Source organism: Symsagittifera roscoffensis, chromosome 8 (genome assembly GCF_963678635.1).
Source record: "Symsagittifera roscoffensis chromosome 8, txSymRosc1.1, whole genome shotgun sequence".
Classification (NCBI taxonomy): domain Eukaryota; kingdom Metazoa; phylum Xenacoelomorpha; order Acoela; family Convolutidae; genus Symsagittifera; species Symsagittifera roscoffensis.
Genome location: NC_087069.1, coordinates 34,861,210 through 35,005,388, shown reverse-complemented (window position 1 = coordinate 35,005,388; position 144,179 = coordinate 34,861,210). Strand labels below are relative to the sequence as shown.

General features: G+C 38.0%; 1 protein-coding gene across 1 annotated transcript; it reads left to right on the top strand.

Annotated features, from left to right (window-relative positions):
- Positions 1-31,267: 31,267 nt before the first annotated feature.
- Positions 31,268-108,111, top strand: LOC134853635 (phospholipid-transporting ATPase ABCA1-like). The gene is made up of 10 exons (XM_063869638.1): positions 31,268-31,430; positions 31,548-31,727; positions 33,414-33,679; positions 34,047-34,152; positions 34,270-34,488; positions 35,597-35,794; positions 36,339-36,548; positions 74,997-78,123; positions 103,981-105,040; positions 107,555-108,111. Exons 1-10 carry the CDS (start codon positions 31,268-31,270, stop codon positions 107,672-107,674), a joined length of 5,649 nt encoding a protein of 1,882 aa, XP_063725708.1. The 3' UTR covers positions 107,675-108,111.
- Positions 108,112-144,179: the final 36,068 nt, after the last annotated feature.

The following is a 144,179-nucleotide window of genomic DNA, read 5'->3' as shown; positions in this document are numbered from 1 at the left end:
ATTCTCGGGTCATCTCTTGTTAGAGGCAGTCTGGATATCTGCGGACCTTCCACACCACCCCGTATTCCAAACTACATCAAATTGCCAGATAATAGTACACGTGACCAGGTAAGTGAAACATTCAAAATGTCCAGTAATTTTTTCTATAATGGCTCATTCACAAATTAACAAATATTCATCTGTTTTAATCTGTGGAAACTTGTTGTTACAGTTGCATCAAAGAACCCCAAAATACACTTTTTAATCACTATGTAAGATGTAAGAAAAATTAACAAGTTAAACTAAAACCGGGTCGACCAAAAGTTGGTACATTAGAACTTTTCTTGCAAGAAGCTTTCACTTTTCTATAAAATTTGGCACCAATATTGTTACAAGATACGCTTTTTTGTAAGAACAAATTTTATTAGAAACATTTTTTATAATAATCAGGTATAATTATAATAGATAATAATCAGGCTCGAAATTTCCTCAGCAAATTTCATTAAAAGTTAGTCACATCCCGAACCAGAGTTTTTCGAAGCCGCAGAGTAAAATCCATGACATTATTGATTAAATTTCTTTTTTAACTATCCAATAAACGTTCAAAGGATAAATTTGTATAACTAAGAGATTCTTTGATTTTTATTTGAAAGGCAAATTATATTTAGCTACAATCTGAAAATTATCACGTAAGTAAACTTGAAACGTTTTTAGAGAATTTCTCCATCTAATTGATTTTGATCACATTCAAAAATTTTCTGGCAATTATTCGAATTTTTGCTTCGACCACTGAAATCGGGAAGAACTTTGTCCTCGGGTGATTTTTTTCTAACTTTTTCAAAATAGATTTGCTGTTTAGACTAGTTTCGAACGAACATGGCAAGCGAGCACTGTCATAATATGCGAGCAGGCTAGCGAGCAGGCAATTTAGGGCCTTCTTGGGAGTTATAAAATTCAAATTTAGAGCTTTTTATAAGTAGACTCTCTATAAAAGTTTGTGAAGCTTTTGGAACCTGATCTAAACTACATTTTATGATTGGATAAATTAGATATTTTACCAATGTAAAGTATTTAATATTAACCAATCATGACCCATCTAACTAACAACCCACTTATTTGTAAGTGCTGAAGTTACTTGTAATTTCAGCACCAGAGAGATTTGAATTTAACTTAGAAATTAGTTGGACTCTCCCGAGCACTTCAGCAGCCGCAATAAACCAGTATACCCTAGATCTATTGAGCCTAGCAGAGACTAGTTAAACAACCTGAGACTAGATAGTATAAGAGTAAGATTAGGATCGGTATTAGACTAAGAAGTTGCACGAATCTATCCGGCCGAAAATAAGATAGCGTGACGAGCAGACGGTGTACCCTATCCGAAATTACTCTATGAGTTATATAAAACATACATAACTCATCTGGTGCGACCATAAGTCTCGAACAAGACCTTAATAGCTTAGAATTAACCAAAATAGATTAGAAATTAGACAAAAACATTTACAAAATGTTATACGACAATAATTTAATTGAAATGTCTCTACGACTCAATAGATCAGAGCCAATATTCCGAACCATAACAGAACTATCCGGAATTGGAAGAAGACCTCGAACCAGAGACGACATACGACAAAGTAGAAACTTACCATATAGCTATATGATAGTTAGGCAAAAACCAGAACAAACTTTTATATTTAGAATACTACTGGCAATGAATTTAGATTTTCATTTGCAAACATAAAACCTTGAAGTTAATCTTCAAAATCATTTCAGGCGCTAAACAAAATTATTAATATACAATAACGATTGATAAAAAGATCTCAGATCGTTTTCTTAATTTCTGCAGTATTATATAAAATATATTTGAAAAAATGATTTATTTAAAATAAAAATAAAAATTAGTAGCATGACAATAAATGGTTAGTAATCATAAATCATCCTGTTGTTCCAGCTCCATCACCTAAAACATAACAGCAATCATAAACCCACTAATATCATCAAAACACTAAATCTTTCCTTTACACACATTTAAAATTTTATTAAAACTTAAATTCACTTAATTTTAAAACCAGATCATCAAGGCTTATCCTTGGATCTTAAATCATTTTCTACTTAATTAAATTTCAAATTTGATCATCAAGGCTTATCCTTGGATCAAACAGAACAACTTTGTTCTCCCCCACCCACTTAATTAGTGTCTAACGACCTCAAACGTCGATTCACTACCCAACCCTTTCTAAAGACCTAAGACTAATAGAAATTTTTAAACAAAACTAATCATTCAAATTAGGATAAACAGTGAAGAACTTCGGTTATTCATCCTTCACTTGACCCCCCCTCTTACCAGACCCAGGATAAATCTTAGACTTAGTAAGTTTAAAATAGTATCTAACGAACTACTCGCGTTCTAATTATACCTGAACCCTGTGGATCGATTTACTATTCTCCAACCCTTGAACACAATCACTACCCCTAATTAAGATTAAGTAAGTTAACACCTTAACTTATACTAGCCACGAGAAAGTAAAAAATCATTCTACGGAATCGATATACTTTTCTCTCCAACCCTGAACAAATAGACCCAGGTTAAGCTAACCAAAAAATCGTAAGAACTAACAGTTTAGGAAAATAGAAACCATTTAACAACCTTTTGCATCCGTCATCCTAAACCTTATGTCATTTAAAAACCTAGGAAATAAACAAACAATCGTTTTACACAATTGTGAAATAGATAACAAAAAATACGACCTTGTAATCACACCTCATACACAAACAGTTGGATACATTCGAACAAAACGACAAACACTAAAAAGAAAAATAATAACGAAACAAAGACAAATAACACGAAAAAGATTTTCAAAAAATCGAAACGCATTTTCAGAATCAGAAACCAACAGTTTAAACGAACTTTACAAACTAAAAGAATCAATAGATAAAAATTGCCCACTTCACGATCAATTATATTTTTCTGACTCAGAAACAACTTCAAATTCATCAAAAAGAGGAAAAAGAAGAATAAAAAAGCAGTATAAACACAAACCAGTACATTTATACAATTGGAATCAACCAATTCGACACATTAATAATTACATATTAACAGTCATCGAACGAAAAAATGAGCTCAACGCACACCCCAGGTGACGAAACCCCAGATGATGATGAAATCTTTCCTTTTATAGTAGATGCAACCACTGATAGAGGACAGCATATATTTTGCAAAAATTTACTATTAAATTTATTTGAACCCGGAATCAGTCCATGTAAAACAGAGTTCCCAGATGTAAAAATCAAAAGACAAATCATAGACCACTACTTAAAAGATATATGCAACATAACACAACAGTATGGAATCTACTCCATAGAATTCACCTCACCAAACCATAATCATAGAAAATATACAATCCAAACAGACGATCTTGATTTAGAATTTTCAAAAGTTTTTTCAGAATATATAAAAAGCATCCAATATCATAACTCACAAAGAGCAAACTCCATATTCACCAATGAAGTTTTCGCAATAATATATAGTTATATTTCGATATTCGAAAATGAAATCCCAATAACAAATGTCTCACCGACAGAAACAACTAAACATTTAAGAGTACGACATGAAATCACACTACTCTCTAGTTATTTAAACATCATTAAAGAAAATTTCACGAAAGACGACGTTTCACAACATACAAAACACGATCTACAAAAAATTTTGGCATGGTTCATAATAGATTATTTCACACACAATATTGATTTAATTGCACAAGCAAGAAAAAATTTTAGACCCCAAAACTCGAACGATGATACCGCTATCACAGAACAATCAGATTATGTTTGGGACCCCGAATGGTCTCATCCCGCATTTATAAGCTTCCCACAATCAATCTCAAGTCAAGCAATAAGTACGATATCTTACATAAGAGATTATGTAAGAGTAATACCATTCACCATTGATGCAACACCATTAAACTATAATACATTTTTGCCCGATACACAAAATAATAGTTTAAACTCTACAGTCATACACAATGAAAACCTCAATGGAACTAGGAATCTTACTCAACAAGATATCCAGACACCATCACACTTCATAAATGAAGAAATTGTACACACAACAACTACACAACAAAGTATTTCACCAATACGCCCAATACGCACAACACCAAGAAATACAAATCCTTCACAAACACAGGTAACCTTACAATCAACCGTTAAACCTTCGGTTGCCCCTAAATATTCACATATGGATTACCAAACATACAGACCCATGACAATACCATCAAAAACACGCAAAACATTCACTAGAAACAACTTTACAGACCATAATTATAATTATACACATCCATCAAAAACATATAATCAACCACAAAGAAATTTTAACCAATATACAAGATCTCGAAATTGGGATAACCCAATGACCCAACCTAATTCAATAAATTTCCAAACAAATCCTCCACAGGATCACAGTGAAAATTACCCATTTTTTCAACAAAATAAAAATAAAAAACAGACATCTTATCAAATGGATTATTTATCCTCAGATGATGATTTCTTACAACCAGATATATTTGCACCAAATACTCAAGAATATCGTAGACAAGGAATACAGAAAACACGTACAAATCATAGAAATTTTTCTCCACAACCAATAGATGCACAACATCAACAACCAATTCAACAACAAAATCTAATTAATACGCAATCTTTTCAACCAATTCAACAACAAAATCCAATGACTGCACACTCGTATCAACCATCACAAATGCAAAATGAAATACCACTCCCATATTATCTCCAACAACATGAAATAACAAGAAACCAACTTTCAAATTTTTCTCAAATGCCAAATGCAGCAGAATCATTACAAATGACAATGAATCCATACCTTATGGGTGGATCATCAATAACATCAAACAAACCTTTAATGGTTTTCACAGGAACAGACCCTGAATACTCTGTAGAAGATTATTTAAATGCAGTAACAGCAAACCTGATTTTAAATATTGGACCTGAACCAATTAATACGCCACTACATCAAAACTGGATACATCGACGCACAGCGTTAATACAAACAACCTTAGATGGCGCAGCCCAAAAATGGTTTTCAGTACTACCTCTAGAAATAAAATCAAACTGGAAAAGGTTTACACAGGAATTTTCAAAAATGTTTGACTCCGAAAGAAACAAACAACAACAAAGAGTTTTATGTAATGAAATTCGCAGATTACCAAACGAAACCATCAAGCAAATAGCAGTACGAATCGAAACACTAGTTCGAAAAGCATATTCATTAAATACACATGACTATAAAAACACAAAGATGACAGAAATCTTAATGATGACCTTAACACCACAATTAAGGAAAATAGCAATAAAAAAGAGAGCATCCCATCCTTCTTCAATTCGAGAACCCGATTTAGATTTTCGAAAACTAGTAGACAAATTAGAACAAGCAGAAATCACGATGAAACTAGAAGAAACGGAAAATCTGAAATTACAATACGTTAACAGAATTGAAACGACTCCCACTAATATTAATAATATACAGGAATCAGAGACAGACCTCGTTGAAAAAATCACTGAAATACTCAATATTTACGAAAAGAACCCAAACTTTAAAGGCAAACCATCTTTCAAAAAATGGTGTAATTATTGCCGACGATACGGACATAGTATTTCCGAATGTAGACAAAAACAGCAAGACAATCAAAATAAACCTCAAAAATATAAAGAACCAAATAAATCATTCTATCAATACATGAAAAAAGATCAAAATCTACCGAACAAAACAGTCTACAGCAACAACAGTTCAGGAAAACCACTCCCGAACAATACAAATTATACAAGAAATCAATCACCATATAACTCAAGTTATAGAGGAAGATCACCAGAACGAAGAAACACGCATAATTCATCACAAAATCACTACAATAGACCAAATAGTCGAAATAACTACTCCAGATCACATTCAAATACACAACGATTTGTTTCTAGATCTAATTCCCAATCAAGAAATAACTACTATCCAAGCAACCAATCACGAAATTCATCATACAATAGGAATAGAAACTACTCCTATAATCGAAATAGAAGTTATTCAAACAACCGAAACCAGAATTACCCGAACAATCAATCAAGGAATAACTCATATAATAGATCGAACTATAACAGACCAAACAATAATTACCAAAACAGATCGCGAAATAATTCACAAAATCGACACTCAAGTTATAATAATCGTTATAGAAATTATTCCCAATCACCACACCGGAATAATAATAACTATAATAATTCTAATAATCGCCACAGAAGTAGTACACCTAAACATCAAATACATATTAATCAAGTACAATCTAATCCAGAAACAACATCAGACCCTCCAGGTATTGATGACACAGTAACTGATACGTTACAACTCAATCAAATAAACTGTACATCATCAGATTCAGAAAGTGATACAGAAAACACTCTTTCTATCAATATGATAAAAGTCGAAAATGACTATGAATCTGTCATATATGAACAACCTTTTTCATCACACATATATGAAAATCAATCAGAATTTCTTCAAAATTATTACACTACACCCATAAATTCCACACCAACGACGCAAGAAACAAATGAGATTAACACTACAAATCAAACCAATAAAAATATCAAAACAAAATGCTTTAATACAAACCACATTTATCAAAATATACAAAAAGAACAACCCAAAGAAAAAATTTGGACAATACCATTTCTCTTAGAAAGCCCAAGAAATAAAAAATTTCAACCACCAGACCTTGAAATAGATTTTTTAATTGATTCAGGAGCAGAATCAAACATAATAAACATCCCCACATGGAATGAAATAAAAACTTTACACCCAAAGCTAACACCTCTTGAAACCTCCAGTAAGTTAGCAACAGCACAAGGATCAACATTGATAAACTACGGAAAAATCCAATTATTTCTCCTCCCCACCAGAACAATGGAGCAAAGCAAAATTTTAAATAAGCCATTTAAACAAATATTCCATATCACTGATATTAAATATAATATCATTGGAATACCATTTATTTCGAAGTATATACCAACAATTAACATACTAAATAGTAAAATATTAATCAAAGATAAATATACAAAAACAAAAGAGACATCCTTAACATTTTTTCAAAGATTAAATAAACAACAACCATTCTTTTCAAAATTCTACCCGATATTTAACCAACAAAGAAAACACTTGAAACCACTATCAGGAAACATCTATAATTTTTCAATCAAACAAGTTCACCAATATGATAAAGAACAAAACAAACAAAAATTTTATATGTCAGATTTTGAATTCAAACCTATTCACAAATTTTTCAAAATCACAATCTCATCCATAAAATATTTGAAAAATTCGAATTCAGATATCATTTCCTTACATGTCTATAACAACACACCTTACCAAGTAACATTACCTTTAGGACTTTTAGGATATTGTGAAACCAACGCTACAATATCACCAATACACGAAAAAGCCTATCGCGTAAATAATATACTCCAATTACTAGATATTTGCCAATCTACAATTCTTAATGAAGAATTATCTATAAATAATATAATAAGTAACGAAAACAGAAATACGGATTATTTCACAAAAACTCCATATTTCAAACCTACATTCAACATAAGTAACTACACAGAGGACCAACAAAAATTTTTAACAATGTTTAATTTCCAACATTCACAAATAACACAAGACGAATTCGAAAAGTTAGCCAAACAGCTAATTAAATATTCATCAGTCTATGCAACATCAAAATTCGATGTTGGAAAAATCAGTTCATCACTACATCTCCCGTTAAAACCAGACGCAGTTTTCAAAAAACAGAGAGCAAGTAAAGTACCAATTCACTTACATGATAAAGTGAACAGATTACTCGATATTTTAGAACAATACAACATTATATCACCAGTTAATAAAGAAGAACAACCAAAAGGGAACACATTCATCAACCCCGTTATCATTCTAGCTAAAGGAGAATCATTAAAAATCGTTCTCGATGCTAGATACCTCAATTCACTTATAGATGAATCAAAATGTAATTGGCCCATTGAACCAATACAAGTTATTTTAACAAAAATAAACGGCAAATACTTTACAACCGCCGATATGAATAGTGCATACAATCAAATGCCACTAGATGAACAATCACGACGTTTAACACAATTTGTTATCGGAAACCAACAATATGAATTCAACCGCTTATTCTATGGAATATCCATAGGACCAGCAGCATTTTCAGCTTTTATGAGCAAAATTTTTAGACCACTAATACTCAAGAAAAACGCAATCACCTATTTAGACGATGTTTTAATGCAATCACAAACAAAAGACGAGATTTTCAATGTTTTAGAAAAATATCACCAAATACTTCAGAACGAAAATCTGAAGGCCGCCCCCGATAAATCACACTTCTTTTTGACAAGAGTTAAATTCTTAGGACATAATATAGAAAGAAAAACAATCACTCCATTGAAATCACGCATTGACGCTATTCAAAAACTTCAACCACCAACAAATAAAAAGAAAATCCAAGAATTTCTTGGAATGTTAAACTTTTTAAGTAAATATGTTTATAAAATGCAATTATATCTACGACCATTTTATAACATCCTTAGACAACAAAATAATTTTGAATGGAACACAGAACATCAAACACGATTTGAAGAAATAAAGAAACTTTTAACTGAACAAATTTCAAACACAATTCCAGATTCAAATCAACCATTTTATGCAATGTGCGATGCTTCGAACTTTGGCATCGGTGCAGCACTATTACAATCACATAATGGTACAAATAAAATGAACCTCATATCAGCAAATTCTCGATTATTCACTCAAGCAGAGCTACGACTCTCAACTCTAATGAGAGAATGTACAGCCATAATATATACACTGACAGAATATGAATTTCTGATACTTGGATCAAAACATCCAACAGTTCTATTCACAGACCATAAACCAATCATTTTTCTCTTTACACAAAAATCTAACCCAAACCACCGAGTTTACAGATTTCAACTAATTCTAATGAAATTTCCAAACTTACATATAGTTTGGACTGCAGGAAAAAATCTTGCATTACCAGACACCTTAAGTCGAAATACACCACCTGAATTACTTACACAAAAAACAACAGTTGAAATACCCAAAAACATAAAATTCTACCTTGCAGAAAACGAAACATCACCCCGATTGAAATGCAAATAAAACTGATATTGAACAATCACAAATAAATAGTTTACAACATTTCCCACTTTATTTAGATTGTCAAAATAATCATTATGAAGTTGATTTACTTGGAACATCAACTTTCAAACCAATCCCATATTCTCAATGGATAAAAAATAACACCCAACAAAAACGAACAAAACAACACCCACCTAAGAAAGACCATTTTCCACTAATTGAAAAAGAAAATTTAACTGATAAAATAAATTTATCAGGACCACAAACAAATGATTCAAAATACACAATAAATCAAGTTTTTGACCTCCACGACCCACTTGATACAATACCCTTATCTAAATTCGAAATTGAAAACATTTTTCTCCCTCCAACAGAAACGATTACAATTTCAACACTGAAACAGTATCAAAATCTTGACCCGATAATTAGACAACTAAAATCATGGCACAAATATAAAACTAAACCTGTCAAGGCAGATTCAACCATTCTAGGAAACAAAACACTCCTCCGATACTTTCGTAAATTTAACAACACAACAATTAACGAAAATACAGACCTTTTAGAGTATAACCTGAATGAATCTACAGTTCCCTGTCTCCCTTTAAGTATGATTCTTATAGCTTTTAATATTTCACATACACAAAATATTAAAGGACACTCTGGATCAGAAAAAACATATTCAAATTTTATACAAAATTTTTACTTCCCAAATGCACCAATTTGGATAAAAGTACTATGCAATGATTGTATAGTATGTCAACTAAATAAACCTTACCCAAATCAAAAACAAATAGCACAAAAACAAGATTTTAAAGGACAAAGCTTGTACTTTAACCATCGTATCTCATTTGATACTAAAGGACCAATTTCACCCTCATCCGAAGGAAACTCCTACATTATGGTAATTGTTGACGCATTTACACATTATGTAGCACTTAACCCAGTACCACATTGTAACGCTTATTACGCTTACACAACACTCTATGAACACTGGATAGCAAAATTCGGACTACCAGAAATTTTAGTTACAGACAACGGTACAGAATTCATAAATAATGAAATCATCACACTATGTCATTTATATAACATTAAACACAAACCACGTACATCTCATGCACCTTGGACAAACGGCTTAGTCGAAGGTATGAACCGTTCATTACAAGAATATCTTAGATGTATCATCAACGGAAATGATACAAAATATACCGAATGGTCAGCAGATGTAAAATTATTTCCCTTAGCATATAATTCACAAATTACGACAACTTTAGGAATGTCACCATACGAAATGGTTTTTAACCAAAAGCCACGCAAACCAATAATGTTTACAGCAAATTCTCATAAAAACGCACAAGGTTATTGTCAACCATATAAAGATTCAATTTGTTATAACCTACCTTTACATACACACGATGAAGATCATTTTCATCACCCACAAATTCTTAAACTAGCCTCCGGTACACACACCGAATGGATTCCAAATAGAGATAAAAAACACAATGAAATTTATCAAAAAATAACAAAAAAGTTATTACAAAGACAAAACATTAATGAACAAATCAATTCACGTTTTACACCAGCCTCCGAATTAAAAATTGGAACATTTGTTTTAATACCTAATTTTAATACTCAAAAAGGAATTTCTAAAAAATTACAACCCCTTCGAAAAGGACCATACCAAATAATTGCAAAACCCACTGATTTCACATATAAAATTACCGACTCAAACAAAAAAGAAATCGTTCAACATCGAAACAACCTATTACCTTATTACCCAAAAGAATACGCACTCCGCGAATTAACTCAATTATATTCTTTCACAGGATTAAAAATCATTCAAAATGAACCACATCTGAAAAACACAGAACAAAAAGATAACCCCACCGAAAATCAAAACACAAAACCAACCGCCACCAAAAACAATACACAAAACCATAAAGAATCCCCAAAACAAAGAAAAAATAGAAAAATGACCGAACAAATAATACCCCAAGAACAAATCGACAAATCAGAAAATAGAAAAACAACAAGACTCCGAAATCAACCACGTAAAAACTATAAAATATTCATCCCCCAATCTAAAATTTTAAAGAAAGTGGAATTTCAAAAGTAATTTTAACATTATACTTCACAATCTTGAAACCTCCGAAACATTTTTCATTTACATTTTTCAAAATAACATGCTGACAAGTACGCAATAATTCTAGTTCAAAATAGACCAATAGGATTCATCCAATCCGTCACTTTCTCTAACTCAAACTAAGACCAATTAGACGAATCATATAGAACTCCAGGCACATCTATAACTATAACTTTACGACCTCCAGGTCAAAAATAAGCAAACCACTCCAACTTGACAACTAAAATAAATATCACCATAATACCGTACCCCTCCCTTATCTAATAACCCAAAGATCAACAATATTTCCCCAACTCAGACCACGAATACCCCCAAAACAAATTTGTTAACTTAGCCTAAAGTAACAAAATGAACATTTCAATTAGCCTAAAGCATAAAAATCTCACCATACCCCGGATCATTTGACAAACAAAAATAAAGAAAAAGACGACCTCCCGATCACCATGAAAATTGCCCCCAACAATTTTTTACAAAACTCAACCCACTTGTCAAAAAACTAATAAATAATCCGACCACACTAGAAAATCGCCTCAAACAGCAAAAAATATTCGACCAAGAGATCATTTCTTAAATGCTCTTCTCTCAATCAGTTACTCAAATACTCATAAATCTTAAACATTTTTTTACAATACTTGAAACCTTTATAATATTTCTTTTTGATATACTTGAATCTTTTCTAATAATCCTAATCATTTTTTGTAACATTTTTTTAATTTTCTACACTATTCTCGAACTATTCCTCCAACTTTCCAAAACCCTTGATTATATCCACAGGTACGATTTATACAACTTGTCTAAATGATACGAACAATTTTCAGTAGAACTGATATTTTTTTATTGTTTGTAATTTTCATAGCATTCTTATCATCCCTCATTTTGACCATATGTAAATGTATAAAGAAAGCAATCTTCACATTTGCCCTAGCAACAATCCTTCTAATTCTTTTTTTGGAAGAATATTATAATAAACACAAATTTTCTCACTAAAGTAATAATTCAAAACTCTATCAAAAATTGCTACCCAACAGTCACAAAGTCAGTCTTCACCGACATCATCCCAAGATAACCCAACACCACCTTCAATTACTCAAAATTCTCAAACATCTACACGAATTTCTTTTCAAGACAATCCATACACTTTTGAAGAACGACATGCTCGTTTATCAGAACCACTAGAACCAGTTCAACGACAAGCACCTCTAAGCGAACCAACATACAACCTATACCCAACACTACCACAAGAACTAAGTAGAATAAGAAATCCTAGTCAAAACCAAAATACAGTCGAAATAAATAGACAAATTATACATCCTCGACGAAACAGAAATTTTCAAACTCCCCGAGTTCATTTTGATATACCTCAATCCCCATCACAAAACACTCCAGAAAACCCCATTGGTATATTACCTGAAACCCCTACGCTTCTTTCACAACGTAGCACCTCAAGCCTACCATCAGATTACTTAGGTTCAACACCAACATCTGAACAAATACGTGAAAATCCTTTTAACCCCCCAAACCAGGCATCACGACTACCATATTGGACAACACATTCATTTACACAAGGTGAATTAAATTTAGTCAATAATCCAATAGATATTTCTACGGATACAACAACATCCTCATCACTACCAGAAACATTATCACTACCATCAACACCATCAATAAGCCAGATTTCACCACCACCTTTTAACTTAAATTTTCCAAATAATCTCGACGCCAGATATCGAGAACAATCATCAATAAATATTCCTTTAAGATTAGATTGGAATACATTTACAGCACCTCCACCATTATTTGGACAACATCAAGAAAGTAACCGCCTTCATAACTGGGCACTTAATAGATTACAATATCGCCAAGATATTCACAACGATATCCGTGATCACAATATTCAAATACTCCAACAAAACAGTTTACAATTAAAGTTTGAAATCACAGTTAAGTTAAACAATATTACCCAACATCCCTACCCATTAAACCCACCTAACATAACAGCTCAATCACTACCACCACCGTTTATAACTACTGAAGTAATATACAAATACGACAGATATACCAAAAACACAATTGGCTACATTACATTTTATAATCCATACTCAGGATTATCATACACATGTATATTCTAAAATTATTAATTTTTCTCCAACTCCTTTTCTAGTAATCTCAAATCAAAACATAAACCCTTCCCCTCGTACAGGACCACAAGATTTATTAGTAACACATTACGATTGTGAAGAAAATGAACAAAAAACACTACATAAATATGCAATAAATCAAGTATCACAATGTGAAACAGAACCACAAGCTATAGAAACCACAAATGTAATAGCAACACTCTATTCAAAAGCCCGAGCAACAACAGTTACAGGTTATAAATTCACAGCAACATTTTCCGAAAAGAAAGTACATTGTTCACAAGTCTCGAACGGAAACAAAAACCGACTTGACCATGAATCATTCTATCAGAGTAATATAGAACGTCTTTTACATCTCAATCCCGACGATTGTAAAAATGAGTTACTTAGACTAAACATCACACAAAATAAAAACTCCGAAAGAAAGTTAGTTAACTTTCAAGTTTTTTCAGACTCTGTACATCAATCACAACTTGAAAGACACCAAGGACATATAAAACTAGACGAAAAATACCCATATAACGGCGCACACGGACGATTAACCTATGACCTACACGATAAACATTGGATACCACACATTGGTATAAATAACCCATCAAACTGCAAAGCAGACACAAAAAATAAAGGATACCAAGAAATAATGTTTTTCGATTGGAAAATACAACTCGAAAAAATACAACTAACACGAGATTTATCAGATAATACAATGATCTATCAAGGAATACGATTACCTTGTAAAAATGATCAAGGTTATTGCGACCCTACAACGCGAACACAAGCAACAATTGTTTGGTTCCCCGAAGATACATGTACAACATTTCAAGTAGCAAGAATACACGCTCGTATGATAAAATTTCACGAAAAATACTTTATACAATCAGTTCCATATGAACAAGTACATCCATCACGAAAACAAAGTACTAATTTTAGAAACATACACAATATAGAAAATAAATTGACACGTTTTCAAATATATCAAGAAACAGAACTTGCATGTAAATATAGAAATCCACTCCATAAAACACAATACTCTGAAATATTAGTTGAATACGAAAAAGGATTCGACATGACCACTGGAAAAATAAAAATTGACCCATATGCCACAGGTCATCCTCCAAACGAAGGAACATCCTATATACCAGTTAATTTTGAAAAAAGCAACGGACAACCTGGTGGACATCTAAAACCCCATGACACCAGAAGCACACGCTTACAAGAATTATCACTAATGAATACTACATATTTCGGTAATATCCACTATGATATACATTTAGATATGAAACTAGATTATACAATTAGCCGAATTTTTCAAGAAATGTCACTCTCCGAATTAGAAACACTACACCAACTATGCGAATTAGAACGAACACAAATATTACAATCACTTGCACTAGCAGTATTAAAAATACCCTATGCAGGATACTTATTATCTGGAAATAGATCAAATTTTTTAGACTATGAAGGAAACATCTTATGGTTTTATACTTGTACTAAAAAAGTATCACCACTATACGTTTTTGAAGATAAACGATGTTATAAAAGAATCCCTATCTTTTATAAGAATAAAGTACATTTCGTGGATACACTTTCACGAAGAACCTATTTCTGGGATACCGCAGTCCCATGTGGATCAGAAAACAGCCACAATGTAGTACAACTGAACCCTGATGAAAATAAATATTATCTTCTCACTCCATATCCCACATTAATGCAATCACTCAAAAAATTTTCACCAGAAAGCATTCGCGCTATTGCTCGAAACCCAAATATAGACTTACAATCAATAGGAATCTATTCAAAATCAGATATTCAACATCACATTAGAACACAACAATTCCAAGAATTATTAACACAAATGGACACTATACAAAGACAATCAATAGACCAAAATTTACGCAAACTTGCAGAAACCGCAGGATTTGCCGATATCTACACGCAAGACTATAGCGGATATTTTAAAGACATTAAAGATTATATATATCTAAACGGTGAAAAATACCGTCCCCAAGATATATCACCAATTAACATTTTTAGCTTTGTTACACTCAAAAATGAGATCCTCGATTTTCTAGGATGGCCCTACTACATCTTAGAAAAATTGACTATTTTATACGCAATGTTTAACTTTATTGGATTTCTTTTCTCACTTTTAAAAGGAATCTACAACACATGTGCTATACACACACAAGTAAACAGACAAGCAAGCGTAGCACGCATACTCTTTGCAGGATTTTTTGGAATCTTTTCTACATCTATAAACAAAATTCTTTTAGACGCACAAATAAAAGAATACAACACAAAAATAGCAACACGACAAAATACATACGACGAAGAACATAACAATGTAGACATAACGCCAACGGCACCACAATTACCACCCCTACCAAATAACCATCCACTATCCCTAGTCCCACGAAATTTTCGAAATTTAGCCATCACACATAATCCAAATTTTCGACTCACCACATCACAAAGTCCCATCCAACATATAATGACACACCAGTCACAAGATGATAATACTTATGAACAAATTATTGAACAACCCCATACCACCGCTTTTCAGTCTCAAAATAATCATTTTTTTAGCCCACGATGAGCCGCCAACTTGGATCACTACACCGATCAAATTCCCACCCAACCAATCTTACCTCTCCAATCCCAATAATACCACTTTTTGCTTTTCCGCCACCCGATTTTCCATCTAGTAATGTAACATCAGGCATGAATTCCGACACTAATTCACACATTTCAGTTTTATATTCCATCTCACAACTCAATAACCCGAATATTGAAACCCCCGATGAATTTGCCGACTCAGAACCATCCCCATCCAATAATTTTCATAATTCTTCTAATTTTTCTCAACCCCCTTTTCAACCCATATTATCCAATAACCCTGACCCAATCACTTCCACACCCTCTTATGCTTCCCAAGTTACCCCAACCTACTCCTCACTTCATTCTGACCAATCATCTCATTCTCCAGACACCCCCCGAATCTCCCCAGAGCTAGATAATTTTATTACCCTTCAACAACAACCCTACCACCTCCATACCCCAACAATAAACCAAATCTCCTCCACAATAAATTCATCCAACCCCCCTACCCCTACACCCTCTTCAAATTATACTGAATCATTAGCACCATCATCCACATCAACTGAATCTTCACTCAACACTAATAGAGCTTACCGCACTTTTAAAAGAAAGTTCCCCAACCATCCTTTCCCAGCAAAACCAGGAACAGCCCGTGAATACATCAACCACCCCAAGCATACTAACACAAAAGAATTTTTAGCCATCACCTTACCCTCATTCCCACAATACACCTTAAACACCCCCCACGACACTAACGAAACACGCAACTTTGTAGATGAATACGTTTTAATGCCCACTCTCTCTTGGACCTCATATTATCATTTTACTAACCCTCTTTGCTTACCTTTATCTAACACTCACATCGATATAGAGCGAAATACGGACATGCTATATCGACTCACTACACCACTAACCGCTAGACAATTTACTTACGTTGGATATAAAAAATCACTAAAAACACACACTGCACCTAGAGCTAACGAATATACACTCGAATACTATGATCACAACATCATCAGAGCTAACCAAGATCAATTCTTAGACGACGATCGCTTCGCTAATCCACAAATTACTGAGAAATTTTTCATCAAGACACCATATATATTTACACTAAACATCTTCGACCGAAAGTTTGATCACATTATTTCAGAAGCACTAACAGACACACAAGCATACGAAAGTTTTAAAGAACGCTTCCAAATATTTTCACTAACCTTTCATTTCCTTGCACCACACGAAAGAGATTTACACTGCTCACACGATATTATGTTGCGCACTAAACAAACCCACACATATAGTTATTATCGCTTCATCCAAAATCACTTTGACCTACACACACCCTCTAGACAACCACACCATCGTTTTCAATTCATTAATTCTAAATACACTTCACCATTTTTCCTAAATTTCACATATTGCATTAAAGATACTAACCTTCATGGTATTCTTCGCAATTATGATCCCATAACCCAAATGTACATCTTCTGTCCCATCACCAAGACCTTCAACGCCAAAGAATCCCGACCCTTCCTTATCCCGCACGAGTTTGTACAACCTATAGAAATCCCAATTTTAGAATTCATCCACAACACTAAATTCAATCACAAATTATATAATCTAATCCAAAACACACCTTATGAGTTTGCAGTTGGCACTGAAGAAATAACCACTATCAAGGCACTTCAATTGCTTTGGCCACTGCTTCAGACTAAAAATATCATCCGCATCTTAGCTAAACTACTAACAACTTCCGATCTCATCCACGACATCTTCCCCCACGGTTTTTTCCCCGACGACTAACAGGTAAGTATGAATTAAATGAATATTACTAACTAATTAAAATATTAAAAAACTCACCATACTTTATCCATGTTTTCTTTAGATTTTTAGCCTTCATCCGACAATCACCTACAAAAACCACAAAAGACAAATAAAAATCGCAAATTTCATCAAACAGATTTCAAAAATTCTATTAATCTCTTACACTTATAAATTTATAAATTTAATACCAATGCAGTAAATTCATTTCTAAAATTTTCCCCACAAGCAGTAAATCTAATTATGATGAAAATTTGTAACTTAAAATTCCCCCATAACTAGCAGTAAATTTCCAAATTCTATGCAGTAAATTAATAAAATGCAAATGCAGTACTAACCTTTTGATATTTTCATTCATTCGCACAGAAATTCTATCCACACTCGCACAGCTCGCCCACGAAGAATTGTTTAAAATAATGAATTTCAGTTTCAAGTTTTCACACTCAACAACTCTAACATATAATAACATGTTTCAAACTTTCCTTTAACCCGGTTGGAAAGGAATCATATACTAAACAAAACTAACCAACGCAGCTTACTAAATACCACAAATCATAGAATAACAGCATGACTAAGAAAAGGAAACCAACGGTACCCAAACCGGATTAACCCAGTTTAAAACTGGATAATTTATTCTTTTGAAGACTATTATAAAGTCTAAGAAAGAAATAATAAAACACAAAAAAGTCGAAAGACAAACCCATACCACGAACAATTTGCTTTTTGGAAAAAGGACATAACCAACAAGACATAAGAAAAACCACAACAAACCCAACATAAAACGTTGTCACATAACAGGACCCCTCACAAAAACCGCATGAAATCATACTCCCACTCCTGGCCTAACCCACCAGGAAGGACGTCCTGAGCATGCTCTATAGCCGGCCTAACCCACCGCGCTACATCCACGCTTTGTGACCACACCTCTATTTTTAATAAGAGCTACTCAAGGGTGAGTAACTCTTCAAAATAACCGAACTAAAACAAAAAGCTTTTGTGAAAACAACTAACTAAAATCATAATTAAAAAATATTAAACTAATAAATGTTTTATAAAATGTAAATTACATTATGCAATACATAGATCAGAATACAACACCAAGGACGAACATCTAAAGACAAAACAACCCCACTACACTCGAGAGAGAATGGCCAACCACAATCGATATGCCACTCACAATCACAACTCAAAGGATTTAGAGTACGACTTGACTTCGCAGAAAAGGACTTCATTGAACTAGACCAATGACCACCTCGATGTTCAAGTATACGTACAGATCCGAGTAACCAGGCATCCCCTCCACGCACAATCTCCACGCCATTCCCAAACTAGATCAGACACAAAAGAAGTTCTCCACGCAGAACAGAAAAACCTGACATAGCCAACCATTCTGAAATCAGATTTGAGTTTGTTGCGAAGACTTAGTCGTTGTCACTAGAAGACACAACGTCTTATAACTCCAGCTTCCTGGAACTTCTTTAACAAAGAAGAAACGGAAGAAAATTATGATGTTCGCCAAAAACCAACGTCCATCATCCATCCTTCGAATTGCAGAAGAACTATTCTAAAAAACTCTGTAAAACCCGGATGGGTGGAACCTGATCTAAACTACATTTTATGATTGGATAAATTAGATATTTTACCAATGTAAAGTATTTAATATTAACCAATCATGACCCATCTAACTAACAACCCACTTATTTGTAAGTGCTGAAGTTACTTGTAATTTCAGCACCAGAGAGATTTGAATTTAACTTAGAAATTAGTTGGACTCTCCCGAGCACTTCAGCAGCCGCAATAAACCAGTATACCCTAGATCTATTGAGCCTAGCAGAGACTAGTTAAACAACCTGAGACTAGATAGTATAAGAGTAAGATTAGGATCGGTATTAGACTAAGAAGTTGCACGAATCTATCCGGCCGAAAATAAGATAGCGTGACGAGCAGACGGTGTACCCTATCCGAAATTACTCTATGAGTTATAGACAACATACATAACTCACTTTTTTGAGTAATTCATAATTTTTTTAAAAAATCGCTTATTTCATTCAATAGTTATAAGGAGTTGTTTGATAGCATGAATGAATTTCAACCTGTTTTCAACGCGAAAATCTGTTTTCCAGGTGTCTAAAGATTTTTGTGCCCTCTCCGACGATGAGCAGAAAAAACTGCTCTCACCGGCCAATCAAGTGCTGGACAACCTCCGAGCGGATCCAGACTTCGTGAACCAATTAGTCCAGTTCTACATAGTCAGCTCCAAACCAGGTGATGTATACAATATATGCAAGAAAACATGTAAAACACGGTAAAAACCTTTTCTAGATCATTATTTATCAAAATTTGTTTATACAATTTAAAATTGGTGCTGACTTACTCAGCTTTCTGTAGGTTTTGATAATTTTTTAACAACAGCCAGCTCTCTTTTTCTGTGAAATGTGCAGTTTTTTTGGTATACATCTCTGCCTTAATTCCTTAGTTTTGAAGTGCTTCTCATTCTAGGAGCCGAAACAGCAGTAAGCAACACGAACAAGAGAGTCAACAACCTCTGGTCGCTTCTTGGGGACATCAACCTGAATGCGGGGGGATATGTTAACAACCCACTCTACTCTATCAGGCTATACGGTCAGTGTTGCCTGTACTTTCACTTTTTAATAACACAACTTATCCCCACTCCCTACAATTTCCACATACAACAAAATCGCCTGCTTCCTAGCCGTAATCTGGCTATATTTTTAGTGACAAAACAACTTCAATGAACGAAGTTTTGACAAACGGATGATATGTCACTAAGAGTTGACAATTCATAACAAGTTTGCTAAAAACGTTGGTCAACTTTTGACTCGGAAAACAAAAACTGGGAAAAAATAATTAAAAAAACTACAAAAAATAAATGACTGAAAATGAGGTTAATTTTGTAGCCCAGTTCTTATGTGGCAAACAGGCGCTCGAGGTCGTGGGTGGCAAAGCTCCACCGAAAGACATTGTTCCAGAGGATCAACAGGATTCATCTTCGAAAAACTTACAACAAGAAGTACTGGACAGACTGAATGGAAAAGAATACATTTACGACGATGATATCAGCCCGCATTGTAACGAGCTCTTCAAAAAAACAGAAAACGGTATCGAATTATCAACTGTGTTTAAAAAGGTCAAACCGTTTTTGGTTGGAAAAATATTTTACACGCCTGTGAATACAGTTACTGAACAACTTATAAAAGAGGCGAACAAAACATTTGATCACGTCGGAATGATACTTCGAGTGATTTCACAATTAAACGCTTCACGTGATCAAATTTTCCAAAACCTTTCGGACTTTTTCGAGGATCCGAATAACTCGAACAACACGAAGACGAAACTGATAATGGATGTCATTTCTCAGAGCTCAGGAAACGGAACGCTCAATTTTGCGAACGACCCTTTTTACTCCAATAATCCAAAACCGGGAGAAGATAATTGGCAACAATTATTCAATTCGACTTTTGACTTTATCGAACAAATAAACAACTATACGCAGTGTTACATGGTCGACAAGTTCCAAGGGATTGAATCGGAAAGTAGAATGGAAGCAAAGGCGGAAGACTTGATTTACGCGGATAAAATCTGGGCAGGATTCGTTTTTGAAGGCATCGAGGACAAGGCAAAAACGGTAGATAAATCTATGAAATCAATTTAAAGTAAAAGAGTGGTTTTGAATGGCCTAACTAAACTTGGCATAGTACCAAGCAGTAGTGTGTCGAGGGGGGTGGAAAACCCTTCTTTCTTAATTCTGGCTGCCAAACTTTTCCAAGGGTTCGCCCCTTTGTTATAAACTACCAGATCCATTTTTGGCGGTACAACATCAAACATTTCTACATGTGCCTTCTTTTGGTCAAGTATAATGATCTCAAAACGTGACTTTTCGCCTGTTTTTTTTAAAGCTGCCTGCGGCGCAGAAATTTTTCTGGTTCGTAAAGCATTTGCGGAGAGCTCGGAAAATCAATCTGTTCGACCAAAAAAATTGACAAATATTTCTGCGCACGTCACTGGTACCAAATTAGCCTAATGAACAAAATCAAACTAAGGTTTTTACTAGTCAACAAACTGACTATCAATAATAACAGATGTATTCATTTACAATTTGAACAAGGTTGCTTACATTAAGCAAACCTTGAAAGTGTTGACTGCCCTTAACGTCTAAGAAACAGAATTTCGTTTAAAGAAATTGGGTAAACTTTATCTACTGTCGCCTGTATAATTGATAGTGAAATACTTTACCTGTACAAATAGTGAAATACTTTACAGCCTACTTTTTGTTCGAGCGGATAAATTTCATGAACTTTTTCATATAACTTTTCTAATATCTCTTACTTTTTAGGGCAAAAAATACCTTAATGAGATTATTTCCAAGAGTGTGAAAACATTATCCAAAGAGCAAAAAACCACTGAATTTTTCTGAGTTTTTTTCGCAAAACTATCTTGTTAAAATTTTACTACAAGTGCAAAAAACTGCGATTTCGGTCCAAGAACTACCCATTCAAAAATGCTCTTATTAGACAAATTTTTGAAAATGCCGATGTCATTGCTACCCGCAGTGACACAAATGGATAAAAAGCGATTATCTACACAAAAATGTTCAGATTTCAGAACAATTGTAACTTTATACAGTAAGCCTTTGATCAGTTTTTTGAATAATCGATTATAATGCTTTTGCAAATATTTTATACTGTATGTTTTCATTGTATAATCATTAGCAAAAAAAAACCCGAAAACTGTTTTTTGGCTCTTTTTCGGCACATTTTTGATTTGATTTTCTCAGTTGACTTACGCGTTATTAAGACAGATTGTATGATGTTTATCAGATGTAAAGTATACATCCTTTACCATGCAAAACTTCATTACAATATGGCCACATAACTTAGTTTTCCAAAAAAAAATCAAATAAAGAAGAAAAGTGGGAAAGAGCCTGTTTTTCTGTATCATTTTTCATGCATACTTAAAACGGATCGCAAAGATTATTTACATTTATTGTACAAATTATCTACTAATTATATACTTTGCTCATTATATACAGATTAAATACAGATTATACACACTTTTTTTATAAATCTTCTCTCATTTCACAAATACTCGGGTTACTGAACTAATTTTTTTTTGCAGTAGGCAGCAAAATGCCGCCAAACTTAGATGATATAGTATAATTCATTAAATTGGTTTGTTTTTTTCCAAGCATGTTTTCGCGATTACATGAATTTTTCTCTGCATTTTATGGTGAACAAGCTACTATAATGTTGATTGCAAATAACCGGATAAAGTTAACTGAAACTGAATTTTGAGACTCGTTCTTCTCAGTTTCAGTTATTGGCCAAAAACTGATGAGGACAAAATTGCTTGGAATTTCATAAATTTTTTTGGTGGTGTACTTTTTACTGCAAAGCTTTGAATCAAAATTACACCATTAGACGGTTTAATTCATTTTGTTCAAAAATAAGGAGGTAAATAGGGTCAATTGATGCAAGAATGAATAAAAATGCGCTGGATTACATTCTTAATTTTGAACCACATGAATTTACCTATCCAAATGGTGTAATTTTAGTTCTCAGTTTTGCAATAAAACTTATAACCTAAAAACGCTGGTAAAAATCCAAGCATTTTTTGACCTCTTCGTTTTTAGCCAAATATAACCAAAATTGAGGAAAACGATTTTAAAAAACAGTTTCAGTTCGTTTCAATTGGTTGTTTGCAACCAATGCTATAGTAGCTTGTTCAGCAATCACAAAAACATTGTTAAAAAAAACAGCTCGATGATTTATATCACCAGAATCCATCCTCAAAAAGTCAGTTTATTAACAAGAGTATTTTAAAAATGCGATAGAAAATTTTTTTAAATTTTGAAAACGCCCTGTATACTCATTTTTTCAATTTACTTGCACGTCAGATGATATGATTACATTTTGAGAAAAATTTAAATTTTGTTCTGATGTTTGATCAGAAAAAAAATTTGAAATCAGTTTTTGGAAGTATCTTGCAGCAACAATTAATTGTTCTATCTTAATGTTTCTAATTTTTTGATGTTGTGTTTACAAAAGTGCTCTGAAAAAATCGATCTTATAAATGACATTTGAAGAAGTTTTGCAGGAAAATTCTTTGTACCGCGGAAACTCCCAGATTGCAAAATTTTTGAGGGATCTCTCAAAACTTGTAACTTGCGGTAAACAATTCTACTCAAGTGAATTCGCTCACTTTAATATTTAAGAAATTTCATCATCAATACAATTTTTTGTCAAATTTTGTGAAGAAAAAACCATTGTTAGTTTACTTTTTGGATAGTCATAGTTTAAATTGTTACAAAACCTATAATTTTTAGACAAAATAATCAAATTTATACGGATCTTATGAAAATTTAATACTAATTATCTACAGATTGTAAAAAATTTTTTTTGTTCAGAGATTTTATACTGACTATATACAGATTATCCAACTGTTTACAAATTTGCTAGAACAAAAAACTTGATTCTTATCTTACATATAATAATCGTTTTTTTTTGCTGGAAAAAAATGATTCTATCGTTAGACAAATAATCATTGATAACAAAATGGTTATCGATAAATTGGTTCTATAAATACGTTAACCTGTAGTTTTTTCCCGCAAGATAATCAATTTTTATCCATTCATGGCACTGCGGGTATGTTTGTTTCTTTTCTTCAAAACAACTGTACAACAAGTGTAAAAGGCGATAGTGTATCTACCCGCAGTAACAAAAATGGTAAAAAATTGGTTCCCTGCATTACAACATACATATTTCAGATCTATGTTAATTTATTGATATTTTTTTGTTAATGACTATTCAATAATCCATTAAAATATGTTTTGTTTAGCAAAAGTATCAAAATGTAAATTTTTTTATATTGCTTTTAAGACTCTAAAACTCTTTTTTTTTCATCCTGTAGCAAACTTCCTTCAGAATACTTATTGATAGAATAACAAATATACAAAAGATTATCTACACTTTTTATATCCAGAATCTCTATACCTTTTCTGCTTATTTCATACAAATAATATGCAAACTATGCACAAACACATACAGAATGTATATAGCTTTAATCAGAGTTCAACCCGATTTCCTCAACCTACTCGTTCATTAAATTATATGGGAACATTTGTTTTTTTTTTTACAAAATTGTGCTGAAAAATCTAATTTTTGTAAATGGCATTCTAAGAAATTTTGCACAAAAATGTTTTTCTTACCGCGAGAACCCCTTAGTTGCGATATCTAAGTGACAAATGTTGCAGTTTGTTGTTTTGCGGTAAATACGTCTCCACTAGTGAGTTCAGCTCACTATAGTGCTGAGGAAAATTTTTCCTGACTATATTTATTGATAAAACTTGTAACAAAAACAGGATTTATTTTAAATCTTCTATTTTCAAAACGAATTAAGAATTGCTCAAATCGCTCATATCTTGAATAGTAGATATGAAATGTGGTTAGGAATATTTTCTTCCGATGCATTCGTTGCAGGGCACACACCATCAACGCTTTAAAAGACTGAATTTCTAACCTTCCGTTAATGCAAAACATGAGCCAAAAGCCAACCTAGATTGTTTGAGGGTCCAAAAAACAGTCATCAAGTCGTCAAAAACTTTGCGTCTCGTAGAAAAATCGAATAGAAACTTCACAAATACCGCTAAAAAATTATCAGACTGCTCATTCTAAATTAAAATTTGAGCGCAATTGTCCAAACAACACTCAAACGGCTCAAATCATGCTTAAAGTTTTGCCCTCGCCCTTTACATGTAGCTAGTCTTTGTTGATATTTATGCTCATGGTGGTGTAGCTATATCATCGCTTCGCATAATTTTGAAGCAGTTTTTGTGACGTGTTGTGGCTGTTAAGTTCTTCATGCAATTACAGTTTGAAACGATAATTACATGTAACATTTTATATGCCAAGCCTGATCAAGAGTTTTCTCCTCTAAGAGACTGATCACAATTCACAGTTGCCTCACATATGCTGGGAATATAGTTGATCAATTAGATATTCCGCCAAGTAAATATTCCGCCGGTTCAAACTATTTGGGAATACTAATTACCATGCCGCACTCACATTATTGCCAGTTTCCTCTCGGACTACTTCGCCTGGTTTAGTTGGGCTACCATCAATAGCGTAACCATCATACAAAAGTTCAAATCACGTTTCCTTAATTTCAAGCTTAATCAACCTACCACTGAACACTTGCGACTGGAAAGCTAATTCTTTTCACAATCTGATACCTTTCTTAATAGCTACGTTTCTTCCCAATTAATGAAAGGTGGTCGACTCCCATTTTTGAGGGTATTGGCAGGTTTAATTCTGGTGTTTTCTAAGCAATCTTGGGTTTGAAGGCTGAAGAGTCATTATGAGGTCACCACCGGATTAACTTTAGGTCAATCATGCAAGTTTGGGGCACAGGTCCCACGGAGGTCCTATCTATCAAGTTTCAAAGATACCCAATTAGTTTTCCCAAGTTATCATATTTTCAAGGTCCAGGGTCCCTTTTCCCGGTAAAGCGCCTTTTTTCACGGTAAACACCGCAGAGAGTCGCGGGAGGGATTTCATTCATGAGGGGGTCTTTTTTTCAGGTTGGTTTTTAACGCCCTTTGCCAATACAAATTTAATCTGCTTTTGCTCTCTTATGCCTTAATTGTTTGTTTTTGTAGTAAAAAGAGTGGTTTTCTCAAGTGCTAAAAAATAAGCTTCATTCAACCAGGTCTGTGTTATACTAAACTTTGGTTCCATTCCAACCTCTTGTTTCTAAGCTCTAATTGAATGATTTGTTTTTCCGGGAACCGTTATTATTTGTGCCAGAAGCATCCGAAGGGTCTGCGTTTAATTCTAAAATCCAGCTTCATTTAACTAGGTCTGTCGCATACTAAATTATATATTTGTAAATCCAGGTACCGTTATTAATTTGGGCCAGATGGATCCGAAGGCTCTGCGTTTAGGCTTTAAAGACTCGAGCCAGTTGTTATACTTTTCTAATTATTGTATCGATTAGTCAATACCAAGCTACGTACTACCCGGGTTGACCAAAATTTCTTATCATACAATTTTCATATATGAGAAACTTCTTGTCATACAATTTCATACAACTCCATACGTACAGAAAATTGTATGAAAACTCTATGATAAGCATTTTTCCATATATGAAAATTGTATGATAGGTGTTTTCCCATAAACCAAAAATTTTGATTTTTTCTTTCTGAAACAAGTTTCTGAAAATTTTTCGGTTGTGTTTCCAACCGAACATAAGTGACAAAGACCTTGGTTACTCAAAACGCCAAAGGTTGGACGGTCTTGCATTTAAAAGACATCCCAAACGACCTGAATTTGACTGTCTTTCACAATTCATATAACAAAAGTAACAAACTTTTGTTTTTTGGCAAAATTTTTTAATGATGATTATTTTAAATTTTTGAATTTTCAAGTTATCAGACATTGATCAAGGCATACATCAGCACCCCATACAAAAAAATAGGAATTTCCAGCGTTTTTGAAAAAAAAATGAAAGTGAAAAGAAAATAAAAGCCAATTTTATCGTATCCAGGACTACGTTATGCACACAAAATATTAAATTTTGCATGCAAAAAAAAATTTCCGAAAAGTGTTCGTTTGCCTACGAAATTCGATTTGCGGTTGAAAAAAAATTTTTTTGGGCCAAATTTTCAAAATTTTTTTGTGTCGCCATCAAAAAATGCCAGTCATACAGTTTCCATATATGGGAATTGTATGATAAGCATTTTTTTCAAAAAACGGAAACCTCAGTTTTTTATCACCAGACTGTTTTTAGTAGAATCAAACAGCCACAGAAATAAGTTTTCAACCATTTTTAGAAATTGTATGAAAATTGTAGGACAAGCATTTTTCCACACGCTTGATGTATGGAATTGTATGATAAGCATTTTCGGTGTATGGAGGTCAACCCGGGTACTTATCAAACAACACGTCTTATTTCAGTTGTTTTACAACTCAGTTGTTGAATCTTACAGCAAATTGTTATGCTTTCACAGGCCTCGTCTGAAGGCTAGGGAGTTTTCCACTCCTAACTCAAGTAGGATCAAAGAACAACAATCCGCCGTAAGATTTCAGTCTATATTTAGCATTTCTAGGCATCCTACCAATAACTGGGAAATCACTTGAATACTTTTTTATTGCGTTTTTAAATGTTCCATTAGGAAATTTGAAAATCTAACCCTGGATACATGCTTGAGCACTAAGGCAAACATAGCACGGCAAGCAATCCTTTAGATGATATGAAAAACGGGCGGGTATAAGGGGTAGGGTGTAAGAGTATTAGGCATTTTTCTAAAAATGCCTAAAACTCTTTTTTGGCATGTTTGTATTCGGCGCAGAAAATTTTGTCAAAATAGGGTTTTTATACTGGTTTGGGAGAACTCAGAAAATCAACTTGGACTTCCTAACAAAAATGCAAAGCCGAGAGAAATATTTGAGTTTTTTTTTTTAAATATGTACCTTCGGAAAAATTCTATATTCGTCCCTGACACGAACGCAAAAAAAACTAGTCGTTAAATATATTGAACTCAATTTGAACCAATTTTTTGTTGGGAAAACTTGTCATGTAAGTCAATTGAAGAATTGGCATTGAAACAAAACTTACGCAGCTGTAACGAAGTCAAAGTTTTTTTAGAGCTGACACCAAGTGGCCTGAAAAAGTGTTGTCATAAACGAACTTAAAAAAGTCAAAGTTGCCCAAAATTTTGTCATTACAAAAAGTAGTTGCCAATTTTATTTGCAAATTTAGACCAAAAAATTGAGTAGATTTTCATTGAAGTAGATTCCTTCGTAAATTAACCCAATTAAATCCATTTTGATATGTTATAATCCATTTAAAATTCACTGTACTATATTAGAATTTTTTTGCAAGATTTTTTGAAAACGTTCAATACTTTCTGATGTACTCGCGGGCTACTCAAAGTCTAGATCTATTCAATAAAGGGAACGGGGTGGTGGGGGTGGTGGTAAACGTAGGGGGCTTTGAGCAATTGGAGGGTTGGGAGTTTTAAGCAGATCAGAAAACCTTTGGATGTACTTGTTTCAAGTAGGATTTTTTAATTCAAACAATTAAAGCCAAACAATCAAAGCTCTGAATGTGGTGATAAATTTGGTTGAAAGAAGAATTCCCCGTTTTTTTCCGTTTATCTGAGTTCATTAGCATTTTTGAACTCTCTGCTGGCTTTGCCGGCTTTGCCGCATTTTTGAACTCTCTCTGGTTTTGGTTTTGCCGAGTTAAATAGCATCTCTACTTTTTGTTTTTGTTTATTATAAAAAATTACAAAATGTTATTTTTTGTTTATTATAAATGTCGAATTTTGTTGTATTCGGCGTAGTTTTTCAGTGTTTTTTTTCGGTGTTTTTTTTTTCAATTTTTTGTTTTCCACTCGAAATAAGGTTATATCAGTAAAGATTGGACTGGATTGACTGTCATATCATTATAAAGCCCTTTCAGTGGTGATTCAATCAATTTTTTGTAATTTCCAAAAGAACTTCTCCAGGGTCAAAAAAACCGAAAATTTTGGATTTTTTGTCTAATTTCGAGCGATTGAGCAGACTTACTTTATTTTTATCTTTAATTTAAGCCTTGAAAACCTAGTTTTTGTCACGTTAAGTTAGTATTTGGAGTTTTCAACGCCATTTTTAGGAAAAAACCTCAAATTTTAGAAAACTTCAGAAAAAAAATGATTTTTTTTTTCACACATTTTAAATGGGTTTTTGTTTTTCTAAAACATTTTCAACAAAAACTGTTTTTCAGTTTGCCTGTTCTACTATGACTACTATGACTGTAGAATATGCCTAAGTTCAATTTTTTCAATTAGATTCTTTTTATCACATCCCGCAGAAAAAAAACGACACTAATTTGAAAAAACTTTTTTTTATTTCAACAACTATGGTGTGGACCTTCTGTGCTACTTGCACAAGGACCGGTTGTCCTTGTTTTTCCAATTGTGGAATCTTCATCTATGAAAGGCTGTTCAGCTTGTCCAAGCATTGTCCGTTTCTATTTTTTGTATTGGCAGTTGCCGCCACTGGTGAAGTACACGATCAGAATGACCAGTGGAATAGTAGATGACACTGCCTTCATCGCGCCCGCCTCCTGGAGTCCCCAACCTCGCAATTCCATACTAAAAGATATAAAGCCATACTTGTCAGGACAGCTGTTCCTCATGGACATAATGGAACAAGTCAAATGACCATACATGGCATACCGGTTTTTACAATCTTTTTAAGACCAACCCGGTATTTTATCGCACATCAAACTTTCTTTCAAATTGCATCAAAAAAAGATATCAAACTTGAATTTTGACTATAATAAAAAAAATTTTAATCTAGATTGAATGTTCCGATTGATTTTGAAGCAAGCTATATGCAAGAAATAAAAGCTAATAAAAATATAATTAGAAATCTCTTACAAAATATAAAAAGTAATGGAAAACTAGACACATCTGACTCATTTTGAACAAGGTTGAGTATCGTTATGCAAAATAAAATCACTGATGATTGCATATGGCAATTTGGCATGGACGTTGATTGGGGCAAAATGAGTCAGAAAGTATTGAATGATTTTCGCAATGAGATATAGAGGGTTTTTATTTACTGGAGGTTAGTTGTTTTGCGCTGCCAATTGGTCATAGTTTTTGAAACACCCGGGTTGCTTTTGGGACTCGAACTGACACAATCGTTGTCATTGTTAATAGAAACACTGCCAGTTTGATTCAGATTTTTTAAAAGATTCATATTAAATCGGATTCACGAAAAATTACAGAAAAGCCTGAAAACAGTTTTAAAAATATTATTACTTTGAGCCATATATGGACGATTAATCTATTAAAGGCCATAATCTACATACACAAACAAGACAATAACAACAAAACAACAAGAGTGAAGCGAAATAGCCTTGACCCTTCAAAAGACCCGTTCTTCTGGGACAAAATAGGAGTGTGGATCAAACAGTTTCCCTACGCGTGCTGGACTTTTGATGATTTTGTCAAGAACCTGAGCCAGTTGCTTCCTTTCATGTTTACACTGGCTTGGGTTGCTAGTGTTGCAATTGTGGTAAAAGGTTCGCCAAGTTTGTTAGTCAGTTCCATTTGCTATCAATAAGACAACATTTTTGTCTTGAAGTTTGGTGTGCTGAAGTTTAAGCAACTTTCAAATATATCGAAAGAACCAAAAAAACTGCAGAAATTGGCTTAGTTTTGAGTTTTTATGTCCTAATAGAGAAGCCTCCAAAAAACACGTTTTTAAAAATTATAATTGTCGTGTATATAATCTTCGATGTACCTGTTATCTTAATACTTCTTTGTTGTTTTTTTGCTTAAGAAATTCTAACTCAGCCAAGAAATCAAAGATGTTTATAATTACAGGAGTTGTGTACGAAAAAGAAACGAGGCTGAAAGAAATCATGAGAATAATGGGCTTGAAAAACTCAGTCCACTGGATTGCCACCTTCATCACATCTTTCACCATATTCTTCGCTTCATCTCTCATGCTCGCGATTATTTTAAAGTTCGGCAACATTTTCAAATATGCCGACTTCTTTCTTATACTCTTCTGTTGTTTTTCATTTATATTTCCGACGATCTGTTTCTGTTTTTTAATGTCAACTTTCTTTAGTAATGCTAATTTAGCTGCGGCTGTGGCGGCTATTGTGTTTTTTGTTACTTATTTACCATTTGTGACTTACCAGGCATTTGCGGCTTCTTTGACCAGTTTAGCTGCCAAACTATTGATGAGCTTACTGTCTAATGTCTGTTTTGGGTTTATATGTATGTATATTTTGGGTTACGAGTTGCAAGGTATCGGTGCAAGTTGGTCGACAGTGGGTAGGGAAATTACAGAAAAAGTGAAGTAAAGAAAGAAACATTCACGGATTTGAAAAATCATGAGCAATAGCACAGAATTTACGGATAGCAATTGTCTTTGCAAAGCGAAACCAAACAAAGTTAATCGTATCAAGGCGAAACCTTGAGTAGTTTGGCATCCCTTTAACGTCTTTGGAAACTCTTTTTATTTTTTAACAATTGGCTAAATTTCAAACAATGCAATTTTTTTCAGCGTTTTTTTTTAAATTTATTTTTATTTCTTAAACGCTATTTAAAGTTTTTAAAAAAATTGGGTTGACGTGATAAAAAAACGTGACAGGATCAAAAATTGCTCAAAAATTCACCAAAATTTTTATGGTGATATTTATTTTAGAAATTTGGGACTCAAAAGCTTAGGGTTAATTTTGGCTCCGGTTGCTCAGTCAAAAGTTGTGCTAAAATTACCGGGTCAGTTGCTAAGCAAATTATAACAGTGGGAGCCTCTTACCTATCCAACAAACTTTGCACGGGTTTATTGGATACAAATGAGGCTCCCTTTGATTTAATTTGTTCAACAATTGGCCTGCTAGTTTTTTTTGTAATTTTAAAGCCCGTTTTTGAGATACGATTCTGAATACAAATATTGCAAGTTATAGCGCATATATAGTTTCTGGTAATATTGGAAGCAATTTTTATTCTATTCTTTCATTACGAGGCCAAACTGTGCATTTTGTGAATTGCAAGCGGATTCCGCGACAAGGACGCACCCTGTGTTCTTCTTTTGTTCTTTCATTTTCTTTGATCGTCCGATATTTATTTAACATGCTTAAATACTTGTCTCTGGATCATACAGACACAAAAATTTGGGCCTATCTAGTGCACAATTTGGCCTGTTAATCTTTTGTTGATAATGTCAACACGAGCTAAAAAAAATTGTTTTAAATTTCGAATTTTGTTCATTTTATCCGGCTAAAAAAAATCAGCGTTATAAATAGCCCATGTTCATTTTGGATCATTTTTTAAGCGGCAAAGCATGTTTGTAACACTTGACTTTGCGTGAGCAAAAAGTAAAAAAAATCAGTAAAAAAAAGTGTAGCAGAAGACACAATTCCTCCAAACTTTAAGGGGTCGGAAAAAAACCACAAACTCAGCTAAAACCTAGAGCTAGAACCTAGAGGTTTAAACTGTCAATTAAAGTCTATGGAGTAGCGTGAGCTTTAAAGAAAAATGATAAAATTTTCAACAAATTTTTAAACTTTTTTAAACGGCTTTTCTGTAATTTTTTTAAAATTAAACCCTCGTAAATATATAAATTTTAAAGCAATTTGTTTTTCACATGGCTAAACATTAAAAAGCTTCATAAGCATGCCACTGTTAAATTTGGAACAATTTTTGTTGACATACCAAATCTCTAACGCCTTTATAGAGTCCTGGGAGCGCTCGGAAAAACAATTCCGTTAAATTTTAAAAAGTTCGACAAAAAGCCTCCTCGAGAAAATCCTAGATCCGCGCCTGTTTTGCGTTGTCTTTTTGAGATTTTGAGAGAAAATTTTTTTGGAAATATCGGTATTCTGACATATCCTAAGATTCACATGCAAAAATCATTACACGGAAGACTCAAAGTTAGCTCAAAGTTTTTTCAATAAATTTTGTCTGCAAGTCTGATTTCTGTACTTCCCTTCTTAAAATCAGGACTTAGCCCGTTTATGAACGACTCTGCCAACTTGGGCTATTTTGTTATGATGTTATACGTCGATGCGTTTCTTTACCTCGTACTCGCTTTGTACATTGAACAAGTATGTCCTGGTCGTTATGGCATCCCAAAAAAGTGTTGTTTTATCTGTATGAAGTCGACTTACAAAAAAGGATCATTCGATGAGCATGATTCGGAGTTTGACCCCAAGTTCAAAATTGAGGGAGAGAATTTTGAAACGGAGCCAGATGATCTGCCGATTGGAGTTCAGATCAAAGGGATCAAATTAATTTTATGGTCTTTGATTAAATAATCTAATTAAAAATTACTGTAAGGTTATCGGAGTGCGCTCTGTATTTAGACAACCGCGTATTCATACTCGTCAGTAAGCAGAAAAATACCATATTAACCAATCAGAATCGAGATTAGAAAGCAAATTTACAAAATAAATAATTATTAATAATTCATTTCTTCCTTGTCTCGATTCTGATTGGTTAATACTGTATTTGTCTGCTTACTGACTAGTCTGAATACACGCGGTTGTCTAAATACTGCTACGAAAACCAAGCTTATCCGCCTAAGAAAGTGAATCAATCTTACAAATGAAAAACTGCAGCAAGTTTTTGCTACAGGATAATCAAGAAATGTCAATCATTGTTAAATTTGGATCTAGAATTTTAATCGACATTTTTATGTTCAGAATGAACAAACTTCAGCAGTTTACGTGCATTTTAGCCCGTTATCGACAATGAATTGTTTTTACCAGTTTGTCAAAATCACCAAAATATGCTTTTACAACCAAAAGTTGCTTCCAAAACTTTTTGAGAGACCTAGCTTGATTTGATCTCATTAAAGAACTGTGGAAAACTTACGGAACTGGGAAGAAAGTAGCCGTAAAAGGACTGAGTTTGAACTTCTACGAGAACCAGATCACCTCATTTCTGGGTCACAACGGAGCAGGAAAGACGACAACAATGTCAATCATCACTGGGCTCTTTCCTCCGTCTAGAGGCACTGTGTATATCAATGGGATGGACGTGAGAAAGGCTCAGAAACAGATCAGAAGAAGCATAGGCAAGCAATGAGTTTTTGGTGGTAGGTCAGTAAATCGAAGTATCAGTGAACCGAAAATTCATGATTCAATTACGGAATCACATCAGCTAAAAACTGAGATTTTTACAATATGACAAGTTTGTTCATCAAAGTTTAAATTGAATTAAAAAATTAAATGAAGTAACTCTTCCCATGAGCCCCGTACTTTTGAAATTTTTGTTTTTGCTCAGGGTTAATTTATTCTATAAATCTTTATTTCCGCATTTGTTGTAAATACTATGTAATTCGGTTTACTGATCTGGTAGTTTGCTGACACATCGGCTTACTGCATGCACCCAAAAAAAATATTACTCAGAATTTTAAAAAAAAAGTTGGAAAACTACTCGATTTTCAAAAATAATTCAAGGATTGAAAATTTTTTAACTTTGCATTTATATTGTTATATTTCAGGGGCGGATTTAGGGGGGGGGGCGGGGGGCGGACGCCCCCTTCCTCAGGGATTCGACCCCCTGCCGACCCAAAGGGTCCCCCCTTTGATACTTTTTCAGAAATCCGTTTTTGGCCGACCGACCCTAAAATTTTTCTAAAGGCGCCTTCGGCGCCAATATATACTAACTTTGAGGGGGAGCGCGCGCTAAAAAAAAACGCGAAAAAAACGCGAAATTTTTCAAAAAGTGCCCAAAAACGGCTTTTTTGACTGTTTTTTAAAAAATTTGGCTGCGGCGCAGAAAATTTTGCCAAAATAGGGGCAAAACAGTGCTTTGGGAGAGCTCGAAAAATCAATTTGGTCAACCTAAAAAAAAAAAGGTCGTCAAAAATTTTTGAAAATCCGCCCCCCCTCGAGAAAATCCTAGATCCGCCCCTGTTATATTTTCTCAATTTTGATCAAGTTTGTTGAAGGATGACTTATGTCGAAAGGATCAAAACAATAACGCGACACTTTTTCTCAGTGGTTGTCGAAAAAAAAAGAGAAATGGCAAATATGCGGAGAAAATGATAAGAGAAAGTAGAAACAATATTTTTTACAATTCTATTTCGAATGCATCCTCGAATCAGTTTCCCCCAATAGTCAAATTCGTCAGTAAAAATATTGGTTCACAGTTTTTCGGCAAATTTCTCGTACTTACAGGAATGTGTCCTCAATACAATGTGCTGTTCGACAAACTGACAGTGCTGGAACACATGCAGTTCTACGGCAAGCTAAGGGGGAAGTCGCCTGAAGACATAGAGCGCATGGCCATAGCACTCCTGTTCGACCTCAGTCTGACTCATAAGGCCAGCGACTACAGCAAGAACTTGTCCGGAGGCATGAAACGAAAGTTGTCAGGTGAAAAAAAAATGTTTCCCTTCATTCCTTACAGGGTATAGAATATTGGGTTCGGACTTCAGTTTATCATCACCGGTCATTGATCATTCTAGCATGAGAACGGCATACCTATAAAAATTTAGGGGATCTCTTCAACTGTTTACCCCTTTGTGCAAAAGTCGAGAGATTCATTACTAGGTATAAAACTTACATGTGCTCAGGGGCGAATTTAGTGGGGAGGGGGGGGGGGGTTGAACGTCTTTTCCTTTCAGGGATTCGAACCCTTGCCGACCTTAAGGATGACCTCTTTGTAATTTTTCGAGATATCCATTTTTGGCTACAAAATTAAATAAATTGAGGTGAAGTGCGCGCCAAAAAACATGATTGTATGTTCAAAGTTTTCCAAAAATGCCTGAAAATGTCTTTTTTGGTCTGTTTTTTTTTAATTATGCCCGCCGAGAAAGTTTTATCCTGGTTTACCTAACATGGTGTTGAAGCAACTCTCAAAAGGTTTTATTTGGCTGGCTCTACAAAATTAACGAATGTAGTTTTTTTTCCATTTTAGTTGCCATTTCGTTCATCGGAGACAACAAAACAGTCATCTTAGACGAACCAACAGCAGGCGTGGATCCACATAGCAGAAGGGGCATCTGGGAACTACTCACAAAGTACAAAGAGGGAAGAACTATTATTCTCAGCACTCATTTCATGGACGAGGCTGATGTGTTGGGAGATAGAATTGCTATTATATCAGATGGACAGTTGATTTGTTCAGGTAAATCCAGAAAACTTTCCAAATTTTTTCGTTTTTAACCTCAATTTTTTGAATTTTTTTAAAACTCATTTGAAGTTTTTCACCTTTGCTAAAATCGTACATATGTTCATAGCTAATGTAAAGGCTGAGATTTGTTATTCTAAATAGCGAATCTGATTATTTACGTGAATTGTGCTAGTTAGGATGTCTGGCAGCGGGCTAGACAAAATGTCAATCAAAAGTGACCTTGATACCAACTACGAGTCTTAAAGTTGAGTTTGATTGAACGTGATGTAAGCGTCCATGAACGTAATACAAACCATTATACAAATCTCTTTTTGTTTTATTGTCCTTTTTCTTCAGGAAAACTTCGAAAGTTTGATTTTTTCGTTTTTATAGGAAAGTTTCTTAAAAAATTGTTCACGCCAATTTTTCTCTTTTTTTGTTGTTTTTGGTCCTATACTTGTTCTGATTTCAAATAGAAACAGAAACATGAATTATTTTATTGCGTTCACAAAATGTGACGCCGCCGCCACCACAAAAGAAATATGTTTTTATTCCCTTGCAAAAGGAAGGGAAATGCTATTGGAATAATTCGTATAACGTTTTAAGCATTGAGAATTGAAACGACTATTCTCGTTCAATGCGAATAATAACGATTCCTCTCGTAAAATACGAGCATACGAAACCTTCTTCTCGTAAAAAACGAATGTACGAATAGAGAATACGAAGTAAGAAGTAACTTCTCATTTGATACGAAAAGTGGCGTGATTTCCCCATCTGAGTATAAATAGAAGCTCAAAACTACGGGAATTCATTCCCAACAATATCCTCTTCTCATACCAACACCACTCTCTTCAACCACCCCCAACCAATCTCTAAAATAATATCTACTCTCAGTAAAAATATATCTAATCTCACCGTTAAAACAGATATTGAGTCAAAAGGCAACTTGCTGTAAATTCATACTAACTTCTTTTCTAATAAAATACTTCTCAGCGAATTTTAGATTTACTTTCTAAGATAGAAAGTAGAAAGGACCCTTTATTCCTAGCAATCGTTTTGTCCGACGTAAATAGTTTTGCTAGCTTAATAAATTGGTGCGACCATTGAGGCACACCTTCTAAAAATTCGCAAAAACCTGCTTAAGTCTCAAAAAGAGATAAAAAAGCAAAGATTCCAATTCTCAAACTGGAGAATTGTTGAAATTTCTCTTACAAATAAAGAGAAGTAATAAATTTCCAAATCGGAAATTTAAGTTTTCTAGACAAATTTATAAATTTTTCTATCTTTCTTTTTAAAGTTTAAAACTAAATAATAAAATGGCTGATACCCCAATATCCCATCCCAACTTGTCTTTAATGACATTTTCGGGAAACGATCCGAACCAAAATGCTACAGCATTTTGGAATTCAGTTGAAAACAAAATTCTTTTCTCATTAGGTCAAAGACCTGCTGATAATGATGCACGACGCAGCTATGATAGCAGACAACGATCCCTATTCGGATCATTGTTAACTGATACATCTCTTGAATGGTTCAATGATAATGTAACCAATGCTACCACATGGGCACAACTCAAAGATCTCTTCCTAAACAGATTCACTGACGGACAAGATCAATTCAAACATAGAATTGATGCTGAAAATGCAGCTCGCCAAGATGGCGAATTAATAAAAAATTACTTCCACAGAATTAAATCTTCTGTAGATAGAGGATGGCCCGAAAGTATTGATGTAACAGTTCATGTTGATGAAGCTGCTCAAAATGCTGAGAGAACTATACAAACCAGACAAAGAAGTCAAAAGTATATCGATTTCTCAATTAAGGGACTAAGACCTCTAGCCCTTAAACAAAAAGCTCATGAATACATGATAGAGCATCCAAATGCCAATTGGGATCAATTCACAAATCATGTAATCACTAAGGATCTAACATTCATTGTTGCTACTGATCCTGCTAATAAGTCAACAACAGATAAAATGACTTCATTAGAAACTCAAATTAAAGAAGTAACTAAATTGATCAAGAATCAAGAAGTTAGTGCAATCAATGACCAGACTTCATTTCAACGACGTCACCCTGACATCAAGGGAAGACCTAATAGTACACGATTCTGCGAATATTGTAGAATGAATGGACATTCTATATCTAGATGTTCAAAAAAGCAAGTTCAGGACGAAGTAAATATGTTGCGGAAAGAGCTCACAACAAAAAATGAACGAAGAGTTTCATTTGAAACTGATTATAAACGAAATCGAAGACCGAATAACTTCCCTAACCAGAGTAACCCTAACCCAAGTAACCGGTTTTGGGATAACCAAAACAGAACTACTAACAATTCAAATCCTAGCCAAAATAACTATGGCATTCGCCATAATTATAACTACAACGGAAACAATTTCCAAAAGGCTAATGCACAATCGTCTTTCAATAACAAAAGACTCCAAACCTATGATGATAGGTATCCCAGAGAAAACAAATTCAGAGAAAATAAACAAGTTGCTAAACAGTTCTACGGCCAAGAAAATAGGCAATTCAATAGTAACCCTAGAGGTCGACCATATAACACTGGAAGCTATAATAGCAATAACAGTCGAGACTCAACGCGATCTCAATCACCAAATTTTAGATCGAATCAAATACAGTCAGAAATTACCCACTGGGTTGAGGAAGAAGTCAATTACTGTGATGCTATCACTGATTTCTTTCCTTTAAACTATTAAAGTCTCCGAAACCAAGCGATGATAGTAATCCTAAATCAAGGATATATCTTAGCTTATATCATTTTGCCACCGGAGACAAAAATAATAATAGTAGACTTGAAATTGAATTCATGATTGATCCAGGATCAACTTGTAGTATCATAAACTACCCAACTTATCAAGAATTGGAAAAATTAGGTCAAAAAATTACAATTTACCGATCCAAAATTAAAGCAAAGACTTATAATGGATCTGATATACGTATGTTTGGCCATAAAGCTATTCAATCTTTTTTCGACACTGATGGAAAATATCCATCTAACCACAAAGTGTGGATAACTGAAGAAAAGACTGCTAATTTGTTAGGAGTAGACTTTTGTCATCTTTTCTTAAAAGCTCTCTACTTTGATATCCTAGCAGTTGAGCTCAAATCAAAAGGTGTAATATCATACGGGTTGATGAACAACGATAAAGAATATCCTAACGTTTCAAAAATGGTCTCACTTAACTTGAAAGAACCCTTGTTCATTCCAGCACGCTCTACATACTTATACAAACACTTGGCTGAACCAAATTCATACTTCGAAAAAGGGACTACATTCCTGCCTCATAAAAATACAACCAAAACCGAATTGGTTCTCATTAATACAGTTTGTACTCAAATTGAGCAAAGCCTACCTATCCTAATTGAGAATCAGAAAGATCATCCTGTCACACTAAACAAGTGTGTACTAGGCTATGCAGTAACTGATTTTCAAGGATACGAGGATAAAAAATTTGCTATCCACGATTGTGATGAGTTCACAACGAGAATTTTAAATGAAAATTCAGAATTCGATAGCTGTTTCATGCTGAACACTGTTGTCAATACAACACAGGAAAGCAATACTCAATTATCCGGCCCCTGTCTACAATATGTAGACTTCGAAAAAAGGTCCATATTCGAATCGAATATGCCCATTGCCCATACAATCTCTGCAGATAGAGCAATGAAAAAAGGATTTGCTGAATCAATTAGCAAAAGGTATCATGAGCTACGACACTTTTGTAACTCAATACATGCTAACATTAACGATATTCTCATCTTCACTGATCCAAAATCTGGACAAATCATATATAACCTGATTACCAAACAGAGGTACTTTCAAAAACCCACTTACGACGCTATATTCAATACCTTGTCCGAAATGAAAGATCATGCTATAGCAAATAACATTCGATCTATCGCAATGCCCAAAATTGCTTGTGGCTTAGATAAAATGAATTGGGAAGAAGTTTCCAAAATCATTGTCGATGTATTCCAACATTCTGGAATTACTATATTTGTCTATGTTTCAGGACAAGAAATCAAGGACATGCCTGCCCTTGAAGTGTTTGATACAGAGAATGTATTAGAAATATTTGAACAAATTGGTTCAGATATAGTCAAAGTATGCAAAAACGAAAACGAAATAGCGACCGACTTTTCTAATGATGCAACGAACCTTTGCAGGCCTCCCTTGAAAGAACAATTTAAAAAGTACCGAAACAAAGTACATAATGGTCGGCTAATTGCCTTTCTAGTCAACGAAACGTTTACCCAATACTCCTCAATTGATAAGGACAATAGTAGTACTTGGGAAAAAATCGAAACTACTATTAAATTGTTATCTGACTTCGATTTCACCCAAAGTGATATATCGGATGATGAAATTGCAGATCTAATTCAAATGCTGATAGAGGATCAAGATGTTTATTCTCATCACAAATATGATATTGGAAAAAAAAACATAAATTCCATATACCACTCAAAAAGGACGCAACGTTCAAAAAACAACGACCGAGTAAAATCCCAGTCCATCTAAGAGATAAATTGGACAAGTTAAAGGATGAATTAATCCAAGCAGGCATAGTCAGAGAACTAAATGAAAAAGATGATATGAGCTCATGGTTCGTAAATCCAGTCATCATTCTTCCAAAAAAAGACTACGTTATGTTGGTCTTGGATGCTGGGTATCTAAAGTCAATCACAGATACTAGCAATAGTAGTTGGCCATTAGAACCACTACAAGTTCTCATGACCCGAATAAACGGATCATACTTCACAAGTAGTGATCTCTCTTGCGCCTACCATCAAGTACCTCTAACAGATGAGGCCCAGAAATTAACAAGCTTTATTGTAGGAGGTAGACAATATACCTAACAAGTTGGTTTCTATGGTTTGAAACCACTTCCAAAATTCTTCAGTAAACTAATGAGATATGCCTTCGGACCCCTCATTAAAGAAAAAAAAGCAATTACTTACATATACGACACTCTGTTACAGAGTCAAAGTAAAAATGAAATGTTTGACACAATTCGAGAATATCATTCTCTTTTACGGAAGGCCAACTTAAAAGCTGCCCCTGACAAAACCTTTTTCTTCCTAAGAAAAATTAAATTTCTAGGCCACATTGTCTCTAAAGATGGTCTTTCCCCAATCGCTTCACGAATTGATGACATAACAAAATTGAAATCCCCTGAATCAAAAACAGAAGTTCTAGGAGTATTAGGTGTCATGGGATTCTACAGCACATACATCATCAATTTTCATGTGGACGCAAAATGTCTATATGAACTGGCAAACAGTAGTGATAAGTTTCAATGGCTACCATGCCATGAAGAAGTTTTTCAAAAACTGAAAGACAAATTCTGTCATGATATTTCAAATGCCATACCTAATGTAAACTACCCATTTCACATTCACGCCGACTCCTCAAACGTAGGAACCGGGTGTATACTCATCCAAGACTTTCCTGAAGGAAAAAGAATTGTTTCTGCCAATTCTAGAGTCTTTGATAAAGCTGAGCAGAAAATGTCTACTCAACATCGTGAATTATGTGGAATAATATCTGCTTTGCAAACCTACGAATTCTACATTATAGGTTCACCCTTTCCTCTATACCTATATTGTGATCACAGACCTATTCTCTTCTTATGGTCCAGAAAAGGACAACTTTCTCATAGATTTTTCAAATATCAAGTCTTATTGACAAAATTCAACAATTTGAAAATAATCTATACCCCAGGTTCAAACCTAGCCTTTCCTGACTTATTGAGCCGAAATGTGCCCATCGCTGATATCAAAAGATATCATCAACTTGAACACAAAACCATTCCAAATGATATAAAGCTCATCCTAGACAATGGAGAACAAATATGTTATTCAGTACTCCACAAAGATGATAACATATTTCAAAACGATTGCTATCCAGTCATTGCTCAAGTGCAAGGCGGAAAAAAGAAATTAATCAACATAAGTGACAGAGGAGACTTCAGCAGGAATCTTGTGGTGCAATTCAGAATATAACAGATTTCTTCCGATTTGGCAAACAATTCAATCAAATCAAACGACTATCTATACCAGATATGAACGATCAAAACATTTATGAAGAAATTCCAGATGAAGTATCTGCACTTGATGATCCTTTGGAAAATTCAGAATGGCTTGACTAATATGAAGGCAATGTTGAGAACAACCTTCTCAACGACTTGGTTAAAGCAAAAAAAGATTTTGCAACCAAAACAAGATCTTTGAAGTTAATTGAACCCCTAAGTCTCCAATCTGAAGAGAATAAATCAGATTCTCTTGAACTGATAGCAAAAATGACCGACTTTGCTAAAGAAGCAAATTTAGACGTTGAAACAATTATGCAAGAGCAGTGTAACGATACTGTAATCATAGATATCAAAAATTGCATAAAGCAAAACGAAAAGCCAGAAAGAAACAAAAAAAATCCTTATCGTGAAGAAAAAGGATTAAAAGCCTATATCAGGCAGTTTGAATTATTATTCATTGAAAACCAACATGATCTTCTATGTATTAATGAATATAATGATGACTATACTAAGAGTCCAAAAATTTGCTTACCCATCTCCCTAGTGCTAAACTGCTTTGAGTTAGCTCACAAGCATCCTCTTAGCGGTCACCACGGCGAAACAAAAACTTTGGAAATAATCAAAAGATATTTCTATTGGCCCGGACTCTATAAATGGGTCAACATGCTTCTTCATGATTGCCTACAATGTCAGAAAAATAAACCTAAGCGAAAAGACCTGAATGAAGCTCCATTACAACAATGGGGACAATTAGAAACAATCCCAATGAAAACGATCCACATTGATCATAAAGGTCCACTTAGACCATCAAGTCACGGCAAAAACTTTTGCTTAGTTGTGATAGATGCCTTCTCTAGATATCTTCAAGTATATCCATGCACCCATGCAGACTCTAAGGAAACTATTAAGCTCTTAGAGAAATACATCACAACATTTGGTATTCCACAACAAATTATTCATGATAATGGAAGTGCATTCATGAGTAATGACTTTGCTCATTGGTCCTCTGAATTGGGAATAACCCTGAGGCCAAGAACTACTTACTCGCCTTGGACTAACGGAAAAGTTGAAGTCCAGAATAAACATTTAACCCAGTACTTTCGACATTTCTTGAGTACCTCAGGCTCAAACTGGTCTGAATTAACAAATAAATTTGCTTTTGCACATAACAATGCCATTAATTCAAGTACAGGTTACACTCCATATGAGATTGTCTTTGGCATAAAACCTCAGGTTCCCCTTAGCCTTAAATTAGGCCTCTACCGCGACCAAAACAAATGATGTACCTCTGATTTTTGCGCTGGTCTCGAAAATCATTCTCATACCGAGCATAAGTCAAACAATGAGACCATGGATAGATTTCTAAAAAATCAAATTTCCGCCGAAAAACTAAAAAGTGAAAAAGATTTTAAGTTGATTTATAGTAACACCTATACCCATTGCCGCCGCATCACTAATAAGGCCCACATGTTCCGAAATCAATTTAAATTAGGACGGCCTATAAAAGAAGGCACAAAAGTGTTACTAGAAAATAGATCCAAACCACTATTGAAAAGTCAAAAGCTTTTGAATTTGAGATCTGGACCTTACACCGTAATTGAAAAAATCACGGAAGTAGCATACGCAATTCAAAAGGATTTCACTAACGAAAAAAAGATTGTCCACCGCAATCATATTGTTGAATACTTTCCTAAAGAATAACAAAAGCCCAAGCTACTACAGGAGTACTCTAGTGATTTATTTTCAAGTGATTTTTATGATCATATAACAAATCATCAAATCCACTCTTTCAATAAACCTAAAAAGGTTGAAAATCTACAATACCAGCTTTGGCCAGTAGTCAACAATGGTTATCAGCAAATGACTGATCATACCCCTACAAATGAGGATCAAAATAAAACCATTGTTCATGAACACTCATTAGATTCAGGCAGAGAAACCATGCATCTAAGAACTTTGTTCGATGCGACTGCGGTTGACCAGAATCTTAGACCTATTCGAAGTTCAACCCCCTATCCTGTTGATAAAACCCCTAATCCTTCAACTAGTCAATCTAGTAGTTATGGCCACCGCCGCCTACTTAGCCGCAGTATACGTCCTAATACTAGTCTCGCAAATGACTTTGGCCGCCGCCACCAAAATATAACAACACAATATAATACTCCCCGTCCTCCTGATATCCCTCGTTTATCTGAATCATCAGAAAGCTTTACTGATGGAAAAAATATCCCTCATAGCTCTCAGGAAATCTTCTATGAGAACACTTGATCCGCACCTGGATCACTTTCTGAATCCAAAAAACCTAAACGGACAAATCGTCCTACAAACTTTTATGGAACTACAATTCCATCTAGTTTAATTGGCAAATTTAAAAAGGAATAAAAACACTAAACCATTTATTTGGCCAAACTAAATATTTTTTTAAGTTCTTTTTATTGGCCTTTTCTTTTTTTTCCTTTTTCTACTTTATAAACATTTCGTTTGTAATAAAACCACAAAACACCAAAAATAACATATTAACAAATAGATTTAAAAATAACTTTTATAAATATAAGACTTAATATCCGTGTAAGATTTCACTAGTTTGACAGCCGCCATCTTTTCCAAAGAGTTTTCCGCGGCCCTACTCAGGCTCCTCACTGCAAACTGCAGCGCTGAATAAGGCCGCCACCAAGCTTGACATATTTCCTCCAACATAATATCCAGCTCAATTTGTTTCTAAATTCTTCCTCCGCCACTGGCTTTCTGAAGAATTCTTCTTGAAACTAAAACAAATTTATATACTATTTCTATGTTGCCATGCAACTTGAATAAAAAAAAATTTTTTTATTACTTTTAAAATTGGGTGTATTGTAAAACAAACTTACATCCTCTCCAAAGAATAAGGACAAAAAGTCCATTGTCTCTTGTGAAACCACCTGGTTTCCACTCCATGGGCTCCGTAGTTTCTTCGCGAAGAACCTACTTTGTATTGAGCCCAGCTCAAATAGTTCATCGGTATTCAGGACCGGATACTTGAAGACATAACTCCGGTCCATAAAGATCATGAATTCCATGGGCGTTAGATTTGCCCCTTTCTCTACTAATCCGTCGTAGATTTCCACCCTTCTCTCGACTTCCTTGTCCTCCAGCAAGGCTTCGTGTTTGAAATTTAGCTCATCCCGTAAGTTCAAAAATTTCTCCGGGAAGTCCACCAGATTATCTTCGGGATCGATAAAATTCATTCTGGACGACGAAATTTTTTTTTTTTTGAAGATAAAATCCAGATAGTTCAAACTAAACGGAAAGCAAACAAATGATGTTGCTTTTAGTCCTCTTTTATGAAGAGATGTTTTTTTTTCATTTTCCTCCTCCAATAAGGAAGGGGAATGCAGTTGTTAAAAATTAACATCAGCATAAACGAATAAAAATCATTCCACTGCTATATCTCAACAAATCAAAACTAAGTGGAAAAACCACGACATTATACCAGAGTGGAAAAAACCACAACATTACAAAACGAATGGCGAAGGAATTACGACTTAAAAAGAGTCACTTCCAAAAGACGCCGAATAACAACGTCCAATCAGAGCTTAGATTTGCAAAAAAGAAGAAAAAAACTGCCTTTATAAACTAATTGATATACAGTTGTTTTCATTCTTGCTCAATTCCATATCTTCCATTCAAAACCTCCTCTCTCTCCAAAAAATAAAAATCTGCTGAATTCCTAAACAAAAATTGAAATCTAACTCAGATTTCCCATCACAAAACATCCACAAAATGACAAATCCAAATAGTGAACTAGAGGAAGGTGAACTAATGGACCAAGATCCTGTTCTAACCACTCTCGAGGAAATGCTTAAAGTGAGTTTTTTAAAAATTCTATTGCTATCATTCACCACCAAAAAATAAATTTGCAAAAAATTTATTTGGTTGGTCTTTTAAATCTAATAATACTTTCGAATCAAACCTCAGCATTTGATCCGAAAGAACAATTATATGCAAATACTGCAAATAATCTTCGGGTTGCTCATTATGATTGTCAACTAATGACTTCTAACAAAATGTTCTCTCTAAATAAAGTAGCACCTTGCAAATCCAACCAGAAAAAATTGAAGTAACCCATGCTTATGTTACTCTATATCAGAGACATTATCGCACAAAAGTAAATGCGACAATGTGTCGAATCAAACACCAATCAATGCGTTGGTTCTGCGATTCTTTTGATTCGAGTGGTATCGACGCTCGACAAAATATGATCACTACTGATCTCCATTTATCTGCCGATCAATGTAAATCGGCCGCCGACAGAGGCTATCTTAACCTAGGCTATGCTAGTATTGGAAATATTCCTTTCAAATTTAATGTTAAAACAGTAACTAATGCCCATGCTGGCAAAGTTGACGGCAAACATCATAACGAATGTGATGGCCGTTCTTGGATTAAATTGGACACTTTTGAAACTTACATGCAAAATGTAACTCTGACTGTTAACCTCAAAGATGGAACAGTCAATAATTGGCAAAACATTCCTTTGCCCTGTCCAGTGTCTACAAATGGATGTGAAACAACATCCTTAGACGCTTTTGCTTATACTTGGGAAGAACCCAACAATTGCATTTTCACTGTTTTTAACAGATTTCCGGCTAAAATGATTCAAAACGAAGAATCATACTATATAATTAAAGGCGATTCTAGCCCGTCTATTCATTCTACCCATACAAGGGATTCTCAAAAATTTATGCTACAGGTGATGAATAAACCACAATCTCTTTGTGGTCATCCCAGAATGGTGTATCCAACTTCATATGATTCACTTTTTATTGCATACACTGACGGTTTCAATATGGATACTGGAATCCAAATTAAACCAACCCCAGAAACGGGAACTATTCATAATGCCGGCCAACCAAATTCTACTTTTCTCACATTAAGTGATGATTCGCCGCCACTCCAATTTTCAAGTCATCAAATTGACTACGAAGCTCATACAGGAACCAAATTGGACTATATTCTTTTTTATAGCTTCTACATGCTCAGAACGGCCGAGTTAGCCCTTCTGCAAAATCAATGTGAGCTAGAACGCTCCTCAATATTAAATACTTTAATGTTTTCACTTGAAAGCCCACGTTTGGCTGGCTATATTCTAACCAAAAACCGCTCTATGTTCTTTGAGACCAATGGCAATGTTGCCTGGCTCTACCATTGTCCGAAATTTTATTCACCTTTGCAATTAATGGATGAATGCTATAATTGCATTCCCATTATGTATAAGGAAAACATTCGATTTGTCGATCCTATTACGCGACAAACTTTTCAGTCGGCAGATCTACAAGACTGCTCCGACAAACATTCTAATCTCTTTCAACTAGATGTTGATGATGATAAGTCCTGGATTGAATTAACCCCGCAAAATACAAGGGTTACAGGACCATATCTCTTTAAACCAAAAGAGATAATTCAAAAAATTAAGCATTTTTTAGCCTCTAGCCAAGGCGCTTCAATCTACACTTATGCTCAAATGCAAAAATTCTGGAATATGATTTCCGATAATTCAGAGATGAAAGGAATACTGCAAAAAGTATCCAGGTCCTTTCTAAATGCTAAAAAAATTCTTTTCAAGGACTCATATAGCCCACTAGGCTCTTCCCAAACAATATATTTGGACTATCTCATCTCTCCAAACTTTTGGAAAAACGAATACACCCGTATATTCGGGAAAGTACAATACTATTTAGAAAAATGCGGAATAGTCTTCACCTCTTTTCTATTTGTGAAATTCATACTAGATTGCCTAGTATTCATAATAAAGGCTATGCATATTCACAAAATCACCGGCCGCTCACTACACTTTGGCAAAGTATTACTTGCCGCTTCATATAATATACTTTTCACTTCCATAGTGACCTCAATTTTCACTCAAGATGAGCAAACTGAAAAAATAGAACAAGAATGTGATCAGAAAATACAAGCCCCTCTTTTAGAGGAAATTGATAAAATAAACCATGATCGCATGTATCCTCACATCCAATTAACAAGTTTTGAGAGAACAACTCGAAACTTGGATTACCCAACAAACCCAGTCTAATAAAAAAAATTCTACTGTTCTAGGACATACCAACTGATTCAATTATGGACGCAACACTTGATGACGACTTGAGAGATTTTGAGGATCTTCTCTCACTCCTGCCACCAACCGATCCACTGGACTCGCAGATTTCAGCACTCACTCAACAACCAACTGTTTCTACTACTACAACACCCACTGCAAAGCCGACCTCAACACGATCCTTCGTTGAGCCACTACTTCAAACCAATTCAGCTGTCCCAATAACTACAGCATCAAAGCCACCACCCCTAAAATTTGCACCCCCTGATTTCAAAATACCCCTGGTTCCCTCGAATTCCAAAACTAAAAAGCGAACCCAGATTGTAAGACCATATAAGATACTAACGGCAAATACGCCGGTATCAACTTCTCAATATCCAATGACCATTAGGCGACAGCCCTTGCACCCACTGAATTAAAATCTAAATTACATATTCAGTTAGAAAGGGAACGATACATTAATTCTAACAGCAATCCTGGCTTCGATATAGATCTCAATTATGCTTTGAATCCATTAATCAATCGTTTTAAATTAGAAGCCTATCACCCTATAAAAAAAATGTACTCCATAACTAATTCCCTTCTTGAATATCAAAAAATCTATGTCCCAGCAAAATATCTGACAGCAAAATTACAAACCCCCCCGTTAGATGACTATACTGAGCAAATTCAGCGCAGTCATATACATGAAACGCACCAAATCCGGGAGCTGAAAAAGCAAATCCACAATTTGAAAACAAAAAATCACCAACTTATAGCCCGGTTGGAAGGAAAATTGTAAAAAAAATTTATCCTTTCATTTAAACATTTATTCTTTCCTTATTCTTTCTTTATATAGCTATGTAGTATAGCTATTAATTTCCTTTCTCAACAATTTTGACTTTTATAAAAAACAAAAAACACAAAAAATACCCCCTTCGTATGAACCAGTCCTCCCCTTATTACACGTATGGACATCCACTTCACATACTTCAGGAAAAAAGGAGACTTCGGAAAAAGAATGTTTAAGGAATAAAACTAACCTTCAAACTTTTGAGAAACAAATAATTTTGATCTATTTAATTTTATAGTTAAATCCCTTGGTTGTGTAAACTCTATTTTGATTTATAAATGTAACTGATGTATTTATATTCATTCAAGCCTGACTCAAAGTATCATTTGTTCAAAAACATCTGCTACCTGTAATACCAACAAACTATTGAACCAACTTTATGAGATTGAATGAAAAAGCTTAGATCGATCAACAATTACCCCATTATTCAAGTGAAAGTAATAAAAATGAAAGTTTCAGTTTTTTTCCTCTCCAAATAGGAGGATGAATATGTTCTGATTTCAAATAGAAACAGAAACATGAATTATTTTATTGCGTTCACAAAATGTGACGCCACCGCCACCACAAAAGAAATGTGTTTTTATTCCCTTGCAAAAGGAAGGGAAATGCTATTGGAATAATTCGTATAACGTTTTAAGCATTGAGAATTGAAACGACTATTCTCGTTCAATGCGAATAGTAACGATTCCTCTCGTAAAATACGAGCATACGAAACCTTCTTCTCGTAAAATACGAATGTACGAATAGAGAATACGAAGTAAGAAGTAACTTCTCATTTGATACGAAAAGTGGCGTGATTTCCCCATCTGAGTATAAATAGAACCTCAAAACTACGGGAATTCATTCCCAACAATATCTCTTCTCATACCAACACCACTCTCTTCAACCACCCCCAACCAATCTCTAAAATAATATCTACTCTCAGTAAAAATATATCTAATCTCACCGTTAAAACAGATATTGAGTCAAAAGGCAACTTGCTGTAAATTCATACTTCTTTTCTAATAAAATATTTCTCAGCGAATTTTAGATTTACTTTCTAAGATAGAAAGTAGAAAGGACCCTTTATTCCTGGCAAGCGTTTTGTCCGACGTAAATAGTTTTGCTAGCGTAATATACCGCTTAATGAATGACCGGTCGGCAAAATGATACTTGAAAGAGATTGAAAAAGAAGCTCACCAATTCTTCCTCGCATTCATCAAAAATCTTTTTAATGTCGTGAATCAATGGTCAATTCAGACCAGTTTTCAACACTGATTGGGTTCAGTAGTATTGCACTACTGACCAGACCTCTTCCAAAAACGAGACTCTACTGATCCCATAGCCAGTCCTGCCATCAACATCACAATGATGCCTTTCTTTTTCCCCGTCAGGTAAGAATCCATTGAAAGGTGTGTTCTCTATTTTACTGCGTTCTCTTTTTTCCGTTTGCATGGTGATGCGGTTAAAGTATTCCTCGGCTCTTTCGTTACATGTGCGCGGTTGCCAATAAAGCTACTTTCCGTCACTTCATTAATAGTGTTCAAAAAAGCTGAGGAAGGATTTAATAAAGAAGACTTATCTTCAGTCTGCTCGGTCATTATTGCTGCTGCTTCTAGTTGATCTTCTTCATCATGGAGCAAGTCTAAATCTAAACTCGACGCTCCGTCTACCGAGGTCCCAGACGTCTTTTTCAATTGGATTTTGGTGCATCGGTACTTCTGCGTCTCTCACCGTCCTGGACATCATTAGGACTCTGGGCCTCGGTTGGTCTGGATCTGGAGCATCCTTGCTGTGCATAAATGTATTCATTAATCGGTATGATCAGCTCACATGCGGCTTTGATTTCAAGTCTTTCGTAAACCACTACAACTTCTTCATTTTCGAAGGTTGCTAGATTATTTCTAGTCAGCAGCCTTCCTTTCAGTATGATGAAGAATTTCCTTGGAATGATGAACATCATTCTTCATTCATTTGTCTCAAAATTTCTAAGGCGATTCGACCGCGGAGTCAACTCAGACTAACCTCTTCCTGATCAGAGGGAACATTTTAAGCCTTAAATATTTCTCTGAACTGGAAAAGTCTACCAATGAGCCGGTCTTTTTTTATAAAAATAAAAAAACTTGTTCAGATTTTTTCTTTAGTTGATTTTTCCGAAAAATCATAATCCACGTAAAAGGCTATTAAACCTGACCAAAGGTAAAAAAAACAACAGATCAGTTCGGCGTTTTTCAATTTATTGACCGTAACTGCCTCTATTTTAGTAAAAATTATCGACGTAGAAAAGGTCGCGCCTACATCTTATCGCATTTTTTTAACCTATTGTCCTAGAAGAAAAAAATTGGTTTGAGCAAAATGAATAAGCCGTGGGAAATAAGGAGTTTCGTTAAACGTCGATAAACGGAGGATGCTCGCTAAACGGTCGTCCTACTTCAAATTCTCTCGCGTTGCTTTCTTTCGTTATTTTTCGAAATGCAGATTCTTCCTCCCCTTTAACTTTAATCGTCAATTTTTTGTTTCAGAGTAGAGCTGTCTTTACATTCATCAACGTTGGTTTTCTGCTTCGTTTCTCGCAGCTTGATCATCTTATCCAACAACACCTTTCTCGCCTTTTCGTCCAGTCCGGTGCCCATCAGAACTGGTTACCCGAACTTTACCACTGTGTCCCATAATTCTTCTTTGAAACTCTCCAGCGTAGCTTCGGTCTCTGCTTCCCGGTTAAATTCACTCAAGAATTCTAGCCATGTCTTTTCATCCAGTGTACTCAGGAACATCCGTTTAATGCCCTCAAAGGTATTCTTCTTACTCTCTTTGGCACTCAAGAGAATCATCCCCATATTGGAGGTTTCGCCGCTCAAGGGTAGTTCCAGGTTCTTGCGAGGTGATGATATCAGGGGCGGTGTGGCCGTGTTCGCCCAATCGGCTTCACTCAAGTCTTGCAGCAGTTCCTGAGTGGTAAAATCCTTCTCCGCTGGTTTCGGCTCAGGCGTATTCCCCACCTCCATTTCTTCTCCTGCTTCACTGAGAGTCTCATCCATGCTCTCCCCTTCTGATTCAGCTCTCCTTCTCTCAAGTAGGTCTCTAAACCTCGTTTCACGGGACAGATGTGAGGGAGTAGTTGGTTCTGCTTCTTGTACTCGGTGAGGGCTACATATAAGGGGCTAGCAGCCTCTAGCTCCTTTTCCTCATGCTTTATCTCTAGTTGGTACAGCCCGAAAGATGCTCGATACTTCCTCGTGGCAAACTTCATTTCATCTTTCAAGGCTATGTGTCCTTCCTCCACAATCATTCTTCCATCGTCCCAAACCGGCAGCATGTTCTCCAGATCCGTTTGATCGAGCGTTCTCAAGGTGTCCCGAACCACGAAATTTGGAGGCATTGAGCCCCTCATCTTCTTTGCTTGTGCTGTCCGTGAGTTTATCTTGATGTCGCACGTGTGGAAGTAAACTGCTGCTGTATATCCGACAAACACAGGATCCCAGCCATCGGTGAACTCCCTCTGCTGTTTCTCGACTGCAACCCTGGCGTCCAAGGATGGCACTACCAGAGGGCTATTCATCCCCAAGGTCATTCTCCTGACTATCGGGAACTCGGGGACGACGGTGGGCAAAATTTTCTTCTCCGGAGTGATTTCTAGCTCCTTTTTCACCAATTCGAAGCTCCCCTTCCACGCCGGGAATCTCAAGATATTCGAGAAATTGGATGGCTTCAACATTCCCTACACTGAAGATCAGAAATTGTTTAGAAATGTTGCAGTTTTTGACTTTTAATCGATTTGTGTTCCCACAGAAGAATTGAAAGCAACCGAAACAACTACTTGGATTGGAAAACATGTCCCTATTTCCGCCTCAATATCTTCAAATCTGCAAGATGCTCCAATTTTCTTGTGTGAAAAAGATCCAGAACTTCTAATAATTGCTTTTGTTTCCAGCTTGGAACTTCTGGCTGAAAAAAGTTAACTACAAATGAGAACCAAGTTTCAAGAAATCGAAAACACTGTCAATGATCGAGTCAAAAAGATCTTTGATAAACTTAATGCTGGAACTTTAATTAAAAGACTAGAAGTTTTCGATTATGAAGATGAATGTATTGAGGATGGCGACGAAAAGCTGTTGTCGATCAAACTTATAGTCGTAACTCGTCAAATATTTGTAAGACAATAGTTGGAATTGACGCTAGCCAATTATGTTCATTCTCGATCTGTCAAGAGATGCCAACCGGACTTTACACAAGATGGGAGTATGATTCTGAAACTGATCGTTTTAAAGCTTAAATAACAAAACAAGAAATTTCGGGAACATGGTTATGTCCTTCTATCAAGAATGGAGACCACAGTGTAAAATTCAGAGTTTTTACACAACCGGAAAGCAGAAGAAAGTTGACTGTTTTCATGTTGATGGTTACTGCGATCACAGTAAAACAGTATTTGAAGCTATGGGTTGCTACTATCATTTCTGCTCATGCCAAGAAACTCGTCCATCGTTGTCAGAACAAGATATTGAAAGGGGAAATAAGAAGCGAGAAATGGATGAGTTGAGACGAGAGTACATAAAAGAAAGAGGTTACAAAATTCAGGAAATGTGCGAGTGTGAGTGGTGGGAGCTTTTCAAAACAGATTCTTCAGTCAAGAATCAAGTCAAGACAAATTTTCCTTACAAAAGACCTCTGTCTATTGATTCTTTTTTTGAAAAAATAAAGAACAGGTCTCTTTTTGGTTATGTGCAATGCGATTTAATAGTTCCCGACAAGTTGAAGCCTACCTTTTCAAATTTTCCTCCAATATTCAAAAACATTGACGTCTCCCGAAACGATATTGGAGAATACTTGAAAAACTATGCCGAAGAAAATGATTTGCTGAAAAACCCACAACGAATAATGATTTCCAGTTTTAAATTAGGAAATGGTACAATCATCACACCTCTTCTTAACTTCTATCTAAGTCTTGGACTTCAATGTACAAAAATTTATCGGTTTTTTGAGTACACACCTAGGAAATGTTTCAACAACTTTGTTCAATCTGTTGTTGATGCTCGACGAGAAGGAGACGAGAATCCACATTCTGGAGTTGTTACTGAGACGATGAAGCTTCTCGGTAACAGCTCATACGGTTATCAAATTATGGACAGATCCAGACACACGATAAACAAATAACTCGGCGATGATAAGACACACAAAGCGATAAATGAGAAGTTTTTCAGGCGATTGAATGTTGTGAAAAAAGACTTATGAAGTAGAACTATTGAAGTCAACAATTGAACATAGAGAACCAATTATTGTAGGTTTTTTAATTCTTCAATACGCCAAACTTAGAATGTTGGAGTTATACTACAACTTCTTCCACAAGTATTGCGATGAGAGTAAATTCGAGGAGTTGGAGATGGATACGGACTCTTTGTATCTAGCATTAGCAGAAGATAACCTGGACGATTGTATATTACCTGAGAAAAAAGCTCATTGGACACTAATTCGTCGAAATGATTGTAGAGACGACTTTATAGCTGATGCAGATAATAATTTTTCTCCACGTACATGCTGCGCTGTTCACAAAAAGCATGACAAACGAGAACCTGGACTATTTAAAGAAGAATTTCGCTGCACTGAAATGTTGTGCCTGTGCAGCAAGACATATTGCTGCTATGATAGTAAGAGCGACATTTTTAAATTTAGCAGCAAAGGGCTGAACAAAAGAACGCTAGACGACACTGGGGATGGACCAATGTCTAAATACAGATGAGTTCTTGACGAAGCTGTAAATTTGAACTTGACCAATTGCGGATTCAAAACCTCCAACCATTTAGTTGGAACATATGAACAAACTAAAAAAGGACTCAGTTACTTTTGCCCGAAAAAGGAGGTACTTGATGATGGAATACATACTAAGCCATTGAATTTGTGAATTTGACATTTAAAGTATACTTAAAATTCATACCATACAATGATTTACATGTTATTTATCTTTTCAACTGTAATATAACAATTTACAGTATTTTAACTTTTTTTTTCCTGAAAAACTGTATTTCTCTTTGAAGCTTCAGTGAGGATTTAGCATAGTTTCAGACACTTTCAATTTGAACTCAAATGGTTTAAAAGAAAATAAAAACTCATATCTTAATACAATGAAAAATTCTATAACCTATCGGATTGGTGTAGAGAATCCTAAAACATGGTAAGATCGGGCGACAAAATTTTTTTGAAACTTACCATCTGAAACCTTACCATCTTAATACATAGGAAACCTACCATCGTAATACAATAGGAATTCTATTCCCTAATAGAGTTCTTAATTACCTACAATGAAATTCTTAACATAGGGAAATCTGTACATGGGAAATTCGAGCGCGAAAAAAAATTACCATCTGAAACTTACCATCTGAAACCTCGTATCTTAATACATTGGGAAACCTATTCCCTATCTTAATACATAGGAAATCTATTCCCTATCTTAATACATAGGTTGGTGACCAGATACTCTATAGCCTATCTTAACACATGGGGGTCACCAACCACCCCCCCCCCCCTCCCCCCCCCCCCACTCTTGCTCACACATATACTACTCACTACAGAAGAATTGATTAAACGCATCGCATTTTTCTTTGTCTGTCTCAAGTTCTTTGCCGTCAAGTTTCATTATCGAAGGTAGTCTAGGTGCTCTTCTTATGCTTCGCAAATACTTCTGAGTTGTACTAAACTTCCGTGGTGTAAAAATCTCTAATTCGTAGTTTTTCAGATCTTTATCAACAGAAATTTTTATTTTTTCTTCTAAATTTGTAGTTTTAGATAGAATTTCTGGTTTCGGATAGGATTGCTGTTTCCGAAGTCATGTTTCTTTGCGCTTAATAAGGTGGGAGGTGGGGGATGTGATCCAAGGGGGGAGTGTGGCTCTATGTTCTGTTACTCTAGGTATATTTTCTTTCAGAATTTTCCAAAGCCAGGTGTACCATTGATCAAGTAAAAAATCGCAGTTATTAAAGCAAAACGGTGTGAAGGCATAATTGATTATTGTAGTGTTGATTGCACCCAATCTGCTCTTTTGAATGCATATCTTACTTTGTCATACTTCTTGTTTCAATTAGCCTTTGGTTCAGGTTGATTTCTGTTGTAAAGGCATCGTAATCACTGAGGTTCTTATTTTCTATTGAATACATTTTATTAACATTTTCATCAATGAATGAGTTATTGATTAGGGAGGGGTTGTTGACTAGGAAAACATCTAAGCTTTTTCAGGTTTTCCAGTCAGTTTTCGAAAAATTTATATCTCAAGTTACCATTATTTTTTCACAATTCAAGTCTTTTGCAGTTGCACTAATTTTGATTAGATAATCAAAAATAGAAAAGGCTGTTGGTCTATGTGGGCTATCTTTTGGTGGGCAATAAACACAGCAAATGAGAGAGGATGTATTTTTGAAATCAATTAGTCTCAATGTAACTTGTTCAATATTTGAGTTTATCGGTACATGTTGATGTTTAGAGTTGTTTCTGATGGCAATTAAGACACCGCCATGTTTCGTCTGGTAATTTTTGGATGGTCAATGACATCTGTATATTTCGAATTGTGGTATGAAAAGAGTTTCGGATCTTACTTCATCAGTCAGCCATGTTTCAGTTAGGCATAAAAATTCATGTTTATTTGACAGACAGATTGCATTTGCTAAACAAAATCGCCGTGACATTTCTATTAAACTTCATACATTAAAGGTGAGTATTGTTGATACCAGTTTTTGTTTTTGGGTTAGTCAGGCTGAATTGTCATCGGCTTTTACCTCTACCCAGCCGTTTTCAGTTTTTCTAATTAATTTTAGATTTCTTAGTCGCAGTTTTGTGCTCTCGAATTTTCCGGATTGAATGAGATGACGTCTTGTTTTAAGCATGGTGTTTTCGGTTTCCTGTTCATCAGGTGTTAGCTCTTTGCTTATGAATACTTTTTGTTCGTAGCCTTTGAGCTTGTGTAGAGAAAGAAGGATTCTTCGTTTCTCCCATGGCGCAGAGACTCTTAGAACTAACGGACGATATTTATTTTCCGCGTTTTTTCCGAGTCTTTGAGATCACTTATTGGGCACTTGACGTCCATCACGTCAAGAAGATGAATCACTTTTGCATATCTTCGTCTGCTCTTGACCTGGCGACTGTTGCCTCTTACTCGGGTATGCCTCTTATGCGTATTCCATCGTATTCTTTTTGGGATGCTTTCCCGTTTTTGGGTGTGGGTTTTTTCGCTTCTGTCGCAACTTGTTTTAGTTGCATTTCTGATTTGATTTCAATCAACGCTTCCTTGAGTTCTTTGATGCCTTCTTCGATTGTTTGTATTTTTTGAGTGCTTTCATTCGCATGTTTAGTATTAATAAATGCTTCCTTCTGGTTTTTTTCCACACATCTGTTACATAACAGAAGAACATTCTTATTCAGTTGTTTCAATATGTTTATGGCATTTTCTTCCAAGTCTATACAGTTTATAGTCATGTGCATACTTTCGCCACATGACACACAGTTATATACTGCGTCTCTTTTGTGTATCGGTTTTGAGCATGTTTTGCATCTTTTGTTATTTTCCATTTCTTCGTCATGACTACAATTTCAATCATTGCTTCCTTAAGTTCTTGTTTTTCCGCGTATCACAACAATTAGGTATCACCTCCCCAATAGCCTAATTGTTGTGATAAACTTATTAAACAGATTTGTTATGTTTGATGTTTGTGCCTGTATGTGGAGCGCCCTCTGAGGGATTTTGAAGACAGGTCTGTCAAGTGGCTCTCTGTGGGAAGGTGGGAAACTGGAACTGGCTTGAGGAGTCTGGTGGTGCGCCGCTGGACTTACTGAGCTCGGGTGAGATTGTTCCTTGTTTTTGACTTTTATAATTCGATTTTAAAATTTAAATTATTTTAGTTGTCTTTTTTTTTTGATTTGCTGATTTGTAAATTTCCCACTAACCGCTTATCATGGGTTAGTTCAGTCCCCTAAAGTCCAGTCAAAATCTTTTTTTTAACCTTTATGCTGCGTCAAGATGAGGAAAAACAACAAAGAGTGTACAAGCAAAGATTGCTTAAAACCTTCAGGAATGATAAATTGGATTAGATGTGATTGTTGCTCTAGTTGGTATCATATCAGTTGTGTAAATATTTCTCTTAGCGACTCTAAGAAAACCCAATGGTTTCAGTGTCTTTTATGCGTTGATGTAAAATCTGTTAATAAAGCAACAATAGCTAATGATTTAGTGCTAGACAAATATGTTAATACAGCCATCTTAAATGTCCGAGTACTCAAGAGAGTACCAAAAGATTCGCGTGTTCCCTTGGCGGAAAGTCTGTCGGACAAAATAAATGACATCGTCTACAATGTAGAAGATGTTACAAAGTGGCTATTTTTTTTAACGTCGTTCTTGTTTTTTTTTGGAGCAACCGAAAAGAAGTGGACGCAAACAGACCACAAGCATGAGCTCTTTGATAAATAAAAAAATTCGAGCAAATGACGTGTCACTTCCAAAACCCCATCCCCAAGTTTCAAGCCCGCCTCTGAGTGACCTCGAGCAGAGAATAAAGTTAATAAGTAGTAAGCTCGATGAAAGAAAATGTAAAGGGAGGAATAAGGCTTGCTGCTTCGGATGACAAAATAGCTCCTTTTTCAAGTGATAACTATCAAAAATTGTTGTCTAAGCACCCGCAGCGCGCCAAATTTGCAGCTCCAAATCCACAAAAGTTGGATAGTTTTTTCGTAACCGATTTCGACCTATACAAAGCGATAATGTCCTTTCCAAACGGATCAGCAGCAGGTCCTGATAAATTAGTTCCTCAAATTTTTAAAGATCTTGCTAGTAAGTCGAATGGCAGTGCAGGACTTAATTTTCTGAAATTGCTTACTAAGCTGATAAACCTCAATGGGGATGGCAAAATGCCCGAACCACTAACATCTTTCTTTTTTGGCGCAAAGCTTATCGCCCTCATAAAGAGAGACGGAGGGTTGAGACCGATTGCCATAGGCAACACGCTGAGACGTATCGCGTCTAAATGCGCTGGAAGCAAGGCCCTCTCCGAGCGACAAAATTTTTTCGGACACGTACAGGTAGGATGCGGTACCAAACGAGGAGCAGAAATAGCTGCGCACTCGTTTCGAAACCTAATTGAACGCGACGACAATCCAAAATGCACTGTTCTTCTAAAACTAGATTTTAAGAAAGCCTTTAACTCTTTAAGCAGAGAAACAATGCTGAATCATGTTAATTCAAATCGCCCCGAGTTGTATAATTACACCCATTGCGCGTATGGTAAACCTAGTTACCTTTTTACGGAAGCTCTGTCATAATGTCAGAAGACGGAACTCAGCCAGGTGATCCTGAAGCCCCACCTCTTTTTGCCGAAACAATTCATACACTAGTCAAACAGTTGGAGTCGAAACTAGACGCCCATTATGGTTTTTGCCTCCTAAAAAATTGCTCTAGCATGCCAAAACTCCTATATTTTTTGCGTACAAGCCCTTGTTTTTTGCAAAATGATTTTTGGAACGCTACAATAAATTACTAAGAAATTCGTTATGCAAGGTCACTAACGTGAAAATGGATGATAACCAGTTTTTACAAGCAGTTTTCCCGGCAGCCAAAGGTGGCTTGGGCGTTTCTTCCGCTCCTCTACTCGCTTTAAAAATGTCGAACCAACAACTCAGAATTGCGATAGGACTTCGATTAGGATCAAAAATATGCGAACGGCATAAATGCGTGTGCGGAAAAGACGTTACCGAGGATGGTTGGCATGGTCTTTCTTGCCTCAAAAGTGCAGGGAGATTCTCTAGGCATTCAAACCTGAATGCCCTTATAAAGCAGAGTCTATCATCTACTCACATTCCGTCTGTTTTAGAACCACGACACCTCTACAGGACCAATCAGAAGCGACCAGACGGTTTGACGCTCGTTCCATTGGTTGATGGTAAGCAGCTCTTGTGGGATGTAAGGGTAGTAGACTCCTTAGTTCCTTGTAGGATTAATGCCGGCTCTGTTTGTAACCCTGGTACGGCTGCCGCTGAAGCGTAAGAGCGAAAAATTGACAAGTATAAAGATCTTGTAAATGATGGATATCTTTTCCAACCGCTAGCTTTTGAAATTCATGGCGCGGCCGGCACCAGCACAGAAGTTTTTTTGAGCAAGCTTTGTAAGAACCTAAGCATATGCACTGAGGAACCCAGAGCAGGCAGCTTTTTAAAACAGAGAATCTCCCTGGCAATACAGATTGCGAACGCCGCTTGCGTACTCGGAACCAGGCATTTCGGGTTCGGGTTCGGGTTTTCGGGTATCGGGTCGGGTTTTCGGGTTTTGAGACAAATTTCGGGTTTCGGGTCGGGTTTCGGGTTCAACAAATTTTCGGGTTCGGGTTCGGGTTCGGGTTCGGGTATTCAATTATGTCGGATTTCTAAAACCCGACTTTTGTTTGCTGTTTTCGGTTTCGACAAAAACTTTCCCAATTTTTCTTTTGTTTGAGGTTTTTTACTTTTTTAATTTTTATTTCTATTTCATTTCTGAACGCGATTGCATTGTACGATGAAGGAAGAGTGGCGGATATTTGAAACCAAAAATCCAAAGTTGAAACACAAGTTTCTGTGCGGTTAGATCTCATTAAGAAATTACTAGAGGGGAAAGAGAAGTTAGTCTTGGCTCTAGACAAATGGACGAACAATCATCACGAAAAATTTATTGGTGTCTATGTGTATCAAAAAGGCAAGAGCATTTTTCTTGGACTAATTAATTACGATTTTTCATGTGGCGCAAAGGAGATGAAAAAATATACAAAAGAACTCCTTGCCAAGTTTGGCATCGCAAAAGAAAGACTCGCATGTGTGATGTCCGACTGTGGTTCGGACATGGTCAAGTTTTGCCGTATAATGAAGCTGGCTCATGTGCCTTGCCTGGCACATGTAATCAATCTGATTGTAAAAAAGTTGATAAATGCCAGTTTGATTCATGATGATGCTATTGAAACCGACAATGAAGTTGCTATTCAAACGGATGAAGAGATAGTGATTCAGAATGAAGATAGCAACAACGAGAACGACACCGACGAGGCCGATGAAGACTTTGACACATTGAATACCCGTAGCATCGAACCGTTTGGTTTTTCCAATTTTGTGAATGAAATACGACAAGCTGTAAAAGACATCCGCACACCCAACAATAATGCAACCTTCATGTTTATGCAAAAACAGTTCCAGAAATCAGAACTAGATGTTGTCCTTGACAACGAAACACGATGGAACTCCACTTATTTGATGCTAGAACGTTTTCTCAAATTTTGCGGGTCAGTGGAAAAGTTTTACCACGAACGACGTTTTGATTGGCAACATTTAGACTGTTTAGTTAAGGTGTTGAAACCATTTTACGAAGTAACACTAGAGCTGCAAAAGAAAGAAATACCGAAGGACTTTGACTTCTATCTCAAGACCGTCGAATATGTGCGAACATTTGTCGAATGTGAAAGTGGTTTGGAGATGGTCCGTGATGACATGTTACAACTACTTGACAAATGGTGTGGTTCCAAAAACGCAGTTGTCCAGGCGTTTAACAAACGCGATAAATTATACAAGCGGTTGGCGAAAGAAATTGATAACAATATTGAAAACTTGCAACCCGACTTCTCAACCCGACTATCAATAACCGAGATAGTCTGGTACTGTGGTTCCTTTTCAAAATTTGTCTGAGCTGTTTGGCTCAGACAAATTTTGAAAAGGAAACTAACTTGGAAAATTGTGTTAGACTATTTAAAATTCTTTAAAAAAGTTCAAGTATCTGTACATAGACTGAAGTTTCTGAGAAAATGTCTGAAAAACGATCTAATACCGGACTTTTTGAAGTTTAGGGTCCCCGAGAACGGGGTTTTTTCGGACCAAGCTGTGCATAATTTTCAATTGAAACTACTAAGGACTGAAACTTCTAGGGCAAATGAGGATAGGAAAAGGTACGAGGAGATGCTAAGGAAAGCAAGATCACTGGTGCAAAAAGAAATTGACAAACAGTGGTGGGCATCCATTTTCCGATTCGTGAGGCGTCAAGTTGAGGCAAGCTTAAAGGCAACATCAGAAAACCATAGAAAAAAGTTAGAAAAACTGTCCGAGAGACAAGATAAACCTCTTGGGGGGAGAAATGAGCGATCAGTTAAGGTACTTGATAATATTGAACTGCCTGAATGGGTATATGAAGTGCTATCAATGGGCCCCAAGCATCCAATTAGAGACAAATTCAACGAAACACATTTTTTGGCGGATATCGACATTTTCCTCTCACAATTGAAAAGTCAAAAAACATCTAGTGAAACGTTATGTGAAATAGAAGCCGCGGCAAAGGCATATGCAAAAAACGTACGGCAAACCCCAAGAGACAAAGCCGTTGAAAAAACGAGGAAATATCTCAAAGATAATGGGTTGCTGGCTGTGCCTTTTGATATGGGGGTTGGTTTTTGCATAATGAGGAAACAAACATATGAATCAAAGCTGGAATCCTTGTTGCAATCTGCTCAGTTTGTGAAAAAAGATGCAACCACTGATGAGGTGATACTGAAAATTGAGAAAGAACTTAACAAAGAATTACTAGCCATGAACAAAAGAGACGAGATAAGTGATCAGTTATATTCTAAGATGAGATCAACAGGGGGGCAACCCGCCCGTTTGTACGGTTTAGCTAAGGTACACAAGGATGAGACACCCCTACGACCTGTACTATCACTTCCCGGCAGCTCGTATGAGAATCTTAACAAAATGCTGGCAAAGTTTTTTGACAACATCGATGGAGCAAATATAGAAACCAATACTAAAGAGGCTAGAGAAAAAATAGAAAACATTGCTCTAGATCCGGATGAAACCATAATATCTCTTGATGTGAAAAGTTTGTACACCAACGTTCCCCTGAAGGAGGCAATTGAAATTGCTTTACAGAAGCTGTACAGCCAGGAGTCTCCTCCTGAAATTCAAAGAGCAACCATGAAAAGGCTTTTGAATATGGCGGTCAGCAAAGTATATTTCAAGTGTAATGATTCATGGTATGTACAAGTTGATGGTTTAGCAATGGGCGCGTCCCTCGCTGTAATTCTGGCAAACTTATGGCTGAAAGAATACGAATATGCTCTACGACAACAGATACCGGTGGGAACGGGGGTACAGCAATTTAATGACAAAAACGGCTTGTGCCCATGTTGCAGCAGGAAAGTCACATATAGATCAAAGGGGGTTGAATGCGAGAGTTGCCGAAACTGGTATCATCTAAAATGCGGAAAAATATCTGATGACGTATACGCATCAATAACCGAGATAGTCTGGTACTGTGAAAGCTGCTGCCGAGCTAAGAACAAGGAGAAGGATACTCCCCAGGTGAAATTGTTCCTCAGGTATGTGGATGACATTGTTAGAACAGTCAGAGGGGAGCCGAGTTGTCTTCTCGATGCCGCCAATTCTCTTCATCCAAATTTGCAGTTCACTCTAGAGAAAACTAATTCGGAGGGGAATTTGCCGTTCCTGGATTTGAACATAAATGTATCGCAGGATAGGCGTGTAACTTGCAGTTGGTATCAAAAACCAACCGATACAGGGACTATACTGAACTATAGAAGCTGCGCCCCAACTCAGTATAAGCGTAGTGTTATCCAAGGCACTGTACACAGGGTTTTTAGGAGTACATCTAGCTGGGAGCAATTTGATAAGGCTATGGAAACTAATAGGGCGCAATGGCTGACAAATCAGTACCCTGAAAATTGGTCCGCAAAGGTGGCTTCAGACGCCTTGTGCAAAATCATCGAGGGTAAAGGCAAGCCCCTGGATAGTGACAGGGGTTTGTCAGTTCAATCACCAAAGGATGAGAAGCCCCCAATGCTGATGGTGCAATATAGAGGTAACCAGAGCCAATATTTTGCTAACAGGTTACGAAAATTAACGAACGTTCAAGTGGTTTTCACCACAAGAAAACTACAATCATGTTTACCATCACTGAAGTCAGCATTTTCTAATGACCTCAAGTCAAGAGTGGTTTATAAACTGTCATGTAGTGGATGCACTTCCACCTTTGTCGGACAAACTGTTCGACATTTGACCACTAGAATTGAGGAACATAAGAAAGCAGACTCACCGGTAGGCCTCCACCTTCAGCAATGCCAACTTGAGGGAAATAGCGCAGATCTTAGTTGGGAAATTATAGATAGGTCAAACAACCAAACAAAATTGCTAACACTAGAGGCAATACACATCAGGAAAGAGAAACCGGGCTTGAACACGCGCGATGAGTTTAGGAGCAGGGAGTTAACACTGAAAATTTAGTCCCAAAATATTTTTGGTTTTTTATTCAAAACGTACATGTCTAAATCGAAATTATGACTCAGAAACTTCCAGACAAATTAATTTTAAAATGTTTAATTAATTTTAGAGGTTAAAAGTATTTTAATCTTAATAGTAATTTAGAGGTCAACTGTGATTGGCTAATTTTTTTATCATGATGGTTTAGAACCAAATTGTATGTGATTTATTGTAAATAACATTTGTAAATTGATGTTTTATCGTCATTTAGAGTAGTTTATTGTAAAAATCCTGACGATGCACATAGTTGCGAAAACGTTTGAAATTTACTTTTTAGCAAAAATTTCTTCTTTCAAAGACTTCTTACAACTTGAAAGGGCAGTTGGACCAAAAGAGGAACAAATACGAAGAACATTGAGACAAATTCCCGCAACAATACCCGTAATAATACAGCTTTATATTTCCGTTGAACTTTTTTGTTTTCTATATTCCCATTTTAATACACATTTTTCATAAATTGCATAAATATTGTTTTTACAGCTATTTTTATTGTTCACTGTAAGAGAAAGTTACACTCTAAAAACGCATCAAATTTATTGCGTCAACGTTCATACCATTTAATCTACCTGAAAATCGGGCATGTCGGGTATCGGGTCGGGTAATCGGGTTTTGAGATCTTTTTCGGGTTTCGGGCCGGGTTTCGGGTTTGAAATGAATGTCGGGTTCGGGTTTGAAGAAACCGTCGGGTTCGGGTTCGGGTTTTAGCTTATCGGGTAATCGGGTTTCGGGTTTGAAAAATGTCGGGTCCCGAAAGGCCTGCTCGGAACAATGAATGACAAAATAACTTTCGACGAAATTTTTTACTCGTAACACTTGTATATTATAGTATCTCGTGTCAAGTTGCGTGTTCTTATTGAAGAAACGTAACCCGTATCGATTTTAATCGAAAAGGACTTAAACACTTGACATCTTCTTTTATCATTATCATTTCCATATCTAGAAAATTCCAAGGATTTTGACTGGAATACATGATGAAGGGACTCATGACTGTAACCTCGGTTACTATGATACTTTTGACCTTCTGATTACTGATAGATAAAAATTTTTTTTTCCATTTTAGAACTCATTTATTTGGGGCTGTTTAAATGGTTTTTTTTTGTTGTGATTTACTATCGAGCTGGTAGCGGTATTTAGATGAGAAGACACCTCTCGCCGTGGAACCCGATAGGAGTTCCGAGAACTTGAGATGATTTAAAGTTAGAAAAATTAGCAAGTCTATAACAGTGGAACCAGTATTGGGGTTCCGAGAGCTATAAACTTACTTAGAGAGGCTTGTAGGTTCCGGAATTGCACCACTGACTGCAGAGAAATACTTCTGGGTACTTGTCTCGGGATGTTTCCAAAGACCACTTTGATCGCAGAACGTTGTTTTTCAGGATTGTTCGAAGACCTCTCAGGGATTCTTGGGTTATGTGAACGTCGTATATTTTCCGTTTAATACTTCTATAGACCCAAGTATCTCCTATGGCCTCGCGCTGAATAACTTTGTCTACCTAAAGATAACGATCTGTTATATCCCGCAGAAGGAGGGCGGCGGGTGTTTCTCTTCGAGCTCGTTCGCTACAGAGACATCACTGCTGTCAGCCATTTGTTCGTCGGAGGAAGCTACGCGGATGGCACCTTTGATGTCGAAAGCTTCTTTCTTCGTGGAGACGCGTTTACTCAATTCCTCGGACGGGGTTTGCGAGTGCTTCGCTTCCCGAGCCTTTTTCCTGTCTTGTGGTTGAGCTGTTACTTGACCAGACTGGAAAAGACGAATCCGCTCGTTGACTTTGGACGCTAGTGACTGACTATCGTTGTTGTCTTTTTTTAGGAACAGAAAGACAATTTTCAATAAGAGTAAATAAACTGCACCAAGGTGACAAATTATCCGGCTGCACGCAAATTTTATCAAACAAATCAATAAAAACTCTAGCTAAGTGGTTTCGTGAAGCTTTAGGATCTCATTTGAGGCAATCAAGTCTACTGGAGCAGAAAGTGTACAAGAGTTTCAAGCACTGTGGTAGAATATCTATACTTACTAAGTCGTAATTTGCAGTGCCACTGTTTGTACAATTGGTTCCATTGGGTCAGTGAACCCGTATTAGTCCCTGTTGTGTGAGCTTCACCAAATCTTTGCACATGGGTATGTTTGCGGCCTGACAAGTGCCACAGCTGTAGAAATCCAGAGCATCTGCTTCCTCTTTGCTTTTCAAAATGGCACATTTCCCATGAAGCCAGGAGTCACACGCGTCACATCCCACCATGAAGACAGGATCGCCTGGGTTTCCACAAAAACAGCTGTGATCCGATATGTCCACGGGGTTTAATTGTCCGTGTCGATGCCATGTTGTGATATCAAGACTTCAGCATGCCAATTTATGAAAACTATAAAAGAGGAAGCGTCCGAGCCCTTTCCAAGTGAGTTTTCTTTTCAGAAGCAATCTAAGGAGTGGAGGTGGCAGCAAAATTGCGGTCAATCTCTTCTTTGCAGGCCACGAGCACTTAAACTCATGTGGCACTTAGAAAGAAGTAACCCATCTTAATACATGGTTACTTCTACTACACTTAATCTTTATCCTATTGTGATAGATACCTGTTTATACTCTAATAGAAAATTAGAGTATAAACAGGTGTTTTTTTTCGCCCAATTTTTCTAATAGAAAAATTGGGCGATAAAAAAAACGTTATATGACACCTACAATCTTAGCATCCTTGAACAAGGCAAAACTTCTGATTTAATTGATACATTTAAAATTTATTTCCTAATTTAATAAAAGGCCAGCGCTCGTGAGAGCCTATTCTCTATCGTAATACATGGCGGACCTCGAGCACTCACCCCCAGGTCACCTGACACAAATACTACTAAAACTGTTCAATTATGACCTTTCAACATCGGCGAATCTCCTAAGTTAATAATTTTTTAATTCCGATTATTCCAAGACTTTGATGGCTGCCATTAAACGAGTTATAAAACTTGACGATTTTTTACTCAACAAGGCTAGATCCTTAATTTTTATCGCAATATTTTGAAAAAATGCTATGTTTCTGGTCTCAAAAGTGTAAAAATTCAGATCACGACAATTATCGTCTTAAACAATAACGGGAATTATTTTAGACGGCATCTCACTTTCTAGCCTTTTCTACTGAAAAATAAACTTGACATATCTAAAATGCATATTTTCTGGGGGTATCAAAAGTTTGACTGTAAAGTTGGTCCGAAAGTGTTGTCATTTTGAACCTTACTGCACCTCTTTTGCACTGCTGTTGAATTTGCTTTCTTCAATTACTCTGCTGCCTTTCCGGGTTGGTTGAAAGTTAGCATTAACTTGCCTAAAGACTCATCTAATCCTACAGTACAGATACAAGAGAGACCACTTGTTCGTTCTTTTTCCTTGGTTAAATAAATTTTTGGTTTGGTCCTATAAAAGTTGGTTTTAGTCCTATACCGCTTAGCAAACGACAGGAGGGCAAATCCCACCACTTCTGACTGTACGTGAAATTCTGGGTTTATCTATGTTAAAATTTTAAAGAATATAGTTGTTTCGTTCCCGTGAAAGAACCAAATCAGTGGTTCTTTAAAGCTCCAAAGAGTAATGGTTTCCCGTGATCAACGGAACGTTTGGACTGAAGAGCTTTCCCAGTTTTAGCCAAATCTGTATTAAACTACTTGAATTTGTTCCTTACAATTAATTTTGATTGAGTTCCAAACTGAAATTACTTCCACAGTTTTATATCAAGTCATGAGAGTTCCTGAATTTATTCATCAGAGGTTGTTTCGTTTGATTTTGTGTTAAAATAACGCGACTTTCAGGCTGATCCATCTGAAATTGATCGAACATTGACTGTCTAATAAGAAATAAGAATAACGAAATTTCAAATCTGTAATCAATACCAATCACGGCTTAGGTTCGCAGTGACCTTGAGGCGGTCTTTCGCGCGACCTTTGCCCAGTAACCGTAGTGATCTGAGTTCCATGTCTAATTGAACAATGAATTGGCTTCGACTGATTGAGGTAGAAAAGCTTGATAGATAGTGTCTGTGGCCCTTGAGCCAATGGCTATATAGCATGTCAGTCTTGACCTTAAATGTGACGGAACTGAACGACTGTTAAATTTCTGAACCGCTAGAGCCTCAAATTCTGATACGGTCGATTGAGAGAGAGAGAAATCGATTTTCATAAGTGAGTCACGGACGTGGAACAGCCTTACGGCACGGACACAAAACCGTTCGGAACCCAGAAATTGGTTGGATATCAACGGTAAACCCGGAAATTGTGGAATTGGAGGTCCAGTGATTTTGGCTGAATAACAACTTTTCTAGCCAATCGAGCTACTGTAATGCCCTGTAATCTTCAATTTACCAAATCAATAGTTCAATTCAAAGTTTGAGTAGCTGAGGGCGAGGATAGGTTCAATCAATCTCTAATATTTCGCAGTCCAGTTGCTCGACCTCTCCAGCCTTCCACGTTGACTTGACAGATGACTAGTCCCGTGTTTCTTCGGTGGTTGTTCTGTGTCTGTTCTTCCTCTGGTTTTCTTTGTTCTCGCTGTTCTGTTCTGTTTCCCATTTACGCCCCTCGGGGGGCCTTGGGTGGTTCTTTCTGGCACTTCCTCTCATGTCTGGCTAGGTTATTAGCAGTGATCCAGGCTCCGCAGGATCCACACTCTTTCCTCCCCCTGGTCCCCGTGTACCTGTTACCTCCCGTCTCCCTTGCCGCCGTGTTCCCTACCGTTCCACTCCCTCCTCCGCAACTCCTCCTATGACTCGCCATATTACCCCTTGTTACCGTCACCGCGCGGTCCCCACACCTACCCATCTGGTCCCCCTTACAGCTCTTTCTGTGGTTTGTTAAGTTGTGCTTCTCCGCGAAAGTTCTGTTGCATCTGTCGCATTTAAACACCCTCTCCTGTATCCTATGAACTCGTCGTTCATGCTGCACTAGACCTCCTTTCGTTTTACAAATTCGTCCGCATCCCTCCCACCTGCATGTTAAGTTTTCTCCCTGATAACTCGCCTGGCTCCTTCTAGGTTTCTCCCCTCCCCTGTATCTGCACATTTCACTCTCCCATTTCTCTAGCGCTTCTTTTCTCCTTTTCGCTGTCGCCTTCCATTTTTTCCGGTTCTGTGTTAAATTTTCTATATTCGTCCAGTCCTCTCCCGCTTCCCTTATGAGTCGCCTCCAGTAATTAACCCCGCCTCCATTTAACCTACCCTGTTGTGTTCTCTCGTTTGTCCAGTGCCCTAGTATAACTTTTTTAGTTGTCCTGTTGTTGCTCATCCGAAGGACGTGGCCCATCCTTTCCAACGCCCGCGTCTCTATTTTGGTTCTGATAGATGTTATCCCCAGAACCCTGCGTATCTCGAAACTATTGACCTCCTCTCTTTCCATTCGCAAGAGTGTTAAACCTCTCCCCTCATTCCATATCCACCGGTAGCATTTATCCGCCATGCTCTGCATCTTCGCCATATCAGTCACTGTCCATGCTCTTGCACTGCAGTCAAATAGCATTGTTGATTCGACCACTGCCTGTACAATAATTGCCTTCGTTCGTTTACTGACCTTTGCTTTCCACAACCACCTTCTTACTTTTGACCACGCCCAGTATCCCCTTTTAATCCTCGCTGCCCTGTCCTGCTTCCTCCCTATTAGCGTCCCTAACATCCTCGTACAATTCGCTGTCTCGCTTCCAAAAGCTATGTATTCCTCTTTTCCGTTGTGACATTTTTCCTCGAACTTCATCATTTCCGCCTTGACCGTTTCTTTGCCGACCGCTAATTCTTCCGTCCAGCCCAGGAGAGTTGAGTCGTCTGCGAAAAGGGACTCTTCTAATCGAAAGACTTCCTGGGTGCTGCTCCTTAAGGCCCTCTTTACTTCTATTGGAGGGAGACTATTACCTGGTCCCCACGACCATTCTAAACCGCACTCTTCGCCTATCTCCGCTTTTTCTCTTCGTTTTTTGGCAGCTAACCGCATCGCCTGTGCGTGATACACATTGAAAAGTATCGGAGATGTAGCGCAACCCTCCCGTAGACCTCGTACCGGTAACCATTCCTCGCTTAGTTCCCCTCGACCCTTAACTTTGTATTTCGTTCCTTCATGCAGGTTTTTCAAGACCTCTATCACACCCTCTGTCATTCCTAAGTTTTCCAAAACCATCCACAATAAGGGCCTGTTGACTCGGGGGTATGCTTTTGTTATATCTAACAGTACAGCTCCCGGTCGTCTCCGCCTTCCCAAATACCCTCCTTGTTTCCTCATCTATTCTCAGTATGATTTGCGTTGCGTCACACGTCGATCGTCCTTCTCTGAAACCATTTTGATTCTCACCACATGCCTCAATCTTCTCCGCCCATTTTCTAATCCTACTCGCTAGTATCCTTGCCATTATCCTGCTCAACACCGGGAGTAGGCACACACCCCTGTAGTTGTCTAGTTCATTTCTAGCTCCTTTCTTATGTAGGGGTATGACCCATCCTTCCTTAGCTTTGTCGGCCCAGTTCTCAACCGGTGTGGCTAATTGTTCCATCATGCATTGGTATAGTTCTTTCCGGGTGTCTATACTTAAGGCTTTCACTGCGCTAACACTTACATTGTCTACTCCTGCCGCTCCGTCTTTCATGTTCGCCAGTTCTCGTTCGAATTCCACGAAGGTTATTGCTTCTTCCATCTCTTCCGCTGCTGCCTTTGCCTCTGGAGAGTCCTTAATTTCTGTTGACGATGCCGTTCTCATTATCTCTATGACGTCCCGCTCGTATCTGTCTTCCGAGACTTTCATGAAGTGTCGTCTGAACTCTTCTGGCGAAAAAAATTCTTCTTCTATGTTCTGGAGGTCTTTCTCCCCTAAGTACCTTAGTGTCTTGTACATGCGTCTTATATCCCCTTTCACTTCGGCGTCCTTTGTTTCGTCTACCAGTTTAAGCCACCACTCTTCTTCCCATCTTCTTTTAGCCTTCTTGTACTCTTTCCTGACCTCCTGCCTTTGTATTTTAAAGTTTTCCGTTCGTGTTCGTTCAAAACTCTTCGTAAGTGCCCCGATCCTCCGTTTGAACCCCTGTATTTCTTCTAAATGCGTATCCAGCCATGGACTCAGTGCTTTCTTTTCTTTAAATCCGCACACTTCTGTACCCGCTTCATTAATCAGGTTGATTAGGCGTTCACTTTCCTCACCCGTACCCTGTTGCTCTCTTCTCCGTCTACTGTCGATGCGAATGCTCGCCGGATTGATCCATCTCGAAGAGCTTCCCAGTTTATTTTCCTTTGAGTCTCACTTTTCCTATTTGCCTTCGCCCCCTTCCTTCTCCAGACCTCCATGCATTTCGGCCTGTGGTCCGATAGAGATGTACCCGCTATTACCGTGTTTATACTCTTCACTACCCTGCTCCGGTCTTTTTTCTTCACCATGAATCCGTCAATTTCGTGCCATGTTCTTCTTCCTGGGCACTTCCAGGTTCCCCTCCTGTTGTGCCTAAAGAAGGAGCTAGTCCAGGTTAACCCCTGTTCGTGACACCATTCTATTAGATCCCTCCCCGCCGCGTTGGTCCTACCCAGTCCGAATGGTCCTACCGCGTCATCTTCTTCCCTCTGGGAGGTGTCCCCTACACTGGAGTTGAAGTCGCCTCCTAGTACTAGCTTTTTTGCGCCACATCTAATCATTTCGTTTAGCTCTTCTCTATACGCATCGAAATCCCGTCTATCGCTATTCCAAAGGGGCTGGTATGTCGCTACAAACTTGATTTGGTTGACCTCTACTGCCGAACTCCTGTCCCCGCATGTCCTCTTGCATCCTTGGTCTCTCCAATCCAGCGCCCATTCGTCTCGGAGTATTATCCCGCTTCTTTTGCCGTGTATAAGGACCCCAAACATGTCTTTTGCTTTAATCCATTTCATTCCTTCCTCCTTTTCCCTCAGTTCGGACAGTAATACCACTTCCGCGTTACTCTTGCTTATACATCTTAGGATTTCTGCAAAACGATTCCGTCTAGGGAACGAGACTCTCGCCCCCTGTATGTTCCACGTCCATACCCTTGTTGCTTTACCTTTCCCCTTCGTCTTTGCTTCCCTTTCCCTCTTTTCTGCTCTGGTCTTTTGCACCTTCTCCCTACGTTTCCGTTTTTCTGTTCGTCTTCTTTCCCTTATCTCTCGCTTTCCTCCCTCTCCTTTACACCAGGAGCACCGGTCGCATACAAACTCATCTGAGTATCCCTTGATACTCCGCAAGCTTGTGCATTTCATGTGGACATACCCCCCTAAATGACACCATACGCTTATCTGCCGCCTATCCTTGATTTCCTTCCCACAGATCGGACATACGTATGTTTCAGGACCTGGGTTTCGTTCCACGTCTCCTGTCCTCACCAAAAGCTGGACCCAGTATGCAGGTTTACCCGGTCCAGCTGCCAAAAACCCGCCAGACATGAGAATGGTGCTCGTCCGAGAACCATTGATCGCCTTTGTTTTCCCACTGGAGTCGGCTGGTCCCCGTGGTGTTTGATAGGAGGGGGGGTGTCCGACTTCTTTGCCTTGGCTGGGTAAGTCGTTCCTTCCCACACTCCCCTGGTGTACGTTTTGTTTGCAGCGCTTTTCCCCACTCGAAGGGAGTACACCTCGAAAAGCCTTTGTTCTCGCCGGGTTGGGGCACGCTCCCTCCTCCTTGGGGCAGGCCTTTGCTCCTGTTCACAGCCACAGTGCCACCTGAAGTTGTTGTGTGCGTTATTTCTTTGACGCTCATGTCGAGGCATTCTCTGTGGAACCATTGCCTGCAGTCCACACATTGCATTGAATAGCCTCTCCAGGTCACCGGTTTCTTGCAGAGTCCACATGACCATCTTGGTGGCCCCAGAGTTTGTCTCCATATCTCCCGCTACCAATAGGAGGCGTCTCGGGTCAGCGGGACCCCCCGGACGCTTTGGCAAAAACCCCGCATCTCTTCGAAACATTTGCACTCTGGGGTCGTGTAGGAAATTTGAAGGCATTGCTGTCTTCCACACCACTCGCCTTGTGAAGGCTTCCCACATCGAACGGAGATAGTCTCGGGTCGGACCACCTCCCATTGCTGGTGAAGTTTGCGACTGCAGAGCCGGTCAAGAATAAAGCAAGCGGGCGGACTGGGAAAGTTTTGCCGAAAAGGTGGACGACCTTGTGGAAGAAACATGAAAAGAAGAAGGTTCTCTCGAAAAGTGGTACAAAGACTTCGTCGACATTCTCATGAAAGCGGCGAAAGCAAAAATTCCTATGACCTCTAACAGAAAACGACAAACACCGTGGTGGAACGAAGAGTGCAATATGGCAAAAGAAAGAATGAAGGAGAGCTTCGATGAGTGGAAAAGAACTCAAGAAGAAGGGCCTGGACAGCCTGAGACAGCGAAAAGGAACTTGAGTCGGGCAGTTGAAGAAGGAAAGCGTGGCTCGTGGAGGTCTTTCACTCAATGACACCAAGTATAGATTCCGGCTATCACAAGATCCTATATGCGAGCACTGCGATGGGGAAGAACCAGAAACAACGGAACACTACCTACTGAAGTGCACAAATTGGGACCAGGCCAGAGAACCCCAACCTTGACGCTTTTGCAGACGAACCCCAACAACATCATCTTATTCGCAACAAGCACTGGACATTTCAAGTCCCCTGATTATCAAGAGGGCTCCTAAACACACACACATCAATCTCTAATGAATCCGATATGTAACTGTCACTGATATTGACAACAAAGAAGGAGTTTAGCCATGATTTTAGTCGTAATCACACTGTCTGGGGATCCGATTCTGTTTGTATATATTCGAAAGCTCAGTAAGATTCGTTCGGCTGCTAGTATAAAAGCCGTAATACGTTCGTTTACACTTAAACATACCAAGTATCACTTTTGGAAAATCACTAAAAAAACTCGATGAAATCATTCAATTCATGAATAATTTATTCATTTTCTTGGAAATATTGATGATCCTGATAATTGTTTTAATCAATAATTGTTTTAATCAATTAAGTTTTCTGCTCTTAGGCCATACTGCTTTTTGCTCCGCCTCCGACTGTCAAATATGTCTAAGTTCTATGCTTTCATTCAGATCCGTCAATCACATCACGCACAGAAAACCCCACATGTTTTAAAAAAAACTTTTTTAGTTTTTTTTTAAGAATGTAGTCGGAATAGTAGTCTGTGCTACTTGCACAGCAACCGGCTATCCTTGTTAGATTTGAGTTTCTTTCCACATTTGTTTTCAGGTTCATCCCTGTTCTTGAGACGTAAATTTGGCGATGGATACCAACTTGTTCTGGCGAGAGACGATCGATACGATGACAGAGACAAGAACAGTAATGGCTATCAATATTTTGTCACATCTAATAGGTCACAGAAACAAGAAGAAAATCCATATGAGTCAGGGATAAAATCTGAGGATAGTTTCAAAAAACTTGAACGAATACGGAGGAATCACGAAAAAGCAGCTGAAAAGCTGACAGAATTTGTCCAGCGTATTTTTCCTCAAGCGACTTTAACTAAGACCGTCGGAGTTGAAATAACTTTTACGCTACCTTATGAAGGTCTCTCATCAGGAAAATTTCTTCAGTTACTCGATGCATTGGAAGCAAATAAAAAGCAGTTGGGAATTACTGACTATGGATTATCAGACACTACGCTTGAGGATATTTTCATTAAGGTAGCGGATACTCAACCTGCAGATGGCGAAGTTTTCTATGAAAAGAAATGGTTCTATCATTGTTTGTGTGGTTGTTTTTGTGGTTGCTGTGCTTGTGGTAAAAAATTGTGTTTCAAGAAAATTGAAGCGGAACCCGAACAGGATACGGTAGTTGTGAAGGAAAGAACAGATGAGCAAAAAACTGAGGCTCCAATCACTACACAGCCTAGATCCTCAATTGAGGAAAATCTAGACCCAAAAAGGAAATCACAAGCTATACCTGATGACGAGTCGGGAGTAAGCGTGGGAGCGGGAGGCAATGTCGCGTTTCGTAAAGCAACCAGACCTCAAGCGGTAACTTTCGCGGAACGAAATACGCCTAAGTTAACTGGAACTAAGTTGAGAAACCAGCAGTTCGCTGCTCTATTGGTGAAGAGATGGCACCATACTAGAAAAGATCAGCGAGCTTTTTTCTCACAAATCATTTTGCCGGCAATTTTTATAATGTTAGCGATGTTGTTCGCCATGCTGATGCCTAGCAGCAGTGACCAACCATCTTTAGAACTGCAAGTCTATATGTATGGAGATGGTCTTTACATGATTGTTACTGATACCAGTAACGGCGATCCAGTTATGGGAGAACTGGTAAAAGAGTTGGAGAAACCACCGCATCATGGTACCAGATGTCTGGGTACGTCTGAAATTGACGGTCGTAAGTGCATAAAAAGCCCGCAGCCTGATTTTTCAAAGCCAAAAATGCCTAAATTCCTGCAACTCTACGACCCGTATTCTTGGTGGCCAAGTCCGCAGTGCCACTGCGAATCTGGGTACCCAGACTGTATGGCAATGGCGGGAGGTGCCGTACCTCCTCGAAAAATTCTGGACACAACTGAGAAGCTACAAAATATGACCAGCAGAAATGTAACTGACTACACCCTGAAAACAAGACTGGACTACAAAATGAAAAGACTTTATGGGTACGAATTTCAAGGCGAAAGACGAGATTTTGAGGTTGATTCGGCGAAAATGTACCGAGCATCAAAAGCTGTAGAGAAGTTTCTGAAAAATAATAAGACTAGTACGCCCAATGAATTTGGTTTCAGCTTGTATAACGTGGTCAAAGACTTGAACTTGATCTTCAACGATACATTAGCCGAGAAAAATATTATGATTTGGTGGAACAATAATGCAATTCACGGTATACCTGCAGTGATGAACGGTTTGAACAACTTGATTTTACGAAGTGTAATTCCTGATGAGAAAGCGAGAAAAGACTATGGAATAGTAGCGTACTCTCATCCTTGGAAAGTAACCTCAGAGCAAGTTTTGGAGAAATTTGTCGAAGGTTTGATAAAAGATGTTATAGTTGCTTTATTCGTTATATTTGCGTTGGGATTTATTCCCGCTAGTTTCGTCCTGTTCCTGATTGAAGAGCGAGTTAGTAAATCTAAACATTTGCAGTATGTTAGTGGGGTTAACCCTAATATTTACTGGTTTAGTACATTTACCTGGGATTACTTAAATTACCTGATTTCGGTCCTGATTGTTATTCTTATTTTTATAGCGTTTGATCAAGAACCATACATCGCTGGCATGCAGTTTCCATGTTTATTGTTGTTGTTTCTACTATACGGTTGGTCGATCACACCTTTAATGTACCCAATAAGTTACCTTTTCAAGGTTCCAAGCACAGCATATGTGATTCTTATTTTGTTTAATGGTTTTGTAGGCATTATAACAACGGTTACAACTTATATGCTGGAACTCTTTCCCGATATGGCGGACACAAATGTAGCTTTGAAGGCAATTTTTCTTATTTTCCCACAATACTGTTTGGGAAGGGGTTTGTTCAACATGATAGTAGAATATAAAATTGCGATAACGGTCAGCGAAATAGGAGATTACAACCAAAGAAATCCATTGGCCTTTGGAGTTGCCGGTTTGCATTTGATGTGTTTGGCAATTCAGGGTTTCGTTTTCTTTGCGTGCATTATTGGAATTGAACATCATTATGTTGTAAGAAGAGCGTTAGTGTTAAAGAAACGAAAACAATTGGAACAAAAACTGCGAGCTCGGAGAGGAAGTACTGTAAGGTTCAGTCAATTAGATGATGAAGACGTTTATGAAATTAAGCAGATTGAGTCAGATGTTAAAACCGAACAACAAAAAGTATTAGCCGGTCAATTCAATAAAGAACCAGTTATTGTTCGTCAATTACGCAAAGAATACAAATCGGGCAAAGGAAAATTTCTTGCTGTGAAAAATTTAACATTTCACGTCCCGAAAAACTCTTGCTTCGGTTTGTTGGGAATTAATGGCGCGGGAAAAACGACAACATTCACAATGTTGACAGGAGATGTTTTGCCTTCGGGGGGTCAAGCGATAGTAGGCGGCTATGATGTAGTTACACATGTAAATGAATCAAGAAAGAAGCTCGGCTTTTGTCCCCAATTTGACGCTTTGGATAATTTTTTGACAGTCAAAGAACACTTAATGCTCTATGCTCGTTTGAGAGGAATTGAAAGAAAGTTTCTGAACTTCGTAACCGATAGTGTAATTGAAAAAATGGGGCTAATAAAGTACAGTGAGAGACAAGCAGGTACGCTAAGTGGGGGTAACAAGAGAAAGTTGTCGACTGCTATTGCACTGGTGGGCGACCCCCAGATCATTTTCCTCGATGAACCGACGGCTGGCATGGACCCAAAAGCGAGAAGGTTAGACAAATTTGAAAAGGGACGGATCGAACGTGGTAGAAATGGTTCCTTGTCTTGTCTGTGCTAATTTGGTTTCAGCTGTTTGACAGCAGTTGGTTTTTAAAATTGTTTTGATTTAAATTTCGTGGTTTTCAACCTTGCAAGAGTAAATTTATTGCAATCGGGCGTTAGAGTTTTTTTTCTGTGAATAACTTTCTTCACAATACTCATCTCTTCAGGCCTGGTGAAGTTGAAGTCTCAACCGATCTGTTGATCAATAGACATGTTTTGAGCATAATTGCATTTCCAGTTCCTGTTCTTTTCGAAATTTATTATTTTGGTTGTACATTTATCAGTTGCGTTTTTGTATAATTTCTTTTTTTCAGTTTTTATGAGAAATGAACGTAGTGAGTTCAGAAAACAGTCATAAAATTAGTTCACGTTCAATTTCGATTTTTAGCGGTTTGAATTTTGTTTCAATTTAAGTTCACTTCATTTCGTTTGATAGAAGGAAGGCAAACTCCACTATCGAACATCAAAAGTATAAAGGTCACAAAAAACTTGCTTGACTTAGTTTCGAAAGTGGAGTTTAATTATCAGCGAATGTAAATTTTCACCTCTTGATTCTGTTTTCCTAAATTGGGTTAATTTTTATCAAAAAAGGGTCAAACACAAATTGCTCTTGAATTTCAAAGAATTTTAAGGGCGTGTTTTTTCTTGAAACTTGAGGTTTCTTCAAAGAAAAGTTCAGTTTACTTGCGTTCATTACTCTTTTCCAACTGTCAGTTGGCTATGTTTTTTCTGTCAAAGTTTTCATTGAGTGAATTTCTGCTCTGAAAATAGCTTGAGCTTGAGAATCTCAGTAACTACCCCCCATTTCCCCCGTCCTCCTCGTGTACCTAGTAACGAATCTCTCCCCCTCCTACAATTAAAAAAAATCAACGGTTAAGCTTATGGAACCTGATCTAAACTATATTTTATGATTGGATAAATTAGATATTTTACCACTGTAAAGTATTTAATATTGACCAATCATGATCCATCTAACTATTAACCCACTTTTTGTAAGTGCTGAAATTACTTGTAATTTCAGCACCAGAGAGATTTGAATTTAACTTAGAAATTAGTTGTCTCTCCGAGAGAACTTCAGCAGCCGCAACAAACCAGTATACCCTAGATCTATTGAGCCTAGCAGAGACTAGTTAAACACCCTGAGACTAGTAAGTATAAGAGTAAGATTAGGATCGGTATTAGACTAAGAAGTTGCACGAATCTATCCGGCCGAAAATAAGATAGCGTGACGAGCAGACGGTGTACCCTATCCGAAATTACTCTATGAGTTAACCACATCGGTCCTAACTCATCTGGTGCGACCATAAGTCTCGAATAGACCTTAACAGCTTAGATTCAACCAAAAAAATAGATTAGAATTTAGACAAAACATTTTGAAAATGTTATACGACGATATAATTTAATCGAAATGTCTCTACGACTCAATAGATCAGAGCCGATATTCCGAACGATAGCAGAACTACCCGGAATCGCAAGAAGACCTCGAACAAGAGACGACATACGAGAAAGTAGAAACTTACCATATAGTTATATGATTGTACGGCAAAAGCCAACACAAACTTTTATATTTAGAATCTTATTAGCAATGAATTTAGATTTTCATTTGCAAACATAAAATTTTGAAGTCAAAACTTCATGATCATTACAGGCGCTAAACAAAATTATTAATATACAATAACGATTGATAAAAAGATCTCAGATTGTTTTCTTAAATTCTGCAGTCTTATATAAAACATGTTTGGAAAATATTTATTGAAAATAAAAACAAAAATTAGAATGACAATAAATTGTTAGTAATCATAAAATCATTTGTTGTCCCAGCTTCATCACCTAAACATAACAGCAATCATAAGCTCACTAATATCATTAAAAAACTAAATATTTTTCTTAAATAAATTTAAACCATTTTAAACTTAAATTCACTTAATTTTAAAATCAGATCATCAAGGCTTATCCTTGGATCTTAATTAATTTTCTATTTCACTAAATTTAAAACTTGATCATCAAGGCCAATCCTTGGATCAAAAAGAACAATTTTGTTCTCCCCTACCCACTTAGCAAGTGTCTAACGACCTCAAACGTCGATTCACTATCCAACCCTTCCAAAAAACCCAAGACTAATAGAAATTTTTCAACAAAACTAACCATTCAAATTAGGATAAACAGTGAAGAACTTCGGTTATTCATCCTTCACTTGAACCCTCCTCTTATCAGACCCAGGATAAATCTTAGACTTAGTAAGTTTAAAATAGTATCTAAGGAACTACTCGCGTTCTAATTATACCTGAACCTTGTGGATCGATTTACTATTCTCCAACCCTTGAACACAATCACTACCCCTAAGTAAGATTAAGTAAGTTAACACCTTAGCTTATACTAGCCACGAGAAAGTAAAAAATCATTCTTCGGAATCGATATACTTTTCTCTCCAACCCTGAACAAAAAGACCCAGGTTAGGCTAACCAAAAAATCGTAAGGACTAACAGTTTAAGAAAAGTAGACATCATCTAACAACTTTTTGCATCCCTCATCCTAAACCTTATGTCATTCAAAAATCTAGGAAATAAACAAACAATCGTTTTACACAATTGCGAAATAGATAACAAAAAATACGATCTTGTAATCACACCTCATACACAAACAGTTGGATATATTAGAACAAAACGACTAACAATTAAAAGAAAAATAATAAACAAACAAAGACAAATCACACGAAAAAGATTTTCAAAAAATAGAAACGCATTTTCAGAATCAGAAGCCAGCAATTTAGATGAACTCTATAAATTAAAAGAATCGATTGACAAAAATTGTCCTATCCACGATCAATTATATTTTTCCGACTCAGAAACAACTTCAAATTCATCAAAAAGAGGAAAAAGAAGAATAAAAAAACAATATAAACACAAACCAGTACACTTGTATAATTGGAATCAACCAATTAGGCACATCGATAGTTATATATTAACAGTCATTAAACGAAAAAATGAGCCACAGCCACACTCAAAGTGACGAAAGTCCAGATGACGAAGAAGTTTACCACTTCCTCGTAGATGCACCCAATGATAGAGGGCAGCATATATTTTGCAAGAATTTACTCCTAAATTTGCTTGAACCCGGAATCAGTCCATGCAAAGCAGAATTCCCAGATGTAAAAATCAAAAGACAAATTATTGAACATTATCTGAAAGATATATGTAATTTAACACAACAATACGGAATCTACACCATAGAATTCAGCACACCAAATCCGAATCATCGCAAATATGTAATTCAAACAGACGATCTTGAATTAGAATTTTCAAAAGTATTCGTAGAATATATTAAAAGCATACAATACCATAACTCACAAAGAGCAAATTCTATATTCACTAACGAAGTCTTTGCAATAATATATAGCTACATTTCAATATTAGAAAAAACAGAAATTCAAAGTATCTCACCAACTGAGACATCCAAACATATAAAAGTACGAAATGAAATTACATTATTTTCAACTTTTCTACATATAATCAAAGAAAATATCACTAAAGACGATGTTTCACAACACACAAAACATGATTTACAAAAAATTTTGGCATGGTTTATAATAGATTATTTCACACATAATATAGACTTAATTTCACAAGCAAGAAAAAATTTTAGACCTCAAAATCCAAACGATGATACTGCCATCACAGAACAGTCAGATTACGTTTGGGACCCTGAATGGTCTCATCATGCATTTATAAATATCCCACAATCAATCTCAAGTCAAGCAATAAGTACAATATCTTATCAAAGAGATTATGTGAGAGTAGTACCACTGACCATTGATGCAACACCATTGAACTACAATACATTTTTACCTGATACACGAAATAATAGTTTAAATTCGACCGTCATACACAATGAAAACCTTAATGGAACTAGAAATCTTACACAACAAGATATTCAAACACCATCACACTTCATAAATGAAGAAATCGTCCAAACAACAACAACTACACAACAAAGTATTTCACCACTACGTCCAAACTTAACAACACCAAAAAATACAAACACTTCAACGGCACAAGTAACCTTACAATCAACCGTTAAACCTTCGGTTGCTCGAAAATATTCACATATGGATTATCAAACATATAGACCTACGACAATACCGTCAAAAACACGAAGAACGTTCACAAGAAACACTTTTGCAGAACACAATTATAACTACGCACATTCGTCAAAAACAAATTATCCCCCACGAAAACCTGATAATAATCATATAAGTTCTCATCATTGGAATAACCCAATGACAACAGCCAACTCAGTAAATTTTCAAACTAATTCACATCCCCCACAGGATCGCAGTGAAAATTACCCATTTTTTCAACAAAATAAAAATAAAAAGCAAGCACCTCATCATACGGATTACTTATCATCTGATGACGATTATTTACAACCAGATATTTTTGCACCGTATACCCAAGAATATCGCGGACAAGGAGCACAAAAACCTTATACATATAATAGAATTTTTTCTCAAAATCCAACAGAAACACGAAATCAACAACCAATACAAATGCAAAATCCAACTAATACACAATCTTTTCAACCGATTCAACCACAAAATCCAACGATCACACACTCGTACCAACCAACTCAAATGCAAAACGAAATACCACTCCCATATTATCTTCAACGACACGAAATAACAAAGAATCAACTTTCAAATTTTTCACAAATGCCAAATGCCGCAGAATCACTACAAATGACAATGAATCCATACCTTATGGGTGGATCATCAATAACATCAAATAAACCACTAATGGTTTTCACAGGAACAGATCCTGAATATTCTGTAGAAGATTATTTAAATGCAGTAACAGCAAATTTAATTTTAAATATAGGACCTGAACCAATTAATACACCATTACATCAAAATTGGATACATCGACGCACAGCGTTGATACAAACAACCTTAGATGGCGCAGCCCAAAAATGGTTTTCAGTATTACCTATAGAAATAAAATCAGATTGGAAAAGATTTACACAAGAATTTTCAAAAATGTTTGACTCCGAAAGAAATAAACAACACCAAAGAGTTTTATGTAATGAAATTCGCAGATTACCAAATGAAACCATCAAACAATTAGCAGTACGCATCGAAACACTAGTTCGAAAAGCATATTCATTAAATACACATGACTATAAAAACACAAAAATGACAGAAATTTTAATGATGACCTTAACACCTCAATTAAGGAAAATAGCAATAAAAAAGAGAGCATGCCATCCCTCCTCAATTCGAGAGCCCGATTTAGATTTTAGAAAACTAGTAGACAAACTAGAGCAAGTGGAAATCACAATGAAACTTGAAGAGACAGAAAATCTGAAATTACAATATATTAACCGAATTGAAACAAATACCACAAATATCAACAATATACAAGAATCAGATACAGACCTCGTTGAAAAAATCACTGAAATACTAAATATTTATGAAAAACACCCAAATTTTAAAGGTAAACCAACTTTCAAAAAATGGTGTAATTATTGCCGACGATACGGACATAGTATCTCTGAATGTAGACAAAAACAACAAGATAACCAGAACAAACCTCAGAAACATAGAGAACCAAACAAATCATTCTATCAATATATGAAGAAAGATCAAAATTTACTAAACAAAAACATATACAGTAACAACAGTTCAGGAAAACCACTTCCGAACAACACCAGTTACACAAAAAATCAATCACCATATAACTCAAGTTATAGAGGAAGATCACCAGAACGAAGAAATACACAGAATTATTCACAAAATAATTATAATCGATCAAATAGTCGAAATAACTATTCAAGATCAAATTCCAAGGCAACACAATTTGTTTCTAGATCCAGTTCCCAATCAAACCTAAGGAGTAAACACTATTCCAATAATCAATCACGAAACTCATCATATAACAGAAACAGAAACTATTCACATAATAGAAATAGAAGTTATTCGAACAATCGAAATCAGAATTACCCGAACAACCGATCAAGAAATAACTCATATAACAGATCAAACTATCACAGATCAAATAATAATTACCAAAACAGATCACGGAATAATTCACAAAATCGAAATTCAAGTTATAATAATCGATATAGAAATTATTCTCAATCACCACATAGAAATAATAACCATTATGATAATTCTAAACATCGACACAGAGATAGTACACCAAAACATCAGAGACAAATTAATCAAGTACAATCAAATGAAGAAACAACATCAGACTCCCCAGGAATTGATGACACAGGAAATAACGAACTACAATTAAATCAAATAAACTGTGAATCATCAGACACAGAAAGTGATACAGAAAATACCATTTCCATCAATATGATAGCAGTCGAAAACGACTACGAACCTATTATATATGAACAACCTTTTACATCACACATATATGAAAATCAGTTGGAACTTCTTCACAATTATTACATTGAACCCATCAATTCTACACAAACTGCACAAAAGATAAACGAAATTAACACGGTAAGTAAACCCAACGAAAATGACAAAATAAAAAGCTCAAATACGAATCACATTTACCAAAATATACAAAAAGAACAACCCAAAGAAAAAATTTGGACAATACCATTTCTTTTAGAAAGCCAGAGAAACAAGGAATTTCAACCACCAGACCTTGAAATTGATTTTTTAATTGATTCAGGAGCAGAATCAAACATAATTAACATTCCCACATGGAATGAAATCAAAACATTACACCCAAAATTAACGCCTCTTGCAACCTCTAGTAAACTAGCAGCAGCACAAGGATCAACACTAATAAATTATGGAAACGTTCAATTATTCTTTCTTCCCACAAAAACAATGGAACAAAACAAAATTCTAAACAAACCATTTAAACAGATATTTCATATCACGGATATTAAACACAATATCATTGGCATACCATTTATCTCGAAATATATACCAACAATCAACATATTGAATAGTAAAATACTAATCAAAGATAAATATACAAAAACAAAAAATACAGCTCTAACATTTTTTCAAAGATTAAATAAACAACCACCATTCTTTTCAAAATTTTACCCAATTTATAAACAAAAACGGAAACACCTGAAACCACTATCAGGAGATATATATATATAACTTTTCAATAAAACAAGTTCACCAATATGATAAAAATCAAAATAAACAACAACTCTTTATGTCAGACTTTGAATTCAAACCTATCCATAAGTTTTTCAAAATCACGATCTCATCGATAAAATATTTGAAAAATACGAATTCAGACACCATTTCGTTGCATATATATATATATATAACAATACACCATACAAAGTAACATTACCCTTAGGACTTTTAGGATATTGCGAAACAAACGCTACAATATCACCCATACATGAAAAAGCATACCGCGTAAATAATATACTCCAATTATTAGATATTTGTCAATCCACAATTCTTAACGAAGAAATATCCATCAATAATATAATAAGTAATGAAAAAAGAAATACAGACTATTTCACAAAAACCCCATATTTCAAACCTATTTTCAACTTAACCAACTATACAGAACATCAACAAAAGTTTTTAACAATGTTTAACTTCCAACATTCACAAATAACACAAGACGAATTTGATAAGTTAGCTAAACAGCTAATAAAGTATTCATCAGTCTATGCAACATCAAAATTTGATGTTGGAAAAATCAATTCATCACTACATCTCCCGTTAAAACCTGACGCAGTATTCAAGAAACAAAGAGCTAGTAAAGTACCAATTCATTTACACGACAAAGTAAATAGATTACTTGATATTTTAGAACAATACAAAATTATCTCACCGGTAAACAAGGAAGAACAACCAAAAGGTAACACATTTATTAACCCGGTTATTATCCTAGCAAAAGGAGAATCAATAAAAATAGTTTTAGACGCTAGATATCTCAATTCACTAATAGACGAATCAAAATGCAATTGGCCTATTGAACCAATACAAGTTATTTTAACAAAAATAAACGGAAAATACTTTACAACCGCAGACATGAATAGTGCTTACAATCAAATGCCACTAGATGGACAATCACGACGTTTAACACAATTTGTTATTGGAAATCAACAATACGAATTCAACCGCCTATTCTATGGAATATCCATAGGACCAGCAGCATTTTCAGCTTTAATGAGCAAAATTTTTAGACCACTAATACTTAAGAAAAACGTAATCACCTATTGAGACGATGTTTTTATGCAATCACAGACAAAAGAAGAAATGTCTACAGTTTTAGAACACTATCATAAAGTACTTCAGAACGAAAATCTGAAGGCCGCCCCGACAAATCTCACTTCTTCTTAACAAGAGTTAAATTTTTAGGACATAACATAGAAAGAAACACAATCACTCCATTGAAATCACGCATTGATGCTATTCAAAAACTTCAACCACCAACAAACAAAAAGAAAATCCAAGAATTCCTTGGAATGTTAAACTTCTTAAGCAAATACGTTTATAAAATGCAATTATATTTAAGACCATTTTATAATATCCTAAGACAACAAAATAATTTTGAATGGAATACTGAACATCAAACACGATTTGAAGTTAAAAAACTTTTAACTGAACAAATTTCAAACACAATTCCAGACCCAAATCAACCATTCTATGCAATGTGCGATGCTTCCAATTTTGGCATCGGCGCAGCATTATTACAATCAAACAACGGTACAAACAAAATGAACCTTATATCAGCAAATTCCCGATTATTCACTCAAGCAGAGCTACGACTCTCAACTCTAATGAGAGAATGTACAGCTATCATTTATACACTTACAGAATATGAATTTCTAATACTTGGATCAAAACATCCAACAGTTCTATTCACAGATCATAAACCAATCATTTTTCTCTTTACACAGAAGTCAAATCCAAATCACCGAGCTTATAGATTTCAATTAATACTAATGAAATTTCCAAACTTACATATAGTTTGGACAGCAGGAAAAAATCTCGCATTACCAGATACATTAAGCCGAAATACACCACCTGAATTACTTACACAAAAAACTACAGTTGAAATACCACAAAATATAAAATTTTACCTTGCAAAGGATGAAACATCACCCCGATTAGAAAGCAAATATGCAGTAAAAACTGACATTGAACATTCACAAATAAATAATCTCCAACACTTCCCACTTTACTTAGATTGCCAAGATAACCACTACGAAGTTGATCTACTTGGAACATCAACTTTCAAACCAATTCCATACTCACAATGGATAACAAATAACACCCAACAAAAACGAGTAAAACAACACTCGCATAAAAGAGATCTTTTTCCATTAATTGAAAAAGAAAATTTAACCGATAAAATAAATTTATCAGGACCACAAACGAATGATTCAAAATACACAATAAATCAAGTTTTCAACCTCCATGACCCACTTGACACAATTCCTTTATCGAAATTAGAAATTGAAAACATTTTTCTCCCTTCAACAGAAAAAATTACAATTAATACCTTGAAACAATATCAAAATCTTGACCCAGTAATTCGACAACTAAAATCATGGCACAAATACAAAACTAAACCCGTAAAGGCAGATACCACAATTTTAGGAAATAAAACACTCCTCCGATATTTTCGAAAATTTAATAGTACAACAATTAATGAAAACACAGACCTTCTAGAATATCAATTAAATGAATCTACAGTTCCCTGTCTCCCTTTAAGTATGATTCTCATAGCTTTTAACATTTCACATACACAAAACATTAAAGGACACTCTGGATCAGAGAAAACATATTCAAATTTTATACAAAATGTCTATTTCCCAAATGCACCAATTTGGATAAAAGTACTATGCAATGATTGTATAGTATGTCAGCTAAATAAACCTTACCCAAATCAAAAACAAGTAGCACAAAAACAAGATTTTAAAGGACACAGTTTATATTTTAACCACCGTATATCATTGGACACAAAAGGACCAATTTCACCATCCTCTGAAGGAAATTCATACATTATGGTAATTGTTGACGCTTTTACACACTGTGTAGCACTCAACCCAGTACCACATTGTAACGCTTACTATGCTTACACAACACTTTACGAACACTGGATAGCCAAGTTCGGATTACCCGAAATTCTAGTTACAGACAACGGTACAGAATTCATAAATAATGAAATCATCACACTATGTCATTTATACAACATTAAGCACAAACCACGTACATCTCATGCACCTTGGACTAACGGTTTAGTCGAAGGTATGAACCGTTCACTACAAGAATATCTTAGATGTATCATAAACGGAAATGATACAAGATACACCGAATGGTCAGCAGATGTAAAACTATTTCCCTTAGCATATAATTCACAAATCACGACAACTCTAGGAATGTCACCATATGAAATGGTTTTTAATCAAAAGCCACGTAAACCAATTATGTTTACAGAAAACTCTCATAAAATGCACAGGGTCCTTGTCAACCGAATAAAGACTCAATTTGTTATAACCTATCTTTACACACACATGATGAAGATCATTTTCATCACCCACAAATCCTAAAATTAGCCTCCGGTACACATACCGAATGGATTTTAAATAGAGATAAAAAACACAACGAAATTTATCAAAAAGTAACAAAAAAATTGCTAAAGACAAAACATTAACGAACAAATCAATTCACGTTTTACACCAGCCTCCGATTTAAAAATTGGAAACTTTGTCTTAATACCAAATTTTAATACACAAAAAGGAATTTCTAAAAAATTACAACCCCTTCGTAAAGGACCATACCAAATAATCGCCAAACCCACCGACGTAACATATAAATTCACCGATTCAGACCAAAAAGAAATTGTTCAACAGAAACAATCTATTGCCTTACTACCCAAAAGAATACGCACTACGCGAACTAACTCAATTATATTCTTTCACAGGTTTAAAAGTTATTCAAAATCACCTACATACGGAAAACGAAATAAATAAACAAAACGACATTCACCTTGAAAAACAAAATAGAAAATCAACTACAACCAAAAACAATACAAAAAAGCTAGATCAAATTATACCTCAAAAAGAAAGGAAAAATAGAAAAATGATAGAAAAAATTATACCCCAAGAACAAGTCGAGAAGTCAGAACATAGAGAGTCATCACGACTTATAAATCAACCACGTAAAAACTATAAAACATTCATCCCACAATCTAAAATATTAAAGAAAGTTGAATTTCAAAAACAGCTTTAATTTTAAAATAAATAATCTTTGCACCTCTGAAACATTTTGAACTTTCATTTTTCAAAATTAGCCAATAGGATTCATCCAATCCGTCAACTTCTCTAAATCTAACGCAAACCAATTAGACGAAAGATATTACACTTCAGGCATATCTATAACTATAACTTTACAACCTCCAGGTCAAAAATAAGCAAGCTTCTCAAACTTGACAACTAAAACAAATACCACCATAATATCATAACCCTCCCTTATCTAAAAACGCAAAGATCAACAATATTTTCCCAACCCAGACCTCAAAAACCCCCCAAACAAAAATGTTAAATTAGCCTAAAGTAAAAGAACAACCATATTAAATTAGCCTAAAGTACAAAGACCTCAAAAATACCCCAGATAACTTGACAAATAAAAATAAAGTAAAAGAAGACCTCCCGAATACCATAAAATTAGCCTCCAACACTTTTTCACAAATCTCAACCCACTTGTCAAAAAACCAATAAATAACTCGACCACACTTAAAAATCGCCCCAAACAACAAAAAATGTTCGATCAAGAGCCATTTCTTAAATGCTCTTCTCTCGATCAGTTAACATAATTCTCAACATTTTAATAAACTTTTTAACAATATTTAAAATTTTATTCATATTTCTTTTTGATACTTTTGAAGCTTCTGTATTAATATTAATCATTTTTTGTAATATTTTTTAAATTTTCTATTCCCTATTTGAAATATTCTTCCAACTTTCCAAAGCCATTGACCATATACACAGGTACGAAAACCCAGAATCTATTTAAATGATACGAACCATTTTTAGTAGAACAGATATTTTTTTACTATTTGTAATTTTCATAATATTTTTAACATCCCTCATATTGACAATATGCAAATGTATAAAGAAAGCAGTCATAACATTCGCATTAGCAACAATCCTTTTAATTCTTTTTCTTGAAGAATACTATAATAAACATAAATTTTTTCACTAAAAGAAATCAATCAAAAAACCCTCAAAAATTGCTAACCAACAATCACACAGTCAGTCTTCACCGACAACATCCCAAGAAAACCCGACACCACCTACAACTACCCAAAACCCCCAAAAATCTACACGAATTTCTTTCCAGGATAACCCATATACCTTTGAAGAACGACACGCTCGCTTATCTGAACCACTAGAACCAGTTCAGCGACAGGCACCTCTGAGTGAACCAACATATAACTTATACCCGACACTACCACAGGAATTAAGTAGAATTCGAAATATTAGTCAAAACCAAAATGCAGTTGAAATAAATAGACAAATCATACATCCACGACGAAATAGAAACTTTCAAATCCCCCGAGTTCATTTTGATATACCCCAATCCCCATCACCAAGTACTCCGGAAAACCCAATTGGCATATTACCGGAAACCCCTACACTTCTTTCACAACGTAGCACCTCAACTCTACCCTCAGATTACTTAGGTTCAACACCAACATCTGAACAAATACGTGAAAATCCCTTTAACCCCCCAAACCAAACATCACGACTACCATATTGGACAACGCAATCTTTCACACAAGGTGAACCAAATTTAATAAATGATCCAATAGATATTTCTACAGATACAACAACATCATCATCACTACCAGAAACATTATCACTACCATCAACACCATCAATAAGCCAGTTTTCACCGACGCATTTTCCTTTAATTTTTCCAAATAACCTCGACGCTAGATATCGAGAACAATCATCAACAAATATCCCTTTAAGATTAGACTGGAATACATTCACAGCACCTCCACCATTATCTGGACAACACCCAGAAAGTAACCGACTCCACAACTGGGCACTTATTAGATTACAATATAGACAAGATATCCACGAAGACATTCGTGACCATAACATCCAAATACTCCAACAAAATAGCCTACAATTAAAATTTGAAATCACGGTTAAACTAAACAACATTGCTCAACATCCTTATCCATTAAATCCACCAAATATAACAGCTCAATCGCTACCACCGCCTTTTATAACAACTGAAGTAATATATAAATACGACAGATATACCAAGAAAACAATTGGTTACATCACATTTTATAACCCGTACCCAGGATTATCATACACATGTATATTCTAAAAACCTTGATTTTTCTCCAACTCCTTTTTCTAATAATCTCCGATCAGAACATAAATCCTTCTCCTCGCACAGGACCCCAAGACCTATTAGTAACACATTACGATTGTGAAGAAAATGAACAAAAAACACTACACAAATATGCAATAAACCAAGTATCACAATGCGAAACAGAACCACAAGCTATAGAAACTACAAATGTAATAGCGACACTCTATTCAAAAGCCCGAGCAACAACAATCATAGGATATAAATTTACAGCAACATTTTCCGAAAAGAAAGTACATTGTTCACAAGTTTCAAACGGAAATAAAAACCGACTTGACCATGAATCATTCTACCAAAGTAATATAGAACGACTTTTGCATCTAAATCCCAATGATTGTAAAAACGAGCTACTCAGACTAAACATCACAAGAAATAAAAACACCGACAGAAAACTAGTAAATTTTCAAGTTTTTTCCGATTCTGTACATCAAGCAGAACTTGAAAGATATCAAGGACATATAAAACTAGATGAAAAATACCCATACAACGGCGCACACGGAAGATTAACTTACGACATACACGATAAACACTGGATACCACACATTGGTATAAATAACCCATCAAACTGCAAAGCAGACACAAAAAATAAAGGATATCAAGAAATAATGTTTTTCGATTGGAAAATACAACTCGAAAAAATACAACTCACACGGAGATTTATCTGATAACACAATGATCTATCAAGGAATTCGATTACCTTGCAAAAACGATCAAGGTTATTGTGACCCTACAACACGAACACAAGCAACAATTGTTTGGTTTCCCGAAGATACATGTACAACATTTCAAGTAGCAAAAATACACGCTCGAATGATAAAATTTCATGAAAAATATTTCATACAATCAATCCCATATGAACAAGTAAATCCATCACGAAAACAAAGTAATAATTTTCGAAACATCCATAATATAGAAAATAAATTAACCCGTTTTCAAATATATCAAGAAACAGAACTAGCATGCAAATACAGAAATCCACTTCACAAAACACAATATTCTGAGATCTTAGTTGAATACGAAAAAGGTTTCGACATGACCACTGGAAAAGTAAAAATTGACCCTTATGCCACAGGTCATCCTCTAAACGAAGGAACATCATATATACCAGTTAACTTTCAAAAAAATAATGGTCAACCTGGTGGACATCTAAAGCCACATGACACTCAAAGCACACGTCTACAAGAACTATCACTAATGAATAATTCTTATTTTGGTAATATCCACTACGATATTCACTTAGATATGAAATTAGACTACACAATTAGCCTAATTTTTCAGGAAATGTCACTCTCTGAATTAGAAACACTTCACCAACTATGCGAATTAGAACGAACACAAATCCTACAATCACTTGCACTAGCAGTATTAAAAATACCCTACGCAGGATATTTACTATCAGGAAATAGATCAAACTTTTTAGACTACGAAGGAAACATTTTATGGTTTTATACTTGTACCAAAAAAGTATCAGCACTATATGTTTTTGAAGATAAAAGATGCTATAAAAGAATCCCTACCTTTTATAAAAATAAAGTACATTTTGTTGACACACTCTCAAGACGAACATATTTTTGGGATACCGCAGTCCCATGTGGATCAGAAAATAGCCACAATGTAGTAAAATTGAATCCTGATGAAAATAAATATTATCTTCTTACTCCATACCCCACATTAATGCAATCACTCAAAAAATTTTCACCCGAAAGCATTAGAGCTATTGCTCGAAACCCAAATATAGATTTACAATCAATTGGAATATATTCAAAATCTGATATCCAACATCACATTAGAACACAACAATTCCAGGAATTATTAACACAAATGGACACTATACAAAGACAATCAATTGACCAAAACTTACGCAAACTTGCCGAAACCGCAGGATTTGCAGACATCTATACACAAGATTATAGCGGATATTTTAAAGACATTAAAGATTATATATATCTAAACGGTGAAAAATACAGACCACAAGATATTTCACCTATAAATATTTTTAGCTTTGTTACACTAAAAAATGAAATTCTCGATTTTCTAGGATGGCCCTACTACATCTTAGAAAAATTGACTATTTTATACGCAATGTTTAACTTTATAGGATTTCTTTTCTCACTACTAAAAGGAATCTATAATACATGCGCTATACACACACAAGTAAATAGACAAGCAAGTGTAGCACGCATACTATTTGCAGGATTTTTTGGAATTTTTTCATCATCAATAAACAAAATCCTTCTAGACGCACAAATAAAAGAATATAACACAAAAATAGCGACATGACAGAACACGTACGACGAGGAACATAATAATATAGAAGTAACGCCTACAACATCACAGTTGCCACCCCTACCACATAACCATCCATTATCATTAGTCCCACGAAATTTCCGAAACTTAGCAATAACACATAACCCAAATTTTAGACCAAACATATCGCAAAGTCCCATACAACACATAATGACACATCATTCACAAGATGAAAATACATATGAACAAATTATAGAACAACCCCATACCACTGCTTTTCAGTCTCAAAATAATAATTTTTTTAGCCCACGATGAGCCGACAACTTGGATCCCTACACCGCTCAAATTCCCACCCAACCAACCTCAACACTCCAATTACAATATTTCCACTTTCTGCTTTCCCACCACCCGATTTTCCAAATAGTAATATAACATCAAGCATGAATTCAGACACTAATTCAGATATTTCAGTTTTATACTCCATTTCACAACTAAATAACCCGAATATAGAAACCCCTGACGAATTTGCAGACTCCGAACCATCTCCATCCAATAATTTTCAAACCAACTCCTCAGTTTTTTCAAAGCCTCCTTTTCGACCAATCCCAACAAATAATCCACTCCCGTCCGTTTCTACTCCCTCTTACGCTTCACAAAAAACCCCAACCTATTCTCCATTTCATTCCGACCGATCATCTAATTCTCCCGATACTCCCCAAATCTCCCAAGAACTTGATAATTTTATAACCCTACAACAACAGCTAATACACCCTAACACCCTCACTGTAAATCAAATTTCATCCACAGTAGAATCCTCAAATCCACCTACTCCTACACCCTCTTCAGCTTATACTACATCATTAGCACAATCATCCACATCCACCGAATCATCAAATAGCACTAATAGAGCTTACCGCACTTTTAAAAGAAAATTCCCGAACCATCCATTCCCAACCAAACCAGGAACAGCCCGCGAATATATCAACCATCCACATCACACTAACACGAAAGATTTTCTAGCAATCACCTTACCTTCATTCCCACAATATACTTTAAAAACACCTAACGACACTAACGACACACGTAGTTTTGTAGATGAACATGTTTTAATGCCTACACTTCATTGGACAACATATTATCATTTTACTAATCCCCTTTGCCTACCATTATCTAATACTCATACCGATATAGAAAGAAATCAAGATATGCTATATCGACTCACCACGCCATTAACACACAGACAATTTACTTATATAGGATATAAAAACTCACTAAAAACATACACTGCACCCCGAGCTAACGAATTTACGCTAGAATATTACGATCATAATATCATCCGATCTAACCAAGACCAATTTTTAGATGACGACCGCTTCGCTAACCCACAACTAACAGAAAAATTTATCATCAAAACACCATATGTATTTACACTCAATATATTTGATCGAAAATTTGATCACATCATCTCTGAAGCACTAACTGACATGCAAGCTTATGAAAGTTCTAAAGAAAAATTTCAATTATTTTCACTAACCTTCCACTTCCTTGCACCACATGAACGCGATTTGCACTGCTCACACGACATTATGTTACGCACTAAACAAACCCACACATATACGTATTATCGCTTCATACAAAATCATCTTGATCTCCACACTCCATCAAGACAACCACACCACCGTTTTCAGTTTCTTAATTCAAAGTACACTTCGCCATTTTTTCTAAATTTCACATATTGCATAAAAGACACTAACCTCCACGGCATCCTCCGCAACTATGACCCAATAACACAAATGTATATATTTTGTCCCATCACGAAGACCTTTAATGCAGAAGAATCCAGACCCTTCCTTATCCCACATGAATTTATCCAACCTATAGAAATCCCTATATTAGAATTCATCCATTACACTAAATACAGTCACAAAATATATAATCTCATTCAAAACACACCTTATGAGTTTGCAGTTGACACCGAAGAACTAAAAAATATTAAAGCACTTCAATTAAAGCACAAATAAAAGAATATAACACAAAAATAGCGACATGACAGAACACGTACGACGAGGAACATAATAATATAGAAGTAACGCCTACAGCACCACAGTTGCCACCCCTACCACATAACCATCCATTATCATTAGTCCCACGAAATTTCCGAAACTTAGCAATAACACAACCCAAATTTTAGACCAAACATATCGCAAAGTCCCATACAACACATAATGACACATCATTCACAAGATGAGAATACATATGAAGAAATTATAGAACAACCCCATACCACCGCTTTTCAGTCTCAAAATAATAATTTCTTTAACCCACGATGAGCCGACAACTGGGATCCCTACACCGCTCAAATTCCCACCCAACCAACCTCAACACTCCCATTACAATAATTCCACTTTTTGCTTTCCCACCACCCGATTTTCCAAATAGTAATATAACATCAAGCATGAATTCAGACACTAATTCAGATATTTCAGTTTTGTACTCCATTTCACAACTAAATAACCCGAATATAGAAACCCCTGACGAATTTGCAGACTCCGAACCATCTCCATCCAATAATTTTCAAACCAACTCCTCAGTTTTTTCAAAGCCTCCTTTTCGACCAATCCCAACAAATAATCCACTCCCGTCCGTTTCTACTCCCTCTTACGCTTCACAAAAAACCCCAACCTATTCTCCATTTCATTCCGACCGATCATCTAATTCTCCCGATACTCCCCAAATCTCCCAAGAACTTGATAATTTTATAACCCTACAACAACAGCTAATACACCCTAACACCCTCACTATAAATCAAATTTCATCCACAGTAGAATCCTCAAATCCACCTACTCCTACACCCTCTTCAGCTTATACTACATCATTAGCACAATCATCCACATCCACCGAATCATCAAATAGCACTAATAGAGCTTACCGCACTTTTAAAAGAAAATTCCCGAACCATCCATTCCCAACCAAACCAGGAACAGCCCGCGAATATATCAACCATCCACATCACACTAACACGAAAGATTTTCTAGCAATCACCTTACCTTCATTCCCACAATATACTTTAAACACACCTAACGACACTAACGACACACGTAGTTTTGTAGATGAACATGTTTTAATGCCTACACTTCATTGGACAACATATTATCATTTTACTAATCCCCTTTGCCTACCATTATCTAATACTCATACCGATATAGAAAGAAATCAAGATATGCTATATCGACTCACCACGCCATTAACACACAGACAATTTACTTATATAGGATATAAAAACTCACTAAAAACATACACTGCACCCCGAGCTAACGAATTTACGCTAGAATATTACGATCATAATATCATCCGATCTAACCAAGACCAATTTTTAGATGACGACCGCTTCGCTAACCCACAACTAACAGAAAAATTTATCATCAAAACACCATATGTATTTACACTCAATATATTTGATCGAAAATTTGATCACATCATCTCTGAAGCACTAACTGACATGCAAGCTTATGAAAGTTCTAAAGAAAAATTTCAATTATTTTCACTAACCTTCCACTTCCTTGCACCACATGAACGCGATTTGCACTGCTCACACGACATTATGTTACGCACTAAACAAACCCACACATATACGTATTATCGCTTCATACAAAATCATCTTGATCTCCACACTCCATCAAGACAACCACACCACCGTTTTCAGTTTCTTCTTTCTACTTATTCTAAACTTCATTAATATTCCTCACAAAATAATTTGATAAAATTTATATCAAATGAAGTAAATTAATTTATAAATTGTTTTCCCAAAAGCAGTAAATTTCATAATAATGAAAATTTGTAACTTAACTTTTCCCCAAAACTAGCAGTAAAATTTAAATTGATAAAGTAAAAATGCAGTACTAACCTTTTGATATTTTCATTCACTCGCACAAGAATTCTATCCAAACTCGCACAGCTCGCCCACGAAGAATTGTTTAAATAATTAATTTTAGTTTCAAGTTTTCACACTCAACAACTCTAACATACAATAACAAGTTTCAAACTTTCCTTTAACCCGGTTGGAAAGGAATTATATACTAAACCAAACTAACCAACGCAGCTTACTAAACACCACAAATCATAAAATAACAACATGACTAAGAAAAAAAACCAACGGTACCCAAACTGGATTAACCCAGTTTAAAACTGGATAATTTATTCTTTTGAAGACTATTATAAAGTCTAAAAAAGAAATAATAAAACACAAAAAAGTCGCAAGACAAACCCATACCAAAAAAAATTTGATTTTTGAAAAATGGACATGACTAAAGTAACATAAAAAAGACCAACATAAACCCAGCATGAAACGTTATCACATAACAGAACCTCTCAAATAAACAGCACGAAACCATACTCCCACTCCTGGCCTAACCCACCAGAGAGGACGTCCTGAGCATGCTCTATAGCCGGCCTAACCCACCGCGCTACATCCACGCTTTGTGACCACACTCCTATTTTTAATGAGAGGTACTCAAGGGTGAGTAACTCTTCAAAATAACCGAACTAAAACAAAAAGCTTTTGTGAAAACAACTAATCAAAATCATAATTAAAACATTTAACTAATAAAAATTTTATAAAATGTAAAACATACTTTGCAGTTTATAGATCAGCATACAACAACAAAGACGAACATCCAAAGACAAAGTGATCCCACTACACTCAAAAAAGAATGGCCAACCACAACCAAAATGCCGTCCACAATCACAACTCAAAAGATTTAGAGTACGACTTGACTTCGCAGAAAAGGACTTCATTGAACTAGACCAATGACCACCTCGATGTTCAAGTATACGTACAGATCCGAGTTACAAGGCATCCCCTCCACGCACAATCTCCACGCCATTCCCAGACGCGGCTGAACACAAAACAAGTTCTCTACATAATACAGAAAAACCCGTCATAGCAAACCATTTTGAAATCAAATTGATTTCGTTGGGAAACACAGTCGTTGTCACAAGAAGATACACGAAGATACGATGTTCGCCCAATACCAACGTTCATCATCCATCCTTTGAATTGCAGAAAGATAATTCTAAAAAAACTCTGTAAAACCCGGATGGGTGGAACCTGATCTAAACTATATTTTATGATTGGATAAATTAGATATTTTACCACTGTAAAGTATTTAATATTGACCAATCATGATCCATCTAACTAACAACCCACTTATTTGTAAGTGCTGAAATTACTTGTAATTTCAGCACCAGAGAGATTTGAATTTAACTTAGAAATTAGTTGTCTCTCCGAGAGAACTTCAGCAGCCGCAACAAACCAGTATACCCTAGATCTATTGAGCCTAGCAGAGACTAGTTAAACACCCTGAGACTAGTAAGTATAAGAGTAAGATTAGGATCGGTATTAGACTAAGAAGTTGCACGAATCTATCCGGCCGAAAATAAGATAGCGTGACGAGCAGACGGTGTACCCTATCCGAAATTACTCTATGAGTTAACCACATCGGTCCTAACTCACTTATGAGAATTTTATACCTAGTATCGAATCCCCTCTTTTTGGCAAATAGTTAAAGAGATCAGAGCTTGTTTCTACAAACTGACTTAAAAATTATCCATGACTCCTAGACCAGAATTATTTCCGGCTTTGAGTTGCGTAAATTTGAATAGTTTTGTAAGAGTTCGTTTTTCAACCAAAATTTGGAGACTAGCAAAAAGTTTGCCACTTAACTTCCCGTTTAAAATGCAGTTTCAAATATTAATCTGTACCAATAAACTAGACTTCATGAAACAACTAAGCTGTCAACGTTTCAGTGTTAAGCAAACAAAATTGTTCTCCAGGCGGTTTCAGTCTTCCTCTTATTCTTCTGGGCAGGAGTTTGCTAAGCAACAGCTATCTACGCTGCCGTTATTTTTGAAACAAGCCATGCGCGTGGGATCTTGCGAACTATGTGCGGGGTTTCCCCCTTTTTTGAACATTGTTATGAGTCATAAACGCAGTTTGACTTTTGATTTCTTTTCAAATTCAGTTCATTTCCTTTCTAAAAAGGAAGGCAAACTCCACTATCGAACAGCAAAACTATGTAGGTCCCGAAAAATGAGATTGACTTCTATTTTCGAAAATGGAATTCGATTATCTGATTTTTCAGCAAAACCTCAGTATATTTGGCGAAATTTTTATAATGCATAGTTTTTACAAAATGTGTCTTTACAGTTTCCAATTCATTGCATGCAAAGTTATAATGTTTGCCTTCAGTTTTCTTCATCCCAAAATATAACATGCTAAGTTAGTATTTTTATTTTAAAGCTCATGAAATTTTATCGCTTGTGTTTTTGCTTCTGTGTCAACTTTCAAATTGTTTGTTTGTTTCCTAGGACATACTTTTTTTTCGGCCCAACTTTCGTTTACTCATTTATTGCTGTCTGGATTAATGTTTTGCAAAGGTTGCTTTAACGCTCGGTCAGTTCCTATAATTGTTTCTTTTCACATTTTTCTTTTAAAATGAATATCATTCGAGACAAATCGTTAATTGAAAAATTTTGGTAGATGTGTTATGCCATGTTGCTTTTTTTGCGCTTTCACTTTTTATTGTTCCGACTTTCGGTACGAAAGTAACGGAATATTTTTGCTCGGGGTGGGTTTTTTTTTCTTCAGACAAATTTCGGCTTTTTAACTAGCCATTTTTGACGTAATTTTTTTATATCATTCAAAAGGTATTGTTGTCCTGAGCTTAAATTTGAAAAGATATTTTACCTGTGATCATTTTACGTAAAGTTATGAGGGTTTAAAGGTTGCCATTTTGGCAATTTTGACCAATTTGGGACAATTAACGCGCGATATAATTCGAGCTATTAACGCGTAAGCGGAGATTTAATCCGTCTCAGAAATCGTTCCAAATTGGTTGAAAGAAGCTTATTTGCCATAATTGATTTGTTTCAAGGAATGAAATCTATCCGTTTGTACTTTGTATGGCGTGTGGGGTGATGATTTAAAAAAAAATCAACTTAAAAAAAAATTTCATTTTATTTTTTTTTCAATTAATTTTTTAATGTTATTACTGCTCCATAAACCTTAAAAGGCAGTCGGAACATTCAGGGCTCGGCCCTGATACGAGCAGTCTTGTTATACGAGCAGTCTTGTTATTTAATTTACTGAGATTTACACTCTATAATTACAAAAGTGCAAATCTGAATATCTTCTAATTTCGAAAATTGAAGTAAATTGAGTTTTTTCAGCGGAATAGAAGTTGCGTATTGATGTTTTCAAATTGTATTAAATAATGCGTATAGATAACGTGGTCGTCTTTGCACCCTATGGTCACTTGTTTGGGTACCGGCTGGACCTTGTTTTTTCATGAATGACTTTGTATGAAAATTATGGATGAAATTGAAATTGTTTTCCATTTAAACTTGAATTGTCGCCGGACTTTCGTTTGTCTGCTCAAGTTTTGTTACTTTCGGCCACATCACAGATTTTGTGCTTTAAGCAATTTTCATTAATGTTGAGTTTTCATATTCATTTAGTGTTGTTCATTGTAGTTTCAGGGGGACTTAAAACTTCTTAAATAAAATCTTTTTTTTTCAGCTTAAGTGGTGTCTGCTCGGCCAAATTGTTGGCTAATTTAATTACTCATTTGTTTTGTTTGGCATGTTTGTCCAGAATAAATTTTTATCGAGACATACGAAAATTTCGGTAGACCTAGTTTTTTCCACCATTTTTTTGGACTTCTTATATATTTTTTTTGTTTGTGTTGTATCGGAAGTGATGCGACGACTCACTTGGCCTGTGTCAAATTATGAACAGGTTACTCTTGAAATTGACTAACTAATTACACTTGCGGAGCAAAGTGTATTACTACGAACTTTCTCTTTTTTCCAACCTAAGTCGCAAGTATTGGTGCCACTTTTGGGGCACCTTTACAGCTTTTTGATAGAATGTGCTTTGGCATTCGAATACTAATAAGTTAACACAGTTGTTGCGTTTTAAATTCATCAACTGCACCGAAAAAAGCTATTTGTTTCAAACAGCATAACTATAATTAAAACTCAATTTCACAAAGTTTCTGACTCAATTTATTGCAATTTTTTGAAATACATTATTTATACATAATGTGGCTTTATGCTTTCCGATTTTTTACATGCAAAGTTAGTGTGGATGCCTTCAGTTTGTTTTATTCCAAATTATTACTTGCAAACTTGTATCTTTTGTATTTGGTGCTAATTTTGCTGCCTCTAATTCCCAATTTATTAGCATATGTTGCTTCGTTATTGTTGGCTAGTTTTTGGGGAGTTTAAACATCCGTGGCTGAGTGGTTAGTGTATGACTCAAATTTCCTAGGTCTCATATTCAAATCGGACACGTAGCCTAGATTTTGCTAATTGGAGGCTTATTTCTTTTTTTCTGTTTTCACTTGATAGAGCTGCTAGTTTGTCGTGTTCTCGCAATTGTTTGCGAAGCACAGCTTCGTCTCTGTGTCATAGTATGGGAAAATATGTTGTTGCTTAGGTTCCTCTGGCAATGCATACATGACGCAGTGGTAGAAGGCAGATCCATAGTGCTAACATCTCACTCGATGGAGGAGTGCGAAGCCCTGTGCACTCGATTGGCCATAATGGTCAACGGTCAATTTAAATGTCTAGGCTCAACTCAACATATCAAAACGAAATACGGCAGTGGATATGTAGTTACCGTCAAAATGAAAGTAGGCCTCGGGGATACAGTCGAACGATTTTTCCTGCAGAAATATCCAGAATCTGAAGTGACTTAAAAATTATCCATGACTCCTAGACCAGAATTATTTCCGGCTTTGAGTTGCGTAAATTTGAATAGTTTTGTAAGAGTTCGTTTTTCAACCAAAATTTGGAGACTAGCAAAAAGTTTGCCACTTAACTTCCCGTTTAAAATGCAGTTTCAAATATTAATCTGTACCAATAAACTAGACTTCATGAAACAACTAAGCTGTCAACGTTTCAGTGTTAAGCAAACAAAATTGTTCTCCAGGCGGTTTCAGTCTTCCTCTTATTCTTCTGGGCAGGAGTTTGCTAAGCAACAGCTATCTACGCTGCCGTTATTTTTGAAACAAGCCATGCGCGTGGGATCTTGCGAACTATGTGCGGGGTTTCCCCCTTTTTTGAACATTGTTATGAGTCATAAACGCAGTTTGACTTTTGATTTCTTTTCAAATTCAGTTCATTTCCTTTCTAAAAAGGAAGGCAAACTCCACTATCGAACAGCAAAACTATGTAGGTCCCGAAAAATGAGATTGACTTCTATTTTCGAAAATGGAATTCGATTATCTGATTTTTCAGCAAAACCTCAGTATATTTGGCGAAATTTTTATAATGCATAGTTTTTACAAAATGTGTCTTTACAGTTTCCAATTCATTGCATGCAAAGTTATAATGTTTGCCTTCAGTTTTCTTCATCCCAAAATATAACATGCTAAGTTAGTATTTTTATTTTAAAGCTCATGAAATTTTATCGCTTGTGTTTTTGCTTCTGTGTCAACTTTCAAATTGTTTCTGTTTGTTTCCTAGGACATACTTTTTTTTCGGCCCAACTTTCGTTTACTCATTTATTGCTGTCTGGATTAATGTTTTGCAAAGGTTGCTTTAACGCTCGGTCAGTTCCTATAATTGTTTCTTTTCACATTTTTCTTTTAAAATGAATATCATTCGAGACAAATCGTTAATTGAAAAATTTTGGTAGATGTGTTATGCCATGTTGCTTTTTTTGCGCTTTCACTTTTTATTGTTCCGACTTTCATACATAATGTGGCTTTATGCTTTCCGATTTTTTACATGCAAAGTTAGTGTGGATGCCTTCAGTTTGTTTTATTCCAAATTATTACTTGCAAACTTGTATCTTTTGTATTTGGTGCTAATTTTGCTGCCTCTAATTCCCAATTTATTAGCATATGTTGCTTCGTTATTGTTGGCTAGTTTTTGGGGAGTTTAAACATCCGTGGCTGAGTGGTTAGTGTATGACTCAAATTTCCTAGGTCTCATATTCAAATCGGACACGTAGCCTAGATTTTGCTAATTGGAGGCTTATTTCTTTTTTTCTGTTTTCACTTGATAGAGCTGCTAGTTTGTCGTGTTCTCGCAATTGTTTGCGAAGCACAGCTTCGTCTCTGTGTCATAGTATGGGAAAATATGTTGTTGCTTAGGTTCCTCTGGCAATGCATACATGACGCAGTGGTAGAAGGCAGATCCATAGTGCTAACATCTCACTCGATGGAGGAGTGCGAAGCCCTGTGCACTCGATTGGCCATAATGGTCAACGGTCAATTTAAATGTCTAGGCTCAACTCAACATATCAAAACGAAATACGGCAGTGGATATGTAGTTACCGTCAAAATGAAAGTAGGCCTCGGGGATACAGTCGAACGATTTTTCCTGCAGAAATATCCAGAATCTGAAGTGAAAGAACGTCTCCCAGGGTTGGTGGTGTTTCAAGTACCGCAAGACCACGCAGTTGTTGCAGATTTATTCCGAGTCTTGGAGGCGGGTAAGAAGACAAAAGTGAAGTACGATAATAATATGGAATCAGAAATACTAGTCGATGATTACTCAATTAATCAAACTAGCTTGGATCAAGTTTTCATAAATTTCGCTGGCGAACAATCGGATGATCCGTTGCGTGAAATGAAAAGTCAAGCAGCTCTTACAAAAATCTATTCACGACGCTTTTCGAAGAATGCGTTCCAGCGAGCGACGTCGAAGAGCATTTTGATTCCGAACCGAGGCTTAGAAGATGTTTCGGAACGAACGACTGCCGAAAGTGATTCGGAAAGGCCGGCGAGGTTTTCAAAGTACTCGGGTCAAGTGGATTCAGAAGACCCGGAACGCAACGATAACGACGGAACTGTAACGTCGAATCGACTAAGCACCCGAAGGTCTAAGAACCCGCGTACGAGTTCTAGAAGGCCTGGAGATACGTCAATAGAGGAAGAACGGGAACAGATAACAGACGATCAAGGCGATATAGATGCAGGTCGGCTCTCCGCGGCCGTAGCTCCGACAGCTGCGATGTCCGCGGGTAGCAGCGCGGGAACAGCGCGATATTCGGAATCTAGAGATCGACCACCGAGAAAGAAGACCCAGTCGTTTTATAGGCCATTCATGGCGGCGCCAACAAATCCAGAAGCAAGAAAGTCGATGCAAGGGACAACACGAACAACGCAGAGCTTGGATCTTAAAAGGCAAATCAGAGACTCCGTTGCAAAAGTAAGCTCCATTTTTATTATAATGCTGCGATCATCTCTTAGGAGTGTGAAGGAACTATAGCCTCGGGTTCTTTTTTCACAGAATGGAGGCTTCAAAAAGTTTTCATACAGCTGGGAGCAGTTGTGCTATTTGCACATCGACTGCTATTCTTGTTTATCTTCTAAAATTTCTGGTGGTTGATAAGTGTTTCGAAACGTTTCTCCATGAACAAATAATATTGCTTTGTTTAATGGTTTAGAGTGTGACTGAATAATTTGCGCATGTTATGCGTTTCACAAGTATCTGAAAAGTTCATTTAGAGCAGTACAACAGTGCCGAAAATCAAAATCTTGTTCAACAGGGCCGAAAAATAATTTGAATACTGTTTTGGGGGCGTTCAACGGTGCCGAAGTACAACAGTGCCGAAACTGAAAATGTTGATGATGTTTTAAAACTTTGAGTACTGTTTGTGAATTGTTGGCAGTTTTTTTGCGTCACTAATGTTTTGCTTTGGAGCGAAACCGAGAATTGAAATTAACAATTTGCTGAGGGGGTTATTCTCATGGGCGAAGCACCGAATGGGCGAAAAACTTATGGGCGAAGGACCGAAAACAAAAATAGCCGAAAGTCAAGTATTAACAGAAGCGAAGTTGCACTTCGCATACACAAGCAAAAATATGACCGATTGCGCTACTGGGAGAAACTGAATGAGTCTACATTAATTGCTAAGTGACGCAAGCCAGTCAATTTGAAAAAAAAAATTACCAACTAACATGCCTCAATTTATAGAGCGGATGCATTTTAAGTTGTATACGAAAAAGTTCATTAAAAACATCCGACCCTGCCCAGGTTCGAACCCTCTTATTTTGTTGAGGATCTTCCCTACCTCTACGCTACAGATCCTTGATGCCCTGAAGGTAAAGTGTTATTTGTAATATTTTAGTGTGTGTTAATATCATTAGCATTGGATGTTCTTAATAGCTGGTCATTGATCAAACTGAACACATTTTGTCGCAACAATATTTGCAACTTAGGTTGGAAAAAACAAGAGAGTTCATACTATAACAAAAGCTTGCTTGTTTGTTCAAAAAAATTTATGACGACGCGCGGGGTACCTGAAGTAACTTTTGTTTGTTTAACAAGCGGCAGCAATTAAAATGGACAATTGTGTCTTTTCAACTTCCGTCCATTTGAATTGAATTACATGTCAGTGATTTAGGATGATTAAAAACTGTATTAAAAATAATTTTCGGCACTTGTACTTCGTCATTGGTGTACTGCCCCTTTGTTTTTGCTCATCCCAATTTACTGGCAAGTATTTTGATTCAAATGGACGGAAGTTAAAAAGACAAACATGGCCATTTAATAACGCTTGTGTGACAAACAAAAATTCTCCAAGCTCGGCGTCATAAATTTTCCTGAATAAACAATCAATAAAGTATTTACGCAAACTTGCCTACAAAAATATAAATTTTCGGTACTCTTGAACACATTTTCAGTTTCGGCAAGGTTGTACTCCGGCACTGTTGAACCTCCCCTCGTCCATATTAACGAATTTTAAATAATCGAAATTCTTTTTCGGTGAATGACACAGAGACGTGTCTGATCTAGACAGTGAATTTACTAACGAGCAAAACAATCAAAATGAAGGTATTTTGGCGGGTAATTTAATGATTTAGGCAGTAAACGAGTAATTGTTTCACACCATGCTTGCCCTCAAATTGGTGACCGACAAATAAGACGACAACCATTAAGACGACTACCGTTTATGATAGGACTTAAAAACAAGGCTTCACGCTATTATCTACTTTGTATTTCTGAGAAATTTAAACCACTCAAATTCGAACTGCTCAGTTTACGTGTAGTAACTTTTACTTGTCGTCTTAACGTCTTGTCGTTTTAATGGTGTGTCGTCTTTTTTACCTAGTACCACTCAAAGTGAACGAAATTAAGACTAACTGCCGTAATAAATAGTGTTTCAATGTTTGGTTAATAATTATCTTCTAACTGGGTCCTTTGCTTTATTGTCTCATAACTGTCTATTTCGTTCACTGTCTGTGTCAGACCCGTCTCCTTGACATTCACCTTCTAATTCTAACTCTAATCAGGGTGTCGTACTTCAAGCCGAATTGTAAAATAAGGGACTTCCAGCCGAACATTTTCTTTATAAGTCATGAAGTATGAATTAATTAAAAATTATTATTTTTTATTCTCAATTTGTGCATTTCAAAGTTCGGCTAATGTAAGTAACGAAAGCCAGTCCCAAATGGTGCATTGACATGACTAACTTCTATTATGGACTAAACGTGCCTGAAGAACTCGGCTTGAAGTCAGGGTTGGCTGTTTTAAAACGGGGGTTTTAAAACATGTTTTAAAACAGGTGTTTTTTATTCATGTTTTTAATTATTGTTTTATAATACGTCATACTGCAACCGAAGAAGTCCCGTCGGCCAGTTGTCCTAGAATCAGTTTCGTAAAATGCACATTCATTATGTTTTGTCTGTTCATTGTTCTACTATGTCTGCTGTTTTATAGGGTGATTCTATAGCTACTGGATCAGCCCAGAGTGGAGTTTCAGGGGCTGAAGGGGCCGTGAACAGCAGTGGAGAACCGAAGAAGAGGAAGATACGCAGGAGGAGAACCAATGCAATATAGATAATCAGTATTGACATTACAAAAGAGAACATTTGAAAGGAATCAGTTTTTGAGGAACTGATTTTCTCAGCTGAAGGAAATCGAGCTTAATATTCAGGCTGAACATTCGAAAAAAAATCTAACGAGAAGAACTATCGGAATATAAAGAGGACAAAGTTCACAGTCTGTCAAACAGCATATTTAATCAGCTGCAAGAAACTCGAAATAAAGTTAAAAACGATTTCAATGTTAGTTAGTAAAAAAAACTTGCTAGAAAAGAGTCTTTTGTAAGTATACTAAATGAGATTAGATGTTTAGTTTTGCCTTTGTAATTATGTAAAATGTTTTTGAAGTTGAGGATGTTTTGAACATTACTAGCACAAAATTGTTAACAACAGCTCGTGTGTACATTTAATTTAAAGAGAGCCATAAAAATAAATTTATGCTTAAATTATGTAGTGCAATTATCAATTTAGCTTACTTCAATTTAAGTTTCTAAAACCAACAAGATTTCTGCCTGTTTTTTTGTGTGGAGTTCTGGAAGGATCAATCATAACTGAGTAACCCTTAAATCAAAATCTCACTGGAATTTTGGACAAAAACAATCAGAAAAACAATAAACTACGCCATGCTTTGTTTTTTTTTATGAATAAATTGTTCATTTTAGATGTTCACTAGCATTAGAATCATAATTTAAGTTATAGCATGTTTTGGTTAATCAATTCGTTTTGATATCGGTTTCGGCTTATTGGGTGTCGTATTAAATTATATTTTTTTCTATTAACTTCATTGGTATTCTTTGAGATTAATATTACTGACACGATGAAAAAAATAAGAAGGATAAGTGTGGTTTCTGTGATTCGCAGAGGATCTATCAAAGGCTATCCAGCCTGTCTAAGCACAGTCCGCTTGTCTTGATTCCCCTCATTCAAGACTAAGTTTTTTGTTGAGCGAAGCTTTTTTTTGCTACTTAAAGCCATTTTTTTAGTCAAGAACTTCATGTGATACCACTATCGCAGTGGTAGACTTGAAGCTAGAGGTCAACTGAGAGTTCGTCATCACACACTATCATTGCCACTATGCTTCCTCTGATCGAAAGCTTGAAGTTAACCTCACAAGACTCTTAAAACAAAAAAGACATGGTTTTTTAATCCTCATTTATTTCGTTCACAAAATAGATTTATCGGAACTTCTTTGCTGCATCTTCAGCGATATGCTGTATTTATAATAAATTTTTGATGCCGGCAGTTGTTCATGGGTTTAAGTGCAAGTTTTCTGGTGTATTTCGCGATCAATTTCTGTAATTTTTTATTGATTTCTTTGCTTTCCAGTAGCTATTGATTGGAACTATAGTTGTGTGGAATGTTAAACTCAGATTTATTATAACCTACGTAATAACAAATCACCAAATAACTTTTTCATAATTTGGTGTATTTTTTGCACTAAGTTCCGAGAAATTCTTGCTTTTAAATGAAGTCTAGTTTTTTCGCTTTTTTTTCCAGCACAATTGTTACTGTTTTTCCTGCTCTGCATCATTTACATGCAATAATAGAAAATAAAACGAACATTTTTTTTTTCAATTTTGAATGAAGAAAATTGTTTTGAAAGTTTTTCTTTGTGATTGTTTCTCAAGTCTAATTGCATGAATTTTACTTTTGTGTTGATTATTTTTTTAAAATAAGTTAAAAGTCAGTTTTCTCTGGCTTCATACCTTTTTAATATGATACAGTTTTGTATCGGTTCTTTACTCGGTTTTCTAAATTTAAATTATTGTCCAGATTTTAACTATTTTGAAAATTTTGGAAAATATTTTTTATTTCAGAATCATTTTTTGAACATGTTTTTCTCTCCTAATTTGGTTTGCTCTTGTAAACTAAAGTAAACATGGTCTTTTTTCTATATATTAGACTGGTTTGAAAGAAAGTTGAAAACGGTGAGTTTTGGATATTTTCGATGTTGTATGATTAATAAATGTATGCATCCCCCATTTTGAGCAATTTGATAAAATGCAGCCAGAATCAAGATTTTTGTAGATTCAGTCTGAATATGTAGTTTCTATACTTTTTTTTCAAGTAGTTCTTCTCTGATAATTTAAATGCGATACGCGACAATTTTTTGTTCCGACTTTCGAAAAAAACGAGGATTATATATGCCCGAGGTGATTTTTTTGTATTTATGACAATTTTAGAAAAGTTGAGCGGAAATGGATATCGATCCAAAATCTTGGGATTGCCAAGCCAGAATGCTTGCATTAGACTAAGTTGCGGTTTGGCTGCTGGAATAATACTTTGGTATTTTGTGTCAGTACGCTAATTATTAATAATCGAGGCAACGGTGTGCATTCAGTATATCATAATTAATTAAAACAACTCATCGAGTTATTATCCAAATTGTTGATTCAAGAAACTGGTTGTAAACTGTTAATAGCTTGTTTAGATAATCTGCACTGTTCCTGTACGTTTTTATGTTCGATCGGATACTGAGCATCCTGGTTTCAATTTGTTTCTTGTTTTGTCTTTGACTTTTGATAGTAAAACTGTTAAGAGTTCAACAAGTAAAGAGAGTCAGATAGTTGACAATCAAGCCAACCAGAATGAAAAAATTAACAGCTGCACAGAATAAACCGCAGTTAAAAGTGACTCAAAAAAACTGACCTGATATGAGGCAACGGTTCTATCATATACTTATACAAAGCTGCGCTTTTGTTCTCTTGGCTCTATTACTTCTTCGAAACTAGGCTCTAAAACTTTTTTGTTCCGACTTTCGAAGAAAGCGAGGATTATATATACCCGAGGTGAATTTTTTGTATTTATGACGATTTTAGAAAAGTTGAGCGGAAATGGATATCGATCCAAAATCTTGGGATTGCCAAGCCAGAATGCTTGCATTAGACTAAGTTGCGGCTTGGCGGCTGGAATAATACTTTGGTATTTTGTGTCAGTACGCTAATTATTAATCAGTGTCAAATTATCAGCACTGATAATCGTTTTAAATTGAATTGGGGCCAGCTAATTGGTCGTTTTAATTTCATCAACGACTCAAAATTCAATCAACACTTCGATATGACGGAATTGTAAATGACGGAATTAGTTTGATTACCAGAACTATCCTAACCTCCTCGTTTTGCGACAATTTGCCCAACAACGCCGATTAAAAATCGATTTTTAGGTTACCTCCAGCGTTTGAGTCAACCAGGACTTCATGTTGAAATGGGATTTGCGAGTCTCTAAACTTTTCATCTGTCAATTTTTTTGATTTGAAGACACTAAGCCCAATTCTTTAATCTCTATCGTTTTCACTTTTACGTCTGTTGGATATAGGACCGTTTTTTTTTGTTTGTATAGTTTCAATTTGGTTTCTAAAAACTTGAATAAACAGCGGTTTTTTTAGAATTGTAATTAAGAATACCTAATTTAGAGATTCATAATCAACGTGTGCATTCAGTATATCATAATTAATGAAAACAACTCATCGAGTTATTATCCAAATTGTTGATACAAGAAACTGGTTGTAAACTGTTAATAGCTTGTCTAGATAATCTGCACTGTTCCTGTACGTTTTTATGTTCGATCGGATACTGAGCATCGTGGTTTCAATTTGTTTCTTGTTTTGTGTTTGACTTTTGATCGTAAAACTGTTAAGAGTTCAACAAGTAAAGAGAGTCAGATGGTTGACAATCAAGCCAACCAGAATGAGAAAACTAACAGCTGCACAGAATAAACCGCAGTTAAAAGTGACTAAAAAAAACTGACCTGATATGAGGCAACGGTTCTATCATATACTTATACAAAGCTGCGCTTTTGTTCTCTTGGCTCTATTGATTCTTCGAAACAAGGCTCTAAAACTTTTCTGTTCCGTCTTTCGAAGAAAGCGAGGATTATATATGCCCGAGGTGAATTTTTTTTATTTATGACGATTTTAGAAAATTTGAGCGGAAATGGATATCGATCCAAAATCTTGGGATTGCCAAGCCAGAATGCTTGCATTAGACTAAGTTGCGGCTTGGCGGCTGGAATAATACTTTGGTATTTTGTGTCAGTACGCTAATTATTAATCAGTGCCAAATTATCAGCACTGATAATCGTTTTAAATTGAATTGGGGCCAGCTAACTGGTCGTATTAATTTCATCAACGACTCAAAATTCAATCAACACTTCGATATGACGGAATTAGTCGACGGAATTGTAAATGACGGAAATAGTTTGATTACCAGAACTATCCTAACCTCCTCTTTTAGCGACAATTTGTCCAACAACGCCGATAAAAAATCGATTTTTAGGTTGCCTCCAGCGTTTGAGTCAACCAGGACTTCATGTTTAAATGGGATTTGCGAGTTTCTAAATTTTGCATTTGTCAATTTTTTGATTTGAAGACACTGAGCCCAATTCTTTAATCTCTATCGTTTTCACTTTTACGTCTGTTGGATATAGGACCGCCGTTCTTATTTGGTTTTATAGTTTCAATTTGGTTTCTAAAAACTTGAATAAACAGCGATTTTTTTAGAATTGTAATTAAGAATACCTAATTTAGAGTTTAATAATCAACGTGTGCATTCAGTATATCATAATTAATGAAAACAACTCATCGAGTTATTATCCAAATTGTTGATACAAGAAACTGGTTGTAAACTGTTAATAGCTTGTCTAGATAGTCTGCACTGTTCCTGTACGTTTTTATGTTCGACCAGATACTGAGCATGCTGGTTTCAAGTTGTTTCTTGTTTTGTCTTTGACTTGTGATAGTTAAACTGTTAAGAGTTCAACAAGTAAAGAGAGTCAGATAGTTGACAATCAAGCCAACCAGAATGAGAAAACTAACAGCTGCACAGAATAAACCGCAGTTAAAAGTGACTCAAAAAAACTGACCTGATATGAGGCAACGGTTCTGTCATATACTTATACAAAGCTGCGCTTTTGATCTCTTGGCTCTATTACTTCTTCGAAACTAGGCTCTAAAACTTCGGCTCTAAAACTTCTTCGAAAATAGTTTTCTCATAGTAGTGGCGACTACACAGAGTGCGTTCGCAACCTATATTGCGAGGGAGATTCTCTGCTTAAGAAAAATACCTACACTAGGTTCCTCGGTACACGTGCACAAGTTTTTACAAAGTTTATTCATAAAATTCTCAGTTATAGGGCCTGCGGTTGATAAAAGCTAATTGTTGACAAATATATGCATCATTTATTGAATCTCTGTATTTGTCAAATTTTTGATCTTCCGCCTTGCCCGCAGCCGTTCCGGGGTTACAAACCGAGCCTTTGCGTATTCTACTGAAGGCTAGGGAATCAATTATCGCTACATTATACGGGAGCTGCCTACGAACAGCCCATGGGACAAGCGTCAAACCCTCTGGTCGCTTCTGATCTGTCCTGTGGAGGTGTCGTAGCTCTAGAAAAGAAGAAACAGGAGTGCAGGTGAGACATTGATTTTTAAGGGCATTAAAGTTGAATGCCTTGAGAATCTCTCTGAAAAGACAAGATAGGCCATACCATCCATCTTCGGTTACATCTTTTCAGCAAAACCATCTATGTTTTTCACAAGTTTTTGAACGTAGGTGGAGTCCAATTGCAATTCTAAGTTGCTGATTCGACAATTTCAACCTTAGTTTTTTACACGATATCACCTTCAACCATTGCGATCCGATTTTTTTCTGCTAAGTATTGCACTTTTTTACATCATTATGTTCTCGCTTCAAAACCATTTGAGAATTTTTGTCATCAAAAATGGGCTTCGTCATCCTTTTTTCGAACTTGTTCTTCGGAGCTACTTCACGTTTTGCTGAATCGAACCAAAGTTCTAATGCATCATTATATGTTCCATCCTGGTGCTTCAAACCAAAAACCTCACTTAAGGTAGCTTTCGCTCCTACTGCAGGGGCTAAGTTTGCAGGTAAGGCTAGTAGGCGAGACAAAGATACACTGAAGCCACCTTTGACTGCCGGTAGAACTGCTTGTAAAAGCTCACATTTTGCAGAGTTTTTGCTTAAGCCATTGTCTTTTTCTGATTTCAGTATGTTTTTTTAGGTCTCGGAGCACTATCATGTAGTCGTCGGCTAGGTTTCTATCATCTACATACCAAACATTTATTTTGGATTCAAGCTTTTGTTTACTATTGTCTGTATTTTTTCAGCAAAAAGCCGTGGAGCCTCGCGGCATAATCCTTCAACATAATGATGGAATTTCCGCTAAAAAGATAACTCGGCTTACTGTACACGCAAGGAGTATGTTTGGACAAATCTGGGTTGTTCAAAAAACCGTGATTCAGCTTATTTTCTTTCTTAAACGAACTCAACGCGGAAAAAAATATATATTTTAAGGAAAAGTGAGCACTTCGAGTTGTCATCACAATCTATCAAACTTCTACAGGAGTGTGCAGAAGTTTCATCTCCTCGTTTAGTACCAGATCCTACTTAAAAACTCGTTTCAAAATTTTGTCGATCTGCGAGAGCCTTGCTTCCTGCGCGTTCAGACTTCCGTCTTTTTTTACGAGGGCGATAAGTTTTGCTCCAAAAAAAGGTCTAAGCTGTTCGGGTACTTTACTGTCACCTATCAGAAATCGAGCCCCGCATTACCGTTAGGTTTACTAATAAGGCCCTAAAAAAACTTGAGGAAAATTCTTGTCCGGACAGGCTCCCGAAGGATTTGAAAAAGACATAGGTGATTTGTATGCCTCGAACTCAGTTACGAAAAAATTATCGAGTTTTTCGGGTTTGGGCGTTTAAATCTGCTCTTTCTGGTTGTTTAGATATCAGTTTTTTATGATCAGGAATCGAAAAGGTGCTTGTCATCTGAAGCGGCCAGCCTTAATTCCCCCTTTATATTCCCTCATCGAGCTTGCTGCTGATTAGCTTTATTCTCTGCTCGACATGGGCGGGCTTTACCATTGAGAAATATTGGCTCTTTTTTTTATTATAGAGCTTAAAGCTGTTGTTTGCTGACGACGACTTCTCTTGGGTTTTTCCAGAAAAAAAACATGAAAGACGTCAGAAAACGAGCCAATAAGTAACATTTTCTCCCATGTAGAAATTTTCATTTATTTTATCCGCAAGACTTTCTGCTAAAAGAACACCTGAGTCCTTAGGTACTCTCTTGAGCATTCGAATATTATAAATGGCTGTATTAAGTTTTATGATTAACTAGCACTAATTCATCACCAATTGAAGCATTTTTGACAGACTTCTCATTAACGTTCATAGTATATTGAAACCATTGGGTTTTCATAGAGTCGCTAAGTGTTTTATTTACTCAATCGATACGATATAAATTAGAACAACAATGATATCGTATCCAATTTAAAAGTCCAGAAGGTTTTAAGCAATCTTTGCTCGTACACTCCTTACTGTTTTTTCTCTCATCTTTTTACGGCGCGGTGTAGGGGTAATGTTATTGACTGGAAAAAAAAGACTGAACTAACCCATAATAACAGGAATGTTTTTATAGATGAAGAATTTATTTTTTTACAAAATTAATTTGGAGAAAAATCTAAAATCAATAAAACTCGCTGAAAAAGAACAATCTCTCCTAAGCTCAGAAAGTCCAGCGGCGCATCACCAGACTCCCCAAGCCAGGATCTCCTTCCGCAGACCGGAGACCTACTTGAAAGAACTGTCTCTAAAATCCCTCAAAGGGCGCTCGAGAAACACGCACAAACATCGAGCATAACACATCTATTCGATGAGTTTATCGCAACAGTTTAATTTTGGCTAATCTAGGGTAAATGTTCTTGTGGCTATGAGGCCTTGGAAAGCATCCCATGGGTAAAATGATTGTTTCGCTTTTGAAGACGGTTATGAATTGCTCGGCTTCGCGGGTTATTGATCTGCTCGGCAAGCGGCGTTCGCAGAAGGAGCAACAGCAGTCAGTGTATGCAGTTTACGGTCATCGTTTGTTATTGAGTTTGTCATCTTTTTTTTCCTTCTTTTCATTTTTCTTTTTTTAATAATCAGAAGGTCAAAAGTATTATAGTAACCGAGGTTACAGTCAGAAAAACCTTCATCACGTAATCCAGTCAAAATCTTGTGAGTTATCTTGGTAGCAGAAGACGGAAAGTGATCGCGAGTGGAGAAGAAAAAAATTAGATGGACTAGAGTGAACCTTCGGTGGAAAGGTGAACAGCTGAAGCTGCCCAATGGTCCAGACGAAAAACTTGTTTCTTGAGTTAAAACTTGATTATTTCAAACTTTTCGAGTTAAACTTAAATACCCAATCAATTTTAGAGTCGCTTTATGATTCTGTTACTCGGTTCTAGAGGTCGTGTCGGAATGTGAGTACCTAATTTAGTTTTCTTGAGTGTGTTTTAAATTGTTATGTTGAGTTAGGGAGAGCTTTTAGTTTGATCCATCTGAAATGGATCAAAGGTCCACTGTACAAAAAACAGTAAATATACATAAGGTTCCGACCATGTTTTTAACGTCGTTCGCGTATTTTGGGTATTTTGAGACCTGAGTATGGGGGCGTTCTTATTTTCTAGAGAGGGGAATATCTTAATAGTGGCCTATAAGCTGTAACGCGGGTTTTAGTCTCATGTCGCAAGTGAATCGAATTGGCTCCGACCACTTGAGGTAAAAAAACACAAAAGATAGTGTCCCTGAATCTTGAGCCAATGACTATAGGGCCTATTTTTCTTTATCCTTGTATGTGACTTAAGTAGGCGAATGTTACCTAGTGTTTTTATGGCACTCCTGGGTGGTTTTTACGACATCAAGACTACGGGATCAAACCCTCTTGACACAGCTGCGGGCTACATGCCCATTTTAGAGTACAGGTGGTACGGTTCAACGGGAACGTGTCCACCTTCTGGTTGTACCGTGTTAGCTTTTCAAGAAAACTTGAGAAAGTTTCCCGGTGCGCTTTCCGAAGCGAGGCCTAGCTAGCCGAGTAAAGGTGGCAACTAAGGGGACAAAAGAAACGAGTAAAAGACGAAAAGCGAAACAAAAGACCAAGAAAGATTAGAAATATGAACAAAAAACGATAAAACCTCCCCAAAAAGGACAGTGGCTTTGACTTCTAAATTAGCTGGATCAAACCTTTTTTTTTAATTTAAATAGTGTACCCGTACTGTTTTCCAATAGGACCGATCTTCTCGATTAAATCAGCAACGTTGTACAGGTGCCCAAGTGTGGGGCGTTGTAAGGTTTTCAGATAGCTTGTGACATCAGCGGACCACTGGGAGACTTGACTGGAAGAGGTGACCAGCGAAGTGGGAAAGTGGACAGCTGGGAGACTTGACTGGAACAGATGACCAGCCCAGGGGGAAAGTGTGACCAACCAGCAGGTGACCAGCCATCAGTGTGATCAAAGCAGAACAGAGCAAACGGAGGAAGATACTCAGAGGTGTTCTGTTTGGTCAACCGGGTATCGTTAAAATCCACTTTACATTATAGAAAATAAATGTAAAATTGGATAAGCGGATACCCACTGTTTCGAGGAAACGTTTTTACTTGAGCAGAGCTTGGAAACAGGTTCTACGGACTTTCTCTCGAGAGGTTTAGCACCCATTGCGCTGAAGGGTAATTTTCAGCTTAAGTGGGGGGCTAAATAGGGTGGAGGTTAGAAGGGGGCTGGTTAAGATAGAGGTTGGCGGTACAAAATTGTAAAAAGGGGGGACACATTATAGTAACTGAACAATCGATATCGTCGATTTAGTTACATTAGTAGACCCAGAGTCTAGAACGATCCATCTATAGACTCAGAACAAGAGTGGCATTGCGAGAAGATCCAAATTTAAGATCGAATTAAGGTAGGTAACCTGGTCGGATCGGGTGGGGGGATCGGAAATAGACAGTTCTTGGAACCCAAAAAGAGAATACCCCATAAGATTGCTAGTAGGGGGAGGAAAAACGCAAGACAGTCAGGTACCAGACATTTTTTACGAAAGACAGCATAGGTCGCCTCTGAATTTGAGGTATACTTACCTTTCTGGTTTTTATAATTTTCGTTTTTATGGGAATTTTTAATTTTTTTTTTACATTTTTGGACCAGATTTCAGATAATTTTAACGAATCGGCTAAAGTTATAGACTAACAAACAAGTCGTGTATCGTTTTGCATCGGATTGAAACAGGGAAGGCAATTTTAGGGGACTTAGTAAAGAAAATTTTGGTGAACAGAATTGGGTTTTGGGGATTATTTTTTATACTAGAGCTCCAGAGTTAGTACTGGGATAGTGGATCAGGTACTCGACATAAGGTACGGGGAAATTCTTCACTCAAGCGAAAAAACCTCACTTAAGGTAGCTTTCGCTCCTACTGCAGGGGCTAAGTTTGCAGGTAAGGCTAGTAGGCGAGACAAAGATACACTGAAGCCACCTTTGACTGCCGGTAGAACTGCTTGTAAAAGCTCACATTTTGCAGAGTTTTTGCTTAAGCCATTGTCTTTTTCTGATTTCAGTATGTTTTTTTAGGTCTCGGAGCACTATCATGTAGTCGTCGGCTAGGTTTCTATCATCTACATACCAAACATTTATTTTGGATTCAAGCTTTTGTTTACTATTGTCTGTATTTTTTCAGCAAAAAGCCGTGGAGCCTCGCGGCATAATCCTTCAACATAATGATGGAATTTCCGCTAAAAAGATAACTCGGCTTACTGTACACGCAAGGAGTATGTTTGGACAAATCTGGGTTGTTCAAAAAACCGTGATTCAGCTTATTTTCTTTCTTAAACGAACTCAACGCGGAAAAAAATATATAATTTAAGGAAAAGTGAGCACTTCGAGTTGTCATCACAATCTATCAAACTTCTACAGGAGTGTGCAGAAGTTTCATCTCCTCGTTTAGTACCAGATCCTACTTAAAAACTCGTTTCAAAATTTTGTCGATCTGCGAGAGCCTTGCTTCCTGCGCGTTCAGACTTCCGTCTTTTTTTACGAGGGCGATAAGTTTTGCTCCAAAAAAAGGTCTAAGCTGTTCGGGTACTTTACTGTCACCTATCAGAAATCGAGCCCCGCATTACCGTTAGGTTTACTAATAAGGCCCTAAAAAACTTGAGGAAAATTCTTGTCCGGACAGGCTCCCGAAGGATTTGAAAAAGACATAGGTGATTTGTATGCCTCGAACTCAGTTACGAAAAAATTATCGAGTTTTTCGGGTTTGGGCGTTTAAATCTGCTCTTTCTGGTTGTTTAGATATCAGTTTTTTATGATCAGGAATCGAAAAGGTGCTTGTCATCTGAAGCGGCCAGCCTTAATTCCCCCTTTATATTCCCTCATCGAGCTTGCTGCTGATTAGCTTTATTCTCTGCTCGACATGGGCGGGCTTTACCATTGAGAAATATTGGCTCTTTTTTTTTATTATAGAGCTTAAAGCTGTTGTTTGCTGACGACGACTTCTCTTGGGTTTTTCCAGAAAAAAAAACATGAAAGACGTCAGAAAACGAGCCAATAAGTAACATTTTCTCCCATGTAGAAATTTTCATTTATTTTATCCGCAAGACTTTCTGCTAAAAGAACACCTGAGTCCTTAGGTACTCTCTTGAGCATTCGAATATTATAAATGGCTGTATTAAGTTTTATGATTAACTAGCACTAATTCATCACCAATTGAAGCATTTTTGACAGACTTCTCATTAACGTTCATAGTATATTGAAACCATTGGGTTTTCATAGAGTCGCTAAGTGTTTTATTTACTCAATCGATACGATATAAATTAGAACAACAATGATATCGTATCCAATTTAAAAGTCCAGAAGGTTTTAAGCAATCTTTGCTCGTACACTCCTTACTGTTTTTTCTCTCATCTTTTTACGGCGCGGTGTAGGGGTAATGTTATTGACTGGAAAAAAAAGACTGAACTAACCCATAATAACAGGAATGATTTTATAGATGAAGAATTTATTTTTTTACAAAATTAATTTGGAGAAAAATCTAAAATCAATAAAACTCGCTGAAAAAGAACAATCTCTCCTAAGCTCAGAAAGTCCAGCGGCGCATCACCAGACTCCCCAAGCCAGGATCTCCTTCTGCAGACCGGAGACCTACTTGAAAGAACTGTCTCTAAAATCCCTCAAGGGGCGCTCGAGAAACACGCACAAACATCGAGCATAACACATCTATTCGATGAGTTTATCGCAACAGTTTAATTTTGGCTAATCTAGGGTAAATGTTCTTGTGGCTATGAGGCCTTGGAAAGCATCCCATGGGTAAAATGATTGTTTCGCTTTTGAAGACGGTTATGAATTGCTCGGCTTCGCGGGTTATTGATCTGCTCGGCAAGCGGCGTTCGCAGAAGGAGCAACAGCAGTCAGTGTATGCAGTTTACGGTCATCGTTTGTTATTGAGTTTGTCATCTTTTTTTTTCCTTATTTTCATTTTTCTTTTTTTAATAATCAGAAGGTCAAAAGTATTATAGTAACCGAGGTTACAGTCAGAAAAACCTTCATCACGTAATCCAGTCAAAATCTTGTGAGTTATCTTGGTAGCAGAAGACGGAAAGTGATCGCGAGTGGAGAAGAAAAAAATTAGATGGACTAGAGTGAACCTTCGGTGGAAAGGTGAACAGCTGAAGCTGCCCAATGGTCCAGACGAAAAACTTGTTTCTTGAGTTAAAACTTGATTATTTCAAACTTTTCGAGTTAAACTTAAATACCCAATCAATTTTAGAGTCGCTTTATGATTCTGTTACTCGGTTCTAGAGGTCGTGTCGGAATGTGAGTACCTAATTTAGTTTTCTTGAGTGTGTTTTAAATTGTTATGTTGAGTTAGGGAGAGCTTTTAGTTTGATCCATCTGAAATGGATCAAAGGTCCACTGTACAAAAAACAGTAACTATACATAAGGTTCCGACCATGTTTTTAACGTCGTTCGCGTATTTTGGGTATTTTGAGACCTGAGTATGGGGGCGTTCTTATTTTCTAGAGAGGGGGATATCTTAATAGTGGCCTATAAGCTGTAACGCGGGTTTTAGTCTCATGTCGCAAGTGAATCGAATTGGCTCCGACCACTTGAGGTAAAAAAAACACAAAAGATAGTGTCCCTGAATCTTGAGCCAATGACTATAGGGCCTATTTTTCTTTATCCTTGTATGTGACTTAAGTAGGCGAATGTTACCTAGTGTTTTTATGGCACTCCTGGGTGGTTTTTACGACATCAAGACTACGGGATCAAACCCTCTTGACACAGCTGCGGGCTACATGCCCATTTTAGAGTACAGGTGGTACGGTTCAACGGGAACGTGTCCACCTTCTGGTTGTACCGTGTTAGCTTTTCAAGAAAACTTGAGAAAGTTTCCCGGTGCGCTTTACGAAGCGAGGCCTAGCTAGCCGAGTAAAGGTGGCAACTAAGGGGACAAAAGAAACGAGTAAAAGACGAAAAGCGAAACAAAAGACCAAGAAAGATTAGAAATATGAACAAAAAACGATAAAACCTCCCCAAAAAGGACAGTGGCTTTGACTTCTAAATTAGCTGGATCAAACCTTTTTTTTTAATTTAAATAATGTACCCGTACTGTTTTCCAATAGGACCGATCTTCTCGATTAAATCAGCAACGTTGTACAGGTGCCCAAGTGTGGGGCGTTGTAAGGTTTTCAGATAGCTTGTGACATCAGCGGACCACTGGGAGACTTGACTGGAAGAGGTGACCAGCGAAGTGGGAAAGTGGACAGCTGGGAGACTTGACCACTGGGAGACTTGACTGGAACAGATGACCAGCCCAGGGGGAAAGTGTGACCAACCAGCAGGTGACCAGCCATCAGTGTGATCAAAGCAGAACAGAGCAAACGGAGGAAGATACTCAGAGGTGTTCTGTTTGGTCAACCGGGTATCGTTAAAATCCACTTTACATTATAGAAAATAAATGTAAAATTGGATAAGCGGATACCCACTGTTTCGAGGAAACGTTTTTACTTGAGCAGAGCTTGGAAACAGGTTCTACGGACTTTCTCTCGAGAGGTTTAGCACCCATTGCGCTGAAGGGTAATTTTCAGCTTAAGTGGGGGGCTAAATAGGGTGGAGGTTAGAAGGGGGCTGGTTAAGATAGAGGTTGGCGGTACAAAATTGTAAAAAGGGGGGACACATTATAGTAACTGAACAATCGATATCGTCGATTTAGTTACATTAGTAGACCCAGAGTCTAGAACGATCCATCTATAGACTCAGAACAAGAGTGGCATTGCGAGGAGATCCAAATTTAAGATCGAATTAAGGTAGGTAACCTGGTCGGATCGGGTGGGGGGATCGGAAATAGACAGTTCTTTGAACCCAAAAGGAGAATACCCCATAAGATTGCTAGTAGGGGGAGGAAAAACGCAAGACAGTCAGGTACCAGACATTTTTTACGAAAGACAGCATAGGTCGCCTCTGAATTTGAGGTATACTTACCTTTCTGGTTTTTGTAATTTTCGTTTTTATGGGAATTTTTAAATTTTTTTTTACATTTTTGGACCAGATTTCAGATAATTTTAACGAATCGGCTAAAGTTATAGACTAACAAACAAGTCGTGTATCGTTTTGCATCGGATTGAAACAGGGAAGGCAATTTTAGGGGACTTAGTAAAGAAAATTTTGGTGAACAGAATTGGGTTTTGGGGATTATTTTTTATACTAGAGCTCCAGAGTTAGTACTGGGATAGTGGATCAGGTACTCGACATAAGGTACGGGGAAATTCTTCACTCAAGCGAAAAAACACTTGAGCTGCAAGGTGGGAAGAGGAACAAGAGTCTTGCCGGCAGTCTTGGGATAATGATCTAAGTGTCCCAACACTCAGTCTTGGGATAGTGATCTAAGTGTCCCAACACTTGGGTCTTGGGATAGTGATCTAAGTATCGCAACACTTTAGCGAAGGGTCCTAGGAGGGTTCAGAAAAGTCCTGTGACCGCGACGTAGTGTACCAACACTTGAGCGAAAGGTCCTAGGAGGGTTCAGAAAAGTCCTGGGGCAGCGACGAAGTGTTCCAACACCTGAGCGAAGGGTCCTCGGAAGGTTCAGAAAAGCCCTGGGATAGCAACGAAGTGTACCAAGACTTGAGCGAAGGGTCCTTGGAGAGTTCAGAAAAATCCTGGGACAGCAACAAAGTGTACCAAAACCTGAGCGAAGGGTCCTAGGAGAGTCCAGAAAAGTCCTGGGACAGCAACGAATTGTCCCAACACTTGAGCGAAGGGTACTGGGAGGGTATATAAGTGTACTAGGACAGTACCAAAGCACAACAAGACCCCCTCGAAGTATCCCAACACTTGAGCGAAGGTTCCTAAGGCCTGATATTGATTTAGACTCAAAACTGATTTAAGCTAATTAGACTGGCTTTAATTTTCAATACATTAGGGAACTTTCGTATAATTTCAATCAGATTTTACAGTAGGGATTTGTAAATATTAAAATTGTAGATAAAGAAAATTGTATATATAAAAATCATGAAGAGAAATAGGGTATCGATAACTGAAAGAAGGGGAACAGAATTTAGGCAAAACCAGACCGCAACGCAAAAGAAACCGACACCAATAAATCCGAGAGTAATGAGGAAGAATATTTCAGTGAATATGGTCAGCACAAGAAGCAACAAGGAACAGAAGGCGAAAAAAATCAATGGAAGAACAAAGCATGCCAGCAAAAGAGACTGAACTAGAAACACCAGATCAAAGTATAGATCGAATTGAACGGAGGGAAACGGAGTCAACACCGATGCCAAATATAGAAGAACAGGAAAAGAATAGGCAATGGAGACGAGGTGACCAACACACCGGAGACGATAAAAGACGACTCAGAAACGAAGAGAACGTCGTTTACCGAGAGGATTGCTGCGATGGTCGGAATGAAGCCAAGAGAGAAGGAGGAGATAACGACAGTGACCGAGAAAAGCAAAACATTTGGGACAGTTTCGACGATAACGACGGAAACCAGGAAGGATAAAGAGGAAGCCACGCAAGAAGCAATAGCTATCCAAGATGAACAAGCTGATGGAACGAAAACAGCATCAGTAGAGCTGGGAGACTTAATGACAAATTTAAGTGAAGTAGACAAAAAGTTGAAGTGCAGGGAGTAAGACCGCCAAGAGCTGAAAAAGGAAATAAAACACAACAAAAAAGAGAACCTGGATAACTACTACGTCTTAGCAAGAGCCACGGAAAAAAAGCTACAGCAGATGTCGGACAAGGTAGAGGCTACCGACAAAAAGCGAGAGAAACATATCAAGAAGGATATGGAAGAAAAGAAGAAACGGTATGACACCGTGAATGGGAAGTTGTGGAATCTAGAGACCAGAATGGATACAATGAGCAAGGATCAAACTGAAAGTTCTTGTGCCATACAGTCCAAACTGGATGCACTCTTGAGAAACTCTATAGCATAAGATAACTTAGTGACAGACAAACCACAGGGAGCTAGAGTTGACTTGTTAGAACCGCAACGGAAGAAAAGGGAGTCCACACACACCGCTACCCCAGATTGCGACGAGCATAGGGGCAGTAGGGTCCAAGACTACTATGAAGGGTGGAACCAAAGACTCGTCGAATGCACCCGGGGACTGTGGTATACACACAAGTGTAACACCTGACGCCATGACGTGGGCGATTACCTGGGAAATGATGAACAGAACACTTGAAGAATTTGCTACAAGGAATACAGAGTCGAGTGACAGAGGAAGTGGTAAATCCAGAAAGACCTTCAAGAAACCAAAAGATTTTAAAGACGACTCGGATGGCTGCATTGACACCTGGGTAGAAGTAATGAGACTGCATCTAGAACAGGACAACCTGAATGACAAAAGGCAGGCCTATGGGGCAATACTAAGCAATTTAGAAGGCACCGCACCAAATTGCGTGGTAGCAAAGAAAGAGGAGGAGCGTGATACAGCGGACAAAATCTTCGAGATACTGTTGAATCGATTTGGATCAAGAATGAAGGGTCATCAAGCTATGATGAGGTTTGAAAAAAGAAGACAAAGGGAAGACGAGTCAATCGATCGATTCCTGGATGATCTTGAGAGCTTGAGAAGAAGAAGCGATCCGGAAGAAACGACGAACAGAAGAAACTTCAGCATCGCTTCAAAGTTCATTGACAGGGTCAGAAGTGACGACTTGAGAACGACGCTGGCAACGTATTATACACCATCAAAGGATAATGCACCAACCCCAGAAGATAAGAGACAAAAGCCAAGAGAGTACATATTAATGAAACCAAAAATGTACTCGTTCTCAGTAGGCAGGAACATGCAAGGGGGGAGCCAGCCACAAAGGTTGTCACGGTACAAGCCTAGAGACGACATGGACAAAGGTAGGTCATGCGCAAATTGTGGATCAGCGGATCATCATGTGGCGGATTGCGCCACATACAAGCAAGGCATGAAAAGCATGGGATACGCACCAGAGGAAGAAGATAAGAATCAAACGGAGGAATATGAGTTTTACAGTGGCTTGATCATCAAGATAGGCGCGAGGTGTTTTTTCTGTAATCAAGAAGGCCATTTCAGGATGGACTGTCTTCTGTTTTGGGAGGCGGCGAAGAATCAGAATCACCGAAACACAAACTATCACTGGCCGCAGTGCAGAATACTAGGAACACACAAGCTGAAAACGGTTTGAACAACAGAGAAGCAGCGGGTGATGAATTATCAACAAAGACAGTGAAGGCCGTGACACAAAACAAAGATGCCACGGGGGCCGAGAAGAGAAATTCTCTAGAGATAAACGACAAGAAAGCAGCTGCAGAGGCGATCAACAAAGTGAAGCAAGACTTGGCGACCAAATTAATCGAACAACGGTTGAAACAGGAAATATAAAAACAGAGATTGAATGAAACACTCTGTATGACAAGACCAGAACCAGCGACCGGAGAGAACTCAATGAGCAGGAGCAATTGCAACACCTTGAAAATGGTGACCTTGAAAATTGGGGCAAGAATCTTGTCAATAATCACAGTGGGCGGCCACAAAGTAACAAGAAACTTGACTGAACCGAGTGATCAGACAATAATGCACATAGATGTGTACGCGGATTACTTGAGTGCAAGGAGCCCGCAAACCATTTCTGGAGCTTTAAGTGCCTTACTCACGAGAGGTGGTAGTAAATCAGTTCGCATAGACAACAGATACACGGAAGCCTATGGACCAGATGAGGTCATGTTGAATATAGATGGTATGAACATCTACACAAAAACGATGATAACATGTGATGAGGATCTAGCCGGGCAAATCTACGTTGGTAGAGAAGAACTAAAAGTGAGATCAATCGGAAACTGCGCTATGTTAGAAAAAGATGCAATGCACCTGGGAACAGAGGCAGACGTATCGGCACACACTGGACATAGGCGGAGAGAAGACTCAACTGCGTGGGTTATCGGACACAGGAGCCGTCTTGAGTGTCATACCAATTGAAACATGGAAAAAAATGGGGTTCGACAAAGATGACTTGATAGACTCAACAATACGGTTGTCAGCGGCAAACAAAGGGGCGCTGCGGGTTCTAGGAAGGACACAAATAATAGCCCTTAATCTAGGGGAACGCAATTTGTGGATGAGCTTTCTGGTAGTGGAGAATCTAGATGAGTCTGACCAATTTATTTTAGGTAGAGATTTAATCAGGAACTCCGATGTAACAATTGATCTTAACAATGCGATGTTCAGGATTCCGAACCCGGAAAGGAAGTAAGTAAATAAACTGGTAAATTTGATAATGGTGAATGAAATTAAGACTCCAGTTTTCTTGAATAGGAGGGTAAGGCTGAAAGCAAATGAGGCAGCGATAGTAAAATTGCGAATGAAAACTTCAATGAACTAAGTGACAATAAACAAGTATGCATAGTGCCGAATCCGAATAGTCAAAGTGCTGCTATTTTAGGAAGATCCTTCTCGATAACCAAGAGTAGCCTCTGCGTCAGTGTCTTGTTGAATACTCTTGATATACCAATTACAATCCAGAGGGGAAGGAAGCTATGAAAACTAGATATGAAATGACTGCAACTGTGAAAGAAAATGAAGTTCTTGATTGCCCGAATCATAGGGATAAAATTTGTATCTTGAGAAGATTGAAGAAGATAAAATATTCAGCAAGTCTTGTGAAGTCGCTTAAGTCAGAGACGGACGATGAACTTTCGAGCTGCTCGAATTTTCCGGAAAGACCCACACTAGAGGAATTAGAAATGGATAAACCAGTATTACCAGAAATAGAACACTTGAGGGGTAAAATAACAGACGAACAGCTCGAGGCCATTAAGGATGTGTTACATCGGAATCAGGACGTTTTTTTCGAAACATAAGGCAGACATTGGATGCTGTAATTTTGTTGAACATGAAATAGAGCTTGAGGAGTCGGCGGTACCGCATAGGGAGGGGGCGAGACTTATGAACCGTAACAAGTCGGATGCATAGAGAAACGAGATAGAGACCCTACTAGAGTATGCTATGGTAGAACCATCCAAGTCACCGTGGGCGTGTGGAGTAGTGGTGGCTAATAAGAAAGGAGACCAACTAAGGTTTCGTTGTGACTTTCGGTATCTGAACTCCGTCACGTTGAAAGATGCCTATCTTTTTTCTAGAATCGATGAGAACCTCTCCAAATTAGGAGAAGCTAAATTTTTGTACAACTCTTGATTTAGGGTCGACTTTTTGGCAGGTACCACTGAGGAAATAGGACAAGGACAAGACAGGATTTGCTTGCAAGCTGGGGCTGTTTCAATGGCACATGCACTGACAAGTGTAACGAAGAAATATGGCAATTTGTTAATGTGTTACGTGGAGGACGTGGTGATAGCGACACCTACTCCAGAGGATCATATCGAACAACTAGACGAGATGTTCGCTTGCATAAAAAGAGCAGAACTAAAATGCAAGCCATCGAAGTGTGAGATTCTCAAGGATTCGATCAAATACCTGGGGAGTATGGTGGACAAATCTGACATTAGACCAGACCCAGATGCGGTAGAGGCGGCGCTGACTGGGAAATCACCGAAAATAGAGCATCAGCTAATGAGCTTCCTGGGTTTTGCGAACTATTACAGGGAGTTCATCAAGGGCTATGCGGACAAAGTATATCCAATGCAACAACTCATGAGGCACAATGGCAGGAAATTCACGTGGAATAACGCGGCAGAGGAATCTTTTCAAAGAATAAAGAGAGAGCTGTGCGAAGCACCTGTGCTAGGGATGCCCATGGAAAAGGTAATGTACGTGCTGGATACGGATGCATCGGTGGCAGCGATCTCTGGAATACTCCACCAAGAACAGGAGTGGAACGGGAAGACAGTCTTGAGACCGATAGCTTACGGGAGCAAAGTCTTGAGTGATACAGAGATGAATTACGGGGCACCCAAAGCGGAAATGTTTGCCCTAGTCACCTTTGTAGAAAAATACAGGGCATATCTGGGCAGCAAACCATTCAAGTTTTCAGTCGATAACAGAGCACTCAGTTGGTTGAAAACGTACTCACTGGACCAGAGCTACATTGGGAGATGAATAGTGCGCCTGGATGCTTATAACATGATAATTGAGCACAGAACAAGCGACAAACATCAAAATGCCGACAGCTTGAGCAAGAAGACGGAATTCTACCGGAGAGACCGGAGCAAGAGGAGGCCGACAGGCCGGAAATCAAAGATGGTTTCTCATCTATGGACAAGGAGACGTACGACAGTCTTCCACTCACGAGGTGGCTTGACAAGTCAGGAAAACCAATAGAGGACCATCCCGAGCTGCCAGATGAACACGAGACGAAAGAAATTCTCAAGAGAAATCCAGGGATGCCAATGGAAATGATGCTGAAGTCGAAGATAGTGAGGGAAACACTAAAATCAAAAGGCTACGACCTCGATGAAGTGGAGACAAGAAGGGTGACGATAGGAGAGGATCTGAGGAGACTACTCGAAAAAATAGCTGACGATAAACCGGTACTCCAGAACAATGATAAAGACAAACCGTAAGTCACTATTTTGAAAAGAGGGGAAGCGGCCCATGGCAAGGACTCAACGATAGGCAAGCAACCTGACGACAAAGAAGTTGTGCGAGTATTGGTCGAGAAAAACCCAGATAACATACTAAGACAGACTACATTTCGGAAGAAGAAAGTGACATTCAAGGAGGAAGCCGAACACCTAGGACCAGATCAAGAGTCCGGGGAGTAGTCGAAATAAGAAGGAGACAGAGAGAAAGAGAATTTGTCCGGGGAGTCGGAAGAATGGGATGATGACTCCGAGAAGAGTGGCGATGACCAAGACAGTCTTTGCATTATATTAGCAGAAGAAATAATGAGGCACCACGACAGAGAACTACAAACTGACCCTTCCTCAGGGACATACAACCTAGAGCAACAGGATGCGTACGGAGGAGAGGAGCTTGAGAAAATAGCGGTGTCAAGGAAACCATTCAGGGAGCTATCGTGCAATTCAAATGTCAGGACTAACCTGGAACCGGACGATGACAGTGAGGTCTTGAGAAGGATAGTTTGCGTTAAGCTAAAAGACGACATCCACAGTCCTGGAGAACTGAATGGTCAAATGATGCCATTGAAGGAACACGTCAAAACGAGATACAGACTGTCGGATCTGATACGAGCCCAGAAGAATGACAAGATGACGAGTAACCTCTCTACATGGATCCCGACGGGAGTCAAGGAGAAAAGAGACCTGGAGAAAGATAGTTACAAGATTTTCAGCCAGTTCTACAAAGAGAGAAGGGATTTACTATATCACACAGCTGATGGTGTAGTAGCCTGTAGGAGAAAAGATGAAGAGAAGATTTTACACAGGCATAATCTCATCGTACTACCACAGTTATACCAGACGCAAGTGTTGTTCAGATGGGACATCAGGAGATAGACAAGGTACAACAAAGTATATTACACAGGTTTGATTGGCCAGGGTTGAGAAAGGCTTGCGAAAGATTGCTGAACGCATGCTTGTCGTGTTTGCAAGTAAAAGACCCTTGAAAAAAGGAAATTCCCACTTAAGTCCGTGGAAAGCTCGGAGTTTAACGAGGTCATGCAGATAGACCATCAGACGATCTGCATGACCGACTCGGGATACAATGTGCCAGTCGGTCATATTTGGAAGTTTGACCTTGAGGAATACGAACTACGTATGTAACATTCGCCCAAATACTACACAGCGACGGAGCGTAGAAAAAGTACCTATTAACGACTGGCAGGCGTCAGTTACCTTAATCCTACTCGTTTTTCACCGTATCGACCTTGCCAGTTGATTTTCTGGTCTGTTTAGAGCTAAGTAAAAAGTTACTATTTTTAGGCCATCAGTCAAACGACTTTTGATCAGCTTTCGTTTACATGCGAACACAACCACATAGCTGAGTCTCGGATCCTCAGACTACGTGATTGCCATTAAAAACACGGCTCGAACAACCTATTTTAATACGTTTTTGTGTGACAGTTCTATATTAAATCCATTGGAGATGGATTGACCCTTTCCTCTTTCTAGCTACTCATATTCTAAAATATCAAATTATACCGGTGATAATTCAGAGTTCTACGACATCCAAGTAGCTACAAAGTCAGTTTTATATAGTCCCTTCACATAAAACAGTCTCTGGGGGACCAAGCCTCCGCTCCCATAATCTTCCTGTGATAACGTTCTTATCTCTTCCAATTTGTGGCACGGGAGGGTTCCGTGGAATATTCCTTCCCCACTGAAGCTTCCTTCTCCACCAATTTCCACTGCTAAGAGTCTTATCGTGTGTTGTTGCCACGATAAGAGGCTTCGTGTTTTTCGTCTCTTGTGCGACCGTTTTCCACAATATTTGTCGTTGTTCTGTTTTTTCGTCCTTTTTCGTCAAAATGGCCGTCTTTTTCTATTTCTCAGAAATATTCACTCTTCAATCGAAATTTTAAAAATGAAAATTCTAGAATATTTTTACCCTCCTTCGCAATACTTTTTCGTTAATAAGGCCTTTATTCGTTTTTTTTTCGTGTCGCCGGAAGGTTGCACTGTGCCTATCTGACAGAATGGCACAAACTCCCCGGACAAGTCCCCATCAATGTCCCTATTGATCGCATAACACCGGGTTATCGTCAAGTAGTGTTCCAGTTCTCTATAGTCAATCTTACAAATCGCATAAGAAAATGAAATTTATCTACTCCACCTCAACTCACTACGTGTTCACAAATGGCATCGTACTACATCTCACTGCCTTTCAACATTTTCACAAAATTTGCACCATGAGGAGTGTCCTAGATAAAATTTCTTTTCTGACTACTTCCGTCGTTTTGCCATAAATTTTCTTTTCGCTCTTTGTGATTAAAAAGTTGGGACGTGGCACGGCCACGCACCCGTTAAAATTACCTTAACATCACTCACCAAGTATAATCAGTTATTTATGCGGTCCTTTCAATATTAAAACTAAGAAACTCTGTGGCTAGGAAAGTTATTGAGTTATTCACCCTCTCTAAAGAGTTTACTCAAACTTACCATGTCGCCACACAGTGAAATTGTGTCCTACACAGGTTAAAAACTTCAGTCATGTTTAAATATGTAAATATACTCACCTATGCTCTATATATATACGTAAGTAGTAGAACTAAAATTTCTTTCAACAATTTCAACAATTGTAACAATTTTCAAAGTTTGGTTTGACCAAACTAAATCAAAACAAAAAGTTTAACAAGTTCAATAATCAAAACTTGGTTAATTGGTTCAAGTTTTAACACACAAAGACAATCAAGTTTTTCCTCCTTCTCTTCTCTTCTTTGATCACGTCTTCACTTGTTCTCTTCGTTCTTCATCTTCATTCCATCGCTTCTCCATCCTGATCTTCAGCTTCGCTGTCTTCTAGGACTTTCTCCAGCATGTCCATGGAGTTGCGGGCCCTGCCCCAACTCTCCTGTTCCAACAGCCTCGGTTTGCAACAAGGTAGCAAGTCCACATTCACCTTTTGCTCCCGGTTCCTGCAAAAGCTGTTGTGAAGACATAGGCTCACATTTCTTTCTAGGTCAGCTCTTAAGACCTCTTTCTTCTCATCTTCAGTTACACAAGGCGCTCCAGCTACTCGCTTCACCGCCGTGGTGACCGCGTTTCTGTGCGTCAGGAATGCTCTCTTATAGGCTCCCGGTCCTATATCTAGCTGGAAAGATTGATAGGCTTCCGTGTTCCTCGACATGTGACGCTTCGCGCGTTCATACATCCATGATGTCATCACTGCACGGAACCAAGGCATCAATCTTTGCCTTGACCATATTCTTTCAACGGCTTTGGGTATTCTCAGAACCTTGCAGGTGGTTCTGAAAAGATCCAATTCATGACTCATCTTCACGTTGCTCAGCTGTTCAGGAGTCAGCACGGCCGTCTCCTGTTCACTTGTGTCCGCGTTAGCCTCCAACCATCTCACTGCCAGCATGGCACTAACCACCACGATTGACACCTGTTGATTCTGATCGGGCAACCCCGTAGAGTACAACTCTTCCACATCCATACTAGCATCAGATTCCCGCGTTTGGGGTACCACAACGTCTGCGCCAAGCAGTGGCAAGGATACTCCCCATGGGATCTCACTATGTTCCTTCGGGTACGATACCCTGAGGCTCCCAGCAACGGTTCCACCTCCATCAGAATTCTGTGTAAATCGTCTTTCTCTTCTATGGTGGGGAATTCAGTGGGTAACGCTCCACTCGCTTTCTGCTTCTGGAACTCACTCACATTACCTTCGTTCAATCTCAGGAACTCTTCACCCACTACGTCTTGCAACTCGCCTTCAGATCTCTTCGGGACTGCCCGAAAGATCTTCGCCAACAAATCATATGACCTCTCCGACATTCTGGCCAACCTCACGCACTTTGGCACAGAGAAAAGTTGGTCAATCAACACCTGCTGCGTCCTCGCATCCATCACCACCATGTGCGTAGGATACCTACTATTGCAATATGGCGCGGAGCTTGAACCCACCAGATATTTTGAACCAGTAGGTTTATGATATGCTTCACTATCCTTCAGATTCATTTCGTTTTCCAGAGCTTCTCGCCAGCCTCCGATCTTCTGCTCTGTCTGCAATGCTCCAGGAAATACTTCCACGCTGAATAGCTCATGGGGACGCTCCAGGCGCTCAAGCGATTCTATCGAAATCGTCATGCTACAAAATCCCAAGGTTGTGGTCAAGTTTACATCCGTCACCCCATGACAATCCGCGACCAACTCCATGCCAATCTTATCCGACATGCTCAATCTTCCTTACAATCGTGCCAGTTGTCGATGCTGCTCGCTCAGCGTAATCAGGCAATGTCCCAAGTTGCAAACATGTCCTTCCATCCCACTATGTTGAGCTAAGCATGTGCCTTGCTTCAACCAATTGCTCGATGGACTTTCCTCGGATAGCTCCGTGGATGGGTTGCTCTTCCGCTTTGTCAACCTCATGGCCAGCAGATGGTGTATCATGGCCAGATCATGTAGACTCGCGTCATCATCCAGGTATAACGTGATATCCGCCGTCATGTCCCAGATTAAACCGGCGTTAGGATGAGGACAACGCGAAGGCTTCAAGAGTTCCCACATCGTTACTAGACTGGTTTTCAAGGGACCGTCCCAAGAACCACAATCAAAACTCACCTGCCCCTTTAGCTCGAGAACCGAGGGTTCGACCACTCATTCTTCTAAGATAATTCCCAGCTTGGGTTGTTCCACCATCAGCATTCCAGTTTCTTTAATCCGTTCAACCCAGAAATTGAGTACTATGACTTGCTCATAGTCGAAGTACGCTTCCCTGGCTTCTTCATTCACGAAGGGATTATACGCCATCCCCGGTATGCCAGACACATATTGGAACGATTTCAGTTTCCCTAGTGTTGCAAAGTCTTTTTGTCCCCTGACTGCTTCAATCAACTCCCGGTTCACTTTCAATTCTTTGTTGGAATATCTTCTCACTTCTTCCAACTTGCGATAGCTCTCCATGTCATTTGGTACAGTCAACGGCATATCCTGATATAGTTCCAGGAGTGCCCTAAGGAAGTTTCTTTCGCAATCAACTCCCTTTTGCCGAATGATCTTTATGCATTCTCACAAAACAGGAGTGGGGATACGATCCACCACGAACCTGACAAAGCAAAGGGCATCCTTACGCTTAGCCCATGCTATCGCAGAATCGTCTTTTGAAATCAACGCTCGCAGAGCTTCCATCAACTCCAGCTCCTGTTCCCGTGATTTCGAATCATTACTGGCTTCATATTCCGCCTTCTTGATGCCCATCAAGCACCAAGCCAACCGTACTTGCAGGTCAGTTCTCGTGCACGGATGAGCCAGGTACGCTGCCACCGTCGCAGGTGCTTGCATCGTCTCGTCGAAGTATCTCTGGAGGGCCGCCCTCCAAGAAATTTCTAGTAGTTTTTCCAATCCGATTTCGTTCGCTTCCGAGGACATTACCGTGCCGTATTCTTTCCGATTTAAGTTAGAATTCTCCGTAAGCCCTTTCAGATGTTCCTGCATGGCTCGCTTCTCGCTCCAAGCCATCAGGTGCCCTCTCGCGGAGTTCCTCGCTTTCAACATCTCCACATAACCCCCTGCTGGATCTCCCATGTGGACCGATTCCGGCACAGTGACTCGACTGTACTCGACCACGTCGAGTTGTCCTTCCAGCTTCAACTTGGCCATGTTGGTTCGCGAGGGCCTGTAATCTTCAAGTCCTCCAGATCCACATTGACTGATGATCTCCATCTCTAACATAGTGTCTGCCAGGGTTCGTGCTGTCTTCTTTGATTTCATGGCTGTCGTGGTCAGACCTGCCAAGAGCATAGGGTGTATCAGATTCTCTTTTTCTCCTCCGGTCAGGGTCGCACGATCTCCTTGCCCGCTCTCGCCTGAACGACCTGTGCTCGTCAGAGAGGCCACCACTGCGCTGGCTTTCGACTTCACCACTCTCGGGTTCACGGCTCGACTTCCTGTCTTCCCTTTTAGTCGCTTCAGCCCCTTTCTGGCTCGTCTAACGGGTAATTTCTTTGTGACCTGCTGATCATCGGCACTGTCTTCTGTAACTGACTCGGTCAGAACATCCGACTCCATGGAGTTCACTATTTTCTCCAGGACCTCACGCATGATGGGTTGGTTCAATCCCACCTTCATTATGGACTGTGTCCCATATCGTCGTATCACGTCCCATGACCTTTACCTGAAATTCACTCGGCTCCAGGTTGCCCCTGTCTTGCCTTCTAACTCACTTTGATATCTCTCCCATTCCTCTTCCGGTAGCGTACTCAGGAAGGATACCCTCATTGATTCTTCGATTTTTCTCCTCCTCGGTGACTCATGGAGCAATCTCTGCGGATCCCAGCTTCGGCACTCTCTCGCCTGACTTATTGGGTCCATCGGAGATAAGTCAGCCGACGCCTCCTTTGTAGGGGACATGAAAGACGATGGCGTCATCAGCAATAGACTCCCATCGACTTCCCCATCGTCGTCTTCACTGAACCTGTAATCTAGCAAGTCTCTCTCCAACGCTCCTAGATCCGTCTCACCCGGTTTTCCCGTCTTTCCCTCGATGTCGTTATCGTTATCGTCCTGATCCATCAATTCATCGTCATCTACATCAGGTTTCCGCTTGGGTCCTGAAGGGCCTTGTCGTGTGTCTATGCCCGAGTCCAGCCGAGCCGGTACGGTCATGTCTCCTGTGTGATAAAACAATTCATCGTTCACCAGGAATTCTACGGACTCCTCGCCATGTGGTGCCAGGTCCTCTATCGTTATGTATGAGCCTCCTCTGCTCTCCTTTGCCACTTCCAGCATCACTACTGTCACATCTCCTGACCACTTCAGTCTTGATAAGTCATCTGTGGGAGTATACACTTCGTTCCACATTTCAGCCGAGACCTCTGGTCTCCTGGAAGGTAGTGCCTTGATCTTTTTCCTACTCCAAGTATCAGGAAATGAGAAGTCAAACGTGTGCGCGGCTGCAACATTCCAGCTGATGAAGCGCGGCTCCATGCCTTCACTCCACTTCAGCATTCTCTTCTCTGCATCACGAGCTGCTCCGATGCGAGGGGCAATGACGGGAGATGTGACTCCCAACAACATCCTCCTTATCGGTGGATATCGAGGGCATTGGTCCGGCAGCGGCCTGGACCCAGAAAGTCACGCTTGCTGGTTCTCTTTCGCGTGTGCGTAGGCTTCTGGCAAGAGTGGGACTCTCATAGCCACTCCTGTATCCTTCACTACTGGTCTCAAATTCCAAAGCTTCGGGTTAAAATGGATGTGGGAAAGATCCTCACGGCCCATTCGGCACTTGAAGTGGTTATTGAAATCCATCAACACCCAACCTGGCTCCGCTATTCTTCCGAACAGCCTATCGTCGCTGGTCAGCCCTCTCAGCTCCCTCTGCTCTACCCAATTCAGCACGGAACAATCCACGACTGAGACCAGGTTGACATATTACACAGAATTTCTGTATGCCTTGACTTGCACGTCCGGGAACTCGAAAGACATCACCGGTCCATACACCACCGTGACGAATTCCCGCAGTCCGTGAATCAGAGCCAACGGATCGATCCGCATCATGACAGCCAAATCTGTCAGCAAGGGCATGCCACAAGACTGCTTACTCTCACCCGCATCCGTCGCCACCATATCTTCTCCCGTGACGCTTCTGTTCTGTTGCAAGAGGTATTGGAGCAGGAGAGTCCTCCAGTCTTTCATCTTCCTGAGCGAGGCGGTTTCCAACTGCGCTTTGAACTCACGACTTGTTCCCTGGAGTTGTTCAGGGTAACGCAACAGCACAAGCAAATCACCCAGTCGACCGTAGGTCATGGCAATCAGAGTCAGGAGTCCATCCAATCTCAAATCTGCCTACGCTTGGGTGAAGAGGTTTGCCGGTCCCTTCACGAAATTTTCATGACCAAATGTCACGTATAGGGCTAATATCAGGCCAATCGACACTTACCTGATGTCCTTGACGAAACTCGCGATCAGGTTCCGAGATGCCCTCGGATAGCACGTCGACAGGAAGGATGGCGTCCATCCCACTCCCATTCCACCCAAGATGGCATCCGATTGTTCATACTGTGCCCTCGTGGCTAGCACGTCAGCTTGGAACTTGTCCAGTGACATCGTCTTTACGTCCTGCATCAATTTCAACATCATGCCCCAGCTAACTCCCGGGCATCAAACAAGTTCTTCAGATACACGTGTATCTCTTTTATCACTGCCGGCGCATGCTCGAACGCGTCCTCGCCCAAGGTGCACAGCCTTGGTGACAAGTACAACCATGCGTTGTTGTGCGGCTTCGTGCGCAAAGCCATTGCCATGAGATCTTCTTCCGCTGACGTCATGTTCTTCCTGACTGTCCTTCCCTGCTCATTCTCGGCATGATCCATCTGTCTGAACCAGAGATCATCAGCCCCCTGTTGTACTAACAGATGATCGTCATCTACCCCTGGTCTTAACTTCAGCAATCTGGCAAAGTTGGACAGCTCCAACCCCAGAACCTCATCTAGCACCAACCGAGTTGTGCTACAATCTTTGAGTCCCTGTATGGCATTGGAAATGTCATCCCAAACGGCAGGAAGCTCAGATCGGGACGGGTAGTAATTGTCTGGGTCTACCACTCTGTTCGGGGCAGGAATAATTACGTTGAACCGTCCCTCTGCTATCGTTGTGACCATCGTGTACACAAACTGAAGGGGTTCTGGCAATGCAGCGTACCCAAACAACACAAAGACCACCTTCACTACATTTTGGTTGAAACGTTGTTTTGCTGCTGTTTCTACCTCAGCCATCGTCGAGAGCAATGCCATTATCGCCTCCCCTATGACCTCGTTGCTCGGGATCGACCCATCCGTCAGACGTGTCAACAAGCCCCTGCTTTGCAGATGATCATTTGAGCCTGCAACCACTATCACCTGCGGCTCCATGCTGACCACCCTTCGTACACTTATCATCATGCCTATTGCCTGTCCCCAGTCCAATTTAGGCGCCGTCAAGAAAATCACGTCGGGCCAACAGAGAGAACGGGGCGTATAGAGATAATCTGAAGGGCCACAATCAGATACTTGGCAGCTTTCATATCTAAGGGATCATAAGCTGCAAACAGGCTGTCGCCTATTGGGGCCTTCAGTTTCCCATATCTCTTGTCATCTCCATCCACCGTGGTCGTTCGGGGGTAGTCCCTCGAATATTCACCAGGCGTCTGACCGAGTGGTTTAGCAAACTACCTGTACATCTTGTGATGCTTGTTATTAGGCTTTTTATCTGCCTGAAACTTGCCCTTGCGAGCAGGTGGCGTCAGTTCCCGGGCTCTCTGTCGGACGTCCGTAAGAGACCGGGTATTCAAAGGTTCAAAGGTATTATCCTGAGGCAATCCATTCAAGTCTGCGTGCCGGAGCGTAGTCGTGGAGCTGAACTGCTCCTGCTCTGCTAGCAGCCAATCCACGCCCGGTATCCGATATAGTCGCGACACTGTGGGACTTTCTCCGCCAATCATTCTCATTGCGTCCTCCCGACACGTCAAGGTATTCATGCTCAACTTCGTTGACATGTCGGTCTTGTACTGTCCCCAATGACTAGGGTCTGATCGGTTCCAAAGCAGCACGCTGCCTGGTTCAACTCCCTCCACTGGCACGGCGCTCGTAGACGGTCCGGCTGCTGAAGCTAGGTTTGCCATGGCAGGCGGATCGTTCCTCCTAGACACGGTCTGGGAGTTATTCCTGTTCTGATCAACTGATCTCCCGAGTCGGCTTTCAAGCGGTTGTGTTCTGGGAGAAGGAGCAGTCCCTAGCCTCTCTCTTACGTTTGAGCCCGGAGCGACGGTTGCAGCTGCAGCCGTCTCCATCGCCAAGGGCCCTAGGCGGTTGACGAGGGATTCGAGCACGCTTGTCCTAATTCTATCTCCTCCGGTCGAGCTGGTCCGAGCCAGAGAACTGGTCGCCCTCGACTCCTGCTCCACTTCCCTCAATTGCGTCTGAAAAACATCATTGACCCAGTGTCTCCCTCGTTGGGTGTTGAAATGTATTCCATCTCTGGTAAACGCGATGTGATCAATCATGCGCAGCATGTTTTCGAGATCCAGAAGTCGCAGCTCGCCAGGGTTGTTTCTCACCAGACTGCGGTTCATTTCGTTCCACCGTGTCACGTTGCCATTCATGAAGTCTGCCACTGTGGTGCCCACCAGCGGGTTTTGTGGTATCGTGCACAACACTACAAGCCTGGGCCTGTATTTCTCCTTTAGTTCGTTTAAGAGGCATACCAATAGAGGCTCCCACTTGCTCTCCGGAGTCACTGAGGCTCTCGAGACTAAGTTGGTTCCCAGCATTATTACCAGTGTATCCAGGTGATCTTCGCTCTGGAATTCCATCATCTTGATGACCTGAGCCACTGAGGCTCCTCCAAAGGACAGAGTGGTAGTCTGACCATAGACGAAGATCTCATTCAGATCCCTCACCAAACTGTCTCCGATGATCAAGTGGCGACTCCCTGGGGGAATTACCTGGTCGCCCGTAGCGGGGTTCCAGCTCATGTCATTCAGGCAGGCTCGAGGATGCTCCGAGGCCACTTGAGTGAACTGGTGACGTGCCATCAGTTTCTTCCTAATGTCTACCACGCGGGACTTTTGAAAGGTTCCGCCATGCGCAGTCCCCGAGGTCGCTACCGTGCGGGGTGCTCGCTCCGAGCTATTGGATGAATGATCACGACGTTGGGAAGGAACGATCCTACCCAATGTCCGCCCAGTGGTTCTGTTGATCTCATCCATTGTTGCTCTGGCCACTTGGTTGAATGACTCTAGGAACTGAGGAGCGAGATAGGTGTCCGAAGGGTCTGGTATAGTGTTCCTCTGACTGGAAGCAGACTGTTGTGTCTGCTGAGGAGCCTCGGGCCCTCTCGATGCACACAGCTCCTGTACTTTTGTCTTGGGGCGTGTGTCGCTGGATCCCTCCGAAGATTTCATTGTCGCCAGAACTTCCTGTGACACTTGGCTCACCTTTGCCATATACAGCTCCTTCAGGTGCTTTATTTCATCCTCCTTGTAGGCCACCTGTAGATCTTCATATTTCTTCTTCCATTCGTCTCTTTCTCGAGCTATCGCTCTATACTCCTGGAGTTTGGCACACAGCTCGCTCTGATCTCTCTCCTTCTTCTCCAAGGTCTCAATCGTCTCCGCTGTCTGGATTTCTATTTCGCTCACCCTCACTCTCTTCGGAGGAGGAGCAGCTTTGGGAGAGTCGACCGAATGTGACGGGCGTGGCCCATCACGTTGTCTCTTCGCTCCGATGAGCGGCTGCGCAGGTGGGATCGGTAAGGGCATCTCACCTAGCCGGTGGTCCCTCTGTTCACATAGTCCTGGCTCACGAGCCAGGTCGTGGCCAGACATTTCTCCACGCCGCCATCTCATCAGTCGGTTTCGACCCCTCTCGGCGGTCCCGGACTCACCGAAGGCCAACATCAACACGACTTCTGTAGGGCGATTCCCTCGACCCTCTCGTCCTAATGCATTGAGGAGCGCGACCACAAACATCGCCAGCCCCAGGTCTTCTCGTGTAAAATCGCAATAGATCAGCCGCTGATAGATCTCGTCTAGAGTCGCTCCTAGACTCGCTGAGAGGAATTCCATAAGTTTGGTCGTGTCACCCATTTCTTATCGCGTTGATTCTTGTTGTCGTGTAGTTCTTCCTGTCTCGTTTGATTCAATGAATTCAATAAACAATTTCTGATCAATCAAGATCTAAAAAACAAGTCGCAACTTAAAACCATCATTTTTGGATAAAACATCATTCAACTCTTTAAAACTCTTCATGGAAATTTTCTTCTCAATTCTGATTTAAAAATTTAGCACCAAGGGGGATCGTCCACCTGTATCTGCGTCAGGGTAGCACAAATGAGCGCTGTCACCTTGATGACCTGGAGTACTCTAGGTCTTTTATGACACAAGACATAAAACATCTCATAACAATAACATAACACATAAACACATAAACATCCCACATCTATATTATCACATAAAAACATAATCCCTAATATTGTACCTAAAACCTAACCTAATCTAAAACTTGACACTAATTCTTATCAAGTAACTTAATAAAACCACTTATCGCCAAATGCAATTCCTAGCATATGCTCAGATAGTATTTTTTATGTAAGTAAACCTCTATGTCAGTTTCTGAAAATATCACTGGTACAAGTGCGTACAACTCTCTCGGATGTAGCTTTCCCCTATTAGGATCATATACTGGTAACGAGAGAGAGGTCACTCCTCTCTCAACCAAAAAATCCCTAAGTCGAGTCAAGGCCAATACCAAGCTCTTTGGATCTACGTGGCCTTGGTAACCAGGAAACACAAATATTTCCCTGATATCTGTGATGCAACAGGGGGCAGCGCTATCATCCCTCCCACACCAGGCCTCTGTTTCCATAAAAATTCGATGTTCTTATACTCTCTTTTGAAATCAGCCGCTAGTGCTGTTTTGAAGCTCACGTCCGCGGTTATCGCTATAGCGCACGTGCGTTCCGTGAGCATGAAATCGCTGTCCGTTGTGACAATATTGTTTGAATAATGGTTCGGTAGGTCAAAATACGATTCAAAAATTCGTCCAAAAGGTGGTTTTTTAGCATTCTCGCCTTCTGTCTCTAGTTCTCGGGTTTCTCTTGCCGATTTAAATTTTTTTATTATCAGATTTTTGGTGTGGGTGAGTCCTACCCCCACTCCCCGGACAAAAATATCCATCGAAGTCCCCGTCGATCGCCCAAAGTCTAGGAGATCGAGGTTGGATTGTGGAACACGTAGAGGACCATCTGGGGCGACCCAGTTGGACTCGGTATTGTCACGACTGACATATTTGATGCCGTCTTTATCGACGTCCTGAATCGTCAGGATCGTCTCTTTTGGATCTGTCGGCAGATCATGGAGCCATTCGAGCACCCGCAAGTTCGTTAGTTCTTGCTCATGAGTCTGTTCCGCTTCTGGTTCGAACTCCACTTCCTGCGACCTTTTCATTAACTCCTTCGTGAGATCACCCACGAAGGCCTTGCCATTGTCCGATTGGAACGTGATAGGGCAGCCATGCCTCGCTATCCACAGATTTATCAAATGATCACATGTTTCTTCCGCCGATGCTGTCATGCAGGGTGCTGCCTCCGCATACTTCGTAAAATGGTCGATCATTACCAGCACCTGATTATAGCCCGTTGCTGTCAGGCAGATTTTCTGATGATCAATTTGCACCACTTCGTTGAAACCCGACAACTCCATTGACTGTAGGGGGAACCTTAGTTTCCTGGGATCCTTCGCCTGCTGACATGACAGGCATGCGGCGATCCACTTCTCACAAGCCTTCTTCAATCCCGGCCATTGGAATCGTTTCTGTATCCTGTTGTACACTTTGTCCACGCCTTGATGGCCCATCTGATCATGTGAGCGAAAGAGCAATTCGGTCTGGTACAACTGTGGTAACACTATTGAATTGTATTTATAAAGGACCTTGTCCTCCTCTTTACGTTTACAGGCTACGATTCCGTCCTTGTTCAGGTACAACAAGTCGTTTCTCTTCAGGTAGAACTGTTTCAAGATCTTGTAGCTGTCTTCTTCCAAGTCTCCCTTGTCAGGTGCTGCATTCTCGATCCATCTCTTCAGACTGCTCGTCATTCTATCATTTCGCTGAGCCCTTAGGAGATCCGACAGCCTGTACCTGGCTTTCAAATACGTCTTTACCACGTTCATTTGCCCACTCATTATCTCCGGAGCATGAGCATCGTCCATCAACTTGACACACCATATCTTTTTCAAAGGCGTCGCTTCCTGCACAGATAGTTCCAGATTGGTACGGACGACCGTACCATGTGGCAGCAATCTGGTTGGGCGTTTCGAAACTGCTATCAGCTCGAGCTCGTCTGCGGCATTATCTACCACAGTGCCCTCTTCATATGAGGTGTATCTGTCCCTGTCTGGATCCTGATGCGTTTCTCGGTCCAGCCCGCGCTGCTTCCAGTCTACCAATAAGGAGTGGATTGCGATCTCTGACATATCGGAATTGGAAGTTGTTTCAGATGTGTTGTCCCAGGACTGGGGCCTCGAGTCAATACTTGAGTTGACTGATTCCCCAACATCATATTCCAAGTTGTCTGAGATGTTTCTTGACTCCCCGGACAAAATTCTGTCCATTGGTCGCTTTGAACCCGACTCCCCGGACAAAATTTTGCCCCTAGGTGGCCTCGTCAACCTCTCCCAGGACAAGTCGTCCTGCACGGGCTCAAAGGTGTCTGACTCCTCAGACAAGTCGTCCTTGACTGGTTCGAAGGTATCAGACTCCCCGGACATTGTCTCGTCCCCGGACGAACAATCTGGGCTCGGCTCGTATTCTTCTTTTGCATCCGTGAAATGCACTCTCCTCGCGAAGCTAGATTTCGACTTGATCCTGACTTCCTCATTGGCTTGGGTCTGATTCAGTGTCCCATATTCAGTGAACGAAGTTCTCAACAAGACCTCCTTCGGCATCGAGCTCACCAGCTGGTTGACTATCGACCTGCAATCCCGTTCAACGCCTCGGCTGCGAATGGACACTGGCCTCTTCTCTGTTCTCTCGGTGACAGTCAACCGCTGAATGGTCTCCATCCACTCACGATCATGCCTATCCACTTCCCTGTCCAACAAGTCACGGAGCTTTCCCATGACGTCCGGCGCCACGTTCACCGTCCTGTTCAATAGAGCCATGCTGTTTATACCCAGCCTGGTAAGTTCTTGCTGTACCAAATTGGATCGGACTAGCAGATCCAACGGAACGGGCTCGCCTCTGGCTAAAAGCTTTATCTCCGCGGCCGTTTCCACTGGAAGGTCAGGGTGTCCGGGTATAGGATGCCCTGACTTGTCTAACCACCTAGTAAGTGGTAGTTTGTCGTAGGTTTCCTTGTCCAGAAATGAAAACCCGTCTTTGATTTCTGATTGGTTAGCCTGCTTCTCCTCGAGGCGCTCATAAAATTCTGTCTTTTTACTGAGGCTATCTGCGTTCTGGTGCTTGTCACGGGTACGATGCTCTATGATCATGTGGTATCCATTCAGGCGTACGATCCAACGACCAATATAACTTTGGTCCATCGAATAGGTTTTCAGCCAGGCAAGGGCACGATTATCCACACGTAACTTGAACGGAGCACTCCCCAAGTAGGCCCTGTATGTTTCCACGAAAGTGATCACCGCGAACATCTCCGCTTTTGGTGCGCCGTACTTCATCTCAGTATCACTCAGGACTTTACTCCCGTAAGCTATCGGACGAAGAACCGTTCTCCCGTTCCACTCCTGCTCCTGGTGAAGTATGCCCGATATCGCAACCACTGATGCATCCGTGTCCAGCACGAACATCCCCTTCTCCGTTGGCATGCCGAGGACCGGTGCCTCGCAAAGTTCACGTTTGATGTTCTCAAATGAAACTTGTGCCTCATCAGTCCAGATGAACTTTTTGCCCTTGTTTCTCATCAACCGCTGCATGGGGTATATTTTGTCAGCATACCCCTTGATGAACTCTCGATAATAATTAGCGAATCCCAAAAAACTCATCAGCTGTGTATCTGTTTTAGGTGCCTTCCAGGTCAGCACCGCTTCAACCGCTTCAGGATCTGGTCTCACTCCATGTTTATCCACCAGGCAGCCCAGATACTTTATGGAATCTCTGAGGATTTCAGACTTAGAGGGTTTACATTTCAGACCCGCCTG

Bases quoted from the DNA above. Each gene is read 5' to 3' on its own strand.
- LOC134853635 (XM_063869638.1), top strand. From the start codon at position 31,268: ATGTTTATAATTACAGGAGTTGTGTACGAAAAAGAAACGAGGCTGAAA. The intron at 31,431-31,547 runs GCAACATTTTCA...ATGCTAATTTAG, and splicing joins CGCGATTATTTTAAAGTTCG to CTGCGGCTGTGGCGGCTATT. The intron at 36,549-74,996 runs GTAAATCCAGAA...ATTTGTTTTCAG, and splicing joins TGGACAGTTGATTTGTTCAG to GTTCATCCCTGTTCTTGAGA.